At 30.9% G+C, this 123,594-nt stretch overlaps 3 protein-coding genes and 5 long non-coding RNA genes across 13 annotated transcripts; 5 read left to right on the top strand and 3 right to left on the bottom strand.

Annotated features, from left to right (window-relative positions):
- Positions 1-2,730: 2,730 nt before the first annotated feature.
- Positions 2,731-9,805, top strand: LOC139906651 (uncharacterized). Its single transcript, XR_011782320.1, has 3 exons — positions 2,731-8,419; positions 8,511-9,617; positions 9,676-9,805. It is a non-coding gene; the product is annotated as an uncharacterized lncRNA (long non-coding RNA).
- LOC139906652 (uncharacterized) lies at positions 8,246-10,890 on the bottom strand. The gene is made up of 2 exons (XR_011782321.1): positions 10,778-10,890; positions 8,246-10,718 (listed from the first exon to the last, which is right to left on the bottom strand). It is a non-coding gene; the product is annotated as an uncharacterized lncRNA (long non-coding RNA).
- A 1,910-nt stretch (positions 10,891-12,800) lies between these two features.
- On the bottom strand, positions 12,801-65,594 carry LOC121127340 (uncharacterized). Of its 2 annotated transcripts, XR_005867794.2 has the most exons (5): positions 64,637-65,594; positions 64,463-64,564; positions 13,742-14,619; positions 13,547-13,686; positions 12,801-13,484 (listed from the first exon to the last, which is right to left on the bottom strand). It is a non-coding gene; the product is annotated as an uncharacterized lncRNA (long non-coding RNA). The 2 variants fall into 2 exon arrangements; XR_011782316.1 differs by having other exon boundaries at positions 64,463-65,593.
- LOC121127341 (uncharacterized) lies at positions 14,619-24,043 on the top strand. The gene is made up of 4 exons (XR_005867795.2): positions 14,619-15,833; positions 15,892-23,078; positions 23,141-23,194; positions 23,872-24,043. It is a non-coding gene; the product is annotated as an uncharacterized lncRNA (long non-coding RNA).
- Positions 32,653-74,798, top strand: LOC121127338 (cuticlin-1). 3 transcript variants are annotated; one of them, XM_040722686.2, is made up of 8 exons: positions 32,653-33,018; positions 61,790-61,875; positions 72,959-73,090; positions 73,152-73,312; positions 73,368-73,479; positions 73,530-73,887; positions 73,954-74,129; positions 74,188-74,326. In XM_040722686.2, exons 1-8 carry the CDS (start codon positions 32,748-32,750, stop codon positions 74,194-74,196), a joined length of 1,305 nt encoding a protein of 434 aa, XP_040578620.1. In that variant the 5' UTR covers positions 32,653-32,747; the 3' UTR covers positions 74,197-74,326. The 3 variants fall into 3 exon arrangements, with proteins under 3 accessions (XP_040578620.1, XP_040578619.1, XP_071747953.1); XM_040722685.2 differs by having other exon boundaries at positions 32,657-33,018; positions 73,945-74,129; positions 74,188-74,798; XM_071891852.1 differs by lacking the exon at positions 61,790-61,875 and adding an exon at positions 43,938-43,989 and having other exon boundaries at positions 32,709-33,018; positions 73,945-74,129; positions 74,188-74,798.
- A 12,115-nt stretch (positions 74,799-86,913) lies between these two features.
- LOC121126917 (uncharacterized) lies at positions 86,914-87,860 on the bottom strand. Its single transcript, XM_071892165.1, has 4 exons — positions 87,730-87,860; positions 87,564-87,674; positions 87,156-87,513; positions 86,914-87,098 (listed from the first exon to the last, which is right to left on the bottom strand). The coding sequence occupies exons 2-4, from the start codon at positions 87,573-87,575 to the stop codon at positions 86,914-86,916; spliced, it is 555 nt and encodes a 184-aa protein (XP_071748266.1). The 5' UTR covers positions 87,576-87,674; positions 87,730-87,860.
- Positions 87,861-88,716: 856 nt separating this feature from the next.
- Positions 88,717-91,572, top strand: LOC121126918 (uncharacterized). The gene is made up of 5 exons (XR_005867308.2): positions 88,717-89,004; positions 89,069-90,876; positions 90,934-91,038; positions 91,104-91,312; positions 91,361-91,572. It is a non-coding gene; the product is annotated as an uncharacterized lncRNA (long non-coding RNA).
- Positions 91,573-94,414: 2,842 nt separating this feature from the next.
- On the top strand, positions 94,415-117,179 carry drk (growth factor receptor-bound protein 2 drk). Of its 3 annotated transcripts, none has more exons than XM_040722656.2 (4): positions 94,415-94,651; positions 115,886-116,092; positions 116,147-116,301; positions 116,794-117,179. In XM_040722656.2, the coding sequence occupies exons 1-4, from the start codon at positions 94,528-94,530 to the stop codon at positions 116,929-116,931; spliced, it is 624 nt and encodes a 207-aa protein (XP_040578590.1). In that variant the 5' UTR covers positions 94,415-94,527; the 3' UTR covers positions 116,932-117,179. The 3 variants fall into 3 exon arrangements, with proteins under 3 accessions (XP_040578590.1, XP_040578589.1, XP_040578592.1); XM_040722655.2 differs by having other exon boundaries at positions 94,416-94,663; XM_040722658.2 differs by lacking the exon at positions 94,415-94,651 and adding an exon at positions 115,782-115,821.
- The last annotated feature ends 6,415 nt before the right edge of the window (positions 117,180-123,594 follow it).

Consider the following 123,594-nt stretch of genomic DNA (forward strand, 5'->3'; position numbering starts at 1 on the left):
GAATTGATTTTTTTATTTAAAATTCTTGCACAAACTCTTGCTCCTTGAATTTTATATTCCATTATCTCATCTAATTTCTGTAACAGACCTGTATCGTTTTCTTCATGCAATAATGACCTAATTTGAGTTTCTTTTTTCCTTCTTTCATTAGCTTTTCGGCACCCGGCCGATTTTAGAATTTTTTTTTGCACTTTTGTAGAACTTATTGAAATCATTCCTAATATTTCATCCAGCTTCAAAGTCCTGTTCAATCATTTCTACACCTTCCTTCAGATTTTTTAGAACTTCATCTTCTTCTACGAGTTTCTTCTATAGATTCCATCTATTAGACTTCTTATTGTAGTTCTCCTCCTTAAACATGGCTTCGAGAAAGGATGGGTCCGACAGTCCGTTTGACGATATGCATAAAAATCTTACGAGGTAAATATCGCAACACCCCTCGAAGGATATCCATATTGAGTTTTTTAGCTGCACTGGAGTACCATACTCTATATTTGTCACAGACCAAATTCCATTCGTAATCACTTCTTATTCTGGTATCCGCCTTTTTTTACTTTTCCCAATCTTCCTCTATGTATTTAATGAATTTCGTTGTTTTCGTTTCTTCTTTCCCTCATTTGCCTGAGACCCATAAATAATTTATTAATCACATTCATGCATCGTATTTTCCCTTATCTCTTATATATTATCTTCTTGGACTTGCTTATTCTTTTTGCCATTCTCTAAAATATTTTCTGGGGTAAAGGGCTGTTTTTCTGAGTTGTATTCTTCGATAAAGATGATTGATGTATGTATATCAATATGTCCTAAGTTGAAGTATCTGCAACATTCCTTTGTTCTTCTACTAAAATATATTGACATAATATGCGAACAAATTGGGAGGAACTAGGGTAAATTTTTAGGGTTACCCACAACCTTTACGAGGGCATGAGGTGTAGAAGTTGTTACTCTGTCCCTTATCTCTTTTGGACAATCCTTGAGCATGTCAGCTCTTGACGCTTCAAATCTATCATTTTTCATTATATATTCAATTCTTTTCTCCAGTAATTCATTTATTGTCAAAATATATTCTTCAGGAATAGATCTTCCTCGTTATATTTAAGGCAAATCTGAGGAAGGAATTATAGGTTTTAATAAATTTATAGGAATAGATAGTGTACTATCGGACCCCTTTTTAACATGTACAACTCTAGGAAAAGCAGATCTGAAGGTGAATGTGTGATAATTTTTATTCATTTTAAAGGGTGAAAATAATTGTCTAAAATGTCTTCCAATTATACCACTGAATTAGTAAGCATTCACTCTTCTGGAGTATATCACACTAAATTTATTAGATGCACTTTCGACTACTTCCACTAAATCTAAATTTTTTATAGATTATAGTATGATTTTGAAATGACACCTGAGCTGGGGTCTTGTGAAAACTTTGAATTATTTTCAGCAAGAAAGTGAATAAAAATATCATCAAATGCACAACAAATACCCATGCATGTCATAGAAAGCATTATAATATAATTTTTATTATGGCCTCTGTAAAAGAAAATCAAATGTAGAAAGGGAAAAAATTTAAAAACCTATTGAAACCTTATTAACCATAATTATCCCATTGAATTTCAAGACACAGAATTGGACATAGACTCTGTAGTTCATGGTATAAGGGATATGCTACTCAATTTCACCCTTTCTGACATGTTACCTATAAATATAATAATAGTATTATATAGATTGAGAACGTTAGAAATCAAAACGTACATGTTCAGCCTCATCAAACATACATATACATTGGACCTTGCTAATCCTTCATTCTCAATATCAAAAAGATTTACTTTATAAACATAAATAAAAGGAGTTTTTCCCTATTGTATTGACTTGAAAGGAATTGATCTAGTGTCAAAAAAGTTCATAGTTAATAATGTAACATTATTGATGATTTGTAGCGTATTCAACCCTCGAATAGTAATATCTACGTTGAGTGTGGACATGGTGAAAGTGTTCCTTAACACTTTCATTGATATTCAATGTCCAATTAACCAAAGGGTTTGTTTTCGAGATTATCTCAACAACAAGGCCAATTCTTGAGAATGATCATAACAAATATGACAAACATTACTGCACCTTCCCATTATACCCAACTCGGGACAGACAGATTTCCAATGACAAATGAAAGTTTGTCTACTGGAATATTTATCGTATCCTCGATCCAAACATGAAAGCTTATTTATTATATACAACTTCCCTATTCAAATGACATGGGAAACGTATGGCTTTGAGATCATAATAAGATGCAACTCTTCCTAGTACAAAAAACCATGACCCTTCATTAGGTTCTCCAGAAAATATTTAATACCTTCTGTTCCTTCATTTATATTTTTATTGTACATGTGGGAAGGATTTCCAGTCAATTTATTATGTTTATGGTTGAACCAATTCTTTAAATAATGAGTATATGGTCTCTAAACTGTAGATCCCCCATAGCCAATAGTAATGAAAAAGTTGTCAGACAATCTCTCCGTCCAATAATTTGAAATTGGATCTTTTGATCTTCCTTATCCAGTGTATTAACACATAGGTTTCATGACTCAATGGAAAAATAGAAGACATTTTTAATCATTGATCTCACCGTAGTTAGAGGTTATGCAGGTTAGGTATTATTTTGAGGGTCTTAAATTTTGATAGATAATCGACGTATATATCTTTGCTATACTTTCATTTCTTTTAAAAGGGCCCAGTTACTCAATATTTTTGTAGTGTATTTTATCATCATTTTTATAGTCTTTTTTTTTTCTTTTTTTTCGCCAACATTTACTCCGGCCATGTTGGTTTTGTTTTGGTAACAATTGTTGCTATAGTAGACTCTTAAGATAGATAATTATATATTTAAAAGATTTCATGTTTACCCAAGTGCTAGAAAGATTATTGTTATTATCCTTAACAAAGATTTGAAAATTGGAGTTGCCTTCACTCAAGTTCAAATCTGGAAAGTGGTTGATAAACAAAGAGGAATAGTAAACACCTTAAAGACTCAATGTAAAAACTCTTAGGGAATTAATACTATTTTTTAAGAAAAAAATTTACAGTTCATTTCCATGTGAAGAATAAAAAGTTAAGAAATAAATGTATTATTGGAGAAATATGGAACCATTGTGAATCGTACAAATTGAAGGTATGAAATAATGCTAACTTTGCTTTAAGCATAAGCTCTAAGTTTAAAATACTAAGATTTCTTGCAATTAAAGTTTTCATAGCCAGAATTAGTTATACTGCTCAACCTAAGATATATGTAAAATGTTATAGGAATGATTATTTTGATAAAATCTGTTCGAATAATTATCAGAAGTGGTCAAGTTACCAAAAGCATCAAAAAAGGAAAATATCTCAAGAAAACAATAAAAGCTAATGAACTTAGAGGCATTTTTGATGAAGTTGAAGAGATGGCCCATGTGTCAACCGGACCTCTAATTCCATTTTTTTCTCTTAGAGCGGTATGAAAAATCTGAAAATTAAAAGATTCGCATACAGAAGTCAACAGCATACTAAACTTGAATTCCTTACGAAGAGAAGATTGGAGAGACTTTATCTAAACGAAAACGCTTTGGGTATGAGTCCGGGCGAAATTAACGAAATCCATTTAGCTATGCAATACAAAATTATTTTGTCAGTTTTATCTTCGTTGATCTAAACCAATAAGACCCGAGTACCCCTGATGAGGGGATGTACCATTTTTGTGGAACAAATATCAAAACTCCCTGTCATCTCTTTTATTTTTGCACTCGTATCTCCCAATTGGTGAATGTAGTTGAGTCTAAGATATGGAGGCACTATATGGAGAGAATGAGTACCTGCGACTGTCTGGCCTCCACGTCGGTAAATATGGAGGAGGCAATCAAGAGGGAATTCATCATAGCAAAAGTTAAGAAGACAATACATACGGCAAAAGTCAACACTCAAACTGTGCCGGTGGGAATTGGAAAATTAGTAAAAAGAGGGGTAATAGAGATTGCCTTTTTTTAAATTGATGGATCTAGTGTTGACCAAGGGAAGATCCCTACTTTTATCTATTTAATTTATTTTATATGTTTAGGACAGTTACAAGAAATCTACTTAAATAAATATGTGAAGAGGAGAAAAAATGGGTTTTTTATTTCGAGCAATTTTTTTTTAATAAAAAAGTAAAGACCATTCTTGTAACACAAAATTTGCACATTGTTGTAGGTCCAGTCCTTTCGTTTGGAGGACCTTTTTAGTGTCATTAATTTTACAAAGTATATCTCTCCAAAGACTAAGGAATGTCAAGAAAGAAAATGACAGCATCTCTTGTAGAATGAAACCAGCATCAGACTTCATAGTTGCGTTTTCTACATCTTTCATCAAACGTTCAAGCGCAGTGAGGTGTCTGTGAATTTAATGTGAATAACTTTCACTCCATATGATCGACTACTCCATCTTGTTTCACATGCCCGTTTTATAGTTTCACCAGTTATTTCAATCAAGATATACCACGGATGAGTTGAGGCTGAGAGAAATTGAAATAAACGGTCCAATGTGCCAAAAAATGTAACAGAATTTGCAACCCCTAAAGCTTCATGCACAGCTGCTAAACTTAGACAATGATTGTTGCATGGCACAAATACAATATTTGGGGTAACTTCCCGGATGTGTATTTGGACACAAGATTGATGAGCTACCATGACTGCTGCGTTATCAAATGCTTGTCCATGACAGTCCTGAATGTTAAAGTCGTCCATTTTTAATTGTTTAAGAATCATTGATGTTATCTGCTCAACATTTTTGCCTTTCATCTCAATAAAACAAAGAAAGGGTTCTTTTACTTTTACTTCATTATCAGTTATCTTAACAAAGCGTAACACCTGGCTCGTTTGGTTTATATTAGAAATGTCTGGAGTACTATCAAAAATAATACAGTAATATTTACTCTTTGTCACTTCATCGATAACTTTGTTTCTCACTTGATCCCCCTGGAGGTTCATAAATTCACTTTGAATTTGTGGTGAGAGGTTAGGAAGTTGTATATCTATAAATTCTTACTTTAACCAAAAGTTCACGAGCACTGGGTCCTATTTTCCTTTCAGTTGAACAAGTCCCAATAAATTTCCTTTATTTTCATTTATTCGGTATAAGAAATTCGGTAATCTCGGACAGTAATACCCAACACAATCATAAACTGGATGACTAATTACCTAAATCGATTTACATAATACTTCAAAAATCTACCCATGTTTACGTATTAAACTCACTAATTTGTCCTTAATTAAATCCTCATTATAGCGGACCGTTCAAAGCAATAAGAAAATTACGAAAAATTTTTGTTGTAGAAATCCATGGGAAACCAAATTCAATATCAGTCAAAAATTTAATGCCAAAATTAATCAAAGGGAGAAAGTATGTGATGCGCTTAATTATTATTATTTAATCATATAACTTTCTGGAGGTTACCAGTTTGTGATGATCTGTTTCTTCATCCTTTTTATTAATTAATACAAGTACTACTAATAATAAAGGAGTTATGTTTTTGTACTGAACGAGTGAAAAGGTTGCTACTATTATATATATTTAATTATGTTTAAAATTGAATTATTAGTTGAGTGTCTTGAAGACACTACATATATGGATAGTTATATGACCTGAACACTTTAAGCCTTACCCCTGATTCGCAATTTATCTATTACTTGTGAGTCTATTTGTGGTTAGAAAACAAGATGAAGATTACTCTAGACTTTAAAGATAATGTGCCTCTTTTTTCTCAATAGTTTTTTCGGCAATGCATAGTCAATTCTTCTATTGTATATAAATAGTAATTGGAAACTATTAAGTGATTATGTGTTAAAAAATATAAGTGACTTCTTAACTTCAGAAGACTTTATTTCAATATTTGAATGTCGCCGCAATTTCCAAATTTATTGACTCAATAATTCTCTTCTAGGTAGCTCACTTGCTTTTTAGCATATTGGAATACTACTCTATCGAAAATCTGGGATCTTTACAAAAAATAAAAATTACTAAGTGTGTACCATACGATCTAATTATAAGTTGTTCGATTGAAGACAATCGTTAAAATGTATAACAATGATATTACAATGGTTTGAGTATTAATTGAACAAATAAAAATAATTAGAATATCAATGATATTCTTGTAAATTTAAATTTTCTATTTATGAGTTTTCTGTTATTTATTTAGTTATTTTTTTGTATTTTATTGATTCAATTAGTTTTATTTTGGACATGCATTCCTATTTTGTTATTGAAATTTTTGTCAGGCGACTAGAAACTTTAGAATCATTCATATCCTTAGTTAAATAACTATTATTGGTCTGTATTACAAACAATTTCAAGCTATATAAAAGTGGGGATGCTTTAGAAAACTTGATTTCCCTAGTATAATTAAAATATACACATATATATCTCTAGAGAGAATAGTCAAAATAACAAGGCAAAAGAGGCTTATTCAAGGCTTCATATTCGGCTATGTTTGCAAGATAATTACAATGAACTCTATATTAATTATGTTCAAGATAAATGAAAAATTAAATTAAATTCAAATGGCATTTAATATTTAGTGCATAATATCTGTTTAGATTTAAATATCTTTAATTTAACTGAATAAAAAAGGATAATTCCTTTTTACGAAAATAAAAAGTGAAAAAAAAATACAATTTACTATGATGAATAATTAATATCATCTAAACAAGTCCAACTCCTACATTACTCACCTTAGACGACAGAGTGAGTAAAGAGATCGTCCAGTTAGTAATAAAGTCATCATAAAAATATTGATAAATAAACAAATAGATCATTTTCCAGTTGTAGGTCTTGTGCATCTTATAGTAGGAGACGCTGGAAGGATACTTGGAATTCCAAATGCAGATCGAAGTCTATCCATCAAGACATTGCCAGTTCTTGATCCAAATTCCAATTTATAGTAATGATCGTGCCTCTCAATCACCTGAAACGGGCCCAAGAAAGTTGGAGAAAGAGATTCTTTAATAGTTTTATTTTTAAGAAAAACGAATTCGTTTTTTTTTCATTGTTTGTCAATGGCTCTTTTATTAAAGTGTATAGGAGGAACTGGTGTTTTATTTTCTCCATTGTTTTAAAGAAACTTTTGATGTCGAAGTTGCCAGAAGTAAAGGTGGACCCGTTAAAGAAATTGAAGGCCATTAATCCTGAGCGGTTTGTGAGTAATTGAAAAGGTGAATATTTAGAACCCGAGTCTATTGGTACTTAGTTCCACAATCCCCATAAAACTACAGGTAGTGTATTGATCCAGTCTTCTTTTTCTTCCAGCATTCGTGCTACTAGCCTGGTCTTAAATGATCTGTGGAAACTTTCTATGAGTCTGTTGGACTCTGGATGATATGAGGTTGTATTCTTGCTTGCAATCCCAAGGGTCCTCCAAACACCTATCCATAATCAACTTGTGAACTGTGTCCCTCGGTCAGACACAATAGTTTCTGGAACTTCAAACCTTGAAATCCAACCACTCAAAAAATTATTCACTATTGTCTTGGAGGTTATATCTGGAATAGGTCTCACTTCTGACTTCCTTGTGAAATGATCCATAATAACTAGGGCATAGCGTTGTGCCTGAATTAGTGGGAACTGATTATGTCTACGTGAATAACGGAAAGTCTTTCAGATGGGGGATCGAAAGACCACGTTGGTTTTGAAGTCCTGAAAGGTTTGGTTTTCTGACACACTAAACACTCTTTAGTGAAGTTTCTAATGTCTGCTCGCAAATTAGGGCAAGCGTAAGAAAGTGAAACATTCTTTAAAGTTTTTTTGAATCCCGGATGATTGTCCTTGTATACAGAATGCACGATTCTTTGACGCAACTCTAGATATGATGGAGCCACACAGAATGCGTCAACATTGCCAAAACCAGCAAGTAGGGTTCCTGCAATGTATTTAAAAGAAGGTTTTATTTTAAACGGAAGTTAATTAGGACCCTTTTTCTTTTGATCCTCAATTATATCTTCAAAGAATGTTGGCCTATTGTGATGTTATTTATATTTCTAGAAAGAATGTACGCAGTATGATTAAATTTTTCCAGAAACGTGTTCGATATCCCAATTGAATTCTGCTATGAATGCAAAAGTACGGAACTGTCTTAGTGTCCAAGAGGGATTGCGAAGGTCAATCGCATTGACTAAAGGTTTGTGGATCGTGAAGACTTTAAAAACTTGTCCATCCAAAGCCCATAGAAAATGTTTGATGCTTTCCTTAACAATTAATAATTCCCTATCAAAGGTAGAATATTTGTGCTGTGTCGTTGAAAGAGTTCGAGACCAAAAAGCTAGAGGTTGCCAGTGTCTATTTATCTTTTGCTCGAGAACAACTCCCATCCCTGTATCAGATGCATCAATCGTCAGGGCTAAAGGCAATGAACTATCTCTGAATTCAAGTTGAGTACTTTTAGACAAACTATTTTTAATACCTTGAAAGGCGTGTTCATGTTATGTATTCCAATTAAACTTTACATTGTTCTTTAACAGGGGGGTACAAATGCACTGTCCATTGAGACAATCTTTCGATGAACTGAGGGTAACATTGTGCCATGTCCAAAAATAATGCAGTTCATCTTTTGATTTTGGAGTTGGTACTTTTTTAGATTGTCTTTACCTTACATTCTAGAGGCCTATAATCTTTCGACGAAATAGTACACAAACAGATTTAGAATTCATCGTAGAATTAAATTGATGAGTCTCTGAAATGTCTGAGCAGCATTTTATGAACAAAATTCATCTTGAAATAATCATATAAACGAAATGGCGTAATAATTGCAGTTTTATTTATCGCAGTGCTATTCATAAGTATTTGGTTATACGCTCTGTATAAATCCATTTTACTAAACAGTCATACTTTTTAGATTAGCCACCAAATCTCTTAGATTTGGGAGGGGATACCGATCAAAGTCCGCCACCATATTTAATTGACGATAGTCGCCGCACATTTGACAATTCCTTTGGGTTTTGAAACGACGTGAATAGCGGAAAAAAATTAGAAGAAGACAATCGTAGGTTTCCTTTCTTCGACAATTCGTTGATTTCGTCTCGTAAAAAAATTAACTTCTCATCATCTAACTTGCGTGGTTTAGCAAAGCAAGGAGGACCTCTCGTCTCGATATGGTGTTCAACTCCGTAAGCTGGATAAGTTTCAAAGAAACTTTTATTATCAAAGACATTATTATAGTTCAATTTGATTTCTTGAGTCTTCGATAGCTCTGAAATGAAGCACGGTTCATCTCGGAGTAATTTTTTATTGAAAAAAGCAACTTGAAATCTGAAATTACATAAAAAATGTGCACCCAAAATTGGAAGATCACTGTACAACAATAAATGTCCATTGGAAATCTCCTAGACTTTCTAGATTGAGAGTTAAAGTTGTTACACGAATAAGTTTTTCTCAAACAAGACTTTTACATTTTTTGAATGGGATAACAGACACTTGCGCTCCTGTATCTAGCAGAAAGTTAATCAAATTTGAATTGTCTTTGACGAAAAAGAAATTGGATGATTTATTTACAACCTCGGTCTTGTACAACAGAGGGCAATTTAGTTTTTTGAAACAAGTTGAAAAAATGGGAACTAGCCCCTCAAAAGGTAGGTGGATTCATTCCAAATTTAGAATGATAATAGCAGATATCTTTTCTCTCCTTAGATTGAGTAAATTTGGACGTGGTATCAAGAGGGTTTTAAAAAAAAAATGATTGATGAGAGGCGAAGGGGACGAGTTTTCAACAGTGGAAATATGTGAATTGTCAAGTCATTTTGCTGCAACGAACATTTGCTTCAACTCTTCAATTGAATAGGACTTTGGTCAAGTACCCTCGCTGGTCTTTAAGGACATTTCTGATGAGGGCCTAAGGAGACGCTCAACTTTATTAGTAACTTCCCCAGGGGAAAATCCAGATGAATCGGAATGCATATCAGAATTTTTTTAAATTCTATCTGAAGGTGAGAGACCATATTGTTGTAAAATTGCCTTTTTTGCACAATCATACATAAGTCCTTCTTTTTTAATAGGAATAAACCTACAAACTTCACCAGGTAATGCTGTAGCCATTAAACAATATTTGCTATGATTTTTATTAATTTTCCTCATCAAAAGATCCAGCTCAATTCTTCGAAACCAATTTTCTGGATCCATCGCCGAGAATTTTGTAAGACGTAGTTCGGCTACGACAAGAATTAAGTTGCTCACCTCTTCCGCTACGTACTATTGTTCGATCTGAGGGATATTGTCTGCATTATCTTGACCATTAAAATGAGATTTTTAAGGAGGCATGATATCACGTCGGGGTCACTAATGTTAAGATTTAAATATCTTTATTTTAACTGAGTAAAAATGATGCTTCCTTTATACGAAAATAAAAAAGAATACAAGGTACTATGGTGAATGATTAATATCATCTAAACATGTCAAACTCTTACATGTCCCTTTATTCTTAATATATTATTGATTTCTTCGCTATAATGATGGTTATATTTATTTGAAAATGTCACTTCTGAATTAATTTTTAAATTATTCAAGACAACTTTTAATATATTTTTTTAAAGTTATTTTTAGTAACTTAATCGTCGGAGGGTAAAAATGTAGAACAATAGAATTTTTTCATATGAAAATAAAATATTAGTATATGATACATTAATAAAATTATTTTTATAAGTATGAATTTCTTCCTAAATTGACTCCAGTGTGATCTATTCAAAATAGTCATTACAATTGTAAACAAAGGCAAATAAATCTCTTTTCAACATACCTTATATTTAGTCACCCTCATTCTGTTCTGTGAATTGCCTCTCTCGATTCCTAAAGGGTATATTCTAAAGACAAAAAAAGTAATTGGATGAAAGAATATAATCACTTATGAAAAATGTCGTTTCATTGCTTCCTTATAATGAAAACAAAGAACTTTTTTTTAAATCTATAAAAAATGAAACGAACTTATCCAACGCAGAAATTAATTAATTTTCATCAACATAACGACTCATTGTCTACGTTCACTTCATCTCCTAGATTTGTCACTTCATCCAAAGATTATTCAGTATTTGGATATTCTCCATCTAATTATTTGGAAGAAGATAGTCCTTTAACATTATCGAGTAATGTATTACAATGTATAAATCGAAATTATGTTGTTTAATTTAATTAATTTTTATCCAACCTTTTTCTATTATCAGACTCAGCATGCTATTTTGATTGTACAAGTAACTAATAAAACCAATTTTTTATCCAGAACAAGAACACTTACGTAAATATGCAATTGATGTGTTTAAATCACATGGACAAAGAAAGACAAAGTATTTTTCATGAGAAGGGTATTATTTGTACTGTAAAAATTTGAAGAAGGATATAAAAATTGTAGAACTTTTAAATATTGAAGGAAAAAATATCTTAATAAAATCTTACTTAAGTGCGAAATACAAATGATAACCTTTATATGGAATTAATGTATATATTATGTAAATATGGTTTTTTCTCTTAAGAGAACGAAATTTCTAATAATTTGCCATTTGAGAACTATTTCAAAGAATTATTTCTGCATTTCGTATTTTTAACAAAAGGTTAATATCAGTGCGTTCATTTCTTCTCTTGATCTACGTCATTTCTAACTTTGTTAAAAAATAGTAATTATTTTTTCTTCATCACTGACATATTGTGATCGACGATATTGCTTTATATGGGGTAGTTTAGAAAACGGAGATTGTGTGTAAGCTAGTTCTATTGAAATTATTAATACATGGAAAATTACTCCTAGATTTGCTTCTAACATTTCATAAGATCCTAATTCATTCATTAACTTCGTAATGGATTACTTTTTACAAAGTTTATCATTTTTAATCGTAAAAAATGCAAAGGAAAATAACATTAAATAATGAATATCGAAGAAAATAAATATTCATTTTATTATTTATTTACTTAATTCCATTGTGAGGTATATATTTTAAAGAAATCGTAGCAATTGGGGATATGATATTTTAGATAAAGGAATTAAACAGTGGTAGACAAATTCTACAAAATAATTTTTCGATTAATTGCTATTTTGTTGTAATTGTAGTAATACGGAATTTTTAGTGCATTGATATTTATTATATAAAATATGATATTTAGTTATTATTAATAATAAACCAAACATTAAATTATTTGTAATGTTTATATTTGTTGTGCTTTTAAATCCATGAATATATCGATACAGAGAAGTGAATAAGTAATGCTTTATGAGCATTTCCTTCAGTTCAATTTAGTTTTATATCTAGTTGGTGGTGTAACTTTAATTATATTGTCAAACTAAATAATTACTGAAATTTAGATGATCATTTCATACATATATCTTCTAATAATTTAAAAGATTTAACATTGTAAACCTAGCATAGCAACTATTTAATTAATATCATAACTCATGTTATAGTTGAATTTAATGTTCTGAAATTAACGGATAACTTATGAAACATTATCAATAATTATAGTTGATAATATTGTAGAGAAAAACGCGTGAAGGAGAAGGGGGGGAAAAATACATATGGTATCATTGTTTAAAATACTGATGTGATTATCATCTGCCTGCTTTATTATGATTTTTGAGGGTATAACGAATGTATTTATTAGCAAAATGTTTAATGAAAATATACTACGTATAATTGACTTCGACGTTTTTTATCCGTTACAATAGATTCGAAAACGTCACACTCCATGAAATTGTAATTTATTATGAACCTTATTCTCAGAATAATAGCTAATGAAACGACAAAGTAGAGTATTTGAAATATATTTGAAGCTCAAAGTTTAAAAAAGAAGGCTTTAATTAAATATAATCTACATACTATAAAATAAACCATTAAACATTTAAGTTAAATATACAAAATTAAACAATTAAAATCATATAACTATTAATAATAATAAATTATAAATACAGAATATTGAAATAATAGATTGATCCAGATAATTTTTTCTTGTTCTAACATCGGAATTCAGTTAAATATGTCATAACTTTAGGTTGCAATACACAAGCGAGACGTGGAGTTTAATCAAAAAGATAAATCACCCATCTTCTTCATGTGGAAGTTGCTATATACAATTGTGCACAGGAAAGATATATCTCTACCGATGAGATCTAACTAATTATTAATAATAAAGTAAATGTCAAAATCATAAAATTAGACCATAAATATACTAATAAAAAAATGTTAGAAATAAATTCATCGTAAAGATTTAGAGCAAAAGCTAATTATGTAGTAATGTCCGGCGATATTACTCCCTATTAAGAGCATCAAAAAAAGATTTTCCCCCGTTATTTAGGTATGCTTATATAACAACATAATATTATCATGAAGGATATACACAATTGTAAATTATAATGAAACACCCAATGTAACTACCCTCGTTGTTGTGACAATTTAAACAGTTGTTTTTGCCTTTTATGAGTTTTCTGAACACCATTTCTTGGAGCCCATCAACCATAGCTAAGCCTTAAGTGATAAAAAAGTAATATTTATTGCCTATGTAATATTGGAAAACCTAATTATCATACCCAAGTCTTAAAGCGAAGTAAGTGGTCTCAGACAAACTAGTTGCAAACCATCCAAAGCTTCTACCCCCGTTGTTGTGACCATTTAAGCAGTTGTTTTTGCCCTTTACTGAGTTGTGTATCATAATTCTTGATATGTTTAGCTAAAATAGAATCATATTTTATGGTTAGATTTAAAAAAAAAAGTCGAATACTTACTGTGAGATAGTACAAAATTCAGAGTTCCATTTCGATATTCGTAAATACTTTTTACTGATAACTTGATCGTCATTTGGTGTGGATGACTCAAAACATTTTTATATGTATTTCTATAAATGACATCATTACCAACATCCTCCATTAACTTAATGATGGTTCTCTGGGAGGGATAGGTTTACCCGTGTATTTCTCTATAAATTTTTTGAACATAGATGATTAGTATTGGATAAAGTTATATTACATGCAATAAATATCTTTGTGAGATCAGAGTTAAAGTCTGACTTGATGTATTCATCGTTAAATTGATTTTTTAGATGAATATCGATGCTCTTGTTATGAGATGAGGATAATGAGTGGCGTGTAATTCTAGACAGGGGACTAAAGGCACATTTATATCGACAAATCCGACAAACCATCTGTTTCTCACCCGGTAAGTATTTTCCAAATTCCTGGGCCTCCATTTTCATAAATCCAGACAGAAGGTGACGTCATTTTGGGGATTTTATTCAGTTATCTATCGACTATCACTATCTCATATTATATTAATATTGAATAATAAAGGCGGGAATGATAACGTTCATGATTGATAGAAGAAGATGTATATTATTTAATCAATGATGCCATAAGTAATTCTTCTTTTCTCCTCGCACGCTTTTCTATTCTTACCAAAATTATCACCCTTATCAATAATAACTAGAACCTTAGTCAGCTCAAGAAATCCTGAGCTTGCTCCTGCTCATCAATTAATTTTGTGGTTGTGCTCTCTCCTGCTTGTTTTTGTAAAGCAGAGAGCGTGCTCCCGCTTAATTAAAAATAAGCGGCGCTCATTTTTTTTCCTCGTATTTGAACATCACGACTCTTGCATTGCAATTAAATTTCTGAAATTTATTTATATTAATTATTCCAAAAAATGAAAAGAAATAAGGCAAAAGAAAATATAAAACTTAAAGATATTAAATTATAATAAAAATTCATAAAATAACTAATCCAATGTTTTAGCTATTAAATATTTGATTCATTGACAAAAAAATAAATATATTTTTAAAGTTTCATCTTTTAAAATCTGGCATCTATTCTTAAATAATTGACCACCTTTAGAAAATACTCTCTCAATGGTAGCTGAGGACAGCAATATATCAATTAGAAGTTAACATTTGTGCTTGAATTGATCTAATAGGAATTATGCCAAATATTCAAATTACTTTGAATAAAAATTATTAAATTGATAGAATTCACATTACCATATGCAAATAAGATAATATTAAGTGGTAATGGCTTGTGGTTCCCAAACAGTGTGTCTTGAGGCAAGTTCAAGTGTACCGCACGATTTGTGACAACCATACATTACTTCCAATAGCTTATAATAATTCAAATAATTGGTTTGATAAAATAGGTGTGTCGATAAATTTTTATTTGTCTTTTGGGAACAAACAGATTGAGAACCACTCTCTTTGGTGATATGTAATTACAAAATTTGTTACACTACTATCCAGTTACGCCTGATAATTAGTTTGAGTTAATATTAATTAATTAGTTTACTTTTTGTGTCAAAAATTTCAATGTAGAAATGTTCTATAACTTTAAGTATTAGGCAACCCTGGTTTTATGGTGATTTGATAAACAAAGGAAGACATTCAATTCTATAAGAACAGGGTAGTTTGATAACTTTACATTTTAAAGTTATTGGCAGTGTAACATGTTTCCTCCGTAACAACTCTCCCCCCTCTCATTAGGCAACATTATTATTAAGGTTCCAAAAGTTTTGAATTATGTCCAATAACATTTTTTCTTCCTTTTATTTCTATATTTGATGTTTTCATCATGACGTGACACTTCGTTGTGTGAACAAGAGAAGCAAGATATGGGTTTTAATACAATTGTAAATTAGAGTTTCAAAAAATCCTGCCAAAAGAGAAATCCATGACAAAAGTGCCTTTCTCCCCAAGAATTTACATTTCGTAGGGATCAGTCCTTAAAAATGGTAACAATTTCCATAGATTATCTCAAATGTGTGTTCTTGGACATTTTTCTTAACAGAATAAAAAGAAGACAAGTTGAGGCTCTTTAGTGAAGGGAATCATCTCAAGCATGTGTAAGTAATCAATGTTTCTTTATTTATGGGAATGTCCAAATATATGTACTTTTGGTAGTTTTAGAAATTCATTATCTGGAAAATGGCATTACTTTGAGAACAAATAGATTTATTGAGAATCCATGAAACTGTTCTGGGTAATTTTGTCCCTAACATTTTCGCCCGCTACATTTTTTCAGCATACATTTTTTCCTGAAGGGCATTTTGTCGCATGAAAACTTCGTCGCTTTTTTATATTTATTAAAGCGTGAAAGTAAAGTGGCGCTACAAGTACATAAACTTCTCTTTTTTTTTTTTTGAAAAGAAGAAGAACCAAATGTAGTTCTTTTACAGGCAATAGAGGGTGTTTGATGAAACATCTGTTTCAAAATAATAGCAAATATCTTGTATTATTTATAAATCATTTATTAAATGGAATGAGTTCTAGAACTCATCATGAATTTTGAGTCATTGTGGACGTAAGTCTTGGTTCGTGAATTCTAGATTTGTATTTGTTTGATAGAACAATGCTGTGTCAAGCTACTGCCAGATTTCCCCATTATCTCTTCATGGAGGAGTGTGTCTGTCCTTCATTCAGAAGCAAGCACGTCACCAGTTTGTTTGGGAGGAGGGGCCCTTTGATATTCCTCCGGGCTTCTCGAACTCTAATGTCTCCGACAATGAAACCTTCTTTCCTTCAGAGCAGCGGAGCCTCCGAAAGAAGCTCGCCAAGCAGAGCTCCCTCCCTAAAAGGCAAAGGCCTCATGACTCGGAGCATGGACTACGGACACGGGCCCTCAAACATCCCTTGGTGGACTACTCCACCCTTACCTGAAGTAGCCTTCACACCCAGACGGAGCTTTGCCTTCAATAGGAAGAGCATCTCCTCCTGGATTGGATGGACTCCCTCTTCATGTCGGAGTTTCGGGGCGCTTTTCATCAGCATCGGATCGACTGACAGAAGCATCAGTCTATCACAATGAGAAACTCTGGGTTCATCGAATGGGACAGATGCTCAACATTGAAGCGTTCCTTTAAAACACGCATCCTCGGCCAGCATTACAGCAGTGCTGCCCATCATCACCATCTAAGAAAGTGAATAGTCAACTTTGAAGGTCAATCAAAGGAGGAGCAATCCCAGCTCTCTCTTTCGATCCCTCCCCTCACACATGCACACACAGAATAACCTCCATGTGAAGTATGGACTCAATTGATTTTCTAGAGATTGGTTAGGATATTACTCGTACCATGAACTTCAATGAAGAGATATGCCGTAAAATACCCGGTGAAGGAGAAACCCACGAGTATTAGCCTCTGGACATCTTCGAATCATCGTTGAAGGCATTTCATCGAAACCACATTGTCATAAATATCTTTGGAAATAACTCTTCTTCTAAATTATAATAAACAATAATCCTTCGTACTTATTAACATACTTGAGAGAATTTCTTTTTATTTTCATATTATTTATAAAAAAATATGACAATACATAATAACAATTATAAAATATAGATATAATAAATATTTACATATATCGTTTATTACAAACACTTAATAGAGAAAAATTTGAAATACGATACCACGATACGGCTTATTAATATATTTCTTGTTTTTATGACGATAAAATGATGACTATATTTGTTTATAGGATGGATGTATAACTACATAAGAAAAATGAATGGTAGCTTTTGGTAATGATGTAGAAAAGAAAAGTTTACTTACTATGAGTTGTAATAATTTAATTTAAACTAAATAATGCAAACATATAAGCGAATAAGACAACGTAGATTGAGGTTAGGAATATAACTTTGTACTGAATACTAGTGACTAGATATAATATATTCACTTACTAGTATTCAGTACACTTATTATTTGTTTATTCTAATTCATCCTTCATCAACTCCTCTTTACCTGTTTGAATGAAACGTTAAATGGAAAAGTGACATCTAACGTTTAAAAAATAAACTATTTTATGTCCAACAACTTTTTTGTTTACATTTGCTTTGTTGTGCTACTTTACTTTAACGCTTTATCTATTATCGGTTCGATCTTTACAATTATACTACAATCAGATTAATAATATAACTAAGGGAGAAGAAAAAGAAAAGGAAAGTAGTGATGAAATCATTAATAAATAATAAAGAAGTAATCTGTAATCTTGTATTGTTTATACTTAATTATTTATAAGGAGAAATTAAAAGGAATCACGAATCTGGAATGATGAGTCTATTTCGAAAGAACTCATTGACTTGTTGCACGTTAATTAATCATAGTTGTGGCCTTAGTTGAGGCTTGAAGAAATGGAAGAAGCTTAATTGATAGATTTTATTTGTGAATCTATCTCATGTGTTCACGTGGTCAACGTTCGTTTAACAAGAGGGATCCATATATTCGTCTCATTGCCTTTTTATTCATTAAAAACTCCTAAACAATGTTCGACTGGCATTTAATATTTTAGATGATGATCAGAAAGAAGTTCAACCCTCAGAGTATGTTTTTTAGTGACCAAGGACTGACTCACAAAGAAATGGAAGAGTTCATATCGTCTTGTATCGTGATCTTTCAAGTCTCACTTGAATGAATATAATATAGACTTTAAAATCAATTCATGAATTAGTTCTTGACCCTAGAGTGATACTGATGGTTGATCCTAAAAAGAAAAAAGTAGATATTGAAAGAGGGGATGGTACCTTTTGAAAAAAAAAATTACAAATACATAAGGGAAAGACTCCAACGACAAGTATTAAATTACAATCCAATCGAAAAATTAAAATATACCAGAAGCATTGCCTGGAATCTCCATGCATTTTATAATTTTATCATTAGTTATGTATTATGTATTTTATGCGTCTTCTTATTTTAGTAATTAAAACAATGTATATAATCGTTATTATAGAAAATGAAGGAAATAAAATCATGTTATTAAAATATTTAATTTATATGAATTATAACCAATGACTTTATTCTATTCATAGAGCTTCTTCCATTTCTTCAAGCCTCAACTAAGGCCACTACTATGTTTCAATAACATGTAATTAGGATATTTTATTTCTATCCATCATATGATATATCATTGTTACTGAGTGTATGAAGTTAAAAAGGGAAAAATGGACCACTTGCTAAAAAGTAATAGAGGATATAAAATAATATGGTAAAATAAAAATATATAATAATAATTTAAGTTTGTTGTATTCTGAAATACACATAATAGTTACAATTTTTTTTGTATGTCACTCCTGAAAATTATTTACATGAAGAAGATATTTTAACAGAAGAAAGGAAATAATATCTAGAAAGAAATATAACTCCTCTAATCAATTGTGAAAAAAAGATTATTTAAGAACTTATGCAGCACTTTTCAAGACTTTTACCCTCCTCAATCTCGTCAACCTTAAGTCTTCTTTCTAAACAATACTCTCCTTCAACCTTGAATACGTTTCTTACATCGAACCCTCTATCAACCATAAATCCGTTTCTTACCCCAAGCCCTTTTTTTATTTTGAATCTGTTTCCTGCCTCAAGTCCTCTTCTCTTCCTACCTCAACATCATCAAGAGTTAAAGAAAGGTGCTTCAATTGTATTGGGTGTTCATTATATAAACGATATGTGTCAATAAAAAAGAGCAAAAATGTAGATGGTGTAAATTTTGCGTAAAGGAACATTTAAAACAGTCATGTAAAAAATTTATATACAATAAATAGTTGAACCACTGTTATCTCGATCCTGATATTTGTTTATTTCAAAAAATGCATTATATGCTTAATAATTAAAAAGTGTGTTTGACACATTCAAATGAATCAGACACAAAACTGAAATCTCCGAATAATTTATCTTATTGCACAGGTTTATTGAATAACTTTGTATACATAATCATACAATAATAATCATATACTATACTCTATAATAAATTTCTTCTTGATTAAGCAAAGATCGATTACTCATAAGTAATATAAACTTAATTGAGTTTATAGTAACGAACGCATCACATCAAAGGGATGATTAAAAAGAGATAACCTATAAGATCTTAAGTATCGGCATTTGCTTCTTGAAATGACTTTAATAAAGGAACTCAAAAGTCAACTTCTGGACGTCCCATCTATTTTTTTCCTCTCCATATTTTTACTTCATTATGTCTTTAATGTTGACAGTTATATGTAATTCATATCGTACTTGAGTTAAAAAAAAACCTTTTGTTAAAAATAAAATATAATATCTATCTATGGTTGCAAGACATTAGTTAGACATCGTAATAAAGCAGCTGATGACTTTCAAAAGAAGATAGAGGAAATTTAAAAATATGGAATTCTATATTGTTGAACTTTCTTATTCAGTACTGTCACTTCCTATAGAGTTTCTGATATCGTAAAGGAGGAAACTCAAAGGAAAATTGTAACAGAAAATGACCCCAGTCGAAAAATTAAGAAACTGAAATGAAATTAAACACTACCCATAAAAATAAAAATGATAATTTATAATGGTAAGGTTTGAATCAAACCGACGATACATAATCATGTTTTCAAAAGGATTTTCAGGCTGCAATGGATTGGCAGAAGTTTATTATTCCTGTTTTTTCTTCTTAAATAATATTGAACTGCATTATAAATAGTACTAATGACAATAAAGCTGATGGTCTGATGGAATAACGGGAAAAATTTATTATCTGTGTAAAGATGAGATTGTTCCTTATGTTAGTAATTCTATGGAAAGATACAGAAAGCTTCCGAGATCAGTCATAGAGGGCAAAATAAAATTAATTCCAAAAACAGGGAAATGACACGTATTGACATTTCCATCACATTTATAATTCCTTTAGTTCAATGTAAGGCATCAGCTCTACTCTTATTGACAGATTTGGCAATCAAAGAGAAGATCAAATGGATTTGTGTCTCTTTCACAACACCTAAATCATGGCTCTTAAAGACATGCAATTTTAACATGGAGAAATGAAACTCAAAAATGTTACAATAGACCCCACCCTACCATTTAATATTTTTCTTGGATTCATCCAATTTTCGATAAAGAAAGTTTCTCTATTTATAGCTGTAATTCATTTTTGCTTTAAAGTATAGAAAAAGAGAACCCGAACTAGTTTTAAGCATAAAATAGGCCATTGAACTTCTAGAAGAATCAGTATATCGTCAAGACTTTAATTCGAAAAATCATCTTAGTTTCATTATAGAGCAACTTCACCTTCACTCTTTTTGTGCAAAAGGACGAAGATAATATCCTAAATTTATATGCATTTCCACACTTCAGCATAATAGTAGCCCGTTTTATAAAATCTAATACAAGAGTCTGGAATCATTGCATCATCAATCATTGATATCAAAGGATACCCAGTGATATAATTACTGAGATGAATGCGTCAAGGAGATAAGCCCCAGTCTCTTTTCATTGGTAGTGAGAACCCTACAAATAAAGATGGACGTAGCATTAGATCGAATTGTATAGGCAAACGGAGAATTAACGAGCTTGTTTTTTTGCTGAAGATTGTACAGTTATACTAAGAACTGACAAATTCAAGGAAGAAAGGGCTAGGCTTGATCACTTCCTGAAAGAATATTTAACAAAGTCAGGTTTAGTAATCAATGATGAAAAAACACAGATACTGCCAAACTTAAGTGAAAAAATAATGAAAATTAGACCTACTTATTTTGTTCAAAAGCATTGGTCCATGGCAATGTGGTTTCAATGGAGGAGTGGATATCCCAGAACATACATTGGATAGAAGATATAATATATAACTTAATAATATAAATCCACAAGAACAAACTTAGGGTTTTAGATAAAATGAAATGTTGGAATATGATAATAATATCAGGAATTATTCACTTTCTTCGATGCAGCCCTTTTAACAATTGAAGCCCCAAGATTGGAAAAGAAAGAGCATAGAGTGCGTTTGCCTTCCAAAATCGATCAGTTATCGGAGGTTTCTCTTACCAAGGACTAAAGAAGTATTGGAATGAGGGATCTAGAGTTGCACTAAGAAATTTTGATTTTTTCTTGGTATAAGAGAGGACATCTTGTGAATAATCTGTGGAAAATACTCTATATTGAAGCACGTGGAGGGACCATCACGAATACACCGATATAATGTTCATGGAAAATCAACCATCCAATGGTGAGTATACTATGCAATTCCCTCTTAAGGGTCTTCAAACCCACCAAAAAAACACTTCCTCTAAGAGTAGCACTAAATATGAATAATAAAACAATTAAGTAGTGAGTGAGAAAAATAGACCCTCCGTACGACCTCTAGAACACTCTAAAATGCACAATAAAGGATATAATGATCCAGAAACAGTATATTACGTCATTGTTTGATCATTATCTCACTCCTAAGCAGTTCCACCTGAGATAATGGGTCACTTTCGGAATGTATTATATATAAAGGGGATAATTTTGGTAGGAATAGAAAAGCGTGCGAGGAGAAGAGAAGAAATACTTATGGCATCATTGATTAAATATTATACATCCTCTTCTATCAATCAAGAACGTTATCATTCCCGCCTTTATTTTTCAATATTAATATGATATTAGATGATGATGGTCGATAGATAACTGAATAAAATGCCTGTAATAACATCACCTTCTGTTTGGATTTATGAAAATGGAATCCCAGGAATTGGGAAATACTTACCGCATGAGAAACAGATGGCCTTCGGGTTTGTCGATATAAATGTGCCTTTAGTACCCTGTCTAGAATTACACACCACTCATTATCCTCATCTTATATGAAGAGCATGGATATTCATCTAAAAAATCAAGTTAATGATGAATACATCAAGTCAGACTTTAACTCTGATCTTACAAAAATGCTTATTGTATGTATATACCCTTATCCATTGCCAATCATCTACGTTCAAAAATTTATGGAGAAATACACGGGTAAATTCTTCCCTTCCCAAGGAACCATCATTAAATTAATGGAGGATGTTGGTCCTGATGTCATAAATAGAAATGCATATAAAAATGTTTGAGTCATCCCCACCAAATGACGATCAAGTTATCAGTAAAAAGTATAAAATATTTACTAATTTCGAAATGAAGCTCTGAATTTTGTACTATCTAACAGTGAGTATTCAATTTTTTTTAAATCTAACCATAAAATATGATTCTATTTTAGATAAACATATTAAGAATTATGATACACAACTCATTAAATCGTAAAAACAACTTCTTAAATGGTCACAACAATGGGGATAGTAGCTTTGTTTGGCTTGCAACTAGTTTGTTTGAAACTAGTTTCTTCACTTAAAGACTTGGGTATGATCATTAGGTTTTCCAATATTACATAGTCAATAAATATTTCTTTTTTATCACTTAAGGCTTCGCTTTGGTTGATAGGCTCCAAGAAATGGTGTTCAGAAAACTCCTAAAAGGTAAAAACAACTGCTTAAATGGTCACAACAACGGGGGTAGTTACATTGGGTGTAGCATTATAATTAGCAATGGTATATATCCTTCATGATAATAGTATGTTGTTATATAAGCATAAATAACGGGGGAAAGATCTTCTTTGATGGTCTTAATAAGGAGTAATATCGCCGGACATTACTACATAATTAGCTTTTGTTCTAAATATTTAAGAATGATTTATTTCTAACATTTTTTTTATTAGTATATTTATTGTCTAATTTCATGATTTTGACATTTACTTTATTATTAATAATTATTTAGATATTAGATTTTATTAAACTATACGTCTGGCTTTTGTTTAGCAACCTAAAGTTATGACATATTTAACTGAATTCATGTCAGAAGAAGAAAATATTATTTGGATCAATCTATTATTTCAATATTCTGTATTTATAATTTATTACTAGTGATATGATTACAATGGTTTAATTTTGTATATTAAACGAGATTCACGTAAATACGATTTAGGAAGTGTCTATTACGTATAACTTTTTGTCTTTCTACATCTATTGTGGGATACCCCTCACAAAATAAATGTATTAGTGTTTTATTGGTTTTTATCTTTAAAAAATTGCAGTAATATGAATAGGAATCATAATAACATCATATTGCATGTTGAATAATATATTTTTCCTTTCAGAAAAGTGTCCATTTGGCAATAAGGCTGTCGTCAATAGGATTTTCTGCAATGTGTTCGCACACGGGTTAAAAATATTTATGTTTGTGATTAAAGTTATGACCTCATTACTTCTCTAAAGAACTCTGTAATTAAGACTTTAAAATTTTTACATAACTCTTCAAATAAACAATTTCCTCCGTTTTATTCGAATAAACAGTTTTATGATGAAATAAATAGATTCTTTAAATTATTTATTGGTTACTAAGTTAGTATCCTTGTTGAGACGAAAATGTGAGGATTTTCTACTCTTCCAAGTTGTTTAGAAAAAATAAATATTTATATTATTTGAATTCAAGACTCCAAGTTGCTTGTGCTCATTTCAATATAATCATATAATGACAGCATTTTTATTAGAACAGATTCAAATTGCCATTCACTTATTACTGGAAAAATACCATGAAAAGCAAAAAAAGTTGAAGTGGGGCGCAACTCTCAAAAAAAGGGCAGACTGATTCATTGATGAGCATTCGCCTTTAAAAATACTTTTTATTGATATTTTTCGAAAAGAAAGTCCTATCAACTAAGTAAATAAGTAGTAGGAAAAGATATCGCGTTCATTAGAAAGAGGTTTTTTGGTATCAGACAAAGAATGCTTGTTTATCCTACTAGAAACCCTTTCCTAGTCATTACATACAATTTTCAAATACAAATGGACTTCAAAAAGTTTGTCTCACATTAATTAATTATATGAAGTATTTCGAATAAGGGATCTGAATAATAATAATCTGAGATGATAGGCGATAGGGTTCAACTACGGTATTGGGAAAATAATCTTTTGGTTTTGAGGAGATGAAGGATTAATCGTAGGCAAACTCTTTTATTTGTTACCCGGATAGGTAAATAACCTTTAATTAATTACTCAATTGAATATTAATTGTCATCTCATTTTCATATGCCTTGAGTTGTCCCTTGGAAACTTACATGGATATTATGTTGAAGGGGATCTTCGTCAAAGTTATTACACGAAATGAATGCTCTTACATAATGTTTCGTAAAGTTTGTAAGCTTTATTATGAGCTTCTTTTAATCGATGAACAGCTTGTTCGACAATTTCAAATTGTCTAGATGAAAGTAATTCCTTGCACTAATCAATAGTTATTTTTAAATTATCACTATGATAAAACCAGTTTTTTCAGCTGGCTCGTTAATTCGTTATTGGCAATATAAAGAAGGAATTTCACTTTCCTTAGTAGTTGTCCTAATGAACATCCTTTCAAAATAGATTGAATTATATTCAAAATGTGATTGAGCATTTATGTGTGCTCTTAAAAGACGGAACGTAACCTTGACGAATTGTTGCAGAGTTATTATTGCAAGTATGAGTAGAATTGGGCGTAATGGGAGTAATTCCAGCTATTTTCATTGTTCATATCCGTTTCACCTTCCTGTCTAGTAACAGCTGATTATAGCTAATATCATGAAACGTCATGACCATTACTCTTTCTCTCCTCCTTTTCATTCTCCAAATTGTCAGGGTTACCATATTGAATTTCGGTTTCTTTTTTTTAATATGCCCATTCTACATTGGATTTTCATAATAGCTCATTTCACTGCAAGAAGTGTAACTGTAATTTCAAAGTTAGTGAGAGTATAAATATGAATGGGGGATTTAAATTAGGTTGTTGTAATCCATTTTCTCCATTGATGTGAGAGACAAAATAGAAGACTTGAAGAGAGTAAAATAAGATGATGAAAATAAATGATGTTGGAAAACGCAGATATAATAAAAGAAGAGGCGTCTTTAAAATTGAAAGGCTTTGATAAATTATACGTTAATAGAAAAAAGAACCTACGTATTACTTTAGTTTATAGATTAAAGAGTGTTGAAGAACCTAAATTGTAGATTGGTTTAAAACAATTCGAAAAAATGTTTAAATGTTATCAGAGCAAGAATCCCGAAAATAAGAGAGCTGATGAATTATTTTCTCAGTACAAGAGTATTTGGACAGCTAGTGATCACAGAGTGGCAATAGTTGCAGATCCCTCTTCACTTCCAAAAATTATAAAGTTTCGAGGAATTCCAACAGACCCCTCAGAAAATGACGGGTTTGTTTTGATTTTCTGTATTTTTGGATATCGTACTCAATTTCAACTGGAATTGGTAGACCCCCAGGTTGTAAAGGTGTAGATAATAGGAAGTCTCAGTAATTGAGTGAGATGAAACTTCAGAGAACTTAGTTAGTTAAGAATTTATTGCGTTTTACTATACTATATACATTATAATATAGTACATATTTGAATACATTACAAAACTATATATACAAACGGCAAAGAATATGACCACTCAAAGGGGCATATGTGCTATTAAAGCAGAAATTGATCTTAAGTCGTTATTAATTTTATGGTTATTATTAATCATTTGTTTCATTTTTGTACATTTTATAAATTTAAGAATACAAAGATCTTCATTTTCTTCTTGCTTGGTATTTCATATTAGAGCAATTTACATCTGTTAATAATGGGGTCCATGCCAATATTGCACATTGCACTTACTTTTTTCCATTTATTCAGATGGGCCAAAAATTGCATGTGACCTTTGTCGGCTTGAACAAGTAAGATCATGATTTGACACACAAAAGTTTGACACTCTTATGTTTTGGATTCTTCAACATGTGATATGTATATTTCATTTTTTGATCTTCCTTGTATCTGTTGCACCAAAATTCAAGAACAAGTCACCCACCACCTTCTTTATGTGATAGGAGGCACTCCAACACAAAAACGATTTTGACTTTCAGTACCCCTTTTTACAAGATAGTCTGCAAATTCGTTTCCAGAAATGTCTAAATGGCCTTTGCAACAATCGAGATATATGTTCATTTCAGAATTTCCGATGTTTGATATTTCTTTGCACTTCTTAACTGTATCACTTTTTGCAAATGGATTTAGAATAGCAGAAATTGCCAATTGAGAATCCTATCGAATTATAAAGAAGATTAGTAAGACTGATTATGTGATTGCGATTATTTTTGCTTGGAAGACCTATGCCTCGTTATTGGATGATGCTTATGGTTGATGAATTGCCCATCCTGCACCTGTCTTGCCTTTCTCATCTTTGGATCCTCTATATATATATAATTGTATCAGGCTGTTCAGCTTGGCGGTTGTCCAACCCAGATACGATTGCCGGGGATATAGCCACTTAATTTATTCAATTCAACTTGATCAAATATTTTATCGCAAAGTAAACGATGCCCACGACTTCTTGGAAGATCACCGAAGTAATACCGGATACCCCATATAAAAATGCATTGTTCTCCATCTAGACTTCGTTACTAGCGCATGTATATAGAGGTGGAGGGGAGTGATGTCCGACAATACCTCTTTTCCTGTTGTTGGTGTTGATGGGAGGGTTGAATCTTACCGAAGAGTGTTTTTCTCTTAATGGTGATTAATTTTCTTATTTTTTCAGGTGTCCGATCCAAGTGAGTCCCTGATCCGACATCACACCTAGGTACTTCATTTTTGTTGCATATTTCATAACTTTTCCATCCATATACAATTGTAGAAAGTATTTAGATCTTAGTTTATATGCATTTGAGAGGACAGTAGCGCTTGATTTTGATGGATTAAAGGTGAGACCATTCCCCCTTCCCCTATTCCAGAACAAAATTTATAGCATTTGCATCCCATTGACAAGGGTACTAGGATGTTTACCACTTATTATTACGTTTCTAAGTATCAAAGTGCCCTTCTAGTATGTTATTTACACCTTGGACAAGGGAAGGAGGTGTAGGGGAACTGCTGGGTCCCGATGCAAGTTAAATTTGTTATATCGCCAAATTTCCCCATACTTCGATTAATTTTTTAAATCCAAAGTATTCAAAGTAATCCAAATGGATCTTGACTTTACATGAAGCTCTGTTTGTCACTTTCCTCACGGCTACGAGCAGTTCTCAATCATTGGGCTGTCATGCAAGGACCTCATGTCGCTTTTATTCAGTTCATAGGCTCAAACTATCTAAAAATTGAAGAGGCAAAAATAAAAAAGTAGTTCTAAAGCAAACATACATCCTGGATATTATGGACCTTCAAATGTTACAGTCAAATCCTAACTACTCCAGGGGCGGGATTCCTCTGAGGTAACATTCTTGTTGAGAGTAAATTTAATAGAAATACAAGGTTAGACGATATTGCCGTCAACTTTAGTGAGGGACGAATATTTCAAGGAATAAACTCACGAAATTGGTCCAGGCTTAAAGGTTCTTTCTTATTAAGCACACTCATAAAAAATATTGATTAACAATTTATAAACAGAAAAAAAAATTAAACAAATTTTGTAAAATATTGACAGTTTCTGTTAGACAACAGATTGTTGGTCAGCTGCAAGGCGTGGCTATATTGGTTTAACTTGCCATTGTAGATAACCTGATTTTTCTTGGGGTCATGCAGTATTAGTAAGCTGCAGAATTAAAGGCAGTCACACTCATGATAAAATTACCACAGGCTTAAAAACCATTATTTTTGAAAATGGCTTGCAAAATAAGTTTGATGGATGAATCATGACCGACAATGGAAGACATTTCAATAATTGTTTTGAGAATGATAGGATCCAAGATGATGAAAAAGAAGAAGAAAATGATTTCCAGGATGAAGATATTCAATTTTTTTAATTAACGTCTGTCTTTATAAAAGATTCATAATTTTATCGGCATAGATTCAGCTTTCAAAGATCCTGTGTTTAATGAATTATTTTACAAAGCTTCCAGAAAATATCAATCACGTTGGAACAGTCAAATTTGTAGTATTCTTGCAGCTGAAACTATTAAAGGTATTGTAGGAAAACTTATGAGAGTCCCAAATGAGACAGGGTGGAATGGAAAAATTGTTTTTGACAATTCCAGAGCTCTTGCAAAAGTAATGGTCAACTTCATGAGTTACTTGACAATCTTGGATTGATGTATTTCACTAAAGCCGATATAAACTTAATTAATGAATGCATATTGTGTTTTAAGGATTTAGGAGCTGCCCTAGATATCTTGCAATGTGAGAAAAATATATTTCTTGGTTAACTTTTGCCTTCACTTTCAGTGGTAAAGAAAAAACTCAAAACTGTGATGCCCAGTCTTAAAATTTGCAAAGCTCTAGTTGATGTTTTATTAGGTGGACTCGAAAAAAAGATTTGGGCACCTTTTTAACGATAAGATCCACTTGTTGGGCACAGTTAGTCATCCCAAATTCAAAGATTTAGAATGTTTTACTGATTCTCCAGAACTACAAGAATATATGCAAAGAGTATATATGTATAAATTTAGCCTTCTGCTCCAAACTGAGACTGTTTATACAAATCCTGAGGATTCAGTGCAATTAAATCAACATTAAGCTTTTTCTAATGAAGAAAAAAAAAGAAGAAGAAAAACTGTCCCTGAATATGTAGAAAATTTTATAAATTGAAAAGACACCTCTTTAGATATTTTATACGCTTTCCCCAAAATTCAAATAATGTTTCTAGAAAATAATACAACACTGCTGTCTTCAGCTACCGTTGAGAGAATATTTTCTAAAGGTGGTCAAAAATTTAAAGATACATGCCAGAGTTTAAAGGATGAAAATTTAAAAAAAAAAATTACTTGTGTCAATGATTCAAATATGTAATAGTTTAATTACTGGATTGATCATTTTATGGATTTTTTAAATTTTAAATATAGTTTTAGAACTTTAATGTTTGTTTTCTTGTACCTTATTTCTTTTCAAATCTCTTGGAATAAATTCCAGAATTTAATTGCACTCATTAAGAGTTTTCAAATTCAAATACACCTATACAAGCGAAAAAATGAGCACCAATTATTTTTAATTGAGCGGTGGCGTCTTCATTGCTTTAAAAATCGACCGGGAGTGGGTTCACAAAATTAGTAACTGAGAGGGAGTGCGCTCAGGATTTCTTGAGTGGACTAATGCTCTGAGGGATTGTATTTTTATTATTAAATGATTTTTTTTCGTTCATAACGTATTATCTTCCTTTACTCTAGAGCACATTCGATAAAGATTATATGTTCTCTGAATTGTTGGGTAAAGTTGGAACTATAGATAGAATTTGATTGGCTAAACATGATTTCAGAGGAACTCTTTCAATTTTTCTTGAGTGTATTTCTCCATTCTACTATAGTTCTTAATCCAACTGTTATTGAACTATAATAGTTAAGAATTATTATGCAAATTGAATGGATAATTTTATCAAACTAAAGGATAAATAACTAAGTATGAAATGACACAAATTCTAAACGAATGCCCTTGATTATTATAAGTTAACATAAAAACCCAAATCCTACTTCATACCTTTTTTGAGTTCATAATACAAATAGTCAGCTGCTTGATATCATGCAAGAGTCAAATTTTGAAAATTAATAAAAACATTTGAAATGAAAATACACTAAATGTGGTAGCAACAGAAATATAATATTCTACCTATTATTTAATTTAATTCATGCAGCCTCATCAAAACTGAAATGTACTAATTTGATTATCAAAATTCCCATTAGGTACTAAATATTTTATAGTAAGTTGTTTAAAAAAACAAGAAAATAATATTTTTATCGTAAGAGTAATAAATTAAATCTTCTTACAATCCTAAGCTCATGTTCCTATTATTATTCCAAAATAAAAAATTAAATCTTGTTACCATCCTATGCTCATGTTCCTATTATTATTCCAAAATAAAAAATTATTTTTTACTTGTCTTATGTGAATCTTAATGTGAAAGATTAATAAAATGAAAAAAAAATTAAATTATGTAATTATCATTATTTTTCAACTGTTTATCATGTAACTAAATGCGTTATATTCAAGGGGCTTCCTTTTTACTCAGTTCACTAACCATGTCATAAAAAGGATGTTTACTAACGGAGGATGAAGAATTTACTTCTTTTGGTTTATCATGTCTTCTTGCTTAGGTTTTTTATTGCTTGTATAGTTGTTACCACAATAATTTTTAGATATAATATTTGAATATTAACACAAACAATTTGTTGTCAAATCTCTGAAAAAGAAGTATCTGCAAGTTTAGTGTGAAGAATATAGGCCACCTTTGAGATTTGTAAAAGGAGTGATTTAATTTTATATTAATATTCGTACTAGTACTGTTTCTATATTCATTAAATCTTGAGATCAAGGGAGCTTAGCATCTTCCTCGAAAAACGTCTTAGGTATTGGAGTACTTTAAGGGTAAAAAAGATGGAAAAAATGTTCCTGTAGTTTAAGTTGAGAGTTATGTAATTAATCTCGATTAAAGCAATCCAACTCTTTAGTCTTTTCCAGTGCAATCCACCAAAATTTCAAGTTAATAATGATTCAATGATTTTGGTACCAATCGTTCTTAATTTTACATTTTGGTAAATTGCATATACCCCAAAAACTTTGGACACCTAAAACCCCAAGAACGCATTCTGAAAGGTACATCATTGCAAATTTAGAAAATCCAACCTTAAAATTAAAATGATCTTCTTTAAATTTGTTATAACCTTCCTTCAAGTTACACAAAACTTTTTTTTTGTCACCATAATTTAAATACAAAAAAAAATAAAATCGGTTAGGTGGATGCTTAGTGTTAATTCATAACAAATTGGCTTCAATTATTGGATTGCTTATTTCGCTAGTAGTTCTATGTTTTTGAACACATTGGGGAAAAAATCATGAAAATTAAACAAAAGTAAAGATTTAAATTTGAGAAGCGTAACACTTAGGCTTCAAGCTTAAAGGGGATAAAATAGACCCTGGTGATCAAAGATAATTCATAAATTTTAAAATTCCTTTTTTTTGTACAAAGATTAAAGTTGAAAGCTAAATTGCGTTAAATTCTATGATTTTGTGTCATAAATCTTGGTACGCTTGACGTTGAATGTTCAGTGATATAAATACGTTAATTTTTTTAGCTGGTACATTTTTTTAGAATTGGTAATCTACAGAATGAGTTTTTTTTTTTAATTAGCAGTTATTATTTAATAAAAAAGTAGTGAATATCCGTTCCTAAATAGATTCAATTCTATTTAAAACCTTATAAAACATTCGTGTGTGCTCATAAAAGACGAAATGTAACACTAAAGATTTGTTGTATACTTATAATTGTAAGTCCTTTTTAGAATCTATCGACATCGTAATAATTCTAGCAAATGTGCTTTTTTATTTCCTTCCTCCCTTGTCACAGTTCATTGTAGCTGAATCATTAAAATGTCATGAGCATTTCTGTTTTTGTCCTCCAAAATATTATTCAAATTGTTAGGGTTACCATGTTGATTTTCAGTTTCTTTTTTATGAACATTGTACATACAATTTTCATCATTAAAATTTTTTCAATATCGAGAAAGTCAGAATAACGATAACTTTTTGAATATTAAGCGTAATAAGTTTAATTAAATGTAACAATTATTTCATGTATAATCTGACGTCTTAACATCTTGTTTCAAGAAATAAAATACTTTGATTATAATTATTCTTTTTCATTTCATTTAAACGAATACCATAATATGGGAAACTTAATAATAAAATAATAAACTATATTAATTTACAATTTTTTTTGCAGAAGATATATTTTTATTAAAGTGTATCAATTTTTTTTTGTAACAAGTTTTTTTTTTAATAAAAATATATTGAAAAATAAAACCAATTTAGTAAAATGGGATTATAGTAATGCTAAATATAATTAAGACAAGGATAACAATACTTTCACATATAATATATATATTTTCTCTTTTTTTAAATCCACACTCTCTAGGACAATTTAAACATTAGTGATGTAGGCGGAGAAATCAAGGACGTTCAATAATCAAAATGAAAAAAAAAATGAAAAAAAACCTTGGTACTCTTAGTATACAAAAAAGTATTGTAGTAATAACCAAGGAAACATGTCCTGGAAAAGTAACATACTTTTGATTAGTTGCTTTATATATTTAGCACATGGTGGAATTGAATCTCTCAGTAATAATTCTCCTGAAAGAGAAAGTAAGGAAGTCATCTTATTTGATCGTATAGCATCTGCAATATTTGGTAAAGAAGATGGTTTAGCAATAGGGAGGGATAAAAATTATTTGGCTAAAAAAAAATTTCCATCCAAAACGTCAATGAAACAAGAATCAACAACTTTTGAGGGCATATCTAATTCAAACGAACAACAATGTAAGTAATAGCTATCGAAATTATCTTCTTCAAAAAAATTACCCCCAAAACTCGATATTAAACTTTTTTTTTCTAAATGTATATAATTTACGCATTAGAACTAAATTGTAATGATTTGAATTTGAAATAAGTCATTATGAAAAAAAAATATCAAACAACATTCTAGACTGTAACATGAGAATAAGATACCTGGTCTAAAGTTTAAAGATTTTTATTTACTTTCCACAGTGAAAAATCAAATTAATACATATATAAATGTATATCTTTTATTTGCAATTAAATGATATATATCGTTGTTTTACAGCTGTTTAAAAAAAAAAAAAGGGTTACACACCCATTTTTTTTTTTTTTTTTTTTTTTTTAGTTTAGATTTGGTGGGAAAAGTAAATCTAAACCAATAAATTATGGTTAGGAAATGAAAATGTGTAATATATAAAAAACTTTGTTTTACAATTTTATGAAGAGTCATTCTCAACCCAAGAGTTTATAATTAAACTTTCGAATTTAAGGAACAAAATGCATGTACGAACAAGTAGGAATTTTACTTCGAGTTTGTGTATATCTATCATAATAACAAATTTCGCTTTTTATTTTGTTTTTTCTACTCCTTTTACTCTCTTAATGACATCTTCGATCAATTTAGGAGGTATAACGATCTTACATCCACACAGGACTAAATTGTTATCCACAGAGAGGTCATGCTTGATTGTTAAAAAAAATTTGACGTAAGGATTTTGATATATTTTATGTAAAACCAGAGACTATAGCTTTAAATTGTGTACAATAATTTATATCTATGCAAGCTTTTTTACAAATATGGCTTAGAAGATGTTCATTGTCATGTTTTTGATTAGGAAGTTGTTTATTTCGATTCAAATTATCATTAATTAACTACATTGGGTTTAAAACGATTCCTTCACAATTAAATATTTCGTCTGTTCCTCATGTAGTAGTGGAACATCTATTTTTGACAGGAGGGTCTTGATCCACACATGTCGTTCTCCCGAGACTACAATGTCTGATGAGGGTTTGGAATTTGTTGCAAAGTAATTCACATTTTTGCATAGGGTGAGAGAAATTATAGTGTATAATATTGAGATTTTAACATATTTTACGATGAAGGTAAAAACCATTGAAATTTTGACAAACAATCAGAGAAGAAGATTTTAATTTATGAAGACAGATATTTGCACAAAATGGTCCACGATGAACTAAACTTTGACCATTCACTAAAGTTATGTCTTCTTTTATTCTTTGCTTTATATAATTTTATTTTTTAATCCAATCTATCAAAATATTTCTATACCCATAAATGAAATGTCAGACCCAGTATCTGGAACTGCTAAAGATATAGTAATAAAATTGATTCCATCGAACTTAATCACAACTTGAATATGTGTTTTGTCCTTAACTGTCTCTACTATATTGGTCGTTGAAATATTAATAGAGAAGGTGAGTTTAATTTTTGTTTTATTTATAATATTTTGAACCAAAATGACCTTTCATTCTACAAGATTAGCATATTTGATTAAAGACTGGACCTTCACAAAGTTTGTTCTTGGTTTCATTTTGTTCATTATTACATGAAATTCGATGATTTCAGTGTTGTTTTTTGTCCCAGTTTATTATCGTTGAATTTTGTCCTCTTATTACCATTGACGTACTTGAGCATTTCTTTTGAATAAGAACTGAATTCCAATTTCATGATATGATTTCATGATTAGCATCTTCAAAAGATTTTGGATCTTCAAACATTAATTGAGCACTATCAGACTCATTTTTCATAGCTTGAATTAACACACACACTGTGTAGGCTATATTTTGGGATTTTCTCAGTGTTAGTATAATCTCCCAATTCAGTAATTTCATTATATTTCTTGACTTTCTGACTGACATATACTTAAGAGGTCTTTCATATCATTATGCCGGTTACAGAGACGTCTGAGGTGTTACATTATTCATTATAATATATCGTTCGAGTCCCTTCTCGTATTGGCTTTAATACCGAGAGATTTACAAATAATTTTAAACAATCCAGGGTAACAGTATTGCCACAAACATCCCACCCTTGTATCACTCAAACACTTGGAAAATTCTATTAGTCTTAAATAATTTTCCCATAGATGTTTCCAACGGATAAATTGTCATAATGCAGTGTCCTCCTCTAGAATAGAGGGCGGTTTAATGTTCAGTCTCGGTATACTCGGCTTGGATTCATTTGATGTAAGAATTTCTGGGGTTTTAGAATTATTGAATTCGTTTAATTTGTTTGCTTCGAAATCTCTACGAAGTAACACTATTGATCCTTTAGCTTCACAAAAGTTTAACTCATGTTTCCCAATATCACTATCATTGTCAGGTTTCTTAGCTGCTTCATGTCCTATAGCAGAGGTTTCGACTTTTATATATTTCGTATTATACTTTTCCAACATTTGAAGAAGAGCTTCCAATTTCTCAGGATCGTCTCCTTCCTCATGGTCTTCACATGCACGAATATTGTTCCGAATAAGAGTAGCATTTGCTTTCAAGCCTCTCATGGAGGTCTTGAGCTTTTTCAATTTGGTCACAGGGATCAGGCATAATTTTATAATGAGAGTTTATAATACAGAGTAGTGTGTACACAATAAAATAATAAAATAGTAGTTGTCTTCAGTCTTCGAAGAGAAGAAAATTTTTAGTTAAGACTTAAGCTGATTAAATCGTATATAGGGATGAGTCCTGGACATATGGAAATAAATAATGATCCTATCATGCTGAATTCTGCAGAATATTCTATGATATTTGTTTAATATCACAGATAAAGTTCGCAACATACCAACTGCACCATGGTATAATCGTATGTTTAAATGAATAAAGACAAAAGTATTGAATCGTAAACTACTATATTATACATTATCACTGTCTTGTAAAACAAATAGAATATGAATATAGAAGAGGATCTGAAGGAGGTTTTACTCATCACTTGTATATTAATTATGTCATTACAAGATGATGAAACTTTTTCGTCCCCAACACAAAAGTTGAATTATAAAAAACGATAAATTTATGGGTTATCTTCATTTAAAGAAAATTACCTTAATTTTGATACTAAAGTTAATCGGGCAAAAGGGAACTTTAAAAAAAATATCTCAAAGGCGTTATGACAGTCTTTAGCTTTGGCTGGCTGCATTAATCAATGAAAAAGTGTATTCCTTCTTATTTTTCAATTAAATAAAAAATCATCGCACCCTCCATGTGAATTACATTTTACAATTGAAAAGGATCCCAAAGAAGGAGTGAAATATATTTTTGTAATAGGAACTTTTTTTGATTTTTCTCCTATGTCCTACTAGGAGAATTGAAGTTTGTATTACTCCAAAAGTTATGTTCAGTGAATAACATACTTATATTTTATGTTAAATAATATTATCAATTAAGGAGTTATATTATTTTGCTGCTAGACGACGCTAGTCTCTGTCACTTTGTTTACAAACTAATATAAGTAAACCATGCCTTTGCCTTATTATGCTTAAGCTTGATCTTTTTGTGTAAGGGTAATTTTATAATATATATAATTGTTAATCATATTTAATAAGAAAATGATATTTAATTTGGAGAAAAATAACATATTAAACCGAGGAAATTATTAAATCTGGGGAGGGAGAGAGGGTTAATATTTTTTATTTAAAGTAGCTCAGTTTGACCCAATGTTACAAAAAGGGATCTTAAGGTAACCTTATAAAATAGAAAAATAAATAATTTTAGCCACTGAAAACACAATATTTATCGTATTGAATGAGCATAAGCTCAATAAAGTAAATAAAATAAAGTTTTTTTGCACGTATTTAGGATTAACTAACGACCAAATTATTGATTTAGGATAAAACATCACAGCAGGTATAGTTTCAAGAATTAGTTATAAATGGAGATAGTTCTTCCGGAGACAAAAAAGTTCTCACTTCCCCACCTAATATCTTATGTATCATCCGACTACTTTTGTAGTCGTGACTTTTCTCCTAACTCTTCTATTCCTTACTTTATCCTTTGTAAACGATAGAGAAAGTTGAAAAGTTTACATACAGTTTCAAAAGCGTACAGGGTGTGGGAGCAATATCTCCAATTGATTTAATCACATTCGAGCGCATTTTTGAGTAAGATTTTGGGAAATCTTTTTGATCGCGTTGAATAGATATTTTAGAAGGGCATACCATTAGATACCACACTGGTCTCAGAACACACGCAGCCTTGTCTTCTTTCCGAAGCAATCTGGCCTTGCGATCGGGTTTGCCTTGCCACCACGGTCAACAATTGATCTTTTTCGTTTTGGATTCTCAAAATAGACTTACTTTTCATCACCAGTTACGATTCAATGCAAAAACGACTTAACTTTTTTACTGTGCGAGCAAGATTTCTCAAGTAGTTTTTTCAGTTTCCTTAGTGCTTTCCATTCAATTCATATGGCGCCCATCTACCGATTTTTTTTTTAAATATCCCATTGCTTTTAAACGTTTTTCAATGGTCCGACGGTCAACACCCAATTGCTCTTCGAGCTGTTCTTGCATTTGGCCATCATGTTCATCGAGCGATGCTTGCAATTAAACATCTTCAAACTTGTTCGGTGGCCAGCTGCGCTCTTCATTTTCACGTCAAAATCACCACCTCAAGCACTGTGCTCTACTTAGAGCATGTCCATTGTAAGCTTTCACATGAACTTTGATGGGCTTGAGAAGCGTTTTTCTTCAAGTGGAAAAAAATCAATGATGTCCGTAGATTGTAGGCACAAAATGACACATTTTTACAAGCGAAAAAAATGAGTTTTTGAATAACACTATACAAAAATGAATTAAATATTGTTGACACATGCCGAAATAAGCATTTATATTTTAGACATGAACTTGATGTTCCACCAGGATGGATTGCCTGCGCACACGTCGGAAAAGACCCAGAAGTGGTTGGAGGACAACTTGCCTTTTTGGCCAAAGAAAATGTGGCCCCCTACTCACGAGGTGACAACCCATTGGACTTCACTTTTTGGGTTCATGTTGAGACCAAGGCCTACCACATCCCTCACATAAATATCAACAACCTCAAGGACACCATCGACCAGTACTGGGATGCCATGTCTGAGGACTACATCAGCAATGGGTGCAAGGGCTTCTGTAGCTGCTTAGGGAGGTTACATGAATGATTAAGATAGCCGCCAAGACATCATATTACTTATTTTTATTTAATTGACATACCCTATTACAACTGGGTGTAGAAATACATCTTGATACAGTTTTAGATTGAAAGTGTAAAGATGTTTTTGCCACACCCGGTATTGAATAGAAGAGTTTTTACAAAAGTAACAAATATTTTAAAACTAGCATAGTATTCATAAGTGGGACACTACTTTCGTTATTTCCAAAAAAAATTTATCAAAAATAAATCGTGTTTTAACTTTTTTTACTGTAACTTGAGGGGGGAAAATACCATTGAATCTAAGCAATTACTTGAAAAGTGCTATGGGCACTGTGCTAAGTCAGAAACAACCATTAAACGTTGGTTTGTTGACTTAAAACGTGGTTGTAGATACACCAATGATGCAAAATTCAGTGGAAGTCCAAATGAAGCGGTAACAACAGAAAACAAAAATGTGCTAAGGATTCTGAGCAATGTTTGAACATATTTTAATGTAAGAAACGATATTTGACAATAGAAGAAACATGGATATATTACTTCAATTCAGATTCAAAACGATCATCATCTATGTGGTAAGCAATTGGTAATCCCTGTCCAAATCTGTGAAAGCACAAAAATCAACTGAAAATGTATAGCCTCGGTATTTTGGGAAGTCCATGTCATAATATTGATAGATTACCATGAGAAGAGAAATACTATCAATAGTTAAAACTACATAGCGTTATTAAAGTGTTTAAATGATGAAATCACGCAAAAACGGCCACATTGGAACAAGAAGAAAGTGCTGTTTCACTAGGAAAACACACTGTTTCACATGTTTATAAAAAAATGGCGAAACATGAATATGTATTTCAAATCATAATTTATATTATAAATCTCCTTAAATAAGTGAATTTTGACCTCTGTATTTCCTTGAAGTGATCCACTCGCTCCAATTGTCAGCAATTATATCTTCTGGATCTTCATTTCTGGTACTAAGTTTTCAAATGGAATCCGAATTCAATTACTGCCTTTTCTGTAGTCGCCTCTTGGAGGTCCCATCAATCTTTATTTCCTGTTATTTGTTTTCTCCGTACCCTCATGACATATACAGTGAAATCTGCATGTTTGGAAAATGTATAAATAATAAAAATACGCTTATAGTAAACGTTCTTTTATATGTACAAAAGCAGCATCAAAAGATCCTAGAAATACTTTTTGAGAGGACTTATTATGTAAAATTAAATCAAAATCATAATAATGATATTGTTTCAATAATTAATTGGGAGTTTTGCAATTTAAGATTATATTTAAATACTAGTATTAAGTTATTCAGACATTTCACTTTAATCTCTCTTGATTTTTTATGCAAGAAGTTGGGATATAAAGAGAAACGATAAATAAATCAAATTCAAGTTGAGAATAGAGTCCCTGTCCATGAGTTGGTTCAGGTATTTAAACTGTTAATTGAAAAATAAATATAAATACGGAAATAAATGTTGAGGATATTAATTTTTGAATAAACATTTTGAAATTATCAATATCTGATTTGAAGTTGAATATACTTTTTCCCCGCTATATAAATAAAACAGAAATCATGATATCCTATGGTGTACACATTTCATAATATTTTTTTTATTAGCATTTAATTACCTATATGAATTTAAAGAAATAATTGCTCTGTGTACTCGAGCATCATCCTGTTGCTCAAATTGGATAGAGACCTCATTAAATTTGTGCTGGATATAGAGCAATAACTTTGGCTTATGACGAATGTTTTACTAATTTAGGAGGATCCTTATATGTAAATGCCTTTACTTATTTTTATTTTAAAAGACTTTGAAAATAAAAACATGAATGAACAAATGAAATCAATAAAGTGATAATGTCAAGTCAAATCATAATTTATTTAGCAAAGCATTTTTATCAATTTTTGAGAGCAAACATCTTTAAGCACTGATTCCTACTAAAAGGTACATGTTCGTACTTAAACCACTTTCTATATAAATTGGTTTCCCGATACTATCCAGTAGAAAAAGGGAACAATTACATTCTCAAATAACCAACAAATCAATAGAGGATACTCATTACTTAATAAATAGTGACCAAATTTGACTAATTTAAATAAATTTAAAATCAGTTATAGTCTAAAAAATAAATAAAATTTATTTCTGAGGAATATTTAAAAGTCTTTAGAACTACTTCACTTCTTCTCTTTCATTACTGAATTACATTTTTTTGTTACTTTAGGCATCATCGTTATAAAGATTTTGTTCAGTATATAGTTAGGATAATTGAAAGAGTCATGTAATGATACAAGAAATGATAGGTCTAGGAATAGATTAATTCTATTATTTAAATTTTGAAATATCCCCCCAAAACACAATAACTACATCCAATGTATTTATAACTCTTAAAGTCGATAGGCAAGGACATAGTTGTTGTGCAGTTATTTTCTTATTTAATGTAATAGATCGATTGATGCAGATACATTAGTATTGTTGACGAATGATTCGCCAAAATGTTCATGAATGATAACATCTTCGATCATTATTCTTTCCTAAGTTTAATTGCTATTGGGAACCGCACAAAAGTACAGAAGGAAAGTGCAACAAATAGACATATCCAGGTTCAATCTGAAACATTGCTTTTCTTTCTCATAAACGATACTAAACAATTAAAGCTCCTATATTAAGCCAAAAATGGCTGCAGAAATTCTAATATTAATAAACTAGTGACTGCAATTATTTGAAGAAAATAATATTTTGTTTACTTTTAAAAATGAATAGCAGGAGACAAAGCCATTTTTACTTCTTGGTCTAGTGTCAAGCAAAGATACTTTGTCTCTCTTATCTATTAGGGATCTCTGAAGATACCACTCAAGAAGCACTCTCATTTTAACATCTTCCAATTCAACCAATAAATAGAAATCCGCCTTCATGAATGACTAAAGCAAGGCTCCCTCTCATGACAGTCCATTTCTCAGGGCCAGTACAAAGACAATCCCGCCATCTATCTTAGAGGGAGGAAAAACGAGGTCCGAATTTGGACGAAAGAGTCATTTCTTCGACGACTTTTGCAAGGTCTAAACTTCTATTTACTCCTTACTTCAGACTCTTAAAGTAAGAATTCATGCTCCATCCCACTAGGAATTAGATAGGGGTTTTAGAAGAGCTTTGAGAAGGTAGCACAGGATCCCCTTCCAATTATTTATATCACATCCGGTTTTCCTGTTAAGTAGATTTAGGTACAGGTTGAGTAGAGACATGTTCCCTTACCTCCATAAAAATCCATTAACTACATAAAATACTCAACATAGGAGAGAAATGAATTAGACAAATCTGCACATAGACAATTTTTTCCCCCTTTCTGGTTATCAATTAAAGAGGAATTCATTAGTTTGATTTAAGGCTTTTGAAGTTCAAGGACACAAAATTTCTCAGAATATATAATCATAATATCTTGATAAATATAGAAAATGCACGCGTCTGCTTCGATAGGTAGTCTGGTATGTTCTCCATGTAAGAAAAGGAAAATAAAAACAGGTGACAATAAATATACATATATATATAAAGAGTGACAATAATCATGACTAGGATACTACATTCCTCCCTTGTAATTAGCAACATCAACCAAAACACAATTATTATGATAAAATGACAATGATAATCTATTTTGCAATTAATTAAACAATTCAAATTCCAACTTCGGAGTCTATTTGGAGGCTTTGAAACTCTTGTTTACTGTCTAGGAACCAACTCCTTAACATTTTGATTTGTCACATATTCAGGAGAAATAGATTCTTATTTCACAATAGGTATAATTTGATACTGATAGCTTTTATGAACGATACCATCCTTACTTTTACACCCATATGATAAACAACCTGTATTTGTTTTCATTTTGGCCGGGACTCCCTTAGCCTTCGATTTATTGGAATAATTTTTGATTTTACTCTTCTCAACGCTTTTGAGATCCAATAATTTAGAAGAAGATGAGTTGAAAAATGATTTTCTTAGGATAATTGAACTTTATTTGAAATATTAAAAAAATGGTTAATTTTTTAATGTTCTTGCCAACAAAAGCTTAAATGGTAACTTTTCCGTATTAATATGGGGAGTGATTTGTAATTGAAATAAAAACGAGGAGAGTTGATCCCCCACATACTCGACGTACATGCCATTAGAAAAACTTATATAACAGAATTATCTGGCCGGTCATTAGACAAAGGATAATAGGGACTAGAAGTGATATGTTTTACAGGATTACTAACTATATAGTTATGGAATTCCTGCTAAGTAAAACAGGTATTATTATCAGTAGTGATGAAAGTCCTTTGTAGATTGGACATGTAAAAAACACCGAAAATCAACATGGCAATCCTGACAATTTGAAGATATTTGAGATGAGATAAAGAATAACACTAATGCCATTTCATTAGATCAGCTACAGTCAGCTGTAACAAGGAAGGTTTGAAAAAAAGGATATAAGCAAGGACATTTGCTGGAATCGATCCCCAATTCCACTTTGAGTCCAACAGGTACTTACAATTATAACTCTGTAACAAATCCTCACGGTTACGTTCCGTCTTTTATGTGCACACTAGAATGTTCAATAAGGTTTTCAATATAATTGAATCTATTTAGGAACAGATATTCACTACTCAGGTATTAAATAATAATAAGAACTACCAAGGAAAAGAAAAATTAATCTTCAGGCTACAAATTCCATAAAATGTACCAGCTAAAAAATACACCAGATTTTCATCACTGATTATCAGACACAAGACTAGTAGCCAATCCAAATGTATGAAAAACTCTTTTAAATAATTGTATAGTAGTATGAGATAGTAGGAAACACTTCTTTTCATTTGGCATGAGCATGAATTATTACAAAAAAATATTTTTATAAACAAGACCACCATAGTGAATATGTATACGACTCCATTGTTTTGAAGGCTACTCCCATGGATGTAATTGAGCTTTTTGATAATTTAGATCAACTAGATACATAATGAGCATGTGATAAAGAAATATGTTCTAAACCTGAATCTAATTTACCAACCAGATATAAAATCTGGCCAATTTTTCCATTTTAATAGAACCTAAATGATATAAATGTAATTCTTTCAATAGTACATCTCCTCCCTTCTCAGGAATAAAATCCAATTTCCCCACAGGATACACTTGTCTTGTGGAGATAGCTCATCCTTCCTTACAAAATAAGAATAAAAATTTTAATCGACTTTGGATGACAAACCATATGAACAATAATTATAAACGGCACAAATAATTTTATCCGATTTTGTAACCTTAATAATAATCTTACTGGTAATAGTTTTCAATGTTTCAATTGACTTTATCCAATCTGCACAGACTCGAACGGAATCAGGATTTTTAGAAAGAGGAAGTGGGCTTAAAGTATTGGCCGGCTCTAACAGTCCATCTGATCGAATTCCTATCGGGAATCTTCCATAATTAGCTTAATGTAATTTTGACTCTATATTTTTTGGCATATCATTTTTATAAACGGACTTAAAAGTTTTCTTACTCAAGAGGATTTTAGTAGAATCGGTATTTATTTACCAATAAATAGGTCTTCTATTCAGTTTCAATGGAATTTCATATAGAAGAGGGATTTAATCTAAATTAACTTAATTTACAGAAAATACATTATCAACTTGCATACAATTATTTGGCCCTTTTAAATTTATAAACTTAAAACAATGTTTTTTAAAATGCCATTTCTTTTTACAAAACGAACATAATATATTCTTGTAGGTGCAATCCTCACACCAGTGATTCTTACGACAGCCACTACAAAGTTTTAAAGGTAATGAAGACTTTGTATAAGGATGCGAAATTTTTATAAGCCACATTGGGACTTTAATTAAGTGTTTGCGAAAAAGAAGCCCCATACCGACAAGCAGCTTCTCTTGTCGGAACTATATCAAGGGCTTGTCTAAAAGTCGATTCCCGCTCAGTGAGTCAATTCTTTGAGATGATTAATTGTGCAATCCTATAAGCAAAGCGTTATGCAACTTTTTCTCTAAGTTTTTGTGAGAAAGACATGATTTAGCAAGGTGTTTTAGAGTTATTGCAAAATCTGTAATAGACTCTAGTGAGCTTTGTTTTCTGTTATAAAATTTAAATCTCTTATAGATTATTATAGTCGTGTGGAATATGCCGTATTGATTAGTCTCATTATATATTATATTTTATGTGTGTATTTATTTATGTCTGTTTATGCTATTGTTGTTTGTTTGTTGGCGTCTCAAATGTATGTAGTACACGTGTAAGTTATAGAATAAAGTTAGTTGGTATTAAGTAATTCAAGACTACACATGGTGTGAGGAGTAAAACGAAAAAGAAACAAATTAGCGAATTAAAGGTGCATTGGAATCGTTCAGGGACAGAATATGGCTTCAAATAGTAATAACCTACCTCCTCCAAAGCCATTGGATCTCTCTGGCAGTGCCAGTGATAATTTCAAGAAGTTTCGCCAGCAATACATGATTTATGTGGTTGCCAAAGGATTGGACAAGGTGTCCAAAAAAAAGAAGAAGTGCTATCCTCTTAAACCTAGTATGTAAGGAGGCTCTTAGGATTTATAATGGATTTGTGAGGGCACCCGGGGCAGGAACGGAAGGAGAGGCAGGATAGGTCCCAGAAGAGGACAAAAAAAATACCCGGAGACTATTCTATTAAAATTCCAAAAATTCTGAACTCCAAAGACGAATGTAACGTATGTGAGACACAAATTCAATCTATACATACAGGAGGAGGGAGAAAATTTCGATAATTCTCTATCCAAGATTAATATTCTTGTGAATATATGCTCTTATGGAGATATGAGGGACGAGTTTATCGATTGATCGATTGGAACCCAAGATTTAAGAAAGACAAAGACATCAGGATAAAGTGAAGCACCAGAACTTCAAACCTCAAGGATCAATGAGAAGGTCTTGGCAGTGGTGTGGAAAAGAGGTACACCCAAGAGGCAAATGTCCAGCAAATGTCAGTAAATGCAAGGGAACTGGGTACTGGGATAAAGTGGGCAGAAATCAGCAAACGATGGTTTAAGAGGTTGTGGAAGAATTACCTGGTTCACTGGACTATTTCATTGGGTTGAAGATAAAGCAATAAAAAACAAGAATAGTAATAACGCTTGGAGGACAGAACTGTATGTGAGAGGCAAACGCCTTTATTTCAATATAGATACTGGGGCCGATGTAACGGTGGTACCCAAAAGCGTTTATGATCTTCATTTCAATAAATATATATTAAGAAAGCCTACAAAATTAATGAATGGACCGGATCATAAGAAGGTACCTGTGATTGGTGTGTTCATAGGAGAGATTAAGAAAAGAGACAGGAAGATTCAGGAAGAAATATATGTTCTTTCTTCTGGTTCTCTATTACTTGGAAGAGATGTCAGTTGTGCTTTAGAAGTAGTCAAGTTTATCCAGCAATTAACAATGGATCCGATTAGTTCTCCGGAATTCAAATCTATGTTTAATGGACTTGAGAGGTTGGAATGCGAATACAAAATCAAAATTGAATCGAATGTGGAGCCTTATTCTGTCATGGCTCCGAGGAGGATATCAATTCCACTTTTACCTGTAGTAAAACAAGAATTAGATTAGCTTGTAAAATTAGATGTCATTGAGGCGTGTGTGGAGCTATAGGACTGGTGTTCTCCTATGGTAGTGGTTCCGAAAGGAAAGGACAGAGTTAGAATTTGTGTAAATCTAACCAAATTGAATTGAGGAGTGAAAAAGGAACGACTTATGCTTCCTACAGTGGATTATGCTATTTCTTTAATGGGGGGGAGCCAATATTTTTTCAAAATTGGATGCCAACGCAGGAGTTCATCAGGTGTGTTTGGAGGAAGTATCCAGAAAGCTTACTACTTTTATAAGGCCGTTCCGGAGGTTCAGGTACAAAAGAATAACCCTTCGGGATCCGGAAAAGTTTCAGAGTGAAATCTATAGGATTTTGGGAAGTCAACAAGGAGCAGTTTGTCTTATGGATAACATTGTTGTGCTCGGAAGGACAAGAGAGGACCACAATGAACGACTTGTACAAACCTTAAGGAAGTTGAAAGATGCTGGAGTCACTTCAAATAAGGAAAAGTCTCGATTTACTCATAGCCAAATAGATTTCTTGGGTAAAATTGTTGGAGCAAATGGTGTGGAAAGCTCAAACAAAAAGTTGAGGCGATCATGAAGATGAGAGCTCCAGAAAATGTTAGTAAGGTTAGAGGGTTGATAAGAACTGTCAATCAGCTCATGACATTCTTGCCAGACTTAACAACCAGGACGCAACCCATACGTGAACTTCTGAAATCTGCTAGTGGATGGTATTGGGGTCTGGAGCAGGAGAAGGCGTTGGAGGATATAGAGAAGAGTCTCACTAGTAAGCTGGTATTAAAAATATACGACTCGTCGTTAGAAACGAAAGTCTCAGCGCAAGCTTCTTCTTATGGATTGGGAGGAGTCCTCATGCAAAAGCGCGATTATAGATGGGCGCTAGTGGCGTACGCTTCCAAAAGTCTCTCAGAAGCCGAGCAACGATATGCTCAAATCAAAAAAGAAGCTCTAGCGTCAACTTTTGCATGTGACAAATTTCAGATTACATTCTGGGTAAAGACATTTTATCAGAAACTGATCATAAACCGTTGATTCCGTTATTGTCGACGAAGGATTTAGATCAACTTCTGGTAAGGATTCAAAGAATGAGGATGAAGCTAATGCGATATTCTTTTACACGAATACATATTCCGGGTAAAAATAGGAATATGGCTGATATAATTTCCCAATCTCCAATGGATAACAAGGAAGAAAATACTTTTTACGAAGAATTGTATAATTCATATACTGGAGGAAATACCTATCACCAATAGCAAGTTAGAAGAAATTATACATCATCAGCAAGAAGATGCAGTTTGTAGAGAAATTAGGATTTATGCATCAGAAGGATGGCCTGATAAACATCTTGTTAAAGGACTTGCTAGACTATATTACGCTTATCGAGCAAAAATGGCAGTTGTAGGAGGGTTGTTGATGATAGGAACTAGGGTAGTGATTCCGTCTACAATTAAATTGGATGGGTTAGATCGAATACATAAAGGACATCAAGATATTGTCAAATGTAAAGCTTTGGCTCAGAACACGGTATGGTGGCCGGGATTAAGGAAAAATATTGAAAAACTTATTGAACATTGCCGGAAATGTCAAGCCAACAGGAAAAATCATCCGGAGCCGTTAATGCCAACAAAGCTTCCTCAAAGGTCGTGGCAATATATTGCTACAGAAGTTTATGAAGTAAATGGGAAACAGTAAATTGTTCTTGTGGACTATTATTCAAGATGGATTGAGTTGGCTAGTTTACAAACGACAGCATCGAAGGAAGTCATTGATAGGATGAAACGGGTATTTTCAAGATTTGGAATCCCAGATCAAGTGAGGTCTGATAACGCTAGTTATTATACATCAAAAGAGTTCAAACTATTTACCAATGAATATGGTTCCCGTCTTATTACAAGCTGTCCTGGAAATTCATCAGGAAATGGAGAGGCAGAGAGAGCAGTCCATACTTTTAAAAGACTGTAATCAGACATCAAGGACCCTTATTTAGTTCTATTAAATTATAGAGCTACTCCTCTCTCCAATGGATATTCTCCAGCTGAGTTAATGATGGGAAGAAGGTTAAACACGAACGTTCCTGTAGCTGCATGCCAGTTATCTCCAATAGTAATACCTAGTCAGGCTCTTCATCAGTTGGAGGAAAATAAAAAGACAGGAGAAAAGATTAATTTTGATCGAAGACATGCAGCAAAACCTTTGATTACTCTTCAGAAAAGAGATGAAGTTGTAATACCAGATAGAAGACAGTCTGGGATTGTTATAAGAAATTCAACACCACGTTCCTATATCATTGAAACGGATACTGGCTCGTATAGAAGAAATCGGGTCCTTTTAAGCAAGATGGCATCTCCTTGCCTAGGAAATTCTAAATTTAAAGAAATTAATCAGAATGCAAAAGATCCAGTTCCAGCAGTTCTAAAAGAAACTGTTACTAAGTCGGGACGCGCGTCTAAGCCCCAACGATCTACAATGATTATGTTTAAGGTTGAACTCATTCATAGAAAGGGAGATGGGGAATATGTCGTGTTTATTAGTCTCATTATATATTATATTTTATGTGTGTATTCATTTATGTCTGTTTATGCTTTTGTTGTTTGTTTATTGGCGTCTCAAATGTATGTAGTACACATGTAAATTATAGAATAAAGTTAGTTAGTATTAAGTAATACAAGACTACACAAGTCGGAGGTTTATATTGCATCGTTAATGTTTTATATCCTCTTCAAAAGATACTTGACTGGAATCTTTCAGAGACAATAGATCTCTACTATGAGAGACTCCCATCCATAGAAAAGAAAGAAGGTACATATAACTCTTCTTTGATATTATCTGTCACAAAAAGCAAAACAAATACTTCCTCTCTCCCATCAAAAAATGTTTATGTACCCGACGGAGGACTCTTAATCAATCATTTATATTCAAGTAATGAGAAATAAAATTTAATATCTTGATAAATAAGAAAAATGCAAGCATTTTCCTAGGCTTCTATAACGTTATATTTGTGTTTTTTATTTATGACGAAGAAAACAAATTGGGTCAAATATATAAATTACGTCTGCAAATATATAAAAAGAAAATGACATATTTTTATCTCCGAATATTTAAATTATTTTGTTAAATACCACGGAATTTTAGGTGAGGGGAAAACTTCTTTTCCGGGAAAAAGAAAAAAGACAGTCCTTAATGACGGGAAGTGCTATATTTTGGTTATGAAAATGATTCCATGAATCTCTCCAGATCACTTCATTCTTTCCTCCAGGACGAATATTCCTAAAGTTCCTGGCTAAGAGTTATTCTTAGAAGACAAAGTACCTTCTGATTATTTGAGGGTTTGCTCACTTTATTTTCAGTATAGTGATTTTGTGTGTTAGAGTATTGACAAATGAAGAAATTTTGAAAATATGGATGGGAAAAAAACTTCAATAACGCTATTTGGTGTCTGTTGCTGTTCATAGGAAGTCTTCCTAAATATATTTCAATTGAGGTACAGAAACGTCAAAGAGACGCTTCTAAAGCCTGTACATGTGCTAAGATATCAAGTGAAAATGAAGCCCTTATTGTAACAAAGCAAGCTTTTGTCTTAGCTGACTGTGTCATGGGTTTCAATAACAGTTTCTCCAATTCTCAATTAAACGCTTCCAAGTTACATCCATTTAAAAATAAAACTGAAGACAGACTTAATTTTACTACCTGATAGAATTTTCTGTAGAATTAATTTCAATCTTCTTTTTTTTTGTCAATGGTAGATAGGATCTTTACTTCGTTTCTTAAAAACTTCAAAGTAAGTCTCATGCAAATCCATGATCAGTGTTGGGTAAGTTAACTTATTTCTTAATAACAAGTTCAGTTAATATAATTTCGATTTTTATAGAAATTAACTAGCTAAAAGTAGGTTAATTTCGAGTTTAATTTTTTTTTAAATTAAGTTAATTAACTTTGGAGTAATTTGAGTTCAATTAACTTACCCAACCTTGGTTAAGTTAATGTTAATTTCGAAGTTAAAAAATAAATATTTAAGTTAAAGTGACTTGAGAGATTTGTAAAGGCTATTAAATAAAGATTATTCTGTCAGTCTTTTTTAACTTGGAAGTGAATTATCAAGAAAAAAATACAGATTCAAACTCCCAACAACAAGCAAAAATAATGTAAGTGAAGCTTGCCTCGTATGATAACTATAAGAGAAGGCTAATTTGGAATGAATCACGTTCAACGACTTCTCTGGGGATTTTCACTCAAACTATAACTTAATCAAGAAAAGTTCAAGTTAAGATAATGACGTTTCAAAAATTAACTAGTTAAGGTAAAAGTTAATTTTGATAATAAAAAAAATTAACTAGTTGAGTTATAGTTAAAATAACGCTGTTTAAATCATTAATTTATTCAGCTAAAGGTTAATTAACTTAACTATTTAACTTATCTAAGTTAAGTTACATTAACTTGCCCTACTCAGTCCAAGATATTAAAACAGAAAACAAAATCAGAAAATATACAGAGAAGATATTTTCACTCCTAATAAAATTATATAAATATTATGGAAGAGGAAGATTAGCATGAAGAAGTTACTTTTACTGATATTTACGTTGTGTTCGTCGTTTCTGGCTATGTAGCCAAATCACTGATCTTGAGACTAAAATTTATCTTCCGATAAGTACAGCTTGTGGCTACAAAAAATGTCACCTCAACTAGTAAAAAACATTCCAAAACGAAACTATACAACAAAATTTATGGTAGCAATAGTTGGAGTAACTTACTCTACTTTTTCAAAAGTTTTTACCTATTTCTTTATTACTTCTGGTCTACTTCCAAAAGCCATTACGTAGTAATGTTTGAAATGTTTGTTTCTATTTAATAGAATTTGATCTATTATTTCGAAATGTGACCTTTTTTTCTCTCATAGCCTTGTGGCTTACAGAAAAAGGCCATATATTTTTTTCAATTTTTGGTTATTTTTTAGGTTCAAAGCTGTATTAAGCCTTCGGTGTTGAAGATAGGGATAAATTATATTGATATATTTTAAAACCGAATGTTAAAAAATTCTAAAACAATTTTCAAAATGTCATACTTTTAACTCGAATTATCTCGTTTAAAGTGGAAAATAGGTACTTTTTATTCAGAGGCAAATAGCTTCAAGATGAATAGATTAAAAAAGTTTTGTATTTCATTGTATAGCTGAAAATACGAAACTTTCATTTTTTTAAATGAGCCTCTTCAAAAACGATCTATACCGTTGTCAATTTAAGAAAAGGCCACGACAATAATTCAAGGAAAATTCTCATTTTTGAATTGATACCATAATAAAAGGTCATAAGTATTCGTATGCCCCAGCTGGAAGAGATAGAAACAAAGAAAGAGATACAGAAAAAGGATTTGCTCCGAGCACCCCTTTGAATGTCCGTTTTTTGGAATCCCTCACTTGCTACGGTTATGCAACGAGTCCTCTTGTGTCCATGAAGCTTGAAATAATTTATTTATACAGTTTGGGACATGAAGCTAAATTTTATAACAAATTGTATAATATATCCTTTCTTTTTCTCTTTCTTTATTCTATCTCATTTCTTCTTCTCTCTCTTTGTGTTTGTGCATAAGAAAAAGTGCGATTATGTTGGATATTGTTATTTTGCTAATTTGATTAAAACATTATAATAATAAATAAATATATTTTATTTATACATACATTTAAATATGATTGTTAAATTTGAAACACAAAATAAAGAAATTTAAATTTAAAGAAATATTTATTTTATTGTAAAGGAATCAAGAGTATTTACCCTAGTAATATATCTGGGACGAATATTATAAATAAGCTCTGTGCATTATTTAAATTTCAAGATGAAGAATTATAGATCTTTTTATTATAAACAGCTAATTAATTAACTAGAAAGAACGAATCGAAAGGAATGGAGAGGAGGGAGGTTAATTGTTTCAGTGTCACAGGACTAATAGGTTACCAGTATGGATTTCCTGGTAAGTAGAATATTAGGGTTACTTTTTCCAATAGAAGAGATAGTTGTCATATATTAACTTTAATTAGTATTATTAAAAATAGCAGAGGTAGGGGATAGTCCCTATATTAGAAATACAAATAGTTCTGGAGTGACGGATTTATTCATTCTTGAGATAGGGTAGAAGTCACTATCAGGATCCTTGATGTTAATTTGTATTTTCATAAATAATGAATTATGCTTCTATTAAAGAAGATGATATCCAAAAGTTGAGCCTTGGAATTTTCCTCCAAAAGGACAAGATCCCTGTACTTCAAAATTAAGGTAGAAGGAGAATGTCTAGAATATACAGTTAAAAAGTCATGAATTCATTAGAAGAATGAATGGATGCAGATATCTATATTATAATTTACTAAGAAAAAAATCAATCTACATCAGGGATAAACTAAAACTACCGAATAACTCAATTCAAACTCTTCCCTCTAATATAACTTATATTTATATTAAACGTCCAGCTATCTAATTGAAATTGATCACTATGTTAGAGATGAGTAATTTGTTTCTTATGGATATTAAGGATATTAGGCTCCTTGAAAAGAGTAGAATACGAAATAGATGATTATACTAATTTAGGATTAATATATTCAGGATTTTCAATAAAGTAGCTTTTAATAGAGGAAGATAACTCCCTCAGTTCCTTATCAGGTCTGTTATTTTATTATTCTTTCTCTATATATAAATTCAACAGTATAAGTGGATTCCATAAAAAAACCTTGAGGCACTGATTTTTTTTTTAAGGGATGATCTAAGAGGTTGGAAGCTACTAGACAAGGAATTTATGTTAAAATGTATCTTTAAAATTAATGATCCATCTGTTAAAGCAAATGAGAGCCAATAAGTGTGACAAAAATCTTGCTCCGAAGGGCTGAGATCCTTGAGCATCACGGAGTATTCTTAGGATATTAAAATGAGACGATATGGATTCATTGAAACAATCGGTGGATAAATATCTATTATACGAATGTTCTGTCGAACATGTCCATATAAATCACTGATAAACCAAAACTACCGCGCCACTAAATTCAAACTCTTCTCTCTCATAGTAATGTTATGATTTATGAAGTATGTTTACCCGACAAGGTTCCTTGGGTATTCACATTTCTAGTTACTAAAGTCAAAGTAAAGATAAAATATCTCTACATAGGGATTTATTTTCCTTTACTAATATAACTTATCCCTACGACAGATGAAATTTCCTAGAAGTGGCAGCTATGGTAGTTGTTTAATTTTTTATCTTTCTTCCGTTCCTTGTATAATTTATTGACTCAAATCGACAAAACACTCAAATAAGTTTTACACTATATTATTAGTATTTTATAATTTCTCAATCAAATCCAAGATGAATTATTACTATAAAATATGAAGGTGAATCATTTCCTCTTACAATCATATGACTTGTTCAAAAGTCGAAATTGAAAATTTACGAGTAATTCTCGGTTTTCTTTATCCACGAGCCTAGTATTTTGGTCCTTTTTTGGTTACTTCATACAACTTTAGTTCTTTGTTGCGAGTTTTACTCTTGATATGTAGTTAAAATGTTATTTGAAAGAGGTGTTGTATTGCCTGTTATGTAGAACAAATAATTCACGTTATGAAAAGAACGACGAATATATTAGTTTCTCAAAATTTCCCATCAAATCTCAAGGACAGAGGAATTGAAAAATAAAAGTAAAAAAAGTAAGGCCGATTACACTAAAGGTGGTTCATTAAATTCTTACTTTCGAATTTGTGAACCAAAAGCATGTTTGCCGAAGGACAATCTCCCGAACATACATTTGTCCAAAAGACCAATTGGGTTAATTTGGCCGAAAATTATTCTTAACATATTGATATATGCGATTGTATATTTTAATTCAATTTATAATGATAGAATGATTAATAGTTTATATGCTATATACAGTCATATAGGTAAATTAATTAGTGTTACTGCACAGAAAAATATGTTTTTATCAATTATATTTATGATATCTACAAAACAATGTAGTTCAAATGTAGTTGAGGTACTCTAAGGTCAAGTCGTAGGAGAATACGTTGAAATGAGAGGCGTAAGCTAGAAAAATTGTAAGGATTAGTGCAGATGGACCAATCAGAAATCAGAATAGAAAGATGAGAACGATGATTTTAGTCTCTTTATTGTCCATAGAGTACAAAACACTCTACATTATGTAGTCACTCAGAGGACTCGAATCCTTAGAGATGTTTACCTAAGACTGTGAATTCATATCTCCTATGGCATAGGCGCCGGAAGTGGGGAGCAAGGGGCAGCCGCCCGGCCCTCAATCTAAAAAGTGGTAGAACAAAATCATTGTTTGCAACCCCCCCAAAAAAAAAAGAAGCTCCTCTCATAAAATATATAACATTGATAATTTATAACTTTTTTAAATCTAATTTATACATTAACCTCTAATATTTTGGTAATCGCTTCGCGTGCAAACTATATGAGTTTGTATACGGCAGACTTACATTTAGCAGAAAGTTAAGGCTAAAAGAACATAGTATCCACATTCAAAATGTTAGAATGATTTTTAATAGCCTATCAGTACCGAGTATGATAAGCCACAATATTATGCTCGATGACATTTCGATTTATACAATTTCATTCAAACAAAATATGAAATTATGCAAACATACATAATTAAAGGTGTTGATTTAACCATAAATACATGGAACAAAAGAAATTAATATAATGATTTAAATACATAAAAGATATAATCAGCCAACATGTATATTCAAGAAAGGTCAATAGTGGTGCCAATTTCGAAAAGAATAGTATAATGCCTTCCCATGGCTCAAATGGCACTAGGACACTAATAACGAAAATGTTGCTGCATTCTGCTATACTTGCGAACAAGCTAAACTTGCAAAATTTTCCCTGCAGTGCCAAATGTAAAAAAAGATTGATGAAAAATGCTACCAATAAATATCTGAAACACAAATAAAGTAAAGGTCATCGACTGTTGAGCTACAAGATTACCAAACTCTCTGAGAGTGAGAATGCTACAAGAAGACTAGACACCAATGTGTAAGAAGAAAATCAACAAAACGCCCAGTATCTACTAACAATAATAATAATAACGTTGAAGTACCTGGCGGACCAAAGACAAGCTATCAGAGGACACAGTGATCAAAACAGTATTTTTACTTCAAGTTCGCAATGCAGAAGTCAAAGGCTTGGATAGATTACTCAAACGATGACCTATAATACATCAAATCAAATACATGAAGAAATTATTCACACAATGTATTTAATAGTAAAGCGTAAACTAGCTAGAGAAATAAATGCCATCCCATTTGCTATACTGGCAGATGAAACTGCTGATGTCTCAAGAATAGGGGAGCTCTGCATCTGTGTTCTGATCGCATTGGATATCTTGGTACTTGTGGAAAACTTCTTAGAACTAAATCCCCTAGACCAATGCAATGTAGAATCTATTTTCAATACAATGTAGGATACCTTGACGAGGTACAATCATCCACTAAGCCTTTGTCATGCAGCTTATTTTGACGGAACCGCTTAGTTTCAAAGCAAGTACACTGGTGTTGCAACTAGGCAGCAGGAAGAAGAACTAAAAATCACAACAACACACTACTACATGCATTCATCCAATCTTGTTGCGCAAGACATGGTCAAGCATGTTCCCAAGCTTATAAACTTCCCCACAACAGTCACAAAAAGATAAACTTCTTTAGAGATTCCTCAAAGAGAATTACTATAGTTAAGACTGTGGCAGAAGCTCTTGGCTCTCCGTAGACAGCAGCCGGCTGTGAAAGAAGCCTTGATCAAAATAGAAGTCATCGTCATAGACAGAGAGACACAACCTAGAGCAAGTCGATTCTTAGAAGTTTCTACCATCTTTGAATTCACCATTTGTTTTTTCATGAGTATCACCGTTTTCGAAGTTTTTTGTTTTATTTTAAATTTTTTTCTTTTCATTACAAACTAATCCAACATTAAAGTTATAAAACAATTTTTAAAATAAAAGTAATTCATCGCAGATATAAGTATACTACTGGCATCGGTTCACTTTTTCCGACTTTTTATGTAGATGGGTTTCCCCTATTTTTCCCTTTCCTCCTCCCCCCTCCCCTCTCTCAATCACACCAGCCAGTGTGCACGTACATACCTAGGTAGTGGTTGTATTAGGAAGGATAAGTAGAAAATTAAAAAGAAACACACAGTTCAGCGGCTATAACATACATATTATAAAAGAAGTAACTACTAATCATGATACTAAAAAACACAAAAACTGAATACAACATTAAAATAAAAACAAATCACGTCCACAACATTGTTGCTGCATTGAAGGAATTGAATGTCCGTTTTTATGCGCGATAATTTAAGGCTCGTCAAGAGCCACCTCCGCTATTCTTGCTGAAAGGCAGACACCTCTGAATCGCAGAGCTGAAATAAGAGTCTGGAGCTTACATATCACCTTCGACGCCGTAGTCCCTCGTTGGTTCCTTCAAAGCCGAATATAATCTCGTCTGGATCAGGGGTTCTTCCTCTGTTCTCTCCTACAACTTTTCCAACGTTCTCTATTATGTCCTGCAAAGTCCCACAGTCCTGGAGTATGTGAAAAAATTGTCTTCACTTGATTGCAAACACAGTGCGCCTGAGCGTCATTAGAATGTCTCCCAGTAAAGAAGAACCCCGACGATATCCGATATTTCAGGTACATTCCCATTGGATTGAGGATGGGATGCCAAATTATCTTGGGATATTGAGCTACTTTTTCCAACTTGACTGTTACAACAGTCAAAATGAATTTTTTAATTTTATTTTTCAATTATGATACATTGACGTTTGAATATTAAATTACCATTGTTTAATGTTTCAAACAAAAACTCATTTTATACCACGGATATCGCTGAATTTTTATAGTTTTAATGAATTACCAACAAAATATGCAATAAGCATTGTAAGAGTATTAAGTTTATACAAGAGGAAGGATATATCATTAAAGTGGAGGAAAATGACATCAATTTACTTTCATGGCCCTCATATCTGGATTTTGAATTTAAAATGATATAATTTGGTATTTTCTCTTTCCTTTTAGGAGGTTTTTATTTATCTCCGAAAGTGTACAAGGCTGTCTAGAGATTACATCATCCAAATTTTATTTGATTTAAATACCATTTCTTTAAATATTGTGCAATTATTGGATATACTATATATGGAGTTTGAGAACTTTCTCTGTTTCTCATTCAGTCTTTTACTTAATTATTTTGTTATTTATCGAAGTTATCATTCCTCAGTCCTTAGATGAGTATTCGATAATTCCGTACAAGATCTGGAGTGACTGATGTATTTTTGGGCCAATCACGACCTTGGTGCGAATATATATCCTCATAATGAATTATCCTTCCATTAAAAAAGGTGTGATCTAATGAGTGAGATATATTATCTCCATCAAAAGGGACCAGATCCTTCAACATCAAGTTTAAGGTAAGAGTGACACACAGAAAATTTTTATCTTACATACTGGTGAAAAGGTGAAACGAAATTTTATCATGGTTAGAAAAAATGGAACAAATATGTGTTGAAAATGTGGATCGATTAACTGAGAAAAATAAAATGAAATTTATGATAGAAATTAGGCCAGGTGTTTGACGTCACATCTCTTTAAATACCCTGCTGTTGCCTCCTCATAGGTCCTTAGTTAAGCCAGGATTGATGGATGGTGTCAGAAAAAAATGACAACGGAAAAATGCAAGGAAAAAATGGCAAGATAAAAAAAAGGAAAAGTGTCTAAATGGAAAAAATGGCAAGATTCTTTTAAAATGATATAATATCTATCAATATAATATATAATAAGAGAAAAGAACAATAAACAAACAAAACAGCGGTTCCAATGGAAGGAGAGCTAATCACTTAATTCACCGTAATTAATTACTCTATCATTAGACATGATGGACCGTTCATATGGGACAAGATTCCCCACCCAAGGAAGGAGTCGATTCCTCTCTTTTGAGGCTTAGCTCATTTTTTTCAATCTGCCATCACTCCCGTAGAAATTTAAATTCAAGCATCTCCTTTTGAGGATAAACTATTTTTGCACTAATTCTTAGAGAAAAGGGAAGTATTTCTGTCTTTAATTACTGAAGATGAATCTAGGCATATGAAAAGCACTTCTAAATTAAAAATGTGTCACTTCCTTTATCCAATTGTTTGTATGTATTATGTTTGATATGTTTCAACATTAAAATAATAACTAATATATCATATTCATGCTGTCATAATCATAAATAAACATATTTATTTTATCACAAATTGATAGATGTAACTATTATGATTTTTTTATTGATTTTTTCCCATGGAATAAGATCTAAATTACCTGAAAGTTACGCATTTTTTAAACATCCAAAAGCCGAAAATAACGATTGAAATTACTAACTTGATTATATATATTTTATTCATAAAACTAACTTTTCAAGGACCTTTAAAAAAATATTAGTGTATATTTGATCAAAAGAAGTGGACTAATACCCACCATAATCAAATGAAAAATGTAAAGATTGTATTTCTCTGTAACTGAAAGGTAAACTTGAGTTAAATAGACACAACAGTTTCACAAATGCCAAACTTTTAAAATACAATATAGTTATGAGAAATATAAGGCACCTGAAATCTTTGAGGGCCTGAAACCTTCCCATAAAGTTGGATCTAACTTTATGGGAACTTAAAATAACCAAATTAGATAATTACATGAGTGTCAAATAAATTTTTTTAGAGCCCTTCTTATTGTCATAAAGTATGTATTTACATTTATTCAATAAATAAATTAATTGATGGAATTAGCCATTGACAAAGGAACTGTACTAAGCTTTACAGTTTTCCTAACACTCTCCAATAGCTCGACCTTTGTCTACCTGCCCGAGTCCTCTCAGTGGTGTGTCGCTCCACAGCCAGCTACCCCTTCTTCTGACACATTCTGGATCATAATGAAGTGGAAATTGCTGCTCTTGCATAGTATTTTGCAAATACTTGTCCGTCAATCTAAGAGTCTTGTCCAATATGAATAGTCCATCATGTGTAATGATATTGTAATTCATAACGGAGAATTAAGTGATTAGCACTCCTTCCATTGGAACCGCTGTCGTACTTGTTTATTTTTCTTTTCTCTTATTATATATTGGTGATAGATATTATATCAGTTTAAAAGAATCTTGCCATTTAGACACTTTTCATTTTTTTTATTTTGTCATTTTTTCCTTGACACTTTTTTTGTTGCCATTTTTTCATGGACATTTTTTTCTGTTGCCATTTTTTCCTACAATCTTAATGGATATGTGCTGGTGTTATCCTGTTGCCTATCTTCAAAACTTTATCTTTCTTCTCCGACCCCTGTGAATTGTTACATATTTCAATTGCTATTTACAATTATCTTATGAAGCTTTAACAATTTTTGATTGCATTTCTATATTTCATAATGAACAGCAAAAAATTTAAATTTCTTATCAACAAAGCAATAAAAATTTTCAATAATGCTTCACTAATCAAAATGACTTTATAGGAAAAAAGTTCTTTCCATCTTTTTTAATGAAGAAGTTGTGAACTAAACAAGGAATATGAAAAGACATTGCGATACCAATCACATGTTAATGTTACAAAAATTGTAAAAGAATTTAAAGGGTACATCATGCAAGTGGTAAGAAAGACAAACGCTCAATCAAAAATTTGGCTGAGATTTGTTAGAGGAAATTCAGATTTGGTTTTAGCAAGTTTCAGTCTTTCAGTATTGTTAAGCATGGAAACACTTTCAGTGATGATGAGTTTTTTAAAAACGCTTTTATGGACCATTCTTTTTCTTATAACTTTAAGAACACAAGCACTATTATCAAGCTCAAAAAGAGTGACCTATTTCTAAAAACACTATAAAAAACTGGGTTATTGCCTGAACGCTAATTTAGCGGGTAAATTAGGAAAATACTAGGTTAGTAAATATTTTGTTGAAAGAAACATTGATATATCAGAAATTGTATGTCTAACAATAGATGGTCCTCCAAAGATAGTTGATCGCAATACTGGATTTGTAAAGCTTTTCAAATTAGTAGCTGGTCATCCCTTTCACCGTTTAATTGTGTTATATACCAAGTAGTACTGTGTCCTAAAGTTGGTTTAAAAGAACTCCATGATGTGACATCGATCGTCACTAAGGTAATTAACCTCATTTCAGCAAGAGCATTGAAAAAAAAAATAGTCTACTGCTAAACAAAGCAAAATCTGTTTATAATGGATTGTTAATGTACGTTGGCTGAATAGCCGAAAAATTCTTGTACAATTGAACCAATTCTTAAATGAGATACAGCTCTTTCAAAATATAAAAAATAATAACATTTTACTAGAGATAGAGGATGTTGCCTGACTCAGTAGGCTAATATTTTTTAGCCATTTATCAATACATTTAAATGAACTAAATGTTAAACTACAACGCTATGACAAAATTACTGATATTATATTTTGGATAATATCGCTTTTGAAGGAAAGTTCCGTATTCCATGACTTAGAAACTAAAAGTTACAAATAATTTCCAAGAAAAATAACCGTGAGAAATTCAGTTATCAATATCAACCTATCGCAAGAAGCCTATTTTACGTTAGTTTTAAGCTCTCTGAAAGACCAATTTACATCAAAAGTTTTACAACTTTGAGCGCTTTAAAAATTAAAATTATCATAAAAGTTTTGGGGTGGCACATTTTACCGAGCTGTTAATAGATTTGCTTGAATGGCTTAGCATAGATAATTTGGAAATTGGGTTGGTGAAATTCCAATCTAGTTTCATTTGGAAAAACAAAAGTCTCTTAGGCCCAATTTATAAGAATGTGAGTGAAACAGGCTGCATGGATCTGGCTCTTGTAATAACGTTGAATATTTATTGTTTGGTTGGAGTATCATTCTTGAAACGGTTGGTGCTCTTAAATGATTCAACAAGGCATTATTGACAATTTTTGAACATATGAACATTTAAAACATTTTTTTTAAATATTATCCTTCGGGCAATCTTTGCCAAAATAGCTCCTTCGTGAGTCATTCCTTGGTTACTAAGGAAACATATTCACAGGCTTGAACTACTTTTATATTACCATCTAAATGGAGATGAGGAGAGCCATTAAAAACTCATTTAAGAACTTTTCCAAAGAAACAGGAAAACTGAGGTAAAGTAGACAAATACATGAATTCCTCTTGGCAAAAGAACGTTTCTAATGAATAAATGAGTTAGATTCCCAAAATATGATTTTGTTTGTGAGAATAGTTAGTAACATCACTACCCATGGCCATAATGTGATGAAATTAAAGATTTTTTAGCCATATATAAATACTACAGAAGATTGTTAGCCATTGCCACTCTTTGTTACATCCATACAGTGTGCGTGAACTCTCAATGTATATAGTGCTCATGGTAAGGATGTAACAACGAGTGACAAAAGATTCCTTTCATTCCCGGAGGAAAGTCATAATTAAATTTCAATCATATGGAGTAATCAGTTATGTTCTTTTTCCCCCTTTTATGTTTTTTATATGAAGTAACTGTAGTAATCAAAACTTAAAATCATCTCTTTTTTTATTATTCTTTTATAGACCGGATATTTATCTCCAATAACGTATTTTTACTCTAAAAGGTTTATTCTGTTTTACATTCTTACGTTGTACAGAATTTGCAAGTTTATGAAAGTTGTAGTTTGCAGAAACAGATTGTATAATTATAGCACCAACCATTTTAATTAACAGCTATACATTGATACTATCATTTAATTTTGATTTATTAAAATTACTTGTTGGTAATTTACATAAGAGTAACAACACTATAGGTATTTGAACTTTATACCATACTAAAGAATACTTATTATTTAATACTTTTCAGCAAAATAATAAATAATTACACAATGAATATATCAACCATACAAGGAATATTCCATTATTGCATTAGCCTCAACATAAGAAATGTAAATTCTTCTTTTAATTTTATTTGTTAATTTTTAGTTAGAAATAATAAGAAAAAATCTTTTCAAATGGATCGGTGGCAAACAGCAAAGCCAACTAGTATGGCTCAGTTGAAAGATTTGCAGGTATATTAAATAAACAATATAGTTTATTTTATTTATAAATAAGACTTTATTTTAACATTTTCTAAGCAATTTGGTCAAAGTTGAAAAAAGTAAAGTAATTTAGTCAAAATTTTATGAATCAAAAAGGTTGTAATCCATAAAATTCATCTGCATAATTTTTGTGATTTTTTATATTTTATAATAATGAATATACTTCAAGATTTTATGCTAAAACATATATTGTAAAATCATTATCTCAAAATAAAATATATAACTTAAATCATCCTAACTCAAATTTAATATTTTTTAAGCAAGGATGATAACACATCATAACATATTGATATATTAAAATTAGTTATTACCAAGGTTAATTGAAATAAAAGATTATAAGTAGAGATGTGAATATTATCGAAATTGAGATGAATGTAAAAGCCACGCCCGATAGAATGTCATAAATAATATGGTTACATGAGAGACGACATATCTGCTGTCGGAGAGCACTATAAACTATTGTGCTCCATACTCGCTGAGTAGAATAATTAATAATCGTGTTATATTTTGCTCTTATTAACATATTTATACTTCTTTTTTTTTTAACACCTGACGCAATTTATTCAATATTCACATTCCCAGTGGCTAGCTATAACATTAGGTATGACAAGCCGCATAAAATTTTCTAATTTATGTATTGTAACGACTATAAGTCAAGTCAAGCAGAACGATTCATTTGGTGAAATAATTGAGTATTCAAAAAACAGAAAAAAGACTGCCTATTCTGTAATTATGTAAATGTTCACTTAAAGTGTTATTACTTGTAGTATTACAACTATATCCTAAAAAAGTGTACATTTACATAATAGATTCGTGCATTAAAACTCTGAGGTGTTCAGTTACCATTTGTGACTCTCCTAACAACGTGAAGTATCATCATTTCCCGAAGGATTCCTCAAGAAGAAAGAAATGGGAAGAAGTTTGCCAACAAAAGGGTCCCTTGGGAAAAGAATACTAGGAAATTACATACTACATACCATGGGTATTGGATAAAGATTTCCTTTTTCTAATGAAAAACTAATAGGTAGTTATTTTGAACGTTTTCAATTTTCTTTGGCATCATTTCATCCCCCTACAACCGGTTTTAATGCAAAAACACAATAATGGAAAGGTAGTCCAGTACGTATGTTACTCTACCACGTCAGTTACTCGTTATTCTTCCTTACGACAACAAATCCACCTCTTCTTCTAATCAAGAACAAAAATCGATCAGGTGCACTACTTGATTCTTACAAAACTTCATAAAACGTGCAGATCAGGATAGTGAGGTCCCACATTTGATGATTTTCTGAAAGCTTTGGGACTTGGAAGCGGACTAAATTGTCAGAAGTCCTGCTATAATGAGAATATACTTTTAAAAAATTATAATAATCCCGGCCAAACGATGAATGCGATCGCTGACAGCATTTATGTAGCACCCGGTCAACTTTCCAACGTGTCATCAATGAAGACCTACGATACCACAGCTATGTACGTTGCAAGGGACACCTTATAACCCTGTCAAACAAAAGAAAAGGGTCACCCAAACCAAGGCTTTGGTGTAACTAAAACGGAAGCCTCGCGTGAAAAATCTGGTATCGTTCTTCTCAAAGGATAGAAATTTATGTCGAACCAAGAAGTATAACTCGAAGAACAATAGATGGTTGGCAAAAAGTCCTTATAATATCCCTCGGACCATAAAGGCTAAATACCCAGAGCAAGTTATGGTTCTCAGTGTTATTAGCAGTGAACGTCACGTTATGCCGACCTTAATCTTCAATCAGGTCTTGGAGGTCAAATATCAAGGTATACATCAGTGCTCTGTACACCAAAGTCTTATCCTGAATCTGCAGCATCATAAAAGACTTAAACCGGGCATCAAGACTGAAAACCTTGTCACAACAACAAAATAATAGTAGATTTTGATAATGTGTTGTACGTTCGTCAGAGTTCTTGTCCTTCTAACTCTCCGAAATTAAACCCTAAACCCTTTATACTACTTTTTAAGGGGGTATATTAAATAGATCCCCATCGCACCATAAGATCCCTGAGAGCTAGGATAAGGAGGACATTCTGGAATTTACCCAATGTGACAGTCAAGAAGTTGGACGTTTCTGGATACATTGTGAACGAGTGGTGCAAGCTAACGGCCATATTATTGATTGAATGTCAAATTTAGGTTGTAATGTTGATTTTTGTTAAAATTTTAATGAAATGTGTTGTGAACTAAAGTCACAGCAGCGTTTTACAGGCACCCCTTAGGTTTAGAAATTAGAAAAGGAAAAACAGTTGCTATGAGAGATCTTCATTTTTGCTTATTATTTAATAGTCCGTCGTGGTGTTAACTTTTCTATAGTAATTAGCATTCCCGTCTATCTTTGATTGAAATTGTTTAAAAGTGAATGATAAAATAAGGATATATGAATATAAACTTAACGATTATATTTTCCCTGCACTAATTCCAGGACTCCCTCAAAAATTTCCTACATTTTCAACACTCATAATCAGCATATGTGACGTGTTTTTTTGTCAATGAAGAAAATAAAAAAATTGCCTGAAATATATTAAAAAAGCTTACCTGCAAACATAATTTCAGTTTGAATTTTCATTTTGAGGATCGAGTGAGCAGATTGAAAGTTTTGAGATTTATTCTTCTATATAACCTCTGTCTAGGTTGTTTCTATCGTGAAAATAAATGTTTGGTTCTTAATTTTATTCTATGTAACTGAATAAACGAGTATCTCCATATCACCTCATAATTTCTTTCAGGAAAAATAATCCAAGTTCCTGGCTAAGAGTTATTCTTAGACAAATCACCTTGTGAGTATTCAACAGTTGTTTTGTTTTTTACCATAATTTCAGCATGGTGACTTCGTCTGTGATATTATTGGCAAACGGAAGGAATTTCAAAAATACTAGATTTATATAGGATAACAAAATTCAAAATAGTTATTTGGAGTATTTTGTTGTTTACTGATTTCTAAATCTTTGCAATCTCTCTGCATTCACTAATGAAAATGTCAAAGAACCACTTCCAAAGTAACTACGTTATCGAGTTTAAAAACATAACACCAGTAAAAACAATTAAATGTGAAATATATTTTATATACATGAACAAATTAAGCCTCTCATAATTCCTAAATCCATGAATTTAAAATTCTATTTTTTTAACTTGTTTCTGATAATTTTTGTATCAAAATCAGACATAGGAGGTTTGAGGTCAAAAATATGATCCGACACAACCATACTTTTTATAACAAAATATATATATATATAATTCTGAGTAACTTGTTGAATATAATTAAGTAGCTATCAAATGATGTATTATATGCATCTATCAGATAAGTGGTTTTCAGACATCAATCCAGGACGGTATGGTCATCAAGGCGATTTTTGATCAAATTCATCATAAAAAGGAGCTCATAACCCAGACCAAAATTGAGTAAGAGACTTGAAATTTATTTTTATTTTTGAGTTTTTTAATCAGAAAAAAATATAAAATTTTATTCAAATCAGATTAAAATGTTATAAAAAGAGTAAATTTTCCCTGGAATTACCCATATATAAGTTATTAAAGCAAAAACTGTCTGTATGAATGTATATATGAGGTATCCTTTATAAGTATTCCCGCACGTCATACTTTCTCTTTTTACCTCAAAATTGAAGACAGTGACAGAGGATAGATGAAATTCAATTATCCCAACCTTTCAATAGTAAGGAAGTGTAGGGCCGCAAAGTTAAGAGAAGAATATATTTACTGAAGAAAAGTGAAAGGATTTCGACTTTTTTGAGAGATGCAAATTGAAGCGAAAAATATATTGACGGATGAAGAAGTAGATGGAAGGTCTTATTGTGCGGAAGAAGTTATGAATTTGGCACTTATGGAGTATTAAGAGGAGGAAAGGGGTGAGTTCGCTCAGAGTCCATCCTTTGTCGGAGGGATGAGGCAGGCGAAGATCATTTCTAATTTTTTTAAGGCATTAAAACTTTTTCTTATATCTACCTTGAATCATGACAGTAGAATTACTTTCAGGAATACTTTGAACAGTAGTCGTAGGGTGCAAATTCGTACTGGCTTTCTTCTTCTTGGACATTAATGAACTCGGATAAGAGTGAATTCAATGCCTAATTGAAGTATTTTTACCCTTAGTTTACAGTCCATAATCATGGTCCTTATTTTAACTTAATTATTTGTTAATTAATAATAAATTTTAATATTATATTACATTAATTATCATTTATTTTTGTAATGATTTTATCGATCTTAATTGTTGGAATAATTTTTTACGTTTTACCCGGAACAACTGTCATTTCTGAGGATTGGACGGCATATATCAACTTTAGGAAAGAGGTATATATGGCACACTTTTCTTATGTGCATAAGTATAACTTTGTGGAATCATTTCAAGTCAATTTGAATCATCAGTTGCCAAGAATCAAAAACATATAAACTATACTTTTTTCATATTTCAAGCTTTTTCCAACATATCTCGTATGCAATCGGGAAAAACACCAGATTAGTGTTGATGTATAAGAAGGGCCAAAATCATCTGGTAAATAGCCAATTTTTCCCAACAATGGAACTATTGTTCAATAATTGTTGAGAATTGTTCACATTTTAAAAGGAGGTAAGTATAGTTCAAGTAATCAACGTTTAGAACACTGATTAGGAGAAAAAAGCATAAGCATCAACAGCTCACAACAAAATACCCTGTATATTTTTGTATTAGCGAGATAAAGTTGTACTGTATCACTAATATCATGTGTTTCTACAATTACGTTACAAATCCCTGCTTATCTTATATAGTTTCATTTAAGAGGTATGAAGAAGGAATATAATAATTTGACACGTTGAGTTGTAAATAATTTTAAGTGATCTGAATAGAGCTATTAAATTTTTAAAATCAGAATTTGAGTCGTTAAAATATTCTCTGAATTCAAATCTTTGAAACCAAGACTATAGATGGTACGTTAATATTGTTATTTCAGCGAAGTAGTTGAACGCTAAACTGGAACGATTGTATTAAAGTAGTATTAAAAATTATATTTGCAGGAGTTGGGCTAGGACTAAATGTGTATAAATCATAGAATTGTAAACTAACTTATCTAAAAATCTTTATTATCAATCAAATAAACATCTAGAATCAAGCATTATAATTCCTAACAATATATACATAATCAGTGTAACTTCATCTCAATATATACATGAAGTTGTTTTTTTTTTTTTTTTTTTTTTGCAAATAAATTCATTTTCATGAGAGTTAAGGATTTTTTTTCTTATTCAAAAGTTTACTCGAACTTATAACAAGGGTAAAAATTCAAACTGAAAATTCTCAAAAACTAGATATTTTACAAAATAACGAATTACGGATTTTGGTTATCGCATTCAAGTATTAATATAATTGAATATGAAATTGGGATAATTTTTTTTTGCTTGTGTTATTCTTTAATTCTTGAGGAGGGAACATCAAGAGCGTGAAGAATAATACTTTTAATTTGTTGTGGATTTATAAGCGTAAGTCTCTATTGGACCGACTAAGAATAAAATTGGGAATCCAAATCGGAGTAATTATAGCCTCTATGTCTTTGCTCGATATAGAGAATTATTTGTGTTTATTTCCTTCCACTCACAGCTAAGTGTAGCTAATCGCATAAAGCATACTGACAGCTAAGTTTTTCTCCTCCCAAGTATTCTTCAAATTGTAAGAATGACAACGTTAATTTTCGATTTCATAATAAAAATAACAATCACTATCATATGATAAGTATCTAGATATTTCCAAAGTTCCAATTAAGATTCTATATGTAAATCACTTGTGATGAAAGTAAGTGATTTATGAAACTTCTACCTGCTTGCAAACAAGAAGAATCGAGACTTCTGCTACTTATCACCTTTTCAATACTACAAAGACCGGACTTTATCTGCATTCTTCTTATAGGGTTGGTTTTTAAACTTCCCATTTCATATCTGAAAAGAAGATCGCCTTCAAAATTATTTTTTTTCGTTACTACCCTACATTTTATATATTATTTTCAATGCCATCTTTTAGAAATGATTTCGATATTGCTCCTTCTAAGAATTGATGGAGGAATATCCTTAATTGAGTCTATTAGTGGTGTAGTCCTTCCAGAAGACAGCTTTATCTTATGCAAAGTGTTCACAGTAGCACTTATCAAACGATTGACGTGTTTCACTCAAACCAAAATTTCTGATGCTCGATCTAACACCATAATGTTCTTTTAGATTTTTTAGTATTTTTAGAGACAAGAAAGCTCCTTAAATTAATTCGTTTCAAAGATTTTACCATACCTCCAGCCAAAATTCCAAAAATTTCTAATTTTTATAGCCCCCAGGCCTTGTCACTTTTTAGAAGGAAACATATTTTTCTTTGAAATGTTTCGCTATGTGTGAAAATCGAGAAAGCTGAGAACAATTTCATCATCTTAAATAAGTTTATGTGTATTTCATACTTTGGCGGAACTATGGGTTCAATAATAAAAACTCAGGACTCGAGGACTTTGTTGATAGAAAGTTGAGGGTGGTTCTACCGTTTTAGACTATAATGTTTACAAATAATTATTTATCAGAACTGGCTCGAGATCTTCTTTTCTTGGCAATGTTCAACCACATAGTAACTTGCTTATCAGATCTATAGCCAGGTCTACCGGTTTTTATTTCCACCCTCCCTTATTGGTCGTTTTGTTTTTTCCATGCCATTATTAATGTATTTCTTAATTATTATTTGCATAAAATACGTTCTTTATTAATTAATATATAATGTATATTCAAAAAGGTTTAGCGAAGGAAAATAATAATTTTAAACTTATCTTCTCATTTCTTTTGTATATTGGATATTAATAGTTATTTTTATGTCATGTTTTCTTCTTAAGTGTTTTAAACCTACTACAAAATTTAATAAATTCTTACGCTTCGCATACTCTTTTTTGAAAGCATAAATAGCTAGATATTTACCCATAACTGTAAATGACTATTTTAATTGAGCAATGGTGAGTTGGGTGACGTCATTATACTAAGCTTTTCCATTTTGAGATAGTTCAAACTCTTTCAGAGCCACTTCCGATTTTGTTGAAAGAAAAACACGTACAGCTGAGATCACTGCTTAACATTAACCTGAGATGTTACCCCTATATTCTCTCAAATCCATAATCTATTTCGTTTGGATTAGGTTTCTTCAAAATGGAAGTGTAAATTTGCTTGACAAAATCCAAAATTAATTATAATTAATTCAATAATTTGACTAATTGTAATAAGTTGTTCATATTTTAGAGGCATATAATTTCGAAACTCTTAACAAAATCTTTTAATTCCTTATTTATTTATTTAATATTCTATGATAAAATTAAAAGTTAAATATAAAAACCTATCAAAATCGACCTTAAAAACTCAAAAATGACATTTCAGGTCTCTAACTCAATGTAGCCTTGAGTTATGAGCTCATTTTCATGATGAATTTGATCAAAAATCGTCTTGAAGACCATATCGTCTTGGATTGATGTCTGAAAACCACTCATCTGATAGATGCATATAATATATCATTTGATAGTTATTGAATTATTTAAAAATTACTAAGAATTATATAATATATTGTTATAAAAAGTAAGATTGGCTCGGATCATATTTTTGACCTTTAGTATCTCAAACATCCTATCTCTGATTTTGATACAAAAATTATCAGGAACAAGTTAAAATCAATATCTCACTTTTGAAAGAATATAATTTTAAATTCATGGGGTTGGGAATTATGGGAGGTTTAATTTGTTCATTTATATAAAATATATTTCACATTTAATTGTTTTTAGTGGTGGTATGTTTATAAAGTAGAATAAATCTTTAAATTTTCAATAATCACGTGAATTTTCATTCCCATAAGTGTTCATTTTTAGAATCTATCTCTTCCCCAATACCAATACATAGCTATACCATTAGCTGTACTAATATTAAAAAACAGATAAATAATTCAATTATGATATCTCAATAACTTACCAATTTATACAGAATAATTTGAAGATTTACGATATTATATAAGTATTACTCCTCTAGAAAACACTATTATTTGTGAACAAATTTAACCTCTCGTATTGGTATAAAGTTCCATCAATCTCCAAGTTATGGCTAAATAATATTGGAATATAGCTGTTAAAACGTTATGGAAAGATGATAGCGCATAGATCTACTCATTAGTTGTATATAGCCTGATATATAGTGACGAAATATTGGCAGTGTTATTTAGAACATTACCATGTAGTTAACTAGTAATTAACATATATTTAGGTGTATATTAAGCTAATAAATGATTATTTAAAAGTGATCAAAACGAAACAGTTCTTAATCAAAATAAGCTAATAAATTTAAACTGTTGTAAATTTAAAAATATTATTTAGAGAGGTATAGTAGTATCATTTTCCCTCTCTTAAATATTAAAGTCCAGTGGTACCAAGTAGAAGACAAATTTCAAGTGATCTCCAATAACGACTGAAGGTATGTCCACTGAAATGAAATAATATTCAGTAATATTAAATTATTTTTGTACGGAATTTATTTTTTATTTCTTCTCTTACTCCATAAACAGTTTTTCCTCATTATCTGTTGTCCAACTATGTATACATTTGAAAACTCCACATAACAGTCATTTCTATCAATTTAGCAATTTGCAACCAAATTTAAGGTGGATTCTTTTTTTACTCGTGTTGGTAGTCAATATAGTGTTTTTGATCGCTTGAGTATTCGAAGTAGTTCGTTGGCAACAATTTTTTTTTCTCCTCAAAATGAAATTTATTGATTATATTCCTATATATAACTTAAGAAAAGTAACTGTAATGACATATTTGAAATTCAACAATATAACTTAAAAAATTGAAACGTCTGAATCCCTTAAGAAATTGAGAATGTTTAAAATAAAGAAAAAAAAGAAGTAAATTCCAAGTGGTTATAGTGGTAAAAAACATTATTGGATGATGACAAACATTACTTTTTCATCAAAATACAAAAGGAAATCAAATTAATTGTTCACCCTAAAAATAGGACCCCAGTAAACACGTTCAAATAAAAAAATATTGGAATTTTACTCTTTCTGTGACCTCTAACCTTCAAACTATATTTTATTAACTTAAAATATTATTTTATATATATTGCTTTAAGTATTACAGGGATTTCATGATAACGACATTTGCGAGTTTCTTCTATTATATTACTTAGAAAATCGATTAAAAAAACCATTGAAAATATAATTTTTGTGGTAGTGTGGGTTTTAGCGGTCGTTATTAATTTTTTTTTTAAGCAAACGTAGTCACTAAAAAAATTTTACTAGAATTAAATTTGTTAATTTTAATTAATTAACATCCCCCCTTCCCTTACATCAAATATTTGATTATAAATAAAAGATAATAATAATCTTTAAATATCAACCAATCTCAAAAATAAAACATATTGTCTGTTGTTATTGGGTATACAACATTCACAAATTCTTAAACAATCAAATATAAACTAAGTGAGAATATTTTAATAATCTACTAAAACAATAATTAATTACAAATTATATAAGTATGTTTTAAAATTGCCCATTATTCAGGCATACACATCATAATTCAATTTTTGTAAGTGATATTGTAATGCTTAATTTAATAATAATTAACACAAAATCCCAAAAAGAATAAAATGTAATCATTGCCAGTTAATATTCTTTCGATCTCTCCTTATGTTAATCATTCGTCACTACGTGTCAAGGAGTAATACATGAATAAACTTTATACTGATTCACTTGAAAAATCATTCAAAACGATAAAAACTCTTCACTTTCTTCATTAATCGTTCTTTAGTCAATAAGGATACTTATTCCGAGGTTTGCACTTCTTTTACTTTTAGCATAAAAGTGAAGATGATGAGAGTAACTCGAAACTCATCTTGGAACTCTTTCCGAAAAAATAGGAAAACTGATACTAAGAGACGCATAGAGGGATTTTTCTTGGCAAAAGAACGTTTCTCCTGAATATATGAGATAGATTACCAAATGGGATGTCATTTAGTCTAATAATTAATCAAATCACTACCCATGGCCATAATCTGATTAAATCAAAGAATTTTTTTTAGCCACGTAGAAATAATAAACAGGATTGTTAATGTCTACATACGAGTTTCCAGAAAATGCGTGAACTCTCCATGTATATAGTGTTCACTGGATAGATGTGACGAACAGAAACGAAAAGCTTCCATTAAGTCCTGCAGAAGAATCATAAATAAATATCCATCGCTCGGAGTAATCAGTGATGTATTTGTTTTTGTTTGACGTAACGGTAATAATAGCCTTATAACGATATGTTTCGAACTTTTGAGTAAATCACACTTATTCTAACATTAAACCGATATAATCGTTCCAATTTCATCCGTATCTTCTCTTTTATCTAATTTCCTTACCGTTTTTTTTTTGTTTTTTTTCCTGAAGAAGAAGAAAATACCTGAAATTATTTTAAAAAAGGAGAGGTTTTGTAAAAAGGTTCCCAAAATATAGAAAGACCTAATTCAGTGAAGATGGACGAAGTATAATAATAATAAAAATGGAGAATAAATGCGTACTAAATGAATGTATAAACACTTAAGTGAACCTACCCTTAAGCTCCTATTTTTAATTTTAAGCCAAATTCGTGCAATGTGCCTCTTAGCTTGAGAAGATATCCTCAGCTATGTAAAAACTGTTTCCTTTGCAAAATATATCTATTGAGATAACATAGATATTGTTAGTTTATCATTTGTGCTTGTGACGATGAAATTTTCTATTCCTTTTATGAATTCACCTTGTTAATTCAATTATATAGGTCAATTCTTATAGGTTTCTTAATGTGTAGTTAGTTATAGATTAATATTCATGGCAACTTCAATACCAATTGCAGATAAAAAAGTTGTCTTGTAGCTACTACATTTGGACAAAAATTAATTACGTAGTCTTCGTTTCGCCAATCAAATATAGCTTTGATGTAACTGAGTCTTAACATATTAACGTGTTTGGATTGAAATTTATTTTATTTCATAATATTAATATATATTTATCATATGATTTAGGTACAATGTGAAATTGAAATGATGAGAGTGAGAGTAATTTTTGATCGCCCATTTCGTGGTTTGATTTTTAGTAAAGGATATTATTCAGATCGCAAGTGTATCCATACACCATCAGGATTGGGTCAAACAGTGGTAAGTTTTTTATGAAATTATTGAAAAAATCAAAAATAATTAATTAATACTACTTGATCAGGTTACATTTGATATATCACTGAGGTCATGTGGTATGGTATCCTCATTTAATAATGATAACCATTCACCACAGGGGCAATATATAGAAAATACGATTATCATCCAATATGATCCTCAGCTTCAAGAAGTATGGGATCAAGCAAGAAAGCTTCGATGCACGTGGTACTTAATATTTATAGATAACTTGATCTCAAGATGAATTTATATTTACATTTAGGTATGATTTTTACGAAAAATCAGTCACGTTTCAACCTTACCGAGTCAATACATTAGACCCAGTTACAGCAAATTTTCTTGGAGACAACTTAAGATGTTGGATGCAGATACAAGTAATTGTATTTTTGATGAGTTTATTGTAATTCATTTTTGCTCTTAATAGGTTGGCAAAGGACCTCATGCTAGTGAAGTATCAGGTATTGTTAAGATTGGTCAAACTATGACAATGGTATTAGGCATAAAAGATGACGAAAATAAATTTGATATGATGATTCGTAATTGTGTGGCACATGATGGCTTACGTTCCCCTATAACTCTAGTTAATGAGAGGGGCTGTATTGTCCGCTCCAAAATAATGTCAAACTTTAAAAAAATTAAAAATTTTGATGTTACAGCAAATGTTCTTGCATTTGCATATTTCCAAGCTTTTAAATTTCCAGACTCTATGAATGTACATTTTCAATGTGTTGTCCAAGTTTGTCGTGATTATTGTCCTGATCCTATTTGCAGCGATAAAACAGGTAAGAAAATAAAACTTTTACTACAGTCATTTATAGTTAATTTATTTTTGCTATTAGATTTTCAAGTTTCTGATGCTTATGAGTCAAATAGAGGAAGTTTATTATCACATCGGAATTCAAATAGTGTTATTAATCCAAGATCAATAATAGAACCTTCAAATCTTCCGGGAGCTATAAATAATAAAAGCACTAGAAGTTTAGAATCTTACAGAAGTGTTGATGATTCAAAAAAAAATTGCCAGGTACGATTTGCGTATTCCGTTTTATTCTTAAATTATATTTTAATAAATTTACATTTAGAGAAATTAATGTGAAATTAGAAACACCATTGAACAACAAACATGATTCATCAAAAAAAATATCAATGAATAACTCAAAATCGAATGATGATAAAGTATATCTAAAAAAATCATATTCTGAACGTGTTAGAAATAAAAGAAATACTCATTCATTGGTTCAACAACTTGAAAGAACAAGAAGTAGTACTGCAAGGAAAATAGAAACTGAACGTGTTGATGTAGAAACAAAAAAAATGATTCGTGTGGTTGCACCATCAGATGTTCAGTTTAACCTATCAATAAAAGAAGAAGAAAAAGAAGTTATAATTTCGAACGCTATGGAAAGTGTGTCTCAGAAGGACTTTATATGTTTGAATACTGCCGCTTTCGTCGCCACAACGATAACTTTTTTTAATGATTCTTGTCATTGCAATTATTACCATTGTATTTTTATCAATAAGAGTTAAAATTTTGAACAAACATGTTATATTGAAAACCATTGCTAATTAAAAGTTGACAACTTAATTTTTAATTAGCTTGGACAATTTGAATGTCGTATATTCATATTTAGTTTAATTTGTAGTTTTTGAGATTTTTAAACGAATAAATTTTGATCTTCATTTAAAAGATAAATAATCTGGAACCCCAAAATATAATAGTTATAAAAGACAGCATAAAAAGGTGGTATCAGCATGGACTATCATTAGAGATGTAAAAGTTGCTGGAATTCTATTGATCGTAAACAGTACGACAGGGAGAATGTCATAAATTAACTTTTTAATTATGATAGGTGACATATCTGCTGACAGAGATCACTATAGTGTTTCTTACCTACTGAAAACGTTATAATTTTCAAATTAGGGAATAAAAGTTAATAGAACTCATATTTTGGAGATTATCAAATTATATTTGTCTATATATATACGATCGTCGAGGTTTCAGTCATTTTTACATCTCGAGGTATTATATTTTTCTTTAACTCTTTATGTATCAGTATAGCCTCAGAACTGTACTAAGTTATGTAAAAAAACTCTGTAATCAAAGCGAACGTAAATATTTCAAAAAACATGTCAATTGACAGCTAGCAAACTAGTAGGCTATCATAAAATAATTAGAGTTTTAAATCCTAAGTATATTCGGTATGTAAAAAACTAAACGGAAACTTTACATGGTAATACTTGAAAAATATTTTGGATAAAAGTACTTCATGCAGTTTCTTTATATTAGTTCCAAACAGCTATGAGAGGAAGGAAGTAACCACATCTACTGAATTTTCATAAAAATGGTAAAAAGATAAACTTAATTCAATAAAAATTGATACAAGAGTATAGGTTATTATTTCTTGTTTCTAAAAATATAACTAAAATTTAAGAAATTTGTTGTAAAAAAGTCATGACAGCAAAAATTATCAGATTCACTAACCCTCGTTAAGAAAATGCTGTTTTCTTAACAATTTTTTTTAGGTCTACCATAAACAGATGACTGGTGCAATGGTCATGGGAGGATCAATCTAAAAGGGTTATGGAAGGTCCAGCCTAGGGCGTTCAAACCTGCAAGAAACCCCAGAGAATCATTTTTTTGTTCCCTTAAGACACAGCATTCGAAGTTAGGTTTACTTAATTAAATTTTGATGTCTATTATTTTTTATGCTTAAGATTATCTCGATTAATTCTTCTTATTTCTTAACATAATTAAAATGTCCTCCACAATTTTCAAACCTCCATATTTTTCCAGAGACTTAACAAAAATTCGTTATTAAAAGAAAATAATCTCATTTTGGTTAATGATTTACTTTTTTCATCTAGATGAAGGTTAATGGAGATACAAGGTAAGACCATCATGTCATCAGACTTGCTATAATTTTCAATTTGAAGTATCGAATCAAATGCTGGGCAAGACAGACAGATTTTGACAAAAAACGTAATCAATAATTTTTAGGAAGATTTTCTTAAAAAGCATGAACGAAGTCAAACATCAGTCGTACATGCAATATGGCATAACGTTGTATTTATATTAACTTTGATCTAGGCCTACTTTTCATTATCACTTCGAAGCATCAAATTTAGCATAACACACTGAACCAGCAGAACTAACGATATCATTTGTGCAGTAAAATGGATGGAATAGGTATTTGTTTAAAAGGTGAAAGTCAGTAAATAAACGAATATATTGTCAATTGTTCTTCCAAATAAATATCACTGGAATTATCTCATCTATGGGCTCACTCATACTTTCTATAATACCTACATCGAAATTTCTCTTCATCTTCGTTACTGCCTTCTTCACTAAATGCACAGGTATTTTTTCGTCCAGAGAACACTTTCTTTCAAATAATGTATTTCTCCTTCTGCTAACTTGATCTTCAACAGTTTATCATGCATTGCCTTATTTTTTTTACAAAACAAAGACGTCATTAAACTCCTCTGATAACACAAGGAAACAGTTAAAAGATCAAAATTTCCACAATTGAAAATTTAAACCATAAATAATATTTATCTCTGAGTACATAATCTAAAACTGATGTCATTTTTTCCATGACACATTAGATTTATGAACTATCTGGGATTATAAAAATTCAGAACTATGAATTTTTAGGGTAATTTTCCGATTAACTCTAAATATAGTTACTAAAAAAAGGATTTACAAAATGATTCTACGTTACTTCTACTTTTAATTTAGTAATTGTCTTAATCATGGAAAATGACACTGAACAATAATAGTCCCGACTTAATATAGTCCCAGATATTTTTGAAACTTGATTTGTTGGACAAAATCTGAGATCAGTTTTGGATTATGCACTCAAAGATAAATACTGTCCTAGCCTTCAATTTATTGCTGCACATTTTGTGTCTCCTTTTGTAATCCATCTCTAAATAAACGCATTTTTCTTCACACTACAATCTAGAAACAGTTGGATGATAAAAATCTGAAGATATTATTTTTAACTTTAGTAATGTCTTCCGATCAGCATTCAATTCATTTTTTTAAATCCAACGATATTATATCATTGCATTAAACATTACTTGTGAAAAATTCTAAATTATCTTCAGGAATTTCATTAAAAACCATTTTCTCTCCCTTTGATATTTGAATATATATGCTGCCCTCTTTATGCAATTCTTGTTGCTCATATTTTACAAAATATTTTCTTCCTGGATTGAATGACATAGTAGATGAGAAAGCTTCTGTATCTACTATAAAGAAAAAGGAGTATCACCCTAATAAAAAATAAAATTTTTAACTCTTACAGTAAAAATGAATTAATTTTTCTTATTGGTATTACTGATGTTGAATCTTAAACAGTTTTCTTAAAAGTATTTGCTTTGCCCTTCTTACACCTTTTTTATTTTCAAAATATCCGCAAAAATGACAAATTGAAATTCTGAAATAGTATTTGAACCTTGAGGGTTCGAAATTTCCATACAAATAACAATAGCGTTGCTTTTTCACAGTCTTATGGTTATCCTTATCTGTATTAATAGATAAACTTGTTCGTTGCTTTGTCAATTGTTGTAACTAGGTAATGCAGCTTGTTTGGTTCTTTTAGGATAACAAAGAAAGTTTATGTAGAGACCAAGACCATCGTTCTATGGCAATTTCAGATTGCACAAACTGTAATGAGCTTTACTTTTTTCCTTGCAGTCTCCAACAACTCCACCTTTGACTATCTTGCCGAATACTTTCAGTAGCTATTCGTGCCATAGCTAACCTCCACTTCTTCTGACACATCTAGATCATAACGAAGTGGAAATCACTGCTGTAGCCAAGGGGGGGGGGTCTTTTTAACCGCTCTTATAGAACATGAAAGTTGCGATTTTCAGACCTTTCAGTAATCAAACCAGGGGCATCCTCTTCCTGTCTGATGCCACGATTCCCAGCACCATTTTGGAGGGTGGGAACTAAGTCTGGTTGACCAGTGGAACCTCATCCACCACGTAGGCGAGGTAATTATTGTTCTTGGAGGTTTTTGACTACTCCATGGTCAGTTGTTGCTGTAGCGGGCTCCAATCAAATCGGCTATACTTTTCCACTTGACCTCCATCTCGACAAAGAATACACCAATTTTATTCAGTTGGAGCTCATTTGAACGCTAATTATCACTTAATTATGGTGTTAAAAATGTTGAATCTAGTTTTCAAATGAGGTCTTTCTGAGACTTTCAAAGTAGAAGTTTTATCTTCTAGGACCCTTTTCTGATCACAATTTCATTTAAGTGGAATTTCGATCAAATCCTTCAATTCCGTAGAATAGACTATCCATGGGGTTTATAGAACAAGAAGACTTTATAAAAACCCTTGAACACAGACTGAACATGCTTTTTTACCCCCTTCAACGAGCTTTACGTCTTATAAAAATATTAAGATAACTGCTGATATGTTTAGTAGGGCAAAAAGGAGGGAATAAATACTGTTCGACAAAAGTGTTGAAGAGGTAATAGCGGAGGGCTCTGTATTTCATTGTTTTTTGTTAAGCGTGTACTCTTAATGTGTATAAAATATATGATATTGTAGCGGAAGAGAAGGAGAGAAAGCGTGACAAAGAGTGCAAGTTCAATATTCGAAGAAGTATCCCGCATTTCAAAAATGTAAATTCGAAAGCTAATATTAGATCGTTTTGGAAAATAAGGTCTTAAACAAAACAAAGGATATTTTTCACTATTTTTACTCTCATTTCAGAATATTTTTGGGAGGCCAACACAGCGATTTTCCTAGAAATCGGTAATCATATGACTTGACTCCTGTTTTTACATCAAAAAATATTTTGTGTTATGTAAGAAATAGTTTTCAAAGTAAGAAAGTACCAGGACATGATGATTTAGGGGTTAAAATTTTTACCATCCTCTCCGATATTTTTGTTCCATTTCTCTTAAAGTTTGGAATTTCGATGGATATGTATGCAAAATTACCTCCTTCTATAACACGTGGTAGAATTGCACTCATCCCTAAGAATGGAGAAAGTTGGTTATTGTAGGGGTATAACAGATTTGAAAAAAACATATACAATCTTAGGAGCAGTAATTTCCAAAGTAAATTGAGCCTATCCTCAACCAAAAGATAGGGAACCATCAAAAAAGGATGTCTAAGAAATAAAAAATAACTGATACATCTAGATATTTTAATGTATGTTTTTATTCTTTGAAGGAGATTAAATAATAGGGGCAATCATTCTAGTGGATTTTCATAAGACATGTGATTCTTTTAAGCACAGCCATATACTTCGGGATGTTAAAAAGCTATTGTCTTTGGCTTTTTCAATCTTATAAAAGTCATGCTGTATAATGGATCATGTACAATCGAAATCAATAGTTGTGTAAGGGAGCCTATTCTTATCAAATGGAGCTGCAGGGAAAGGATGTTCACCAACACCTTTGTTGTTTATTGCTGCAATTGAAGAATTTTGTATATCTCTGTAAAGAAGATATGGGGGCTTGAAAATTTCCTTAGGTAATTCTAAACATTTACTTGATACTTATGCCGATGATGTCTTATTATTTGTCGAAGCCAATACTGAACATCAGTTAGTTAGAAGAATTAAAGTAATTCTAAAGTATTTTGAAAAATATTCCAACAGGTATGGCTTGATAATTAGTAAAATTAAAAATTGCTGTTCTTCCAGCAAGGATTTGGAAGCCAGACTCATTGACTAAGTATTTAGATTTTAATGTCAAAAATACGGTTGAAATTTTAGATATACAATGCCAAAGACATAGTGAAACTTACACAAGTTGTACAACACTGTGTAATTTGGTATACAAAAAAGTATGATAATTAAGGAAATTTAATTTTCTGACAAGAGTTAAATTGTGTGGTGCAAAAATAGTGTCCCTGGTTTTATATCAGGTGCATTCTCTCCCTCTTTTAGCTGAAGAAACCATTAATGAAGAAAATTTGTTACAAAAGAGCATTTTATTCAAAGCACCGCCATTATTTATAAAGACAAAAAATATATATAGGATGTGGGCTAACTCTACTATCTTCTATTATCCCCAAGATATCCCAGAAGATTTTTACTGACATAATGAAAAATCTGCTCATGGAATGTAGAATTACTGTATCAGGTACTTCTCTATACATGCTTCTGATGATAAGTACTATTTTATCACACAGATCATTTGAGAAAAGTTTTTTGCATGGGATGTTACTCATCGTGTTTTATGATATAGAACACAACGTATGAGTCAAACAGTTCCATATATAATTCATCAAAACGTAGCAAAAAACATTTTTTCAGCAATACAGAGGATTTGAGTTCCCTATGAAGTATGGCTAAACATAAATTTATTTTTACTGTTCATGATCTTCCAAAACACCCTGATTCTGTATTTGTGAAGGATAAATGTTGTTTTTTACTTTTTAGAACTGCTAAGAACCACATTCCTCCAATACCATGGCATTTGAAAACACTATGTTCGAGAGATTTTAAGAGTAATGTTATTGCGATACATAAAAGTTTTATATCTCCCGAAATCTATATATTTATGAAGACAACAAATTTACTGTGCAGTTTCAAATTTCGACTGCACTTTTTTTAGATAATGCTCCATCTTTAGACTGTGGAAAAACTTTTAACTCCTCCATACACGCTTTATTAGATTGTTTCAGTGTTCGAATTATAAAAGTATTTAGTTCCTTAAATGTAAAGGGACTAGATGACCAAGAATCAAAATTCACAAAATAACTGGTTTAAGGGATGTTATCAGTTCAGCTATTACATGGTATGCAGCCTTCTCTATGATGGTTCCAGACACCTATGAATCTAGAAGGAAATATGGAAATGATGTTACTAGGTATTACATCTCGATGTCTACAAAATATTTAGACTCTATAAAGTGATTGTAAGACCTTAAAAAGCTTTTAAAAAAGAACATTTTACTTGAGACAATCTTCTGCTCCTTCTGTCACTTATCATGCAATGGGATTCTTAAGCTCCTAAAAACCACTATTCTTAAGTATATATATGGCCTACAACATTTTGCCAAGACTACGTTCGTGAAAGTTAGCTTAGTTGGTTATAATAAACTTTAAGCCCAATAAAAGACACTTTAATATTACTTTCACATTTTAATGACTTGATAATTATTTCTCTACTTCAACAAAGAAAACACAGCTCATTTACTTTTCAGTGTCCTTAATCCAAAATGAAAACGGTCGGAGGAAGGTATTGTGCTGCGATAAATTGTTTCAACAATTGGAAAACCAACTATTTGCATTTCTTAAGATGGATTCCGAATTCTCGTCGAACCGATTTAAGAGGAAGGTCGAGTGAGTTATGCAACGTTAGTCTTAGACTTGGTGATAAGCATTTTGATGACTGCATATTTCATGAATGATGCTTCAAAAAAAAAAAAAAAATAGAAGAAGAATGATGCCTCATGTGATTCCCACTATGTTCGATGTACCAAATTTTTTTTTTTTTGCAGATAACATTTGCATAGATGTCTCTACAGTCTCTGCACCAGTTAAATCCAAAGAACTTTCTCCAATGCTACAACTCAGACAATATATCTATCTCAAAAATGCTATGATAAAAAGATTGCAGCAAGAAAAAAAAGGCTAAAATCACATCTCTGACAAATATGAAACACATAATCTCTTCAATGCAGCCATATCTTTCTAAACTGCAACATTTCCTTATATCTATTCAGCTCCGTGATGCTTTCGAAAAATTTAATGCTCCAATACAAATAAATTCAAGACTTTTGCTGTTTATTGTACTACAAATTTCATTCGGCAATGTTCAAAATGCCTGCTGTTTCATATATACGCCTAAATGTCAAAGTTCCATGTGAATGAGGGGATCTGTCTTAACTTGCGAAGGCTATTGGCATTGAGATGTACCACATTGGACGAAAAGAATCTAGTGTGAAACTTAATTGTAGATGAAATATCATGGCACAAATTTGTGGATTTTGACCTTGATGAGCTGGAAAAAATCAAGCATTACAATATTTTGATCGATACTGTTAAAGAAATCTCAACAAGTTACAGTTTGCTTCTTGAGAGATGCAGTTACCTAGGCACAAATATAGCTGTGTTTACAAGTAAGATTGAAACCAGTGAAATGTTCTTGTGGCTGAAAAGATACGATATAGACTCTTCAACACTTTTCCGTGCAGGACCTGTGATGACAAAATATGTTAAGAACATTTTACTTGCTACAATCTTCTGCTCCTTCCGTCACTTATCATGCAATGGGATTCTTTAGCTCCTAAAAACCACTATTCTTAAGTATATATATGGCCTCCAACATTTTGCCAAGACTACGTTCGTGAAAGTTAACTCTACATATTTTAATTGTCCGTACTTTGCTAGACTATAAAGTCGAATGGATAAATAACGAGCTAAAGAACACTACCAAAAAGAGCCAAAAGAAACTAAAAATTATAAAGCATTCGTAAATGTTGTCACGTATTAACATCATGTGTTAGAAATTTGCAATAAATATACTTTAGGTAATATCATCATTGTGATTGTTCATAAGTAGTTATTCACCCTGTGCACAAGAGGGAGCCACTATAAACATTATTCAAAATATCGTCTTACTAAACTTCTATATGTATATGCTCTGTGGTGGATATGCTTTTATCTACAGAAATCTTATTAAGTTATTAAATAAAGCTGTATATTGCGACTTTTTCATGAATTTTTGTAATGTCATTATAGTTTAAACCCTCTAGAATATAATTATTGTTATTTTTTTATAATGCCATTGAAAAAGTATGATTTAAAAAGTGTATATATTTATGGCATTTATGTGTCACGAAACTTCTTATCGATCAGCTATTCGATTACTTAATACGTGAAAGAGAAAACAAGATTAGAGAACTTTCTCTTTTGTAACATACGTAGAATATAGACAGTTATCACAGTACACTGAGTGGGGGAATTTCATCTACCTGGGGTGTTGTGTGTGATTAGTTAATTAATTGATGTCATGACATTGTTTCTAAAGCTTTTTTATGCCTATAAGAAGAGTTATGCTTCAAGTTTTCAGCAATATCTTGTGACAGATATCAAATGGCTCAAAAAAAACTTGAATACAATAAATGAATAGTAAAAAAATAATTTCATTGAGCTTACATACACGATTAATTATTCTAAACAAATGGAATAATTACTTTAATAATAATTTCTTTAATTTACTTTATTTAGCATACACATGAATAAAAGTATTCCCTTTTTTTTTATAATCTGATTTGATAATTTGTGGATTCGTATCCTAACATACTTATACACAGTGAAATATAAAATTTCATGACATTTGGGGACATATATAGACGACTTAACTAATGGAACTGCTACTTCAGTTATTGAGTTTTAAAAAAAAACTTTTTTAAAAGCTTTTTAAGATCTTACAATCACTTTATAGAGTTTAAATATTTTGTAGACATCGAGATGTAATACCTAGTAACATCATTTCCATATTTCCTTCTAGATTCATAGGTGTCTGGAACCATCATAGAGAAGGCTGCATACCATGTAATAGCTGAACTGATAACATCCCTTAAACCAGTTATTTTGTGAATTTTGATTCTTGGTCATCTAGTCCCTTTACCTTTAAGGAAATAAATACTTTTATAATTCGAACACTGAAACAATCTAATAAAGCGTGTATGGAGGAGTTAAAAGTTTTTCCACAGTCTAAAGATGGAACATTATCTAAAAAAAGTGCAGTCGAAATTTGAAACTGTAATGTTTAATGCAATGATATAATATCGTTGGATTTAAAAAAATGAATTGAATGCTGATCGGAAGACATTACTAAAGTTAAAAATTATATCTTCAGATTTTTATCATCCAACTGTTTCTAGATTGTAGTGTGAAGAAAAATGCGTTTATTTAGAGATGGATTACAAAAGGAGACACAAAATGTGCAGCAATAAATTGAAGGCTAGGACAGTATTTATCTTTGAGTGCATAATCCAAAACTGATCTCAGATTTTGTCCAACAAATCAAGTTTCAAAAATATCTGGGACTATATTAAGTCGGGACTATTATTGTTCAGTGTCATTTTCCATGATTAAGACAATTACTAAATTAAAAGTAGAAGTAACGTAGAATCATTTTGTAAATCCTTTTTTAGTAACTATATTTAGAGTTAATCGGAAAATTACCCTAAAAATTCATAGTTCTGAATTTTTATAATCCCAGATAGTTCATAAATCTAATGTGTCATGGAAAAAATGACATCAGTTTTAGATTATGTACTCAGAGATAAATATTATTTATGGTTTAAATTTTCAATTGTGGAAATTTTGATCTTTTAATTGTTTCCTTGTGTTATCAGAGAAGTTTAATGACGTTTTTGTTTTGTAAAAAAAAATAAGGCAATGCATGATAAACCGTTGAAGATCAAGTTAGCAGAAGGAGAAATACATTATTTGAAAGAAAGTGTTCTCTGGACGAAAAATACCTGTGCATTTAGTGCAGAAGGCAGTAACGAAGATGAAGAGAAATTTCGATGTAGGTATTATAGAAAGTATGAGTGAGCCCATAGATGAGATAATTCCAGTGATATTTATTTGGAAGAACAATTGACAATATATTCGTTTATTTACTGACTTTCACCTTTTAAACAAATACCTATTCCATCCATTTTACTGCACAAATGATATCGTTAGTTCTGCTGGTTCAGTGTGTTTTGCTAAATTTGATGCTTCGAAGTGATAATGAAAAGTAGGCCTAGATCAAGGTTAATATAAATACAATGTTATACCATATTGCATGTACGACTGATGTTTGACTTCGTTCATGCTTTTTAAGAAAATCGTCCTAAAAATTATTGATTACGTTTTTTGTCAAAATCTGTCTGTCTTGCCCAGCATTTGATTCGATACTTCAAATTGAAAATTATAGCAAGTCTGATGACATGATGGTCTTACCTTGTATCTCCATTAACCTTCATCTAGATGAAAAAAGTAAATCATTAACCAAAATGAGATTATTTTCTTTTAATAACGAATTTTGTTAAGTCTCTGGAAAAATATGGAGGTTTGAAAATTGTGGAGGACATTTTAATTATGTTAAGAAATAAGAAGAATTAATCGAGATAATCATAAGCATAAAAAATAATAGACATCAAAATTTAATTAAGTAAACCTAACTTCGAATGCTGTGTCTTAAGGGAACAAAAAAATGATTCTCTGGGGGTTCTTGCAGGTTTGAACGCCCTAGGCTGGACCTTCCATAACCCTTTTAGATTGATCCTCCCATGACCATTGCACCAGTCATCTGTTTATGGTAGACCTAAAAAAAATTGTTAAGAAAACAGCATTTTCTTAACGAGGGTTAGTGAATCTGATAACTTTTGCTGTCATGACTTTTTTCCAACAAATTCTTAAATTTTAGATTTTTGTTATATTTTTAGAAACAAGAAATAATAACCTATACTCTTGTATCAATTTTTATTGAATTAAGTTTATCTTTTTACCATTTTTATGAAAATTCAGTAGATGTGGTTACTTCCTTCCTCTCATAGCTGTTTGGAACTAATATAAAGAAACTGCATGAAGTACTTTTATCCAAAATATTTTTCAAGTATTACCATGTAAAGTTTCCGTTTAGTTTTTTACATACCAAATATACTTAGGATTTAAAACTCTAATTATTTTATGATAGCCTACTAGTTTGCTAGCTGTCAATTGACATGTTTTTTGAAATATTTACGTTCGCTTTGATTACAGAGTTTTTTACATAACTTAGTACAGTTCTGAGGCTATACTGATATATAAAGAGTTAAAGAAAAATATAATACCTCGATATGTAAAGATGACTGAAACCTCGACGATCGTATATATATAGACAAATATAATTTGATAATCTCCAAAATATGAGTTCTATTAACTTTTATTCCCTAATTTGAAAATTATAACGTTTTCAGTAGGCAAGAAACACTATAGTGATCTCTGTCAGCAGATATGTCGCCTTTCTAAATTAAAAAGTTAATTTATGACATTCTCCCTGTCGTACTTTTTACGATCAATAGAATTCCAGCAACTTTTACATCTCTAATGATAGTCCATGCTGAGACCACCTTTTATGCTGTCTTTAACTATTATATTTTTGTAGTTCCAGATTATTTATCTTTTAAATGAAGATCAAAATTTATTCGCTTAAAAATCTCAAAACTACAAATTAAACTAAATATGAATATACGACATTCAAATTGTCCAATCTAATTAAAAATTAAGTTGTCAACTTTTAATTTGCAAGGGTTTTCAATAGAACATGTTTTTTCAAAATTTTAACTCTTATTGATAAAAATACAATGGTAATAATTGCAATGACAAGAATCATTAAAAAAGTTATCGTTGTGGCGACGAAAGCGGCAGTATTCAAACATATAAAGTCCTTTTGAGACACACTTTCCATAGCGTTTGAAATTATAACTTCTTTTTCTTCTTCTTTTATTGATAGGTTAAACTGAACATCTGATGGTGCAACCACACCAATCTTTTTTTTTTTGTTTCTACATCAACACGTTCAATTTCTATTTTCCTTGCAGTACTACTTCTTATTCTTTCATGTTGTTGAACCAATGAATGAGTATTTCTTTTATTTCTAACACGTTCAGAATATGATTTTTTTAGATATACTTTATCATCATTCGATTTTGAGTTATTCATTGATATTTTTTTTGATGAATCATGTTTGTTGTTCAATGGTGATTCTGATTTCGCATTAATTTCTCTAAATGTAAATTTATTAAAATATAATTTAAAAATAAAACGGAATACGCAAATGGTACCTAGCAATTTTTTTTTGAATCATCAACACTTCTGTAAGATTCTAAACTTCTAGTGTTTTTATTATTTATAGCTCCCGGAAGATTTGAAGGTTCTATTATTGATCTTGGATTAATAACACTATTTGAATTCCGATGTGATAATAAACTTCCTCTATTTGACTCATAAGCATCAGAAACTTGAAAATCTAATAGCAAAAATAAATTAACTATAAATAACTGTAGTAAAAGTTTTATTTTCTTACCTGTTTTATCGCTGCAAATAGGATCAGGACAATAATCACGACACACTTGGACAACACATTGAAAATGTACATTCATAGAGTCTGGAAATTTAAAAGCTTGGAAATATGCAAATGCAAGAACATTTGCTGTAACATCAAAATTTTTAATTTTTTTAAAATTTGACATTATTTTGGAGCGGAAAATACAGCCCCTCTCATTAACTAGAGTAATAGGCAAGCGTAATCCATCATGTACCACACAATTATAAATCATCATATCAAATTTATTTTCGTCATCTTTTATTCCTAATACCATTGTCATAGTTTGACCAATCTTAACAATACGGGATACTTCACTAGCATGAGGTCCTTTGCCAACCTATTAAGAGCAAAAATGAATTACAATAAACTCATCAAAAATACAATTACTTGTGTCTGCATCCAACATCTTAAGTTGTCTCCAAGAAAATTTGCAGTAACTGGGTCTAATGTATTGACTCGGTAAGGTTGAAACGTGACTGATTTTTGTAAAAATCATACCTAAATGTAAATATAAATTCATCTTGAGATCAAGTTATCTATAAATATTAAGTACCACGTGCATCAAAGCTTTCTTGCTTGATCCCATACTTCTTGAAGCTGAGGATCATATTGGATGATAATCGTATTTTCTATATATTGCCCCTGTGGTGAATGGTTATCATTGTTAAATGAGGATACCATACCACATGACCTCAGTGATATATCAAATGTAACCTGATCAAGTAGTATTAATTAATTATTTTTGATTTTTTCAATAATTTCATAAAAAACTTACCACTGTTTGACCCAATCCTGATGGTGTATGGATACACTTACGATCTGAGTTATATCCTTTACTAAAAATCAAACCACGAAATGGGCGATCAAAAATTACTCTCACTCTCATCATTTCAATTTCACATTGTACCTAAATCATATGATAAATATATATTAATATTATGAAATAAAATAAATTTCAATCCAAACACGTTAATATGTTAAGACTCAGTTACATCAAAGCTATATTTGATTGGCGAAACGAAGACTACGTAATTAATTTTTGTCCAAATGTAGTAGCTACAAGACAACTTTTTTATCTGCAATTGGTATTGAAGTTGCCATGAATATTAATCTATAACTAACTACACATTAAGAAACCTATAAGAATTGACCTATATAATTGAATTAACAAGGTGAATTCATAAAAGGAATAGAAAATTTCATCGTCACAAGCACAAATGATAAACTAACAATATCTATGTTATCTCAATAGATATATTTTGCAAAGGAAACAGTTTTTACATAGCTGAGGATATCTTCTCAAGCTCATTGCACGAATTTGGCTTAAAATTAAAAATAGGAGCTTAAGGGTAGGTTCACTTAAGTGTTTATGCATTCATTTAGTACGCATTTATTCTCCATTTTTATTATTATTATACTTCGTCCATCTTCACTGAATTAGGTCCTTCTATATTTTGGGAACCTTTTTACAAAACCTCTCCTTTTTTTAAATAATTTCAGGTATTTTCTTCTTCTTCAGGAAAAAAAACAAAAAAAAAACGGTAAGGAAATTAGATAAAAGAGAAGATACGGATGAAATTGGAACGATTATATCGGTTTAATGTTAAAATAAGTGTGATTTACTCAAAAGTTCGAAACATATCGTTATAAGGCTATTATTACCGTTACGTCAAACAAAAACAAATACATCACTGATTACTCCGAGCGATGGATATTTATTTATGATTCTTCTGCAGGACTTAATGGAAGCTTTTCGTTTCTGTTCGTCACATCTATCCAGCGAGCACTATATACATGGAGAGTTCACGCCTTTTCTGGAAACACGTAGGTAGATATTAACAATCCTCTTTATTATTTCTTCGTGGCTAAAAAAAAATCTTTGATTTAATCAGATTATGGCCATGGGTAGTGATTTGATTAATTATTAGACTAAACGACATCCCATTTGGTAATCTATCTCATGTATTCAGGAGAAACGTTCTTTTGTCAAGAAAAATCCCTCTATGCGTCTCTTAGTATCATTTTTCGTATTTTTTCGGAAAGAGTTCCAAGATGAGTTTCGAGTTACTCTCATCATCTTCACTTTGATGCTAAAAGTAAAAGAAGTGCAAACCTCGGAATAAGTATCCTTATTGACTAAAGAACGATTAATGAAGAAAGTGAAGAGTTTTTATCGTTTTGAATGATTTTTCAAGTGAATCAGTATAAAGTTTACTCATGTATTACTCCTTGACACATAGAATTTCCCTTTTTTCTTATTTATTCATTCTTTTTCGAATGATTGTTGTGTTAACATCTCCTCAAAGAATCTATTGTTCCCCAAATAAAATTAGTGAAATGCCGAAAAAAATATCTTGCTACGGTTGGTTTAAAATTAATAAAGGCCATGAATTTGGAGCTACCTACCGGACGATAACAAAATATTTTGTCGAATATGCCGATGTATGTACTCTTACAGCCCCCTTTAGTGTCAAACAACACTTAGTGTCCTCGTCCCACATCAAGAATATGAATGCATACGAACAACATTTGACTCATGATGATTCTGACAACTTTAACACCAACCCCTTAAATATGTTAGTTCCCTATAATACACCTTTTCTCACCGTGGAGAACCCCATTTTCTCAAAGTTTATGAAGAAATATGCCGATACAACCAACCCTGGTAGAAGACTCTACATAGATTAATGGAGGCTGTCAGCAAGGATGTAATCTCCAAAATTAAAGGGAAAGTTGGAGATAAGGATATTTTCATAGCTGTTTATGAGACTAAAGACAACTGGGAACGATCAATGAAAGCTATATTGATAGATCCTTTGGATGGTCGTTTCTTGGGTCTTCCTTATCTAATCAACATGATAGACATAAATGTTGCTAATGACGTTAATGTTGCAAATTTTCACGTTCAGAGTATTCAACTAACTCTTGGTTTGGACTTTGATGAAAATAAGTTAAAAGTTTTTGTCACGGATGGAGTGTCCTACTGTAAAAAAACGGACAAAGAACCTATCCCTAATTGAAATATATTATTTGTGTAGCTCATGGACTCCATAATGTGGCTGAACTTCCACGTAAAGAATTCCCCAAAGACAAACGAGCTTATTTCAGAAGTAAAAATAAATAATGTTTTTGAATGCCTGGCAAAGAAAACAGAACTTCACTGCTTCTTACAATATTCCCTTACCTCCAGCACCTATTGTTATACGCTAAGGAACTTTGTTGAAAGCAGTTGATTACTATTTCAATAGTTTCAAAGTAATCGGCGAATATTTAAACAACCTTAATCAAAAAACAACAACGATCGTTAAAGCTAAGGAGATTGATGAATGAAATTATTTATGAATGAAATTATTTATGAAGAATTGTCCATAATTAATTATAATCTCAACCCAATTACCAAGAAGAAAGACTTCCTTTACTGGTTAGCTTGGCTATTGTTGAACATTTACGTGTCGATATCAAGCTAGAACCATTAAAAACAAAATGAAATTCAATTTTATATGAAAATCCAGCGTACAACAATTTGCGAGACCTAGCAAATTCTGAGGAGACAATTTACAGAAACACAACTATTGAAAATTTTGACTTTGAGAGGTTTTTCATCATATTTAGAGACATTAATAAAAAAATAAGATCCTTTTTATCAGTAAAAAGTGTCAGGGATTATAAAACGGAATATTGAAATATTAGATTTGTAAGAGTAAGTATTTATAAAATAACTTTTTTAAGAATAAATTACATTTATTCCTAAATACAGTAATATGGTCAAGAACAAAAGCATGAATGATCTCAAATGGGGTCTTACCTTCAAATGGCGTGCAAATAGGTGGTATATCATCCGTTTCTTCGTGTAAAGACTTGAGTAAGTTATTATTAATGTATTTAAATATTCAAAAATTAATTAAACAAATACTTCTTCAAATTTAGGATTAGCATATAGCTAAATATTCATAATTTCTGATATAATGTGTTAGAGAACAACAGTAATATGGTCAAGAACAAAAGCATGAATAGTGTCAAAGAGGTTCTTAGTTTCAAATGGCGCAAATAGTTTGTCTAACATCAGTTTCTTCGGGTAAAGAATTGGGTATGCTCCATGGATTCCAACATGTTAAAGGAGAAATTATTTTAGAAAAGTATAAGTTGTTTTAAATACTGAACATATATACTTTTTCTTTTCTTAGCTTTACAAATTACTTAGATGACGAAAAATGAGGATTCTACATAGAATTTGAAGTATGATAGGAAAAAGACAAATTTTATTTCTACTAAAAATTAGTATATTTTTTTCTGTATAAAAATGTCTCATTATTTTTGTATATTTATAATTGACATTTGTTTCTAATAATTTGTTGAATCCATTTGTAATATAAGTTATAATACTTTAATTGATAAATTTACTAGTAATTAATTTTAAAAAAAAAACGTTCATTGCCAATCTTCATATAAAACATACAATCACTACGGGCACATGTAAAAATAACTTTAACTTTTGGTGCCCTCGCAATAGTTTGCCGGATAAGGTATCCTACTGCAGTCCATTCTGAAAGTGTTCTAGGGCTGGTGCATTGTTTAGCCTGCCCCCGATATCAGAATTTATTAAAAAACTGGAGAGGCTGTAGACGGAATGTCTAAATTTACTAGTAATCTACTACTACAGGGTTAAGTGATAATCATAAGTTTTTGACTACTCATAAGCCATATCGCCTATCATCACAGATTGTTATTACTCAGATCCCTCATTCCAAATCCTTTACTTATTAATTAACATAAGACGAACTTTTTGATTTTGGTCCGAACCTGAACATTGTAGGTTATGACTAAGAACTTGTTTCCAGTAGGATAAATGCGCCTTTGTGGTCAACTACAAAATGAATCCAATATCTTCTCATACTACTTATTTACTTAGATCATAGGGTGAGCTATTTTTACAATCAGGACAAACAAGAACTGGCCTTACAAAATAAGTTCATAGTATGTTTGTTTTTTAAAGACTCGTGTCCATGAATGAATCGGCATTTAGTCACTCTATCTTTCTCTATTAAATTTTTTAAATCAATACTTATATAATTTTTCAAATTTGTTAAAGGAATTTAATTTTGTATGAAATATGCTCAAAATTAGCAACAATCTACATCTGAAAATTTTAAACCTGTCACAGAAGAGAATAAAATGCTTACTCCTCCTAAGATAGTTATATCCACTAGACCTCTTCAAATTTGACTTTTTTTATTAAACATATGTATACTATTATATTCCCATTCTCTATTAACTAACTATAAAAATAACTTAAATTTTGGATATTGGCTATCCCTGCTGCAGGAGCCATTTATATATATTGTTAACGGTTCTTGAAAATGCTGTAAAATTCAAGATATGGTGTCTTTGTTCTTATTGTAGCTACCCAAAGGTTAGTGCTATTGCATTGAAAGTGGTACCAAATGAAAACTAATAAAATTGTCATTCATATGAATGTAAACAAACTAATATTTGTGAAAATTTTAATATTATTAATGCACAAACACACATTTTTATATGTATGGAAACGATGACTTCATATGAGATGTAACTTTATCTCAAATATGTTGTTCTTAATACACATGTATTATGAGAACACATCAATAAATATTAATATCACAATACATACTTCCTACTAAAATCGATGACCACATACATAAGTGTTTAAGAAGAAGTCTAGTCTGCTTCTGAGATCCAAGAGAACATAGAATGTTATCATAAGTGAATGATGTACATAGCAGAAGAAGTTGAAAAAATTTCAAGCAATGAAAACTCAGATAACAGTCAAAGCTCTTGCACTAGAGATAGTACACAATACCTTGAGACAACACTAAGATATTCATCAAAACCTAATACAATACGATTACACTTTCCATATTTAGTTTTTACCAATGAAGAGATTTTTCTGCAAATCGTTTGTCACTCTCTTACAACAGACTACAAGCACAGTTCACTATGTTGAAAGAAGGAGGTACATATCTTAACGATTTTGTTATATAATCCTCCACTACAAGACGAAATGTAATAAATACTCTACATAACTTGTGCCAAAGTTACATAAATGGCTACAAGGAAAATACGCAAGATTATGCCAAATTATTCTGGACTGGAAAACTTATAGGGGATGTTCTTGGTGAAACATTCAAAGTGGAATGTCTTGCGGTACTTTTCTATGGCAATATAGAGAATATAGAAACTTCTTGGTGTACCCTTCCAATTAGTCAATTGGTGAGTACTACAAATCCTGCTGATGTACCTATCCATGACCTCCAGGTTTGACAGAACATGCTACAATACATGCAGCATCACTATACACTAGCAATATCTGTTCTCAAGAAAATGAACAACCACCGCTGGAATCTGACCAAGACACTAGTGCTATTCATCTAGTTCAGTTCATATGAAACCATGAATAAGTTTTTAAAGGAAAAGCTCAAATTCTATGTACGTGCATTAAAAATAGTTTAAATTTTAACAAATGTTAGTTTGAAAATGTAACATTCAAGAAAACTTTATTAGTTTTATTTCAAACCGCTTTCTATGCAAAAGCACCAATTTCTTTGAAGCTACTATGAAAACAAAGACATAATATCACAAACTTTGCAGCATAAAAAAAATCTCAACAATAAAGATAAACTGCTCTTGCGGGAGGCATATCCAATGTCCAAAATTAAAGTTATTTCATATTTAGTTAGTTTAGACTCAGGAGAATTGGAATAATATCAGTTTGGATATATTTGGTGAAAAAAGGCAAATTTTATCAGGTCAAATGTCTACTCTTTCCCTAGAGTTATTTAAGGTTACCAACCGTCCTCTTTTCCCTGCAAATGTTTTTTTTTAACACTGTACTGGGACTTTTTTATAAATTCATGCAATGCCCGTTTTTATTAGGGACAATCAGTTAAATGTTGACTTATAACAAATTTAAGATATTTTTTTTTTGTGAAATTCAATTTTTTTAAATATATATCCCCCCCCCCCCTCACCTTATCCTACTGTAAAGTGGAAACCAATCAGATCATTTGCTCTCGATTTTGAACATTAAAATAAGATGGGTTAAATTTCAAATAGAGTATTTGCTCCTAAAATGACGTTATTGACAGACTACCATTTAATTTAAGATATTTTCTTTCATTTTGGAGAAAAGGTTGGGAGATAAAATAAAAATCTTCTTTTAATTTTCTTTCAACCCCCCTTTATTTTTCTTTTTTGACTAGCCTATGCCAAGTTAAATGGAAGGAAAGAGGTAAAAGAAAAAGAAGTGAAATACAATTTTTGGTAGCCGTCCAATTCCAATTCTTGATTCGGTGTAATTGAGTTTTGTTGATCCGAGATGGAGGCGGTGGCCAAGCACGATTTTTCAGCCACAGCAGAAGATGAATTGAGTTTTCGAAAAGGACAAATTTTGAAAGTGCTAAATATTGAAGATGATAAGAATTGGTACCGTGCGGAATCAGGTGGAAAAGAAGGTTCTTTTTAGTCAATTTTATCTTTAGATTCTTAGTCAAGTTTGAAGTTGCATTTTTGCCAAGTGTCTACTTGTAAGAAATTTCATATTGCTTCTCATGTCTTTCATAAATGATGTATGTGCATTTCATTCAAGTTTAACAATTCACTAATTTAATTTCTTTTTCACAAAGCATTAAATTGTAATTTTCGTTGAGTGAGGATGGGAATGGGGAGGAGGATGAATGGATATGATTAAGTTATTTCTGCACTCTTTATAATAAAAATTATCTCATCTCTAGATTTAGCTGACTTGCCCCTACATCTTAATGGTAAATCTATAAATTAATCATTTACTGATTTACCTCTTAAGTTTCCTTTTATCATATTACGTTGATAGTGCTTCATTTTATATTTATTCCAAATAGAATAAATGATCTTGGATGTGAAATTCATAATTTCTCATTCTTGTAGATATTTCTCTTGTTTTTGTAGTTAACCCACCCATTCTTTTTGAGAAATCTATTTTGAAAGTATCCTTCAAAATTACTGGACTATAAAGAGTAACTTATGAGATTTAAGTAAAAACAAACTAAGGGATATGTTTAAATCTGATTTAGAATTAATTCAAGACCAAAAACGTGATAAAAAAAGATGCATTAAATTATTTCTATCTAATTTTGCTGTCAGTTCACAACTCATTTATGGGTAATTATCTTATTGATGGAAACTTTTCTTAATTTAAGAGTATAAGATTAAATTAATTTTTAAAGATTTTTAAATAAACAGACTGACCCTATTTATCATAGTTTTTCGGTTATAACTTCATATTGTATTAGTATCTAATTTCTCATATTTAATGCATGAGTTTTTTGTAAAATGAGTAGAAATAAAGAATATTTGCTACATAAATTCTTGTGTATGTAGATAATCAAAAATAACTATACCAAGGGATGAAAATAGGCCCCTTTGATGTATATTGATTGAATGCATAATTTTATTGATATCGAAATTACATATATTTGTTAGATAAGTAATAAATTATTGCATTTTTCTTCGAAAATTTTTTAATTTTTCACACATTCTCACAATATGACGTCACACGTTCCCATGAAGTTATGTTTTTTTATAAGTGTGGTATTATAAGCATTTATTTTACTTCCTATATCAATTAATTAATATAAATTATACATAAAAAATGAATATTATTCATTCAACTAAGTGTGAGTACTCCCTGTCTACAAAAATTTGTATAATACTAGCACCGGGACACTATCTTAAAGATGGCCAATGAAAAATAGCTTATTTATGTTAAAATTCTAAACTAAAACGATTCAATATAAACTACAACTATATGATAGGTAAATTTCTATTGTAAAACATCCTTGTTGCTTCTGTCCATTTGATATAAATATAATCAAACCTGCACTTTCTTTTGACACTATTGAAAATGCAACATATAATTGACCATGTGAAAATACTGATTTTGGTAAATATAAAACAATTTTTCAATTATTTGACTGTGACTTATTTATCGTCATTCCCATTGCTAACTTACCATGGCCCTTCTTCAACCATAAATATAATGGAGATTGAAGATACATACTAAGATTAACTCTCTCATCATCTTCCTAATTCCCGTTTTTACTTCGTATTTATATACGCTCTTCCTTTTTCTGGTTCTAAGTGAGACATACACACTCACACATAATTTTTTTTAATTATGTAGGATATTTTCCATTCCCTCCTTCTTTTTGTTTGCATCATATAAGGTCGATTTTTGGTGGAGCACGGGCAATGTAGAACTACGCCTTATTACCCTATATAACATTCCATATTGTTTTTATCACTCTTAGTAAATTTTGTGGGGTATAATTTCATATTTCTGTTTTGCCTCTTGGCCCAATACTCCACCAAAAATTGAACGATAGACTCAACGACTAACGATAGCAGCAATTGAAAAGGGTCTATAGGTCAATGAGCCGTAGTTCTACTTTGCCCTATGCTTTACCAAAAATTGACCTATATAATATCAGAGCAAATATCATAATTTAAAAAAAATTATTCCATATTTATACGATGTAGGTATACGATATTTTGTCCCATATATTGGTTTTCCAATTTCGATTCGATATATCAGTATGAGCAAAAATGGCAAGAAAAAAAAACAAACAGTGATTTAGTGGAAAAAATAGCAAGATTCTTTTAAACTGATATAATACCTATCGCCAATATAATATATATTAAGATAAAAGAGAAATAAACAAACATAACAGCGGTTTGAACGGAAGAAGTGCTAATCACTTAATTCTCCGTTATCAATTATAATATCAATAGACATGATGGATTATTCATATTGAAGAAGACTCATCTTAGAATAAATATTATATTTAAATAGGTATTACATCAGTTTAAAAGAACTTGCCATTTTTTCCAAATAATCACTTTTTTTCCTAAAATCGATATATCAGCTCTCGTGTATAATATACTTTAACTTTGATGAAATTATGACAATTTCATGTAAACATCAAAACAAATTAATATAGGACGCCATAAAAACAACCGATAACATTCTAAGTAAAAGAAAATAGGATGCAATTTTAATATTAAAATATAACATTACTTGCAAAAAGTAAAATATTTTAACTGTGGTCTTCAATCTATTCAGATTCAAAAGTGCAATAAAGGGAGATACACTTTGACCCTTGCATTTGGAACGAGCTATCATGTTTTGTAATTTTAGGAATAATTTTTGATGTTTTACTTTGGCAAAAAGAAACAAGCCTTGTTATAGAGGAAAATTAATGTTTAATAAGAATATATTGACTTATTCGTAATAAAATTTATACCATAGTAGATTTAAAAATGAATAATATAGAAAAACAACTGCAAAATTGTTGGAAAAAACAACTCTTAATATTGATAATCAGATTCCTTGTCAACATAAGTTGTACTTTGGTGAAGAACTTAGTTTTATAAATTATGGAGTAACCCCCTGACATAGAGAGACGGATAAAAACATTACTAAATCCAACATTTGATGATCAGTCAAAGCTTTTTTGATCATCCGACGAAGAATCGATTTATCATTTTGAGCAAAAAATTAAAATAGTATATAAAATGAATTTAGTGACGTTGCTCAGTGTCACCACTCTCGGGAGAAATCATTCTTTTGAAATCAATGTGCATAGTCTCAATTCACGGTCACTCCTATAAAAGGAAATATACATTCTATATATGGACTTCAAAGACAATTTTATCTATTGTAATACTATAATGTTTGCTTATACTTACATGGTTCAACTCCATCTCACCAATTAAAGGAGAATCTAAAAAAAGAGCTATTTACGAAACACTTGAAATTAAAAACTCTACTAGCTCGAAAATTACTTTTTAAACCTTGTATACGTGGTTTTTAACGTATTAACAAAGTAATGAGAAAATACTTGCTAATGTTGTGATCATCAAAGCCCTTTTCTATTTGAAACAATAGCTTAATTATATTTTAAATTAATAAAATATGGGTTTAAGGTCATACTTAAACTCTTAAGTGCAGAATGAACTTAAACTTCTTCAAAAAATTTATTTTAGCTTGTGTTCTAGGAGGATCCATTAATTCGATCTGCTGTTGTATACTGGTGAAAAAATTATGTTAAATAAGTATGTCTTCAAAGGGCGTTTTTGTGACCTTTAGCCATTTGAAAGAGATTCAGAGATTTAATTTATAAGTTTTGTTGCTGAATTTCAAAAGTTTCATTTAAGTTTATTTTCTCAAGTGCTATAGAACAATATAATTCAGATTTCTCATTTTTAAGAAAACAAATTGTAGTCCAACGAACTATTTAGTATACTCGGAAAAGACAGCACTGTACTGACCTCCATTTCGCATCAAATAAGTATCAGAGCTGAGTAATAAATTTTATTGCAAGTGGCTGAAATATTATAAATTACTGTAATGTGAGTGTCAAAATCAAATTTCCTCCTAGTTGGACAACCGACTATGAGGGAAACTGTTTATGAAGTATGAGAAGAAATCAAAAATAAAGTTTGTTGGAAAATAATTCAATATTACTGAAGGGTATCAAACTTCCATGCAAATACTAAAAAAAGTATTTTTAATATTCATAATAAATATTTTTGGGTGATGTAGCTATGTATTAATTCATTTCCCAAATGCCATCCAAATTGATTATTTGTGATGGTGTTCACTGTACATAGAATAGTAATGAAATATGAGAATGTTTGATTGAAACAATCTGGTAGTTAATTTTAATTCCTTAAGATATACATTACATGATTTTCTGAATCCAATTCCCTCTTTCATTTCAATACTATTATATTATATTTAGATTTTTTTTTTGTAACAACGTGAGGAGAAGGTGAGATTTATGGTACTTATGGTACACCTGAATTTATACCTTTATTAATATTAGCTGCCTGTTTTATGATTTTTGAGAAAGAAAATGAATTACTGCTATTAAGAGGGTAACCTTTTACATTTAAAATAGCAATAGTCTATGGAAAATATAATCATATTTAAATTCATTTTATTTTATTTGTTATTTTTACAAATAAAAAAAAGAAACAATAATTTTCAACTTGTTAGGGAGAAACGTAAAGGGTGCTCACCACATCTATCATCTGTGTACACGTAATATGTGTATTTCTAAGAACTTTCCATATTATATTCTTCAAACTTCATCACCTCTACCTTTCAAAATAAAGAGGTTTTTTTATTTAAAATGTGTCTTATTTGTAAGAGTATAAAAACAATTATATATTAAATTTTTGGAAGTACGAAATTTACTAACTTTCCATTTTCATTCTCCCAAACAAGAAACATTTAAAAATCACATAACCTCTTTATTTTATCCTGGAGAGTTTATGAGATTTGAAGATTATAATATGTAAAGTTGTTGTAGATGTGATAAACCATCTTAACATAAAATAAGTGGGAAGTGTACAATACATTTAAGATCAATTATCCTCCTCTTCAATTACCTGTAATCATGAATCTCATCCAAAACTAAATGTTTTTTTATTACTCTCTTCAACACACTGGTCATGAAGAAAAGGACTTTGCAAAGCTCCTAAATTTACTCAATAGAACTAACCTTATCGTATTATAGACATATTTAAACAATCAAGTAATGCTATCAAGAAGAAACATTGCCTCGGAAAGATCAGAAACGCACCGGTCGGTAGCAGCATCCCCAGATTATATTATGGGTAAGTTGGCAAAATATCACCAGGTGAGATTTCTGATGATCTTGGCCTTACCTTTTATTGCCTAAAGCATTTTCATCTCCTTGCTGATATCCATTGAAAGATACTTATTTCCTCACTAAAATCCACTGGTGGCTACCTTCGTTTTCTTTTACGATGAAAAACTCTTCAAGAGCCATAATATTTGGATCTGCCAAAATGTTCACTAAGTCTCTGCTGTTTTATGAAGCAAAAATCCGGCTGCTAATATGACATTGAGAGTTCTCAACAGTGAAGGCCATGTTATGGATCCTTATTTCTTTTGTGTTGGCCTCAGAATCATGCAAGATGTCCTAGAAATGGTTGTTGTACCCTGGGTGAAGACTATGGCTTGTTGGCAGGCCTAACACATTCTAGGAAGACACTGCAACAGCCCACAAAGCCTGGGAAAAAAATTGAATGTTTGAAAACCATTGTACATCATATTTGGCCAACTTAGGTATGGCCTCTTAACTCCCCAGCATGTATTGAAATCTGTAGGGAATGTTTTCATTACAATATTACCTAGCTAAAGCGATCCAACACCTCGGAAGCAAGGATTCTTGCTCCTGTGGAGGTAGCTAGGGATATTTCTCTTTTGGTGGTTGTGTAGAAAAGGTCCTTGACCAAAAGGAGGAACCATAGTATAAAAGTTTTTAATCTACATCTCTATAGTAAATTTTATAAGTAACTTTTAAAAAAATATATTTTTAAGTCTTATTCTCGAAGGACAATTTATCTGAAGTAGTATGTACATGCCATAAGAAATAACAGGTCAGGGAAGTGTGTTTTTTATTTGTTTTTTAGTCAAAAAGTTTCTATTATTATTTTTTTTGGTCAGACAGCATGACTTTATTCTGAACCATATATAAACTTTTCGACAGGTCCAAAAGCTTAGCACATCGCATATATCATAAAATTTTAAGCTTAAAAATCAATGCCAAAAATAAGAAAATTATCAAACTAAAAATAAAGATAATAACAAACAGAAGAATAAGTATGAATTAAATAACGTAATTAAATAAAAAAAATGATGTTTACGTATATTATCTGATCAATTAAGCAAAGTTCATCGGTATGAAAATGTAGTGGTCCCAGATATATAATATTATTATTTCTGATCTAAGATAAAAAATGAAGTCGTATTGATGAAATATTGCAAGCCTGTACATATAGCATCGAAGATGTATTCAGTGCCCCCAGATGTATACCATATGCACATTTTTATTAAAGAAATGACGATGTAGTGGAATTAATGAAATATTGCATTTATGACAGAATTATGAATGTTATCGTTAGTGTTTTTATATGGGTCGGGGAAAACATAAAAGCAAGCTGGGTTTTTTTATTAAGCAGAGAAAAATACATTTTTTAGCAATATGATTGATATTTTTTTTAAATTTTTAGATTAACATATTATATACAAGTTAAGTAAATTTGATCGTGCGGTATTTGCACTTAAAATCGAATTTTGATATCATCAATATGATATCAATTTCAGTTGGTGAGGCATGTTCTTAACAAGCTAATCCCTTTTTTTATTGTCGTTATTCTTGTAACATGAATACACTCTTCTTTAAAAATAATTTTCACGTCATAACATCTCAGTATCTTTTATGATCAGTGTTACTAAATAACCGATTTATATCAGGTTCAGTTAACCTTAAAAAACGCGGCTTCTAAGGACTTCATTGAATTAATATTAATTATACTACTCAATCAACGGATACGTTTAATATACTGTCGCAATATTGAGAAAAAGTATCCCAGCTTGTTTTTATGGTTATTGCAACACATGTTAAAGAAAATAAATACATTTTTCAATGCATTCTAGCTGGCTGTTTTTTTTTTTTTTTTTTTTTTTTTTTATAGGCTACATATATAGTGGGCCCAGACTATCTAATTTTTATTTTAAAGAGATAAAAAATTTCGTAGTGACTAAATTTGATCAAACAACCGGAAATTTTTTTTATGTTTACAATAAAACTTTCTCAATTCAGGGGAGAGTTGCAGCCTCAACCCCCATGCAGCCGTTCCTGTTAATAAGACTGATAGATTTTTAATTATAATCTCCTTGCATTACCTTTCAAATTTGATCTCAGATATCATAAATCACAACTTCCTGGATAACTAGCGACTAAAAAAATTTTATTCAGTGTTCAAAATAGTATTTGATATTTAGAAAAATTAAATTAAATTATATTCACTGCAAGGGAAAACGAAATTTGATCAAATTGGTAACAAAGAATTAAATCTTTCCCTACTGTCCTTCATAACAATTTGTCTACCTATAAATTTTTGTATCAATAGTTAGTGGGCTGAATTAACCGATAGTTTCTAGGAGACTAAATAAACTTGAGCTTAGTTTTATGAAATAAAACAGCTACCAGATTAATATTTATTAATTGTAATAGCCGAAAATATCAATTCTACTTAGGCATTTGTCAGTGAAAGCAGTTCCGACCTGTTTCAAATTTGTTTCTTTAACTGAATCCTTGTGAATTTGTTGAACTAATAAGTTTTGAAACGGTAATCTGTAGTTGCTTACTAAGATAAGAAATTTTCTTGTTTCACTTGTTGCATTTGTAGCTGTCATGAAAAATTATCATTTTTCAATTTTAAGAATTATGTTTTTAATATGGATCCAATATCCAAAAACAAAGATTAAATTCGCTAATATTAATTTTTTTTATTCATTGCCAAGTTTGTTATTTTTTTAAATTGCAGACTGGCTGGAGATGCTGTTTCTAACTTTCTCCTTTGATTGAGTTTAATAGATTTCTTGGAGATCTATAGAATTTTTATAATCTGGTTGATCGAATCTCTGAATTATGAAATTGACCAGGATATTAAAAGTTTTGTAATATATTTGACTTAAGCGTGTTTTTTGTGAATCATGAAAACTAAAAATATCTTCTACATTTTTAAGTTCATTTAACTAGGATGCTATATTTATTTTTTGTTGAAGTTTCGGATCAGAAATACTAAACTTTGATTGCTATTTAAGAATGCGTCCCCAATAGAGGTCGTAAATTTTACGGCTCCAGGATTCCACTTGGATAGTAAATACTTGGTCTGCCGATTTATTGTTTTTCAGCAGCAGAAATATCATAATGTCGAGTGCCTTGCTCAAATTGTTCGTTTGCTTTAGAAACTTTTGCTAAGGTAATATCAAATTTTTACATTACGGACATCCCGAATAAAATTTTAGCTTAAGGTATATTTTACATTATCCATAAACCATTTGCAAAGCTCCATCAATTAATTATAATTTTCTTTGTCTTAATGCTACAAACAAAAATATCTTACCAACTTTTGTTAAAAGACCTTTGTTCTGGATCCTTGCCGAGTGTACTTACTGGAAAAATAAAGATTTAGCGCTGATTAGGTTGTAGATTAACTATTGCATACATTTATAAAGAATCTCATTATAACGTTCCTAAAGTTTCGATGGTTCTTGTTTTTTGTTGTTCTTCGTACTTAGGCCTGAATTTAAAATTGAGAGTCAATTCAAGTTTATTTATAATTCAAGTTTTATAAATAATTTATTTAAAGGAATGGAATATAAGAAAAGAAAATGGATCATAAAAGGATACTTCAATTATAATATTTATATAATATTTAGTTTTCTTCTCTGAATATACTGTTACTAACAAAGTTATTGCCCTCCTCCCTCTCGTGTGTTAACGGCACTTCACATTAGACCTCTTCAAATTTGACTTTTTTGATCAAACATATATAAACTGATATTATTTCCATTATCCAGGTCTAAACAAACTAACTATAAAAATAACTTTGAATCCGGACATTATATATTTCTTTTGTAAAATCCATTTAACTTGATTGCTATCTCTTCTTTTTCTTTTTAATGTTGCAAAGTTTCAGATATGACATCTTTGTTTTTATTGTAGATCCTCTGTAGAGTCGAGGACTCATTTTTGACGACAAGTGTGTCTAGCTAAAGCTCATTATAAAGAAAATGGAAGTAAATAATTTATATTTTTTTTAAATGAATGTGGATATAGATAAGGTTAGTAACAAACGTGGTTTTGCTCAGGAACTTGTATTAAAAAGGAAAAGGGAAGTACCGGGGGGTCCATTGAAATCTGTGTACTTACTAGTTCAATAATTAATGAAGGCTGAGCTATTGAAATTAATTAATATTTTCATATATTAAAGCATAAATAATTAGTAACCAAATAAATAAAGCCTGAGCTCTCCAGCTTATGTACAAGTCGAGAAAATGATATTTGAATGGGATCGACGAATTTCAATTAGCGTACTCCAAGCTATTGACCATCTTCAGGACCACCTTCTAAACTATCAGCAAGTCCAAAGCGTTGGAGCGGAAGAAGGGTTCTGTTTAAAAGACCAAACTACACCTAGTAAAGTTTAAGAAAACGGCCCAGTCCAATCCCCTCTAGTCCATGAGGACTTATGCAAGAGATCTCAGGGAAACAAGACTGTTCAAAGTGGGGTGAAAGAGCTGTGTGAGAATGGAGAGGCTACTTTTGACACCAAGAATGAAAGAAACCCATCTCCTCCGTTCTATGACTATTTTGAATGAGTCTTTTGAACTATTTTTGACACTTAAGGCTCCCCATCAGCCTTCATGCCAACCCCTCGACTTCAACTTTTTGGGTGAATATTGAGGGGAAGGCCTGCAGTGTCCGTCATCCAAACATCAAGGCCCTCAAATCCACTGTCGGCCAATACGGGGACGTTATGTCAGAGGACTACATCTCTACCGGCTGGCATTGATGATTAAGAGAGCTCCAACACACATATATTTATAGTATTAATTTTGTTGAAATTCTCTTAAATAATATTATTTATTTGTAAAATTATATATTGTTTAAAATTCAAAATGTTCAGATTTTAATGGACCACTCGATATATGTATATTTACTTGTAAATCCAAAGCATTTTATAGAGTGCACGTTTTACTATTGTGGAAAACTTGAATGATATTTTATATTTTCTCAAGCTGTTTTCAATATTAGTTCATTCTTGAGGAGAGTATCGAGGCTTTTTAAATATAGGTATACACATAAAGATAACCAATTTTCTCCATTTTCATAAATTCACTGGCAACGTTCAGTATAGATTACCTTTAAACAAATAATAAATAACGAGGCGCCTTCAAACTTGAGGCATATGCTTAGAAGATTGTTATCGTTCTGATAAAGTGGCTTTTGAAAATATCACCACCATCTCTTATTCAGATTGGTACTTCTGGGACCACCTTCGTATCTTCTATTTTTATAGTGCAAATTTATATTATTAAAGCAAAATGTGTCTGTTCGTCGACGCCTAATAACTCCGAGCAATGCCTGGTAATACCGCTAGTATTTTTATATTTTAAGAATAACTAGTTATATATACATTTGTTACATCATAATACTAAGCCTTTAAAATAAGAAACATCAAATATCAATAATTTGGATGTATCTATTCTGTTCAAACAACAGTAAAGGTAATGCATTAGTTTAATGGCGGGTTTCAATCATTTGCCGCAGGTCCTACTTTGTATCAATCTCAAATAACGAGGTCTCGCTGTATATCCTACACTATTATTAAAGCTAAATCATAATTATGTTTTAAAAAGTATTTCTACTAGTGACCTGTATTGAATATTCGGTCTGTTTTTGTTTTTTCAATGAAGCAATAGAGATAATAATTTAGTCCGTTTCCCTTCTTATGTACTTAAGTAATACATTGTTAGTCCTGGCATTTTTTACATTTAAGTTGTGCACGCATATTTTTATGTATTTTTAGTTAAAGTTGAATAAAATATCACTAGGGCGTGCGAGAATTTTTTCTAGTTTGCAATCTGATGGGTTTTATTTCATTTTCCAAAAGTATTAAAAATATTATTTCATACTTGAAGGAGAACATTTAACTTCAAGTAAATTACTCTTATGTGTCCTCATGAATGACCAAAGTAACACAGAAGATGTGGGAGAGTTATAAATGCAAGTCCTTGTTGGACTCAGAATATAATTAATGACTGACATCAGAGTACCTTTTGCATATGCCCTTGCTAGATACGGAGTTGGGTTTGCGTTTATTTCCTTTGTTATCATTATTAATCGAATAACGTAAAATTTTCATAACGGTAATTTTGTACAACTCTATGCATAGTAGTCAACACGAAGACATTATTTTTTATATAAACATAATTGAATTAGTTGGTTGAAAATGATAATATCAAACAAATTCTCAGATAATAATCAAAAGAGATAAGATAGTAATTCAGATGGAGTGATAACAATAATATAATATTTACTTATACTTCATTGGTGCAACTCCATCTGACCAATTAAAGAAACATTGGGATTAAGAAGAAAAACATTAAATTATATGGATTGACAGAAATTCTTAGCCTTTTTTCAAATAATTAATAGTGTTACAGATTTTTTATGCTTTTTTGCCGTATTCAAGACTCGTATTGCAGACTCTGCGTTCAGTTTAAATATAACGGAAGTCTTTTTAATATTGTCTTTGATATTCAATGTCCAATCATTCAATGTTCTTAACTAGGTGGACAATTTCAGAAGGGCCCTAAACATCGACGAATATATTCCATAATGATTCAAAATATAAATCTCCTCAATTTTTGAGAGAAAGTTGTGAAATTTTCTGTCATATTAAAAGTCGTTCCTATGGGGGGAAAAAATAGATAGAAAAAGAAAAATCTTCCTTATTTTAGTTCAGTTTTTGTGTTCTCTTGTTAACTACAATCAAATTCAATTTTTTAATTCTTGCATCAAAAGTTAGCCTTAAATTTTATTTGCTCATTTTCATTAATTAACAGCACCCCCTACTTATATATCTCCTTGTTTTATTATCTCAACCTCGTATCTATGTTTATTTCTCTGTGGGTAAAAAATTTTTCTTGCTTTTGTTTTGGATAAATTAGTTAGGAGAAAAATATAGGATCCTTGCAAATTTTTTATTTCAGTTAAAAAAATACCTTCTCTTATTAAATGACTGAACGGCGACTAATTTAGTAATACAAATGTTTCAAAAAAAGTTTATATAGTTAATTTGTCACTTCATCGTCAAATTTGATAATTTAAAAGCACTTTGTATGTAATTCATGGCTAAGCCACTGAGATAAGGCCTAGTATTGCAAAGCTGCTGGCCTGGAGGGCCTAGTTTGTGTAGCTGGTTAGTCAATAAAATAATAATTTTTTCCTTTACCACCCGTCTAAGTTTTAGGATGACCGTTGACATCTGTCATAATCATCCATAAAAAGAAGCGGAAATTTAAAATTGGCCGCAATGCCCTACCCTCCTTCAGGTGAAAATTACTTTTTCAACCCTGACAACATGTTTTTTTTACCCGTTTTTCAAATTTAAATTCACATTTGCTGGGATTATTTTTGCCTTTTTGTACTTATAGCTATATCTATATAATATTTAAAAATATAACCTTTAATATTAAGGCTCATCAGTACTTATAATTTAAAATATATAGGAGTCGCGTTATAAGTAATATAGATAAACATTTTAGTTTAAAATAAATCTAGGTCCCGACACATTTGGAATCCTTAATGAGTCACCCGAGTACCTCTAGATATAAAAATTGCTTTTAATTCTTCAGCATTCAAGGGTTAATTGGAACATAACTTCTTCGCAATAAGGGCATTGACATTAGACAATTCAAAATTGAATGCCTTTATTTTCTCAGAAGAATTGCATTTAATACTCTAAACAATGTCATCACTTTTGTTGACTTTAATACGATTTTTTCATAACCATTACATTCAATGATATAACTCTTGAAAATGTGAATATGAAACTATCAAGTAAGGTTCATGCCTTTCCTGAAAGTTTAATGTTCAGACGGTTGTATTAAAAGTTCTACCACAGTCTTTGCATGGAACGTCGTAAAGAAAGGTAGGCCTATATTTGAAGTTGTACTATAAACCCCTTGTCATCGTTGATGTGGAGCAACGAGTCTTGAATTATCTTGTGTCAGAGCTTAGGTAAGTTTAAAAGCCTCATGTAATAGTCGTATAGGGTATTTCCATTATATTTCAAAAAATGCAATATACTCATTGTTGAATTATTTGAAGAAATATTTATAAATGGCATGTATGCAGTTAAACTTACACTTTTATCAAAACGGCCAACCATTTAGCAAGACATTGCCTTTTGTAAAATTTTGAACATTTGGTAGCGCTCACATATTGAAGAGCTTCAATAGCTGATTTTAGAGGTCATTTCATCATAGAAGTATAATTTTGGTTTCACATTATGAGCTTGAATTTGATGGCAATTTAAAATGTAAAACTATGGGAGCTCAATGATTTTCAATGTTTTTATGTTAAATTAACATTAAATTTGCATGTTTGAATTAAAGTTGAAAGGAAGTAACTAACATAAAAAAAAATCAAATCCAAAATCAAGTGCAATCTTTCATGTTCAAATTTGGCCCAAAAGATACCTTTTGCAAAATAGAAATATTGAAAATCATTGTTTCCTCATAGTTTTAATTTACCTATCAAATTCAAGCTCTTCACCCCAAAAAAAATATATTTTGATATCCCTATAGCCTATTAATCATGCTGGTTAAATGTTGCACATAAAAATCTTTTTAAATGCGAGGGAGATAGAAGAATGTGGTATCATTTCTAGGAAAGCTAAATTTACGTCGCACAAAAACTAAGGAGGGTTGTTTAATAAGGTCATTAACTTTTATGATATTATAGCCTAAAGTTAGGTTCCCCAGGAAACGGTCCTTTAGTATTTTGGAAGATTTTTTTTTGTTCTTGTGAAAGATGTCTATTGTTGTATTAAAATTATATACAGGTGTTCCTGACGAAAGGATACTACAAGCAGCACCCCATGATAAAAATATTTATCAATAGCTTCATTAGGTAGAGTAGTTCCCATCATATAAAACGGATAGAGAGTTGTATCTATCACAATTACTCTCCATTCAATATCAGGGTTATGAGCTATATCAATAAATACTCTTTAATACATTTTAGGAATGAAGGTAGACTAACAATGTATTCCTTCACCAAAGCATTTTCTTAGTCTTATGAAATTTGAGATATTTATGATGGAAGAGATTTTTCAGCCGCGCATTTTCTTTTTTCACATTCTTCAGCTAAGAGGGCAACGAATAAGCTTTATATAACACCAAGAAAACATTGTGGATATTTTAAAAATCAATCCGTTTGAGAATATGAAAATTTATCCCATTATTTTATTTATCAAGCAACATCAATTTAGCATGAGTTTCTCCGTCTGTCCCTATTAAATGCCAAAGACTACGATTTTGTCAGAAATGGGACAGCCTTTGATTTTAGTTGATGTATTCAGTCCCACCAAACCAATCGGGAGGATACCAGTCTTAAAATGAGCTGTTTTTAGGAAAGATCTGTTTAAGTATATTCCAAACACTTTCAAAATAACTTCAATTATCCTTATCGATTTTCTATCTGTGTTTGTTTCAACAAATAGTTATATGTCATCAGCATACGCATCCACTAAATGATTAATGTTGGTGAAAGAAATTCAAAGTGTGCATATTTTCTTAGTTGACACTTAAAGAATTCTTTGATTGCCAAAATAAAAAGTAAAGGTGACGCAGATTTTTCATTTTGACACAGAATAAATCGTAGTGAAACGAGCTACTTGGAGTATTTTAACTATCAGAAACAATACTAAACTTAAAATCAAATTATTATTTGACCTCATTCTAAAATTTTATTGCATGTGGCTGATCCAATAGATATTTCTCAATCTGGAGTGTTAACATCAATTGTACACAGATTTGGACAACTGATCATAAGGGAGAATGTTTATGTGAATAAGGAAAGTAATCAAAAATAGATTTGGAAAGAAATGATTATATATTGCGGAAGGCAATCCAACTTCAATTTAAATACCATTTTTACTATTCGTCGTGTATATTTTGGATATGTATGGTATGTGTAACTTTATTTCCCAGATAAATTATTGGCGAAGGTGTACATTGAACATAAATAAGCTTTTAGGAGCCCCTTTCCACAACATAATATAGATGTGGACAAACTAGGACCCACAGGCTGCAGGTGTCCCTAGCCTATTTATGAAGCTTCTAGCAAGTAATTTTAAAACTGAATAAAATCACACCAATATTGATAATAATTTGTATGAATCTAGGAAAATTGGTATTTGTTCTACTATTATATTTAAACTATGTAGATTTTAGAATTTACAATCATTCATTAAGATTAAATTCTTGTAAAATGTTTTGACAAATTGCAAAATCTACAGACGTCTTAAGACAAAAAAAAAAACAACTCTTGAAGATTGAGAAAGGGACGAAAAATTTGCCAGTTTCATCGCCTCTTTCTAGTAAAGCTCTTATTTATAATAAACTTTACAATTAACAGATATTAAAAATAAATTCTGGGCAAGTAAAACTTCTGAACGATAAAATCAGGGAAGATTTTCCATTGCACTATGTGCATCATACATCCAGGGAACTTTTTGGAAATCTAACATTTTATAGATCCAGTGATATATGATATGTGATCTTGTATTTGCTGTTGACAAATTGCAAATAATAAATGAATTAAACACATACCTACGATATGCGTCTTATGTACTTCTACACTTTTTATACCCATAATAACGTTTAAATTTCGCAAAAAAATTCATAAAAAGGGAGAAAAAACAAAAAAAACCGGTTTCCTTTTAGGTGTTTATTGAAGAAATAAAATCAGTTTTAGGTATTTAGGAGTTCCAAAATACAGAAATAGGAAAACGACAAAAAATCGTTGCTGCCATCAAAGCCTGTGACAATCCCTCCTTGATTGCATGTAACAATATCCGTATGACCACTGTATACAACACCAAGAAGCTCTACAACGACATTGAATCCATTGTCAATCGTCACGGGTTGGGAAGACCAAAATCGGTCCGCACAGATAGCCTCATAAGGAGTGTGAAGGCAAAGATAGACGTGAACCTTTCTGAAATCATCTGCCAAATAGCAAGAGACCTCATGGTTCACGAAACGGCTGTCCGGTGCACCGTTAAGAAGGATTTGGGTCTCAAGTCTAGGGCAATCGCAAAATTTGAGGGGTTGACGGCTTTACACAGGCTTGAACAATCTTAGATCCTCCTTAATAAATTTAAGAACCCCAATAGGAAAGTCCTCATTTTTTCGGATGAATAAGTTTTCACAGCCGACACAGTTAGCAACTCCTGCAGCCTTCAGTACATCGCCAAGACCCCCAAAAAAACTTCCCTCTTGAGGTACAATTCACCGGGTGTTCGAAACACCCAGCAAATGCCATGATGCTCGGTGTCATTGGGTCGGACGGTGCTGCGTTTCCACCTTCAATGCAACCTACGGTATTGGAAGTTGGGTAGGGGCACAGGACAGAGCACCGTGGCATACATCTAAGGTCACCCAAAAGTATTTCAAAACAAATTAAGGGCGAATGGTTTTTTTTTCACAGGAGATGTGGCAGCCCAACTCCTCCTACCTGACCCCACTTAACTACCACGTGTGGCGTGCCGTAGAGAGAAAGACCAACACTCAGCAGCGTGGAGGTCATGAAGGCTAAGTTAGAGGAGGAATGGCCCAATATTCCGGTACACACCTTCAGAAAAGTTGTCGGTTAGTGTCGAAACGGCCTGGAGCTCTGTATTGTGAGAGGGCGGAATTTTTGAACATAATAGAAATTAAAATATCTCTATTTAATATTTTTTTATCATTAATATTAAGTCTAGATTTCTTTTTCTTACTAATAAAGTAAAAAGTGTACAAGGACTTATGACGCATACATTATGAGGTAAGGAGCTCATGAAATTTACCAAGATGTGAAAGCTTTCTAATTGAGGCTTACATCTTTTGCTAAGTAGTTGCAGGAGCAAAGCATTATTCATTTCCCACTTTTAATAACACAGACTGCCGTCACACAAGAAGTGTCAGTGAATACAGTTAATGGTTATTAGTATTATATGAGGAATATATAAGATGGTTTGTTGATATTAATGCAATGGAAAGTAAGTTTGATTAATTGAACTCAACTTTAGCCTGTAATGTTGAAACAAGAAATAAAGAACTGCTGTTAGAACTAATTGATGAACAGTGGTACTAAACAAGAGCATTTTGAGCATGCTAATAATATTTCTTTTTTTAAATCAACACGGTAACAATGACAATTTGAAAAATGCTTTGGAAGAGAGCAGCTTAAATGTCATGACGTTCCATTAGATCAGCTACAAGCAGCTGTGAAGAAGGGAGAGATGGAAATAAACCAGGAAATAGCCAAGAATTTCTCCAATTTATATCTTTTATTCCACTCAAACAGCAATAAGGAGCCATTATGTAACTCAGTGACCAATCCTCAAGGTTACTCTCAATCTTTTACGAGCACATGCAAATGTTAAATCTGGTTTCGTATATATCAATGATAAGTTGTATGTAGTAGAAAAGGAAGTTCACTTCCCATGAGTTATATAATTATGACAACAGCTTAGGAAAAGAACATTCACTCTCCAGTTTACCAACCCCAAAAATCGGGCGAGTAAAAAATTAATCCTATTTTTATCATTACTGATTACACTTTCAAGAATATAAGTGAAAGCAAATCAATGATTGAATTTTATGCATTTTTTATCTCAGATAAACTTCAAAAACTTAGCAAGAACAATGTTTTTGATCTTTGCATCAACGTAGATTTGCGAGTAGACTTTTTCAATAATCATAATTAACAAATGAAAGAACATGTCACTCAACAGACTCAAATGTTCACTTTGTTTTAAGAATCAGCATAACCAACTTCACCCCTAATTTTGACAAGTTAATTAATGATTGAGCTCATCAAATCTCATTAATAGAAATACTCGTTCTTCTGATACTTGTTTTTCGGATAAATATTTGAAATTAATCTTCTGTATAGTATTGTTTTTATAAAATGTGACTACCTTTAGAGCGGACTTCACTTCTATTTTTTTTTAAAAACCGTAATTGTCATTAACGCAAAAAAAAAAAGAAGGACGTTAACTCTTATTTAGCAGGGCAAAGTCTCCTTCGTTATCGAAAAGACAAGTCACTCCACCAACTAAGAATGGCCATGCACTGCCACCCAATGAATCGAGAAAGAGTTCTCACTCTGTCGATCCTTCAAGTGTCCCAGCCTAAATAGCTCAAAATTAACAATATCAAAAAATATAAAGCTTTGGGCATGATTCAGATTAGTCATGTCATACTAGTTTCTTATTTGTATGATGTCACCATCAGGGACAGTTAAAATTATATTTAATGATGCTCCAATTGCTTTGCCTATGGAATTGTTTAATACATTACTGAACTCTATTTTTTTTTTTTTTTTTTTTTTTTTTTCAGATTGCTTAGAATACGCTCTTGTATCTGAAAATTAGGGTTTAAAGTTGAATTTGATATAAACAACCTCTCCCTAGAGTAAATAATAATTTAAAATAGATTGTTACTTCTGGTCACATTTTAAAAAAATATGACTTCAAATGCTTTTTAATTTTATTTTATTTTTCGTTGGCAATCCGAACAGTGTTTTTAATTTATTGATTCCTTAGCCATTGAAAAGAGAAAATCTAACTATAAGATTATCACAAGTACATTAATGAAAGAGTAATACGGATGATTTGTGCTTATTTGCTTAATTTTACAGCTGCTCGCAGCTAATTTAATTAACATCATGATAACTAAGCTGCTCTTCAAAAAGTCAGGATTACCTAGCCATTTTTTTGGGGTTTTTTACATACTGGTTGTTCACTTGATTTAAAATTCTACTTATTGCTGTATTCATATATTTACATGTATTAAATTTTCTCTATGTTGAGAAATTGTTCCCATTTAGCAGATAATTCACTCGATTTAAAAATGTCCTTAAAACCTTAACAACTTTTTAGACAAGCTATGAATAACCAATATTATGATGAAAGTTTCATAAAACATTATTAGTAATTATTCTTATACAGCGTGGTGAAATTCTTCAATAATTTTTTTTAAGATGACTATATCACAGGGATGCACGAAACATTTTATTGAGGAGAACCTCATTTTTGGATAGGAAGAAGCAAGAACTATAAGGCCCCCTGGGCTTTAAATATTGGGGGTTTGAACTCTAGGGTTTCTACGTCAATGTATTATCAATCAAATACGTCAATATTCATTATTCGTTCATAGAAAACGAGATAAAAACTTAACATCACATATAAAATCAGAATCAATAAGTAGTCTGTAGGATAAAAAGTAAAAGATGACACGTGTTTATTAAGTATTGGGTGGTAATTGGTTTATGGAATTACAATATGGATAAGTTTCTAAAATTTCAAACAATGGAGAAATTAAACGTTTTCAAACATTCTCCAATTGTTTTAATAGGTTGCCCATCTGACGCTTAATAACATGATGGACAAGTCGGAGCCAATGCCGTTTGAAACTACTATTTTCAATATTAAACTGTTCTAAAAATTCTTTTTCAGAAAGAATTTTTATCTCTTGGATATATTTTACTTTAATGTACATTGTTTTTATTTTATTTTACATATATACGTCCCAACTTTTTCAATTTTAATATATGAATGTAAATATTTGTACTAATACAGAATATAAAAAGGGAGGAAGAGAGCAAATAGCGATGGGGAACAGGGTCCACAAGGTATCCCTATTTAGTGAACCAAAAAATAATTAAAAAGACCAAGATTAGTCCCCGTCCCAAAAGGACAAAAATATTCTAAAACAGAACCCCCCTCTTCCTCCTAGCAGGCAAGGTGTGGCCCTTATACAACAGAAAAGAGGGCCGTCTTTCTGCAAGTTTCAAATCTCTGCCTTCGTTATTAAATATTTTTAATATTTCTTAAATATGTAAATATTTAAAAAATACATCTCTTCTCTTTACATATAAACAGTATTCTCGAGGGATTTTTTTGTAGAGAAAATGTTTTGTCTCCAGTATTGGACACATTTGGACACATCCTTTATTTTTTCATCGTCTCGAACCTGACCAATAAACTTTTAATCCAATTTGCACAAATTAAGCGATTCAACTTTTGACTCAAGTAGGTCAAATATGAACAATGAGTAATTGGAACAAAAATTGCTTTACTAGGTATTTTACTAGACCAAGTGGTGAGAGGAAATTAAGAATTTAAAGACACGTTGTCTGGGCGTATCATTGATAACTGGTAAAATCAGTAAAATTATCTACTCAGCTTCCAGGCAGTTATCATTTATCCATAGATCAATAAATATCATTTGCTATGTCAAATACTAAATATGATAGCGACAATTTTAAAAACCTACAAATACTTCAATTCATAATTAGTCTAAATTAAAAGCAAAGTTAGTGTTAAACTTATTTTAATTTAGGATCAAACTTTAAATATACTATTGATTCCTAGCTACAGATACTCCAAAGATTATGCTATTCAATATATAAATATGTAGGAACTACTCAAGAAATACTCAAATTGTATTTATTTTATAATTGAATCTTAGAACGTGTCAAACTTAAGTTATTATCCTTAAGACTAATTTCTATACATGTGATCGCTGATGCAATTAGCGTAGAAACCACGGGACTCAAGTTTTTAATATTTAAAGTACACCCCCATCCCTTAAAAATAATCTTGCGTCCATGATATGAAAAGTCTTCCTACACACCTGAAATATTTTTTTTCCCAATATGTTAAAATATACATTTCAAATATTTTTTCTAATCATTTCATCATAAGAATGGTTATTTACAACTTAAAATTTAAGACAAATTAAAGTAATTTTATAAATTCAGGTTCATCCAATTGAAAATAATAATTTATTCATATATTTCAGTTAGTCAAATGTTCATCTCACTTTTGTTGGTTCTACTTTCATAGTTACTTGATATTTTAGATATTATATTATTTTAGAAAATGATATTGGCTCGACTTTTATTGAGTAGCAAATTTCTTTAATTATTCTTGATGATATCAAATGTAATTTATATGTCCTTTGATTACAGGACTCATACCTAGTAATTATATTGACATGAAACCTCATGATTGGTATTATTCTCGTATGACCAGGGCTACTGCCGAAAAGTTACTTTCTAATAAACATGAAGGTGCTTTCGTTATTCGTGTATCGGAGTCTTCACCAGGTGACTTCTCATTATCGGTCAAATGTGGGGATGGAGTACAACATTTTAAAGTCCTTCGGGATGGTCAAGGTGGCCAATATAATTTATAAATCAAATAATACTACTTAATAAATATATTTTCAGGGAAATTTTTTTTGTGGGTTGTTAAATTTAACTCATTAAATGAGTTGGTTGAATATCATCATTCGGCTTCCGTCTCTAGATCTCAAGATATTAAACTTAAGGAAATCATTTGTGAAGAATTTTTGGTTCAAGCGCTATATGACTTTATTCCTCAGGTAATTGAATATTTATTATTTGTGGCATTTCAACTTGACCTGTGGGACCAATTCTATTAATTTTGGTTAAGCATTTCTCCTAAAATTAATATTTTTTATGATTGGTCAATTTATTTTTACCTGTATTTGCACTTCGGTTAAGATCCGTTGTTTTAATATTTGCTTTGAATATAATATAAGTTAGCTATGAAAATCAACTGGTAAAACTCATTAATGTATTCACATGTGTGCAAAAATTTTGCTTAATGTTAAAATGGTAATTTCCTTCAATTTATTGATAATATTTAAAAAAATATATAAAACTGAATGATTTGTGAAGAATTCTTGGTTAATTTTATATTTAATTACCAGATATTTACATTTGTTTTACCTTTGAAAAATACACATATTTGGTTGCTTTATTAAATATTGCTTTCACTTTAAGATATATTCATTTTTTTATTCCCACATTTCAGTTTTAAATTGTACTACCACATTTGTATAAATTTTCAGGAAGTTGGTGAATTAGAATTTAGAAGAGGTGATGTTATTAATGTAACGGATAAAGCTGATAGACATTGGTGGGCTGGAGAATTGGGGAATAAAAGGGGATATTTCCCTGCTAAATACGTTTCTCCGTACCATTCTTAATTGTTCATTCAACAAATAACCATATAAACTTTTTTTTGATATTAACACTTAGCAGACTGCATTTTCCATTTTTCCTCTTCAACCTATATACATTCTTATTATTATGAAATAATGAATACAATATTTGAATTTAATGCATCTTAATTTTATTTTGAAATTACTGTACAGAGATTTGAAGTTTTCATTAAATATAAATATTTGGGAATCATGTTCATTCACATATTTGAAATATAATAATTATAATTAAATTTTACAATATTTTTATATATATTATTTATTGTATATACTTTAACTATTAAGAAAATATGCCAATTTTATGTAAACTTTAAGAATAGGTTAATATAGGATACGATAATAAACAATCGGTAGAGCAGGATATCTGTTTTTTTATCATTCCCGAAGTGTTTCAACACTAATATACATAGTCAACTGGAGGGAAATACTCTATTTTCTCAAAGTACGTGCTGCGCCACACTGGGGTGCCACGGAAAAAATACATATTTTGACATTTGATTTTTTTTAAATCGATAATTAGAAAATTTGTATATATTAAAAAGCATATGGCCGATTTTTGGTGGAGCATCGGGTAAAGTAGAACTATACCTCATTGCCCAATGGATTCTGTCCTATTAGCTGTATCGTTTATCCTGGCGTCATTCAGGAAGACTTTTAGTTCTTCAAGGCAAATATGCAATAGGGAAAGGATTATTTATTTGCCCCATCACCTGAATGGCTAACAATTTTTGAATTATAGTGAAGGAAAACTGAAAGAAGAAGAATAAAAAAATTTTAAACCGCTAAGAATTTCAAGTGCATTTTCATAACGGAAATATATCCAACGGCTCTTGGAATTAACTTAGAACTTTCTAACTCAATTATCCCAACTTTTCAACAAATAAGAAATACCTTCGGTAAGTCAAGCATAGGAACGCGAAGTGAAGCGAAGAATTTATTGACAGTGGAAGAGGAAGTATTATCTTCTCCGGTCTCAGTAAATGGATGCACTCTGAATAATCTGAAGAGCCAAATTCACAACTTCTTTCACACAATGAGACCTTCCATCTATTTTTGAGACCCTTCAAAGTGCTAATCAACCGAATGAAAATCTTAATGATTAAAAACGAATTTAGTAGACGGAAAAAGTAGAGATCCTTCTCCTCTTCTTCCGTCGATACACTATTCGATTTACCTCGCGTCCCTACGCTTGTAAAGTTTGAAAGTATTGAAAAGTTGGGATAATTGAATTAGAAGGTTCCTCTGTCGCTGTCTCCCAACTTCGAGATAGAAAGATAAATTATGACGTACAAGCAAACTTCTACAGGGTACCCTCAACAACACTCAATTACAACGACTTAAGAAATTGAAATGGACGACTAAGAAAAAAAATGGTAGGAAGATAAAATTGAATAAAAAGAAAATGATAGAATCAAAATGCCTCCTTCCGTCACGATATGATTTTTATTTTATCTCCCAACCTTTTCTCCAAAATGAAAGAAAATAAGATCTGAAATTAAATGTTAATTAGCTAATTACGTTATTTCCCCCAAATTGTTGGTCCCTTCTCCTTTTAATAGTAGGGGTATTCTATTGAATATGATTAATTAATATTCATATTCCATTGGCTTTGTATTTAAAAAAATAATAATAAAATCGAAAAAAATAAAATATTGGTACTAAATTATACTTTACAGAAGAAAGGACTCTTTTGAAAAATGATAATAAAATAACCTATCATATTTTGATGTTCAAAATCAAGGACGCGTTATTCAATTCATTCTCACTCTACGACAGAAAGGGACGGGGGTAGGTTGTATCTTATTTGAAATTTATCAATCAAATATTGTTTTGTTTTTTTGGAAAATATATATTTCTTTTAAATTGAATTGCAAAAAAAAAAAAAAAAAAAATTAATCTAACATTTATTATAAATCAATATTTAAATTATTGTCCCTAAAAACCGGGCATTCCATGAATTTATAAATAAGTGCCAGTACAATATTTAAAATACAAAAAAAAACATTTCCATGGGGGAAAAAACGGTTGGTAACCTTAAATAACTCCAGAGAAAGAGTGGATATTAGACCTCATAAAATTTGCCTTTTTTCACCAAATGTATCCAAACTAATATTATTCCAATTCAACAAGGTCTGAACTAACTAACTATAAAAATAACTTTGATTTTGGATATGACTGCTGCAAGAGCCGTTTAGCTTTATTTCTGATTTTTTTAATGCTGCAAAATTCGTGATATGATGCATTTGTTTTGATTGTAGCTACTCAGAAGTTGGACCCATTGCATTGAAAGTGGTACTAAATGAAAACTAAGTTTTCTTGAATATGAAATTTTTCAAACTAATATTTGTTAAAATTTAAACTATTTTTAATGTACATATATACAATTATCTTTTTTTTTTTTTGATCAGACAGGATGTCACTATATATGTATTGTCACTGTTCAATGTTGCTTTCTTGGAATTGTCTAATTTGTTCTTTTGATACTCTACAATTTTAGTAAGCAATGTGTCTACTCTGGCTCAGTTATAATTCGAGTTGGGAAGTCACTCATCAGTTTCACACCACTATTAGCCACGTCATAGATCACTTTGACTTCACATACAAACTTCTGCTCTTTCTTTTAGGTGTCATCATCATCCTAGGTGTCTGTAGAAGTAATAAGCTGGTCAGATGTATTACACATGTTTCGTAGAGATGGGGACTCAACTAAAAATGTATAATTGGTGGAGGGCTTTGGCATTTTAAAGTTTGGATAACCCTTATTTTGCTAACTGACAGAGGATTTCGGGCCTTTTCTGTTTTTTTATAGAGGAAAGTATGCATAATACAATAAAGGTAACGATGTGTTTCTTTTACATAAAATTATGTAGATGGAATATTAAACGGTTATAAATTTACCAAAAACAAACAAAACGAAAATAAACACAAGAAACGAGACGGATAAGAAATATATTGCAGTCTCGGTTCGATTTTGTCAGTTTCGGTTCCTGCATCTTAAAAATTTTATCCGGTCTTAATTAAATACCGAAGAGAGGCGCATTTCTAAAGGCATAAGCTTTGATTCTGCGTCTCGAATTTTGACATCTTTTTCCTTCAACTTCTTTTTTAATTCCTTTATTGCTGCTTCATTTAATCCATGTTGGATTTAAAAGTTGTTATTATATGCTTGAGATGTTTTACCTTACGAGAAATATATGTAATATATATAAAGCAATTATTATTTTTTAAAGATTAAGTAACTAAAGCAAAACAAAATTACCATTATAAGAAGTTTCATCATCAATTGTCGATGAAATTAGATTAATTCACTAAGTATATTTGAAGAAGGAGATACAAAATAAGGAGTAAAGTATGTATGATCCTAAAATTATGGATATCATTTTTTACCTGAAATTTGATCTAAAAATGTTGCTTGAAGTTTCCTTAATTATTAAATTTTCTTAGCATCACTATTGTTCTCCGGAATTAAAATGGTTTTGTTGGAGTTTTTGGTGAGTCTTGTAACTTTACTCTTAGAATTCTTTATGAATTGATTTCTTCTAAATGTTAAAAGCACAATCGGGAATTATTTGATGGTTTCCAAATATTTCTTTTCATTTTTAGGACCCATTGCATTCCAAGAAATTTGTGGCTTAGAAATTAAAAAAGTGTAATCCCCTCAACTTCAAAGCTACTTCTACAATCCACAGCACTACAAGAGGGCGCACGAGGAAGTGAGTATCGTCAAAGCGGATAGACTAGTCTCATAACTCTACTTATAGCACTCTGTCTTATTCCTCACACTTAAAGAAGTGTCTCCTATTAAATGTGAGAGTACCAATTATCATAGCTTAATTTTTTATTTAGTGGGATATTTTCATAATAATTAACCTTAAATATCGGGTCGTACAGTAGAATAAGCAAAATATTACTCTAATAGAAATTGTAGAGCAATAAACAAGGAGTATAAAACTGTCTTTGGTTCATTTTTAGGAAAAATAATCGTATAATCTATTTTTGTATTCATCACACATTTGCTCATATTCTACGTCGATCAAACGAATTATCAATTATGTTTTCGTCAAAATGGACAATAGGAATAGTATTTAACCGGCGTAGTGAGATGCTGACAATTCCATGGACTGTGCCAATATCTGATCAAGGATTAATTCTTCTTTCCCGTTTTACAACAAGAACAGACTATGGAGGCTCTCTAATTTATCAAATTTGTACTTAAGTATATGGTCTTGCAGCAAAAGATTAGATTCATAACCATATTGATACTGGAAGTTGAATATGCCAAATAATTATCATAGGTTTACAAAATTGAGCTAATATGGATGTTGAAGAATAAAATTGGCTTCGTTAAATTAATGTTGATCTGTTCCATAATTTAGTTATCAAGAATTTATCGAATACACTGTTACCATATTCAATGACTCATTTAAGATCAGATATATCGTCTATGTATTTCCTTATATTTCTTATTTGGTTAATTTTTTACAAGTAGCAATTTATTTATTAATTGACATCTATCTATTTATCTCCTCGCTCATGTTTGTTAATTAATAAGTGTATTTTTCAATGAAAGGATATTCAGATTACAAATGTCATAAAATTAATATTGATTTATAAAAGAATGTTTACTATATTTGGTTCTTACAGGATTTTTGTAATCATTATCTAAAAATTACAACAAATCCATCCATATGGTTTTAAAAAATAATATAAATTATGAGCCTTTGAAGTTTAAAATGTAGTGCTTGACGTCATACTATAAGGAAATGTGTTCGTACGTTATATTCTTTTAATTATAATTTAAAATTGTTATTACCGGCTGTATTTTATATATTTATGTTTTTTATATAAATTAAAGGTGTTATTTATAATAATCATAATTTCTTTTGTTTAATAATAAAATAGATTTCATTAAATTATATACATGGTAAAATATTGATTTACCAAGTATTCATTTTGTAATTATTAAATGAATTTTGCTTAATAAAATACATACATATGTTGTAAATTCTATCATTATTATTTATAATATTACTTAAATGATTATTTATATAATAGTAAAGATTAGAAATTTATATCATTCTTACAACTATTTAATTACTATTCTACAGTATTTCACTATATGTGATATGCATGTATTTTTTATACTTTTCCTCAATTTTACTATAAAGGGTTATGTTGGATGAAATCTTACTTTTTTAGTATATAAATGAATTTAAGATTTTTTTTAAACCACACTATTTTTATTAATTCTGTGACTTTACCACGATACAGTTTTTTAATAATTTATAATTTTTCAATTGTTAAAGCTTAAGAAAAATTCAAGACAGCCATTATTATAATATTTCAAATATTGTTTATTTTTTTGTTAGTAAAAAAAATCATAAAAAACGGTGCTAAGTCATTTCATTCTCTGTCTTTTCGTTCTTAGTAATTTTATTCCCTGTAAAATTCCTCACCGAACATTTTATTCCCACTTTAAAGATGGAAATTAAGTGACGTCATACTGTTTCAATTTAGAGCTGAAATCAAGCAGGTGAAAGTAAGAAATTCGACCCTAGTTTCACTACCAAAATTGGAAATATATCAAGTTTCGATTTCTTATAAGTAATACAGGTTTTCTAGATTAAAATTATACAGACTTCAAATCCGAAGACAGAAATACAAAATATGTTATGGTTATTTAATTATAATCATTTTTGTAAAGGTATGTCTAATCTGACGGAAATAAAAATATCTCTTCAACATTTTAAAGTTCTACAAATGAATCAATTAGTCAAAGACATGGGGTTTGTAGAACCTGTAGTTGTTATGTGAAAACTTGAACCTTGACTTAGTCTATATCAATTAGCTGTTGGTCATATGATTGTACAATATAATGTGTTCTGAAATATGGATATTCAGCACAAACATCGAGTTTCTGTTAATATACTACTTCAAATACAAACGATCAAATTTTCAAGTATCTAGCTCCCAAACATTTTTATGTACCATTTATTTAAATAACTGACGATATTTTTTTCACATGGCAATAAAATTAAGGAGTAGGGCTAATATTTATACATTTTTTAATGTTATTGTACAAGAAATAGTATAAACTAGGATTTATTTCAAGCTTACTAAATTACTAAAAAATAATATATAAAGCAAGTTTGTAGTCCTTTCTCATCAATAAATATGTCTATTTAAAGCCAGGAATTTATCTAAAAGTGTGAATTTTTGTTTCTCACTCGAGATATATTTTTTATACGGTCATTGCACAAAAGCTATAGAAGAAACAACTTTATTTTTTAAGTCCTGACCACTATCTATTATTTGAACAAATTCAAATTTCTTGGCAAGACAACACAAAATACAGAATTGAAAATTAATAAAATCATAATCTACTGATATTTTAATCCAAGAAATGATTTATTACACAATTCTCAATCTTTATTTTCTACCTTAAAATTTTTTTCACACTTTTGGAAGTAAAACCGAGGTCAAATCTTCAACCATGTCGTAAGTGATCCTGGAGAAGGAAGTGATGGGCCTGAGCAAACTTTCTTAACTGAGAAGAGAAAAACGGATGATGAGAGGGATTTGGAGTAGTGATTGACAATCACAGGGAAGAATAATGACAGAATTTACTTTCATTTCCCAATATTGAAC

The sequence above is a fragment of the Lepeophtheirus salmonis genome, chromosome 12, assembly GCF_016086655.4.
Source record: "Lepeophtheirus salmonis chromosome 12, UVic_Lsal_1.4, whole genome shotgun sequence".
Taxonomy (NCBI): Eukaryota; Metazoa; Arthropoda; class Copepoda; order Siphonostomatoida; family Caligidae; genus Lepeophtheirus; species Lepeophtheirus salmonis.

Bases quoted from the DNA above. Each gene is read 5' to 3' on its own strand.
- LOC121126917 (XM_071892165.1), bottom strand. The intron at 87,099-87,155 runs GTAAGAAAATAA...TTTTGCTATTAG, and splicing joins TATTTGCAGCGATAAAACAG to ATTTTCAAGTTTCTGATGCT.
- drk (XM_040722655.2), top strand. From the start codon at position 94,528: ATGGAGGCGGTGGCCAAGCACGATTTTTCAGCCACAGCAGAAGATGAA. The intron at 94,664-115,885 runs GTTCTTTTTAGT...CTTTGATTACAG, and splicing joins GGAATCAGGTGGAAAAGAAG to GACTCATACCTAGTAATTAT. The intron at 116,302-116,793 runs GTAATTGAATAT...ATAAATTTTCAG, and splicing joins TATATGACTTTATTCCTCAG to GAAGTTGGTGAATTAGAATT.
- LOC121127338 (XM_040722685.2), top strand. From the start codon at position 32,748: ATGTCCTGGAAAAGTAACATACTTTTGATTAGTTGCTTTATATATTTA. The intron at 33,019-61,789 runs GTAAGTAATAGC...GTTAATTTTTAG, and splicing joins TAATTCAAACGAACAACAAT to TTAGAAATAATAAGAAAAAA. The intron at 73,480-73,529 runs GTAATTGTATTT...TGCTCTTAATAG, and splicing joins GATGTTGGATGCAGATACAA to GTTGGCAAAGGACCTCATGC.